At 44.2% G+C, this 121,896-nt stretch overlaps 2 long non-coding RNA genes across 2 annotated transcripts; one reads left to right on the top strand and one right to left on the bottom strand.

The window, feature by feature from the left end:
* The first annotated feature begins 23,073 nt into the window (after positions 1–23,073).
* Positions 23,074–37,425, top strand: LOC142829400 (uncharacterized). Its single transcript, XR_012903794.1, has 3 exons — positions 23,074–23,260; positions 23,970–24,472; positions 37,278–37,425. It is a non-coding gene; the product is annotated as an uncharacterized LOC142829400 (long non-coding RNA).
* Positions 37,426–52,988: 15,563 nt separating this feature from the next.
* LOC112545157 (uncharacterized) lies at positions 52,989–103,987 on the bottom strand. The gene is made up of 7 exons (XR_012903795.1): positions 103,913–103,987; positions 95,019–95,114; positions 91,567–91,701; positions 63,576–63,672; positions 59,693–59,820; positions 56,100–56,235; positions 52,989–53,821 (listed from the first exon to the last, which is right to left on the bottom strand). It is a non-coding gene; the product is annotated as an uncharacterized LOC112545157 (long non-coding RNA).
* Positions 103,988–121,896: the final 17,909 nt, after the last annotated feature.

Raw genomic sequence — 121,896 nt, forward strand, 5'->3', positions numbered from 1 at the left:
TACAGACAGAGGGACTACAAGGATTGCATTCATAGCACATGCATGCATGCCTTCAAGAGCCTCTTTCCTCACTATTTTCTTTGGCCCATTTAGTCCTTGCCCTCTGTGGTTCTTTCTGGTCCTGCACAGTTTCATACCTGGAATGGGTGATTCTCCTTTATTCTATACAATTATAAATCCTGTGGAGCTAAAGAAAGCCATCAGGGCTTCAGTTCTGGGGGGAAAGTCATAAAAGCTCATGCTTGATGAAGCCTTTATTGAGCTCATGAGGGGTTTATTTTAGTTTAGCTTAAACCAAGCCCCAGTCAATTTGAACAAAATTGAAATAAGCCAATTTGATGCAAGGAGCGTGTTTACATACCAGTTGCCTAAATTGGCTTAAAATCACACCTCTAAAACTGGAGCACCTTTCTCCTGTAGAAAAAGTCTGAAACCACATTCATTTTTCCATGGTAGGAGAAGTCTTAAGAACAGCCCGACTGGGTCAGATCATTGGTCCGTCTATCCCTGTATTCGATGTCTATCATCCAATCCTATGTTTTAGAGTTTTCCCAGCAGTGTAGCTACAATGGGTTCGCACGGTACCAGACCGAGCCATACTTGCGCCCCAGGCATCGGGCACGCGGCGCATGCATGGCCCCGCCCCCGGGCGTGCAGCGCCTGATTGACATGGTAAGGGGCGTCACGCCCCCGGGTGCGCAGCACATGCGCGGCCCTTCTTCCGGGCGCCAACTTATTGGGGGCGCCTGATTGAAGTGGTAAGGGGCACCGCGTGCCCAGGCATGCAGTGTATGTGTGGCCCCGCCCCGGGCGCCTCTTACCACCTCAGGTGCCCCCCATAGTTTGGCGCCCCAGCAGCTGCCTGGCTAGCCCTCCCTTAATCCAGCCCTTTGCACTACCTGGAAGCAGGAAGAGACAACAGCTGGCTTATTCACAGGACCTTCGTGGGTATTGCCATGTCTGATTGAATCTAAGACAGCCCAGACCAGGCTTTCACAGTGCAGTGGCCTCCTAGGGGTTCTGGGGCAGAGCTAGGGACAATCCCAACCCTGAAACAATCTTCCTCACCTCAGAGAACCCCTCTGATGGGCATTTCACAGGAGGGCCCAAGCAAGCCCACATATTTTTAATCTGAAAAAGGGAACCTGTATTATACCTTTCATCTTATCCTTTGCATTGTGTTTAAATGAGTGGTCTTTGATCAAGAAAGTGTGAGTTTACGAATGTGACTGTTCTCTTTGATTAAATCCTAAAACTAGATTAGTGAAGTCAGTAGAAGTGCCTCTGCCTCTGAGTCTTTATAAATGTTGCTAAAAAGGGCCCTTTTGTATGTCCCACAATGGGTTTAAAATGTTAATAAATGTAGTACAGGAGGGTATTTTATGTCTCTCCATTTAACACCGAGATGACAGCTGCGGTTACAACCAGTCTCGGGCCACAGCAGTCTTGCTGAATCTGAGGAAGAGGTGGCAACTGACAGAGCATCTTCCAGTCAGGTCATCAAAGTGCCTTAAAGGTGAGTAAGGGTGTTGGACCTCAATTATGATACGTGTGGTCCTGTAGAGGACCAGCCATCACGGGTTTCCTGTGCTAGAGTGAGACTGCACAGAGGTGGGCAATGATTAGCTGTCTGGTTCTACTTGGGGACAGCCCAACTATTTAAATCAGGTGTGGGGAGCCTTTTTTAGGTCAGGGGCCACTGACCCACAGAAAAATCAGTTGGGAGCCACACGCAAGTGAGAACCAGAAAAAAAAAAACCTTCACTGTGGCCTCTGAATGACAAGGAGAAAGACATTCCCCACGTTCCCTTCACACACCAGAACCTAGGGGGGCCCAGCCTAGTAGACGATGTGCACTCCAGCCCCCCGGGAGCAGCAAAGTGGGTTGGAGCACCAGCGTGGGCTCCCCAGTGCTGGGAGGAGCCCTGAGCCTTGGGGGGCAGATCTAGGTAAGTCAAAAGCCACAACCAGCCCCCGGACCTGAGGTTCCCCCACCCTGTTCTAGGTGAACTAGGCAGTTGCCTAGCGTGCCAGGATTCAAGGGGCACCAAAACCCTGGCCAATGGGAGCAGTGAAGGGAAAAGCCTGAATGTGAATGCTTCTCTGCACTGCCCTTCCCCCAGCCAGGCAGGGGAAGGGGAAATGTCAGCACACAGAGCCTCTTCCTCCCTCTGCCAGGCAGAGCTGGTCACGCGAGGGCTTTAGTGCTGACTCTCCAGCTGCTTCCCCCAAATTATTGAATGCGGAGGGGCAAATTATAGTTTGCCTAGTGTGCCAAAAAACCTTTGGGCAGACCTGGTTCTGGAGGTTCTACTGTGAACTCAAAATGAAGGGCCAAATACATACAGAGCATCTGAATTATCCTGTGCCCGTGCATGTGTGTTGGCTCATTAGTGTCTGCTCTTTGCTAACACTCCCATCCATCACCGCTGTCTGAATAAGGATGGCACAAAGCTGTGGTGCTCTTTGTCCACCTATCTGCACCAGAACTGGCCAGGCACAGAGCAGTGAACAATCTTCGCTGAAGTCAGGAGCCTAAGTACCTTTGCAGATATGGGTCCTAAAACCTTCAATAGGGCAACAGAACTCCTGCACCCGCGTGCAGCTCCGGGAAGTCCTGTTCAATATGCTGGCTGATTTAGCTGGAACTTTTGGGAGCCCCATCCCAGATTTGCATGTAGAACAGGATCCTGCTCAAAGTCTGGGGAAAGTGGGGCTCAGTTTGTGAGACCAATGTGACAGGTGTCTAGATGTCTCAATTAGCCACCTCTTCCCACTGCTAAGTGAAAACTAAAGGTGTAGAAATCCTTTGTTAGGCTGCATGCTTTAACTAGGTTTAAAGTACCATTGACAAGTATTTACTGTGTCCTTTTAGTAATCTGAAACACTGCCTTCACTCTTGTGCATTAAAACTGACCATGATTCACTGTTGTTAATGTGCATGCTCATTAGTTTTGTTAAGCACTAGGGTTCTGTCTAAGGCAGCATGCTGCTGTTTCTAGGCATCTATTCACTGCTCAGTGTAAGTGTTGTTTCACTCAGCGGGATTTGCACCCCATTGAAGGCAAGTCGGACAATAAATGACCGAAGTGGAGCTGTGAGTAACATTCTGCATTTTCGCTACATTATCAGCCCCAAATGCAAGGCAATAACCACTGAGATTTCATTAAAGCCTCACAAGATAATGTTGTCTGTTAGAACAAAGCAAGAGATTGTCGCTATTTCAGCAGGGCTGGAGATATCACTGGTTTATGCACCTGATTCACTTTTATCTTTATTTCCCACCCAATGGCTTTTTAGATGAAAAGCCAAGGGCTAACAGTCTTCCTCCTCCTCCTCCCCTTTCTGCTATTATACAACAAAAAGGCTTATGAAACTATTATTATACTTTTATTTCCAATTATTGGTACTGAACTGCAGGTCAGCTAGGTTTAGAAGGAATAATCGTCCTAGGTTATGAAAGTAAGATTTGGTTCTCAGTCTTGGGCCAGAATTAGGTTGCCATTTTAACCACAGTCATGATGCATGCAATTATAGTCAAATATAGTGCTGTCTATAGCTCCTGCATTGTTCTCTTTATTTTGAATAAGGATGATTGATTCCTCATCTGCCTCTTAAGAATAGGTCTTATTTTCTCATGTTATGATTTCATCTTTAATTCAGAGCTTGTCGGCCCAGATTACAACTTTTCTTTGGTTGAACTTTGTGTTTTGGTCCCATATTAGCCATATTTGGGGTTTAAAATATATATAAACAAACTGACTGACAGGGGACTTTTTTTGTTCTTTAGGGCTTTTTCTATTATTGTTTCGGCATGAGTTTACAAAGCCGGTTCACTGCATGGAGCACTTCTTCACAGAAATATTGTCTTGTGGCCCATCTTCCATTCCATTCATGACAGTATAGTCTACTGTTGGCAGTCAAATAACATCCCTGTAGCAAAGGAAGCAATTGCTTAGAGGGGAAAGTAATATTAGGGAAGAAGGTAATATGTTTTAGCTGTCTGCTGCTTAATGCAATTTAGCAGGTGGAAAGAAGATATTGCCAGTTGGCCTGTAAGTTCTCCAGAGGCCAACAGTTTGGGCACTACTGGGGTAGGTAATGGTGTGAAGAAATACGGAAGGCACAATTTGTAAGGTAATCTGGCTCCATATATTTGTTCAGCAGAGGGGCCTATAACTTATTATTCCTTGTTAGTAAGTTGTGGAGCTACATCCAGCTGTTTTATTGTTCTGTGTTGTCAGTTAATAAAGCAATTACAGGCCACAAACAGAGCTACTTGACTGCAAATCCTCTCTGTTTGGAATCAATATTTTGAGTTGCACCACCTCACTGGCAATCCTAAAACATGAGTTATAAGATTCTCAATTCTGGACTGTCAGATGATGGTACTTCGGCAATGGTTAGTTGCAGAAATAATGTTAAAATTGTATAATATGTTAAGAATGTCTGTACATCTGGGGACAGTGCTTAGCCCAAAAATACAGTTTTTTAAATTAAAAATATATATCGTACATAATTTGAAAAAATAAGGTTAAAAATGTAACAATTCAGTTTAGACATTAGCATCAAAATATTCTGGTACATAGCTCATGAAAAGTTATACAGAAAGTTGGTTGTAGAAAGCAAATATGGCAATGAATGAAGATTGTCTTTTAGTATTTGAGAAATTAGGATAGGCTGTCCCTTAGAAAATATAATCCATGAGGAAAGTATTTGTTATTTTCCTGACTTTACTTCTTACCAGCACTCCAGCTCATCTCTCCTGGTATTGCCAATGTCCAGTGATGCATTCTAAATAGATGTCCCTCAAGCAGCTGATGGCATCCAACATCATGGGTTGCTGCATCAACCAAGCATAGAGTTGACTGATTCTGCATTCTTTCTACCCTCAATTATTGCTGGGGGCGGTCCCATGCACCCAGGACTCTGATGATCAGCACATGAGTTTGAACCTCATACTCCTAGCTCAGAAGATGTCGGTCAGTGGGGTGTATTTCTCTAGCTTTCAAGACTGGGCACTGTGGAAGGCTTGGGTCCTGTTTTCAGGAATCTCTTCTTCCTTGGAGCAGATGGTGGTGGTGCAGCCTTCATAAAGTTTCCAAACCAGTTGGAGAAAGTTTTCAGGCATCCCAAACTCTCACTTCATGGCAAAATGTGCAGGTGGGGCATTGATCCAAAAGCATTAGCCGGGCCAAGTTGCGCTATGGCACATTGTGTCTGTGCCCTCCTGGCCATGCGGATGGCATGCTGAAGGACAAAGTTGTGTTTGTATCAGCTTTCACCTGACATGAAGCCTTTCTGGATGGACATCTGATGGCTCTACCATTCACCGAAGAGTCTATGATCCTAGCCATAAGCCAGCTAGCATACAGTTTATACACAGTGGAACAGAGAAAGACACATCTCCAGTTACTGGGATTATCTCACTCCTATGTTTTGCAGACAAGCATCATTGTAGACTTCTTCCAGGAGTGGGGAGAATGGCAAAATTGTTTGCATTTGTTGAAAATGGCAGTTAATGCCATGCTTTTGGGCTGTCATCTTTTCAGGAAGTCATAGTGAATACCATCTTTTCCTGGGACTGTGTTTTTGGTCTTTGGTCATTACTTCCTGTGATGTAAAGTCTTGTTCCAGGTCCCCTGCATAGTAAGTGCGAGAGAGGATGAAGGCATCCTGGATGCTGCATGTTGTTCTGAGCTACACGGTCAGACATATCCTTGAAGTACAAGACTAGTGTCTTGGACGGAATTGTGCAGTAAGATGAGGGCTTGTTGAGGCTCTTTCTGATAGTGACCTGCTTTGTACCTTGCACCAAAAGAGAGGTGCTTTTTCCAGCAGGGCAAAAGGAGAAAGTTCTAAGATGCTGATTTTCTGTCTGAATGTTGGCAAATCACCAAACCCCTCTATATCAACTTCCCCATCTGGGAAAAGGCTGTTTGGAGGCATGGTTAATATTTCTAAAGTTCTCTGAGATCCTCCAAAGATGGTAATCATGATAATTTTGCTTCACTAAGTATAGAACTTAATTAATCTCAACCCTTCATTACATAACCTATTGATTTCTTACCATGTGTGTGTCAGTGAGAATTACATATTAGCACATCATAGTGGCACTATGAACTGCATGGCATCTACCCATGTTTGTTTATATTTTTCTTTAAACTAATGCCCAATTAAACTTCATTTGAAATATCACTAGGCTGGAAAATGTATTTCCATGAGATTTGACAAAAGGCTGATGCCCCCTGTTGTTTGATAGGCACAACATGAGCACTAAAAAAGAACTGCTCCAAAACTTAGCTGAATACCTCCAGGTAAACATAGTCCATGTCTTTACTCCTTTTGGAAGAATGGCCTTTTGGTTATGGCATGGGATTGGATCTCCTCTCTCTGCTACACACTGTGTGACCTTGAGAAAAACATAGTGTGGTAAATTTTCAGAAGCACAAAGGGCATTTGGGTGCTCAATACCTGTCAGGAGCCAAGGCTCTCATTTGTGTCTTTGAAGAACTCCCTTTTAATCTTTCACACTTCAGACAGACATCTGTAATATAGGAATAACAAGACCTTCTTTCCCACTCTTGCCTGCTTTGTCTATTTAGACTGTTGGGCAAGGACTGTCTCTTATTATGTGTATATAGTGCCTAGTACAATGGTACATGGATCTCAGTGGGAGCCTCTAGGCAATAATGTAACACAAATAAATAATAACTCACATGTGGCAAATGATCTTTGTCATTTTATCCCTGTAAGTGTAAAGTACCATTGCACTTAGCTCTCAAATCACATAATTTAAAAATGCAGGTCTTCTCTGATCAGCAACTCTATTTTAGAAAAGGCCAGGTTAGGCTTCCATGTTTGTTGTCTGTCTCTATGATTTCAAGAATGACTGACTGTGTTTGCTACGAGTAAAATTTGAACTCAAAACTTGAAACAAAACAATTTGAGTCCACAAATTTTTCTCTTTGATCATATTTTAAAATGGTTGTACATTCTGTACGCATCTGGGCTCCATCTGTACTGGAAGCTGATTTGCCTAAACAGACAGAGGTTGTTCTTTCAGATTTCTGCATCTGTAAGCAGAAAGGAATGAAAATCTTACAAGAAAGTCTATTCTTATGAGAATTCCTGCCCATTTCTGTGCAGACTTAAGAAACAGTTTCTATACATGTGCATGGGCATTTCAATAATTTGGCACAAGTCTAAAATCAGTAAAATAAAGAATATTGATTTCTTCTAATAGCCACCTTGTGCCCTGCACCTCCAAATGCAGTGGGAATGTCAATTCTTTATCAATGTGAGCTGTTGACATGGAAACAGATATGCTGAAGTAGAAGCTAACAGAAAATGTACAACTCTTCTAAGTTATACTTAGAACTGGTAAATCTGTGTGTGCTATAACGGATTTAAATACTAAATAAACTACACAGAAGAAATAAACAACTATTTGGGGTGATAGCCATTTTAGCTGTTTACATCATAGACTGCATTTAGCCTCCTGTGTTACTATGGTAACTGGTTTTGCTTAAACGTAGTTGTGGACGTACTTTAAGTATGATCTAAATTAGCTGAAGATGGAGGAGCCACACTGGGAAAAATAGCTGAAGGAACAATTTAATGTTCCCTATCAATCTTACCTTTCTGCTGTGTGCATTGGTAGGGGGAGGGGGAATGCAACAAGAAGGGCATGAACCAATGAGAACCTGAAACAGTGGACATACTACACCTTTTCAGTTAGGTAATAAATAGGCATAGAGTTTGCAATCAGTAGGTGGATGACAATGCTCCCCAAATCTGCTCACCTCCAGTTGCCTGGAGCAGAAGGGAAGATGGAATGGAAGCCTGGGAGACAGGATGAATGATAGACCCTCTGTGTCTTACAGGATTTCCCTGTGTTACTCTTTGGACTCTCTCCAGGACAAAAGAACAGCATTGCTGTTGTGGGTCTTTCTAATACCTACAAGTGAGTATTAACAAAACCAAAACTGCTCAGAGATCTAAGAATTAGCATGCACATTTCACTATTAATCACCTACGCTACTCCTCTAGTAGAGAGAGGCATGGTCTCCGTGGGTGTGTCTACACAGCAAAGTTATTTCGGAATAACAGCTGTTATTCCAAAATAACTGTGCAAGTGTCTACACAGCCATTTCGTTATTTCAAAATATTTCTAAATAACGGACGGTTTATTCCGACTTCTATAAACCTCATTCTACAAATAATAATGCCTATTCCGAAATAGCTATTTCTAAATAAGGTGTGTATAGATGGTCCACTTCCGCTATTTTGAAATACCCCCTCACCAGGGCCATTCTAAGTTATTCCTCAGGGGGCTCTAAATTGAGATAGCACGTGTACGTTAGGGAAGCCTACCTTCGACTAATTTTCATAGAATCATAGAGCTGGAAGAGACCTCAGGAGGTCAAGTCCAGCCTCCTGCCCACGACAGGACCAATCCCAACTAAATCAACCCAGCCAGGGTTTTGTCAAGCCAAGACTTGAATACCTCTAGGGATGGAGATTTCACCACCTCTCTAGGTAACCTGTTCCAGTGCTTCACCACCCTCTTAGTGAAATAGTTTTGCCTAATATCCAATCTAGACTCCTGTCACATTACCGAATTGGAGGGAAGCAGCCAGATCGCTGCTGCACCCCTAGGTGGGGGTGTTGGCCCCAGAAATTGGTATAAAAGGGAGCCATGTGGGGTATTGAATGGGAGCTTGTTTTCTGATCCTGTGTACACTGTTTATGTGAATATATAATGTCTGTGTGTGTAGATATGAATCTGTGTGGAAGCTGAATATTTCTTGGAATGTGGTTAAGCATTGCTGTGGACATGCTAATTAGCGAGGCCCTGTGGGACAATGGCACTCAATGGGCTAACGACACACCTAAAGCATGAGGGCGGACACCTAAGAGCGGCCAGCAGAGAGAGGCTGACGACCAGGTGACCTGCTGCATACCAGAAGAGGCCAGGAAGGAGGTAAAAAGAGGCCATGTGGTCGATGCCATTTTGGTTCTCAGCTCAGCACTTCATCCCAGAGGCAGCAATGCAGGGATCGAAGAGCCCGGAAGACCTGTGGACCCATCCTGATCTTAGGATGTGCAATAAGAACTTTTAAACCAGCAGCTGCAACTCCTCTGCTAGAGCCTGCATCGAGAACTGGGAGATTCGGTGCATGTAACGTACTGTACTTTAATAACCTTACTCTCATGCTTTTCTTTATTGTAATAATAAACCTTTAGATATAGATTCTAAAGGATTGGCCCAGCGTGATTTGTGGGTAAGGTCCAGAGGGTAAATTGACCAGGGATCTGTGGCTGGTTTCTTGGAACCGGACAGAACTTTGTTCGGGGTAGGTGGGATTGGGTGCTAGGACCCCCCCACCTGTGTATGAGGCCCGGGGCCATCTGGGGCACGGATATTGCTGGGGCGTCGGAGTGGTTTTGCTCGTGAGGCTTCAGGCAGGTTGATGAAGCGCTCTGTGGGACTGGTTTGTGGCCTGTGTGGAGAGGTCACCAGTCGGGAGCTGTAAGGAGCCCCGGATTCGAGCAATTCGCCCTGAGCGGACACCCTCAGCTGTGCCCAGACACGGCCCGGTCCGTCACAACTCCCCACTACCTAATATCCCCCACTGTAACTTGACACCAATTGCTCCTTGTTCTGCCATCCGTCACTACTGTTAATAGTCTTTCTCCATCCTCTTTGGAACCTCCCTTCAGGAAGTTGAAGGCTGCTCTTCTCTTCTGCAGACTAAATACTGTAAACCCAAATCCCTCAGTCTCTCCTAATAGGTCAACATAGTCCTGTATTTCTAATAGGTCATGCGCTCCAGCCCCCTAATCATTTTGGTCGCCCTCCATTGGACCTTCTCCAATGCGTTCACATCCTTTCTATAGTGGGAGGCCCAGAACTGGACACAATATTCCAGATGTGGCCACACCAGAGCAGAATAAAGGGGAATAATTACTTCTCTGGATCTGCTGGCAATGCTCCTCCTAATGCACCCCAATATGCCATTAGCCTTCTTGGTTACAAGGGCACACTGCTGACTTGTATCCAGAGGATCCCCATCCACTGTAATCCCCATGTCCTTTTCTGTTGAACTGCTACTTAACCAATCAGTCCCCAGCCTGTAACAATCCTTGGGATTCTTCTGCCCCAAGTGCAGGACTTTGCACTTGCCCTTGTTGAACCTCATCAGATTTCTTTTGGCCCATTCCTCTAATCTGTCCAGGTCACCTTGGACACTATCCCTGCCCTCCAGTGTATCTACCTCTCCCCCTAGTTTAGTGTCACCTGCAAACTTGCTGAGGGTGCAATTCATCCCCTCATCCAGGTCATTAATAAAGATGTTGAATAAAACCGATCCAAGAACTCATCCTTGGAGCACTCCACTAGAAACCGACCACCAACCTGACATCGAGCTGTTGATCACAACCCGTTGGGCTCAACAGTCTAGCCAGCTTTCTATTCATCTTACAGTCCATTTATCCAATCCATACTTCCTTAACTTGTTGGCAAGAATATTGTGGGAGACCATATCAAAAGCTTTGCTAAAGTCAAAGTATATCACATCCACTGACTTTCCCATATCCACAGAGCCAGTTACCTCGTCATAGAAGCTAATCAGATTGGTCGGGCACAACTTGCCCTTCGTGAATCCATGTTGACTATTCCTGATCACTTTCCTCTCTTCCAACTGCTTCAAAATGGATTCCTTGAGGATCCCCTCCATGATTTTTCCAGGGACTAAGGCAGTCTGTAGTTCCCTGGCTTGTCCTTCTTCCCTTTTTTAAAGATGGGTACTGTTTGCCTTTTTCCAATCATCTGGGATCTTTCCCAATCTCCATGAGTTTTCAAAGATAACGGTCAAAGGCTCCGCAATGATATTTGCCAACTCCCTCAGTACCCTCGGCTGCATTAAATCCGGGCCCATGGATTTGTGTATGTTTAGCTTTTCTAAATAGTTCCTAACTTGTTCTTTCCCCACCAAGGGCTGTCCACCTTCTTCCCGTACTGCTTTGCCTAGTGCATTTGTCCGTGACCTTGTCTGTGAAGACAGAGGCAAAGAAAGAATTGAGTACTTCAGCTTTTCCCACATCATCTGTCCCTACGTTACCTCCCTCATGCAGTAAGGGCCCCACACCCTCTCTGATAACCCTCTTATTGCTAACATGCCTGTAGAAACCTTTCTTGTTACCCTTTACAGCCGTTGCCAACTGCAATTCCAATTGTGCTTTTGCCTTCCTGATAACTCCCTTGCATTCTTGAGCAATATATTTATACTCCTCCCTAATCATCAGTCCAAGTTTCCACTTCTTGTAAGCTTCCACTTCTTCCTTTTTGTGTTTAAGCTCACCACGGATGTCTGTGGTAAGCCAATCTGGTCGCCTACCATATTTGCTTTTCTTGCTGCGCATTGGGGTGGTTTCTTCCTGTGCCTTTAATAAGGCTTCTTTAAAATATTGCCAGCTCTCCTGGACTCCTTTCCCCTTCATGTAAGCATCCCATGGGATCCTGCCCATCAGTTCTCTGAGGGACTCAAAGTCTGCTCTTCTGAAGTCCAGGGTGTGTATTTTGCTACTCTCCTTTCTTCCTTTGGTCAGGATCCTGAAATCTACCATCTCATGATCACTGCTTTCCAAGTTGTCACCCACCTTCTTTGCCTACAAGTTCCTCCCTGTTTGTGAGCAGCAAGTCAAGCTGCGCATGGCCCCTGGTCGGTTCCTTCAGCACTTGTACCAAGAAGTTATCCACAACATTCTCCAAAAACTTCCTAGATTGTCTCTGTACTGCTGTATTAGTCTCTCAACAGACGTCAGGTGATTAAAGTCGCCCATGAGAACCAGGGTCTTGACATGGAACCTTCATTTAGTTGTCTAAAGAAAGCTTCGTCTTCCTCTTCCACCTGATCCGGCAGTGTATTGCAGACACCAACCACAACATCACCCCATTGCTTCCACCTCTAAATTTAGCCCATAGACTCTCAACAGGCTTTTCTCCCTTTAAGTTCTGGAGTTCTGAGCAATCATACTGCTCTCTTAGGGCATGTCTAGACTACAGCATTATTTTGAAACTAATCAATTAGCCCACCACAAGACGGGATTTTCAGGTCTCTCCTCCACGTTGGTCTTCTCTCCTGAGCCTCCGGTCTCTCACTCCGTTTCTCTCTCCTCCTCCTCCTCCTCCTCCTCCTGCCTACCCCTCTCTCTCCCCGCTCTCCTCCGCCTTCTGCCCCTCTCGCCGTCTCTCTCTTTCTCTTCTCCCCCCTCCTGCCTCTCACACTCTCTTCACTCTCCTCTGTCTCCGTTGGGGATGCACACTCATCCAGGCCTCGCCCCTGGGCATGTACGTCACCGCCCTTCCCCCCCTTCACCTCCCGCTGTGGCACTTGGCTGAATTCTGCGCCGCTCAGCCAGACCACCACGTAGGAGCAAACGGCGCAAATGGACTCTATCTCTCTTTTCCTCCTACTGCCTCGCCCTCTCTCTCAGTTCTCATCCACCTCCTGCCTCTCTCCATCTCTCTCTCTTTCTCTTCTCCCCCTCCCGCCTCTCACTCTGTGTTTCTCTTCTCCTCCTCCTGCTGCATCTCTCTCACTCTCTCTTGCTGTTCTCTGCCTCCTCCATTCTCCTCTCTGTCTCCTCCACGTCCTCTGTGTCTGCTCCGCTTTCCTCCTTTTGAATCCAGTGCCCTTTCCTGATGTCGGAGACACACACTCGTCCAGGCCCCACCCCCTGGCTGTTCCCTCTGGGCGGCACTAGGCTGACTTTTGCGCCACTCAGCCAGGCTGTCGCATGGGAGCACACAGCACAAGTGGCCGTTTGGGCCCCGCACTCCCCATGCAGCACCCCTGTGCTGCATGGGGAGCGCAGACCCCTAACGGCCGCTTGCTCCCGTGCGGCAGCCCAGCTGAGCGGTGCAGAAGTCAGCCAAGCACCTTGGCAGGAGGCAACAGCACCACCCAGAGGGAACAGCCAGCATTTCAGTGTTAGTCACAGACATTGGGCTACTATATATATATATCATCTTATTTCGAAACAGTTAATTAGAAATAAGTTATTTCAAAATAACACATCTACACACAAAATGCATTTCGAAATAGCATTTTGATATTTTGAAATAGCACATCCACACTGAGTGGACGCTGAATCACATTTGAGGCCAGCAGGTCATCAGGTCAGGAGTTACTTTGTGTGGCTGTGCTTAAAGGGACCCCACTGGACAGCCGGGCCTCAGGTTTACCTACTTGCTTGCCTACCTCACTGCGGGACAGCAAAGCATTTTGTCTCTGCATGCTCTGGTCGCCCTCACTCGGGACACCACAGCACTCTGCAACATGGAGCCAGAGCTGCCCCTGGGCACTCTGGTACTTCTTGTGGATGCGTTGCTGCAAGCCAGGCTGCACGTTCTGTAGGCTGCCATCTGGGAGGTCTATCCAGGAGGCTGTCAGTATCCAGGAGGCCCGGTGGGAGAGCTTCCACCCTGAGGAGCACTAAGAGCCTCCCTGGTCTGCCTCACTGGGGGCTTGTGCCTCATTCCTCCCTCTCGTCCTTCCACTTATCCCCTCCCTAATCTCCCTTCCTGATGTCAAATAAAATACATGTATTTTCATGAGCACAAACTCTCTTTATTTAACAAAACTGGGGTGGGGGAATGAAACTGGTGAAACTGGGGAAAAGAGGCAGAAGAGGGGAGAAGAGAGGGTGGGAGAGGGGAGGGGGAAACCTAGGAGGAGGGAGCTGGAAGGGGGAAGCAAGGGGAAGAAGGGGGAGGGGAAGCTCATGGCTCATGGTTGTGGGTCTCGCCGGACCAACTTGATTGTCATGCAAACCTGCTCCTGAGTTCGCATGTGGTCCTTGGTGACCAGGCTGGCAGCTATCCTGCTTTAGACAGCCGCGTTCCTCCATCTAGATTATGGACATTGGGGGCATCCTCCCCAAACCTGAATAAGGTCCATGATCTCCACCCTGGACCAGGAAGGTGCCTGCCTTCTCCAGGTCCTGGCAGGCTCCTGGGAGCTGGCAGACTACTCCTGGGGTGTGGTGCGGGGCTGGCTGCCAGTGGCTTGCTGGCTCATATTTTGGGGCCACTGGGTCAGGTGCAGTCACTGCTGGCTCTGGGCTGGCAGGATTGGAGTTGGCACAGGCACTGTGGCCAGAGTCAACTCCTTTAAGGGCTTCAGGGGCAGGGGAGGGAGAGAAGTGTTCTTGGTTGAGGGTGGAGTGACCAGCAGGGCATGCTGGAAAGGCTGGAGGCCCCCTCTTTCAAAATAAGTGTCTACACAGCACTTAGGGTATGTCTACACTAGCCCCCTACTTGGATCTAGGGAGGCTAATGAGGGCGACCAAAATTGCAAATGAAGTGTGAGATTTAAATATCCCATGCTTCATTAGCATGTTCCCAGCCGGTCGCCATTTTAGAAATTGACTAGCCCGAAGTAATTGCCCGCGTCTACATGCGGCAGTGAAACAGGATTCCGAATTAAAGCCCTAACTCGAATTAGCTGTTATTCCTCCTGTAATGAGGTTTACCAGCTAATTCGATTTAGGGCTTTAATTCAGAATCCCGTTTCACTTCCAATTTCTAAAATGGCGACTGGCTGGGAACATGTTAATAAAGTGCGGGATAATTAAATCCCGCACTTCATTTGCAATTTCAGTCGCCATCATTAGCCTCCCTAGATCGAACTGGGGGCTAGTGTAGACATTCCCTTATTTCAAAATAGCTATTTCGAATTTGGTGTTATTCCTCGTGGAATGAGGTTTGAATGTGGGGTTGCTGCTACCCATCGGATTGTCCAAGCTGGGACCACAGGATGACCCAGGGCGTTGTTAGTTACTTTTGAAAGGGTGGCCAGCGTGGCCAAGTGGCCTGAGGAACACTGGGTCACCCTATTGGCTCACTATCTGACGGGGCCAGTGCAGCTAGCCTACCGCAGCCTGTCATCGTGTGATGCGCTTCACTATTATAAGATCAAAGAGGCTATCCTGGACCAACTTGGGGTTACTCCTGAGATGTACTGACAGCAGTTCTGTGATGAGTGCTACGGTCAGGGGTAATGGCCATGAGCGGTCACCCAATGAGTAAGAAGTCGGATTAAGGTGGTTGGAGCTGGAGAACAAGTCAGGCTTGCAGGTGGCTGGGAGAGTTATCCTGGAGCAGTATGTGCAGATTTTGCCACCTGACGGGCAGAAGTGGTTGAGGTGGCATCTTCCTGGCACCTTGACAGAGGCCATCATGTTAATGGAGTATTACACCACTGTGGAAGGAGCAGAAGGGAAGGGTAAGACCCTGATGGTGGCCCCAGGCCAGAGGCCTGGGCCCCACCTGTTACAAGGACGGGGGTCCAGAGCAAGCCAGAGACCAAACCCAGGGCATTTCCCAGTCAGGAAGAAGGAAGGAAATTAGCACCGGTTTGGCACACACTCATCCTGGAAGGGAGGGGTGAAACGGCAGGGCCCCACCATGAGGAGAAGGAAGGGACCCGGAAAACAGAAGCAACCCCTAAAGGGGTACGCTGCCAGTGTGGACAGGAGGGTCACTTCCGGAGAGAATGCCCTCTTATGGGGTGTACGTATGGCCAGGTATTAACCACTGTGGCTCCAGTGATGGAAGTGGCAGGGGGCTGGATAGTAACAATAATTAAACCGAATGGGAAGCCCATAGAGGCAGTAATTGACTCGGGGTATGGCCAGACGCTGGTCAGGACAGACGTGGTGGGGGTGGACTATCCCAAGAACCCCCACGTATGGATGCAGTGTGTCCACGGGGATACCCACTTGTACCCCACAGCCCAGATCCAAATCCAGGATGGGTGGAGAACAGAGGACTTCCCAATGGTGGTAGCCCCGCATTTAACTTACCCCGTCTTGTTAGGCTGGGACTGGCCCAGGTTTGAACAATTATTGCGCCAATGGGGAAAGGAGACGAGTCACAAGGATTTGCACAGTGAAAAGCTCAAGAGGAGAGACACCCCCACCCTCAGCACCTGAGCAGGAGGCGGCCCATCAGCCACTGCCTGTCACCCTGGAAGTGGATGGAGGCGACTCGACTTCCTCACCCAACAAAGGGAGGACCCAACCCTGCAGAGAGCCTGGGAACAAGCCCAAGTGCCAGAGGAAGAACTGGAGGAGGATGCCCACCAACAACAAGGACCACACTTTGGGTACGTCTACACTGCATCCCTAGTTCGAACTAGGGATGCAAATGGAGACAACCGAAGTAGTTAATGAAGCGGGGATTTAAATATCCCGCGCTCCATTAGCATGATCTCGCCGGCGCGCTAGTTCGAATCACAGCTGATTCGAACCAGGAAGTGCGCGCCGGGACGCGTTAGTTCGGACTAAAGCCCTTAGTCCGAACTAATGTTACTCCTCATTTTTTGGACAAGTCCCGGCGCACGCTTCCTGGTTCGAATCAGCTGTGATTCGAACTAGCACGCCGGCGAGATCATGTTAATGGAGCGCGGGGTATTTAAATCCCCGCTTCATTAACTACTTCGGTTGTCTCCATTTGCATCCCTAGTTCGAACTAGGGATGCAGTGTAGACGTACCCTATGAGGTACAATGGAATGCTTCTATCGGGTCTGATGGAGGGAGAGGGCTGGGGACTGGTCTACCAATTGTTGGTGCCTCGGCCATATCAGAGGCGAGTTATGGAGGTGGCCCACGATAATCCTTGGGTGAGGCATTTGAGCCAAGAAAAGACGCAGCACAGGGTGTTGCAGCGGTTCTTTTGGCCCAGGATATATTGGGAGATCAAGGACTTGTGTGCATCTTGCCCCCAGTGCCAGTGCCAGTACTTCCTCAGCCCCTTGGGAAATACTGACCGATCAGGGTCCAAACCTCACTTCCCGGTGGATGACTGAACTTTGCAAATTATTAAAAATCAAAACACTTAGAACACCCGTGTACCACCCGCAAACAGACGGCATAGTGGAATGATTTAACAGAACCCTAAAGGCCATGCTCCGTAAATTAGTTCAGGACAACCTGTGCAAATGGAACAAATTATTACCAGCCCTCCTATTTGCTATTCGGGAAGTTCTGCAGGCATCCTCGGGGTATTCCCTCTTTGAACTTCTGTACGGGCAGCAACCAAGGGGGATTTTGGACCTCATTAAGGAGAGCTGGGAAGAACAGGCCTCGCCGGTTATGGGCTCGGTTCAATATGTGCTCTGGCTCAGACAAAAGCTACGGACTCAGGGAGAACTGGCGAAGGAAAACCTGCAGAATGCCCAAGACACGCAGGTACGTCAGTATAACCGGAACACCCAGCTGAGGGAATTCCAGCCAGGGGACCGGGTCTTACTTCTCTTACCAGCATGGGAGTCCAAGCTTCTCCCTGATGGCAAGGGCTATTTGAAGTGCTGCGGCGGGTCAGAAACATAGACTACGAGGTACAGATGACTGGGAGAAGGAAAAGCACCCAGATTTACCATGTCAATTTGCTGAAAAAAATGGAACCCCTGAGAAGTTCTCCTCATTGAACCCCAACCAACAGACCTGGAGTTTGGACCATGGACCGAAAAGAAAGAGACGGTGGGTGAAGTCCGAGTGGGGAAGGAGCTAGTGGGTAAACAACAAATAGAACTTTGACAAGTACTCAAGAAGTTCCAGCACGTATTGATGAGCAGTCCCGGAAGGACCACCAGGGCGTGCCACGCGATCATCACTAAACCGGGTAAAAAGGTATATGACACAGTGCGACTGTTACCTCGGAAACTGTGGGGTCTAGTATGGGAGGAGTTGCAGCAAATGCTACAATGGGGAGTAGTAAAGGAGTCCCACAGCGATTGGTGGAGTCTGATCGTGTTAGTGCCTAAGTCAGACCTGTTTCTGTATTGAATGTCGAAGAGTAAATGCCATCTCCTGCTTCAATGCATACCCCATGCCTCAAATAGATGAGTTACTAGAGCGGCTGGGACAGGCACAGTATTTGTCCACTATTGGCCTAACTAAAGGGTACTGGCAAATACCTATGGGTATGTCTACACTGCTACCCTAGTTCGAACTAGGGTGGCTAATGTAGGCATTCGAACTTGCAAATGAAGCCCAGGATTTAAATATCCCGGGCTTTATTTGCATGTTTCCGGGTGCTGCCATTTTTAAATGCCCCGTAGTTCAAACTACCTGCCTGCGGCTACACGTGGCACGGACTAGGTAGTTCGAATTAAAGCTCCTAATTCGAACTACTGTTACTCCTCCGTCAATCAAGAGTAACGATAGTTCGAATTAGGAGCTTTAATTCGAACTACCTAGTCTATGCTGCGTGTAGCCGCGGGCAGGTAGTTCGAACTACGGGCATTTAAAAATTGCGGCGCCTGGGAACATGCAAATACAGCCCGGGATAATTAAATCCCAGGCTTCATTTGCAAGTTCAAATGCCTACATTAGCCACCCTAGTTCGAACTAGGGTGGCAGTGTAGACATACCCTATATGTCCCCAGATTCGAAAGAAAAGACAGCCTTCACGACACCATTCGGGCTGTACCAATTTGTGTGTAGGCCATTCGGATTACATGGAGCCTCTGCGACCTTCCAAAGGCTGATGAACTAGGTTTTGAGTGAACATCAACAATATGCGGCCGCCTACATTGATGATATTATAATCTTTAGAACATCCTGGAAGCAAAATCTTTGCCAGGTAGACACAGTGCTAGGGGCTCTGGCCCAAGCGGGGTTAATAGCCAACTCGAAAAAGTGCTGTTTCGGGAACCACGAAATGTCCTACATTGGATATACCGTGGGGAGAGGGCGGATACAACCCCTCGTGGACAAGGTGAAGGCTATCAGCGACTACCCACTACCAACAACAAAGCAGTAGGTACGCTAATTTTTAGGCTTAGTAGGGTATTACTGGCGGTTCGTGGTGGGATTCGCATCGCTGGCAGCGCCGCTCACAGACCTAACAAAGAATGGACAGCCCCAGAAAGTAAGGTGGACAGAACATGGCATTCAGGCATTCCGGACATTAAAAGAACGCCTGATTAACGGCTATGTATTAATTCAACCTGACTTTTCTAGACCGTTCATATTACAAACGGACACGTCTGTGGTAGGGTTGGGAGCGGTGTTGGCCCAGGACATAGGGGGAGGAGAGCATCCCGTGTTATACATCAGCCGTAAGCTATTTCCCCGAGAGAAAAACTATGCAACCATAGAAAAAGAGGCCCTGGCGATTAAATGAGCCATAGATGCATTACGGTATTATCTTTTAGGAGACTGCTTTAAGTTGGTGATGGACCAGGCGCCGCTGAAGTGGATCCAGACAATGAAAGACACGAACGCACACATCATGTGCTGGTATCTGACAATGCAGCCCTATAGTTTTGATGTGGTGCACCAACCAGGGATGGTGCACCAGAATGCCGACTTTTTGTCAAGACTGCCTGAGAGGAATGAAGAGCCGGGGGTGAGTATAAATTGTAGCATAAGGGGGGAGGAGTGTGATGGGGTGAAGCAACGCCGCATTACTGGGACCCCCTGGAGTGAAGGGGTGAAGCAACCCCTCACTGGGCAGGTGCCCCCGAAGCCAAGGGAGGCAGGGCGAGTTGACATGACCCACCCTGAGAAGGCGGCAGGGAGAGCTGCTCAGCCCCCGGGTGAGAGCCGGTCCAGGGCTGAGGGGGAAGCCAGCGCAGGGGTGCACAAATGGCTCAGGCTGGCCCTGCAATGACGTCACCAGTCAGCCCAGAAGAGGCGTCATTGGCGCAGCGCCGGAGCCGGGTGGCTGGCGGAAGCAGGCAGTGGGAGATTTAAAAAGAGCGCCAGACACCCAAGGAGGGGAGAAGGGTGTAGAGGTTTGGAGAGGTACGTGGGAGCCAGAGGAGGCAGGTAGGAATTGGTCCAGGGTGGGGTCGTGAAGCCCACAGGCTGATGCATTTAGGGGTGACTCCCCCATCAGTCAGGTTAGGGAAAAGTTCTCCCTGCCTTAGGCCCCTGGGCGGGACCTGGGAGAGAGGGAGGGCCTGGGTCTCCCTACCCTGCCATCTTCGGCGGGGCATCTCTTGCTGATGTTTCCCGACCTTAATTGATCTGAGGCTGGCGGCACAGAGCCGTGTGCAGGGAAGGGCTGGTGACAGCGATCGGTTGGCCCAGTCAGGAGACGGCGGGTGCCAACCCGCTCATAACAAGGTGATAGTGGTGGAGGGAAGATGACAATAAAACTGTGTAAGGGCACAGACTCTAACTGGTCCTTGTACAACCACCACCTGTCTTCTTTTGGGAGTGATGGTTGTGCAACCCCTGTCCCTAGGACTGTACATTCCATGCCTTCTGGTAGATGGTGTTCCCTTCTGATTTCTTCCCGGAGAGGTCCCTGCCAAAGCATTCTCCACTGCAGTGCCTGTGGAGAGGGCCTGAAAGCGGTTACTTACCTGTAAGGAGAGAGCTGCCCTGGGGTGGGTGTGCTCACTACAATTGTTTAGCTCTGCAAGATAATTAACTGTTAACATGTAAATACAGCTCATGCCAGGATGGGGAGGGAATACGAGGTGTGGCTATGTAAATCCCATTTAGCCAGGGCTGATGGAGGATCAGTGTTGGAATGGAATGTGGTGTATTGTAAATAATTTGGGGCTATTGTGAGGTCACAAATCATGCTACCCCTAAATGTGGGAACTGTAAAACATGCCACCAGTGCTTGCAGGAGAGACACCACCATCATTGTAAGAGGTCTCCGAGGAACAAGCCTCCCCCCTTACAGAGTTAAGTGGACTGAGCTTGGGGGAAGGGTTAAAGGGCTTGAGTCAGCCTACTTCACACCTGGCAGGTGTGAGCTGAAAGACTGGCCCAATCTGCCTCTTTCCCCCTTTGTGTTAAGGACAGAGCTAAAACAGACTCCACGAGGAGTCTTTTTGCTAGTCCAGTGGAAGTTGGAATCCTTTGTCAGTCCAAGTGGTGGCTGACGAGTTGAAATCACTAAGAGCTGAAATCACTGGTTTGGCTGGGAGCGAGACCCATTGCATCCAGCAAAGCGGCGGTGGCCAGCAGCGTGGCTGGTGGGAATCACTGGCTAGCCACGTGGCGTGGCCAGTAGGAGCGGCGACCAGCGGCATGGAGCAGCAACCAGCAGCGTGGAGTGGCGGCAGGCAAGGAGCGGCGACCAGCGGTGTGGCACAGCTTGTAGGAGCAGCGGCAGGCAACCAGCGGAGCATCCGGTGGCATGGAACGAGACAGCTGGTGGAGCGGCTTGTAAGGTGCCCCCTATCTATCTCCCCCACCCCCATTTCTACCCAGGTTGGGAGGTAAAACCCTGCGAGTGAACTTTTGGACTCTGGGTGGCACTGACCAGGGACAGAGACTTTTGGGGTGTCAGACTTTGGGACTTCGGGTGATTCTTGGCCGGGGGGGGGGGCGCGGGCGGGCGGCTTAGCTCATGTTTGGGCTATGAACTCTATGGTATTTTCCCAAGTTAATGCTGTATGACTTTTCTCTCTGTTTCATTAAATGTTTCTTTCCTACACTCAGACTCAGTGCTGGCGAGTGGGGAAGCATTGCCTCTCAGAAGCACCCAGGGGTGTGTGAATTTCCCAGGTTACTGGGTGGGAGCTCGAGCCAGTTCTGTGTCAGATGGACCCCAAGATATTGAACCCAGCCCTGGTTGCTGCCAGGCCTACCCAGCAGAAGAGTTACATACCTCTACAGGAATGGGGGATACCTGAGTTGGCCTTCTCCTTCTAGAGGTTACATGCTGCCAGTTTTCTTCCTTGTCCTATACTGCCCTGATTGGCTCTTCAGCCTGCTGTGGCTGCAGAATTAAACACTGCCTTCTATCATGGAAGTCTTTATCCTCTGATTGAACGTAGGGTTGATACTTGGGCCTCCAGTCCTCTAATTTTTTCTTCCAAAATGGCAACCAGCTTGCACTTAGTGCAAATGAAAGCCCTTCTTTCTTCTGGGAGGAAGACAAACATGGCACATGTTGTGCAGGTAACAACAGCTGAGTTATCACCATCCATACTTGCCTTCCTTCTGAGATATTCCTCAGTTGTTATTCAATGCCTCCCTGAAGGGAAGGAGTGTAGTGAAAAGATGTTAAAGAATGGTAAGTGTATCTCACCCCCTTCCCACATCCCCATTTGAGGCTTTCCTGCAGATGCTGAAGAGAAAAAGAAAGAAAAAAGGATACAGACATGGGAGTGTGACAACAGTACTAATTACATCAGAATGGATGTTACTCATCTTCAACAGTGGTGAGAAGGGGAGAAAAATTATCTACTATAATGCGAGGACCACTCCATGGCTGTGTCTAGACTGGCAAGTTTTTCCGCAAAATCATCTGCTTTTGCAGAAAAACTTGCCAGCTGTCTACACTGGCCGCTTGAATTTCCGGAAAAGCACTGACGATCTCATGTAAGATCGTCAGTGCTTTTCCGGAAATACTATGCTACTCCCGTTCGGGCAAAAGTCTTTTTCCGAAAGACTTTTGCGCAAAAGGGCCAGTGTAAACAGTACAGTACTGTTTTCTGCAAAAAAGCCCCGATCGCAAAAATGGCATCGGGGCTTTTTTGCGGAAAACCGTGTCTAGATTGGCCACAGACACTTTTCCGCAAAAAGTGCTTTTGCAGAAAAGCATCCTGCCAATCTAGATGTGCTTTTCCGAAAATGCTTTTAACGGAAAACTTTTCCATTAAAAGCATTTTCGGAAAATCATGCCAGTGTAGACGTAGCCTATGTGTTTATTTAGACCTTAGTTCAGGATGTCCTTCTTGTTTTTGCTGAAACAGACTAACACGGCTACCTCTCTGAAATGTATTAAGCAGTGATTATGAGTAAAGGAGGGCTAGAGGCATTAGAGAACTAAAGGTTAACAATATTCAAAGAGTGGGGATCCTGGGGACCGTATAACGTCCTGACAGGAGCGGCCCAAGGCTAGCTGTGGCAGTTGGTGCCCCAGGCAGAAGGCGCAATCGGTGTCCCCACCTGCACGGCTGCCAATGGCTGAGACATAATCATTGGGCGCCCAGGTGCTCTGTGACATCATCAGGCACCCCGGGCCGGCGGTGCCCTAGGCGACCGCTGAGTCTGCCTAGGCTCACAGGCTGCCCTTGCGTCCTGAACATTGTAAGCTTAATGGAGGAGCGGGAAAATTCCTCTTCAACTGAGATATGACACAAAGGTTTTAAAAAAAATATTTTTCTTTTCCCATTTTTTGCATGATTACATTAGATAATGACATGCGCCTCCCAAAAGATTGTGCATCAATTAGCAGAAGAAGGAAGGACACACATCATTAATTGCACACAGGTCTGTGAAATATGAACATGGAGTCTAGGATAACTCATTCTAAAAATAGCAGGAAGGCCTGCTTTGTGTAGAGCATGTTTTGTTTTCATTCCCGTAATAAAATATTTGAAAAGCAAAAGGCACAGCACCGTTTAGATGCACTGATTGTTCCAGAAAGTTCTGCTGTGTTGTAAGCTGCAAAGTGAAATGCCAGGCAAGGAATTTAAGATTATGTAAATGCATTAGACACAAGCATACTTGCTATTTATATAACACCTTTCATCCCACAGTGCTTTGTATGCCCACTAGGGCTGCTGACTTTGGATGAATTCCTGGAGACTTTATCAAATGACATAATTTTTAAATTAAAAATTAATCTTTAATTCCTGGAGACTCCAGGACAATCCTGGAGAGTTAGCAACCCTTAATACCTGCTAAGCCATTGAAATGCTGCCATCTGTATTATTATTTATACAGATAATTTGTATTTGTGGCCCAGAGGCCACAGCTGAGATCAAGAGCCCACTTTGCTAGACACTGTGCATACAGCTGTTCTCAGAGGGTGGACATTCTTCACAGAATAAACTGGATAAGGGAAGAGAAAAGAAATTTTATTCCCCCGTTTTACAGATGAGGAATTGTGGAAGCAAGGTCATGCAAGAAGTTTGTCCTAGAGATAGAAAGTGAACCCCTGTGTTCCTGAATCTAAATCTAGTGCTTTTTTCCTCAGGCTCCTCCTTCCTCTTCCAACTCGTAAGAGGAAAGTTGTAGTCAAGCAGCAAACTGGACATTAGAAGGATAAGAGAAAAAAAATGTTTGAGCAAAGTTGTCAGTGAATCTGTCATGCTATGGGTGTTCCATATTTAGCCAGAACAGAGAGGACGGTGATTTTTGAGGGCTCAGGTAAAAACGTGAAAGGTGATCGTCTTGATATTGATCGCTGCTTGTGACAGGGTGTGCCAGCCCGCACTGGGAAAGCTGGCCTTGACCAGGCGCACCTGCCTGAAGAAGCTCTGCCCCCACAGCTCTGCCGGACATGCTCAGACTGCAGCCCAGGTATAAAAACCTCAAGAGAGGCTCAGTCTGGGCTGGCTGCAGAAGAGGAAGGAGGAGCTGCTCTAGCTCCTGCAAGAAAACCCTCAGAGGGACTGACCCCGGAGATCAGCCAGCAAGATCCTGATGCCACAGCAGAGGATATGGAGGAAGGCTCTGAAAGGAAGACAGCAGAGACTGGTAGGAAGTAACCCAAGGTGGTCCCCTGGGCTGGGACCAGGTGGAGTAGGGAAGGCCTGGGTCCCCCTACCACCTCTCCAATTCTCAAGCCAGGGGCCAGATGCATTTCCCAGAGACTCTGGCCAGTAGGCCGCACTGCTCTGGTGAGCGGGGCGTTTACCATAGATTCTGGATGGTGGGCCACACCACCTGTGGGAGAAGGGCTTTGGCCTATAACCATATCTGTGTTACAGGAGACGCAGGGTTGTGGTTCCAGGAGGCCCAGGGGCTTGACAGGGCCCCCGTGTGAGGGACAAGTGCATTACTCTGTGACATGGCCATTGAATTCCAACCCAGAGAAGCCAGGCCAGAAGCCCAGCACACCTGCTATCAGTGCCTCCATATCTGGTACAAGAAACAAAGACCAAGAAAATTATTTTCAAAACTGCCTCAGCAATTTACAAGTCTCATTGAAAGCCAAATGGCTGTTTCTAAGTGATTTGGGTGCATTTGAAAATACCAACCCCACTTCTCAATGCGATCTTGGACTTCTAACATTTTACAATGTGGGAAAAATCAGACACACAAGAGAAAAAGAAAGAAAAATATCCAACACTGGCATAGCTTGTGGTTACCAGTCATAACAGCAGATGAGTCTCTCTCAACCTCAAAGGGAGAACTACTGAGTGAATTCACCATTCTCCCCCTCCCAATCAAACCCATGTTATTCCTCTGTGTATCTTATCCAGCTGTGTGATGGGGTGACAAACCCCTCAGATGGGGGCAGACAGGGGAGAAGAATTGGTCTAGGCTGAGATGTCTGAATGAGGCAACCATAGAAGCCCCCGGTATGACAAAGGGCTTACAAGCTGAGCCTAGCCAGGCAAAAAGTTGTTACTCCTCCCCGCCCCACACACACCTTTTTTTTTTTAATATTATTTTGTGCTCTGACATTGGACTTTGAGACTGAAGAGGTAAGTGAATGGTAGGAAATGCCCTTAGAGATGTTGAATGTCCTTGCCATGCTGTCACCATGCCCCTTTCCTATAGCCCTTTTCTGTTTCTGAGGCTCACCTCTTACCTTATTCTCCCTTCGTTCATTGCTTGCTCTGTCTCATCCTTATTCAGCCATTCATTTTCACCAAATTGGGGCTATGGGTTGGGGAGAGGAAGAAAAGTGTCTAGTTGGGGGTACAAGCACTGGGCTGGGGGGTATAGCTGAGAAGTTCGAGTGAGTTGGGTTGGAGGTGCAGGTTTCAGGGTGGGCCCAAAAATGAGAGGGCTCTGGACTGGGAGAGAGGGTTGGGAGGGTGAGGAGAGGGCTCCAGAGAGTTCTGAGGAGGGACTGGCAATGAAGGGTTTGGCATGCAGGAGGAGGCTCGCAGCAGGGAGCAGAGTTTGGAGTGCAGAAGGAGGTGAAGGGTGGTGAGCGCTGGAAGGGAGTTAGCATATGGAGGGGGCTTCATGTTAAGGCAGGAGAAATTTGGAGTACAGGCTCTGTGCTGCATTTACCTCAGGTGGCTCCAGAAGTGGCTGGCATGGGCGACCAGAGCATTCTGCACACCACCTCTGTCTGTAGGCATCACCCATAGCTCCTATTGACCGCAGCACCTGGCCAATGGGAGCTGCAGAGCTGATGCTTAGGTTGCAGTCTGTGCTGTGGTCAAGGTCAGCCCACAGAGCCCCCTCTGTCGGCCCCTGTGCCTAGGAGCCAGAGGGATATGCCAGCTGCTTCCAGGAGTCACACTGAGTCAGCCTCTGTGGCCAACTGAACTTTTAATGGTTTGGTCAGTTGCACTGATTAAAGCTGCCAGGATCCTTTATTGACTAGGTATTCTAGTAAAAACTCAGACACCTGGCCATCCTGGGAGGCAGCTTAGAGGCATTTTAGGGTGCTTTGCTTTGTTGCCTTCATAGGGCCCTGGGTTGGAGCCTGATGGAGTGGAAGGCCTAGGCTCCATTACTGAACACCCTTATAGTAGAGGGGGTTATAAACCTCACTTCCAAGCCCTCTCAGAACCTGAAAGAGGATAGGGATGCTGAAAAGCCTGTGGCAAAGACAAGTCCCCTACAGGGGCCAAGGGAGAGACTGAAAGTCCTCCCATATCCTGAGGATGCCCCACTAGGGTTCTCTGAACAATGCTACTCTAGAAGTGGCCCAGCTTTGCTGGTGACCCAGCGTGGGGGGGCGGGAGAAGCCTGAGTCTCCACCCACACACAGTGGGCTGTCCCAGTGTTGGAGGAGTAGCTTGACGGGCAATGGAAAGTGAAGTCAAGTCTAGCCCCCCGTCTCACTCAATTTATTTTTGGATGTGCTCTTGAGGTTAGATACGATTCCTACCTCTGGAACTGAAGGACTCCTGTGTGTCAGGCAAATAAGGAGGGAAACCTGTCCCCTAAATAGCTCTGTGATACTTCAAAGTCTCATTTGTCAAGAGGGAGAGTTTTATTTTGCTGAAATTTTTAAAAATGTTTTTTTCCCCAAAATCAAGTGCCTTTAGATTCTTCATGCAGTTGCTAGAGAGAATTGTACATGTGGGGTCTTTTATTAAATGACTTGGTAATCTCAGTCCAGTGTCTAGAGTGCAATAGACTGAATGATTCAACTGGTAAATGGGCTGTAGGGCTCTTCACTGCCTGTTCTGGGATTCCAATAGAACAGGTCAGTATTTACTATAAGTTGTCGTCAGCTGAGGGCAGTCTGGTGGTGGTCATGCAGAAAGGCTTTTTTGTTTTTCCTATTGGAAAAGGGTCCATATTACTGCAAAAATTCATAATTATTGGCAGGAGTTAGTACATTTCTTGGTAGTCTCAGACCCATGTAAAATGATTTATGTGCTCAATTTAAGAGGTGCTCCTTCCAAGGCAAGGTTGAACCATATGTGAGGCCAGGTCTATACTACAGGAGAAAGTCGACTTAAGATATGCAACTCCAGATGTGAGACTGGCAAATTTGGTCAAATTTCTAAGGTTGGTGGGAGAAGCTCTCCCGTCGACATCCCTTATTCCTCATGAGCCAGTGGAGTACCGGGGTCAACAGGGGCACCATCAGTGGTAGATTTAGTGCATCCTTTCTAGACTCAACGAATCAAGCCTTGAGAGATCAATCTCTGGTGCATTGATCTTGGGATAAGTGAAGACAAGCCCTGAGTTGGCATTATGGGGAATCTTGCATTGCTATTTCCCATGCAGTATATGATTTGTGGATAAACAGAGAACTTCAATCTTTAGAACTGTCTATCACATTTATTAGCACCAAATTACTTTTGTTTCAAATGCTAGAGGCAGCTCTGAATGCTGAATCTAATTAGACTATAATTGTTAGGAGCTAAGCAACTGTGACAATGTTGGTGGAGACTTTCTGGGGCTTGTAAACTTGTGCGTGCAGATTTTACAGGTACAAAACTCACAGTAGTGTGTGGCAATCAGCATTTGAATAGACAAATCAGGTAACTGAATGTATATTTGTAGATGCAAAAATCTGTGTGCAAGTAAAACTTGCTTGTCATGTGCAAAGTGGTACAAAATATGTGGGTGCAAGTTTGAAGTTATCATTTTTATTGATCAAGCAGCTTTCATGAGTCTTGTTCCTTTTTGGGGGGGGGTGCAAAGTTGTGCATTTAATTAAATCTCACTTCCAAGAGTCTAGACCAGTGTTTCCCAATTTTATTTGGCCACAGAACCCTTAGGGGTTTTGTCGAGGGGAAAAAAATACCAGTCAGTTTGAGAGGAGGCAGGGGAGTGCCACATTCTCATGGAACCCTTACTTTTGCTTTGCGGAATCCTGTCCTAGACTTTAGAAAAAGAACGGTGTATGGAAAACCAAGGTATGATCAGGAGAAGTAAACAGTAGAAAGTTGTGAGTTGAATGAGCTATGAACAGAGGAGAAGCAAACATAGGACTTTTGCCTGGGAACCATCCGAGAAGAGCTATGATGAGTGCAACATTATGGGAGGTTGTGTTGTAAGATGGTGGGTTGAATGTCTGAGTGTCTGTCTGACTGGGATCATATGACAGTTGCAGGGACTGTTTGAAAAGTGTGAATTATGAATGTTTTGTTGTTCCAGGTGGGCCTTGAGTGGTTGATTGAAAGGAAAGCTTTCAGCTGGAGCAATTGTTTCCAGCCAGCAGCTTTATATAAAAAACATCCCATTGCAAACCAAGTGAGCTGTGAAGAGAGGGAGTTCGCCTCGGGGGAGTTCCCACAGAGTCTTTTTGCCTTTCAGGCTTCTGTGAGCAGTAAATACAACATCTGAAGAGGCTCTTAGATGGAAGACAATATTGATAGTGATCAATTTGTCTGTCTCTCTCCCCAAGCATAGAAGCAACTTCATCTGTACAAAGTGCAAGCAGTGTCCATATTGGAGGAGGAAATTAAAGGATTAGAGACCCAAGTATCAACCCTGTATTGTATCAGAGTCAATGACAATTTTCTGGATAGAAGTCAGCATTTGTTACTGCAAACACAGTATACTGAAGAATCAGAAAGGGCAATGTAGAATAGGGAAGAAAATTGGCAGCATCTGATCTCCAGAAGAAGAAGGAAGAGAAGCCATGTATCCCTAATGCAGAGAGAAGTAAGAAATCATGTTCAGGCTCTCTGCACAGATACTACGGTGGAGAATGGTTTGGAAGTGTCATTTGAGGGAAAGGATCAGAAGAGATCCCATTGACTGGAAGGCATGGTCCTAAGGATGGGGATTCCACGATCACCACTCCCAAGAGAAGGAGATGGGTGGTGGCTGTTGGCAACTCCCCCTAAAGGGAAGAGAGTCATCCATATGCTTTCCAGGTGGAGAAACTTGAAGAGTGCCACTTACATGGAACAAGAATTTAGGTTGTGACAGAATGTTTACCAAGACTATCAAGATCTCAGACCACTGTCCCTTCCTACTTCTCCACACGGGCCCCACTGATACAGCCAAGAATAACCATCAGCAAGTCATTGCAGACTATGTGGCTCTCAGAAGAATGATAAAAGACTTTAAGGCACAAGTCATGTTCTCAACCATCCTCTCTATTGAAGGAAAAGGCCCAGATCCCATTGAACTCTGGAGGTAAATGCGTGGTTGCACAGCTGGTGTTGGAGATATGGTTTTGAGTTCTTCGACCATGGAATTCTGTTCCACGAAAAAGAATTGCTAAGAAGAGATGGGATCACCTAATGAAGAGAGGGAAGAGCATCTTCATACACAGGCTTGCTAACCCAGGGTATGTCTATACTACGGGACAAGGAACGATCGAAAGTGCCTCTGTCAAACTTCCAGGGTTCGAATTAGCGGGTCTAGTTAAGACACGCTAATTTGAACTGAGGAGACGCTCTGATTGATGGCAATAGTCCTGCTTCCATGAGAAGTAAGGGAAGTCAAAGGGAGAGCATTCTCATTTCGATTTCCTGCAGTGTGGACAGCACCAAAAGTCGAATTAAGGTACTTCGATTTTAGCTACACAATTAACATACTGAAATGGCATATCTTAATTTGACCTTGTCCTGTAGTGTAGACATACCCCTAGTGAGCAAGGCTTTGAACTAGATTGGCTGGACGATGGAGACCTATGAGCTGAGGTGAGTGGGGAAGTGGGATACCAGCAGGAAAACTATGGAGGAGGTGCCACCTAATCCCTACTGAGATAATAGGGCAAAATCAGCTTATTTTAGGAGCTGGTACAGGTTAGATCTCACTGGTCCAGCACCCTCAGGACCTAACCAGTCCTGGATGAGGGAGTTTGTTGTACTATGGGAGGTCATTTTTGGACTCCTGCTACTGGCCCTCCGGCCTGGCTGCTGGTCTTCCAGCCAGCTCCCCACCTCCTGCTGGCCCTACTGCCCTGCTAACCCTGTTGGGCAGCCATTGCTGTCCTGGCTCCGAGACACCCCAGGCAGCTGCATGTGCAGTGTTGGGGCTCCTGAACCAACTGGGCTGCCACATGTGCAGTACTGGGGCTCTGGGAGCCACGGGGCAGCCACATGTGCAGTGCTGGGGCACCTGCCCACTGAGCTACCAGGACTCCCAGTTCTGCCAGGCAGCCACATACTGGGTCTCCCAAATTGACTGGGCAGCCCCACTATGAACTTGCTGAGGACAGCCCATTACCCTACCAGCCCACAGGGGTCCAGCCCTCCACTGGGATTCTCTGGTCCTGCAACATCTGTGCCAGACCATGGATGTTGCTGGACCAGAGAATCACGGTTAGGAGAGTTTCAGACTGCATGTGAATGAAAGCAGGAAAATCAGGAAGAATTGGAAGTCCTGGTTAAGTCAAACTATGGTGTGATTTGAACAACAGGGACTTGGGGTAATTCACAGGATTGGAACACTGTTTTGAATGGGTGTAAACTGTTCAGGAAGGATAAGAGAGGGAGAAAGGGTGGAGAATTGTATTGTATGTGAGAGCAGTATGATGTTCAGAGCTCCAGTGTGAAACTGGAGAAAAAGCCTGTGAAGAACCCTTGGGTTAAGATTAGAGGAGAGAACAACAAGGGTAATGTTGTGGTGAGCATCAGCATCTGGTATACACTACGGCTACGTCTACACTGGCATGATTTTCCGGAAATGCTTTTAACGGAAAACTTTTCCGTTAAAAGCATTTTCGGAAAAGTGCAACTAGATTGGCAGGATGCTTTTCCACAAAAGCACTTTTTGCAGAAAAGTGTCCGTGGCCAATCTAGATCCGCTTTTCCACAAAAAAGCCCCGATCGCCATTTTCGCGATCGGGGCTTTTTTGCGCAAAACAAATCTCTGCTGTTTGCACTGGCCCTTTTGCGCAAAAGTTTTTTGGAAAAAGACTTGCCCGAACGGGAGCAGCATAGTATTTCCGCAAAAGCACTGACAATCTTACATGAGATCGTCAGTGCTTTTGCGGAAATTCAAGTGGCCAGTGTAGACAGCTGGCAAGTTTTTCCGCAAAAAGCAGATGATTTTGCGGAAAAACTTGCCAGTCTAGACACAGCCTATCAGACCTGTAGGATGAGGTAGATGAGCCTTTCTTCAGACAACTAACAGAAGTTTCCAGATTACAGGCCCTGCTTCTCTGGGGGAACTTCACACCAACATCTGCTGAGAAAGCAAGACAGCAGTGCACCGACAATCCAGGAAGTTTTTGAAATGTTCAGGACATCAACCAGGTACCATGATGCTCTTGACTTCCTGCTCATAAATATGGAGGAAGTAGAAGTAGGTGGCAACCTGGGCAACAGTGGCCATGAGATGGTTGAGTTCAGGATCCTGACAAAAGGAAGAAAGGAGAGCAGCAGAATAAGGGCCCTGGACTTCAGAAAAGCAGACTAATATGAAGAGGAGTGGAGTCCAGGAGAGCTGGCTGTATTTTAAAGAAACTTTATTGAGTTTGCAGGAACCAAACCAGCCCAATGTGCAGAGAGAATAGAAAATTTGGCAGGCAACCAGCTTAGCTTAACAGAGAAATCTTTGGTGAGCTTAAATACAAAATGGAAGCTTATAACATGACTAGGAGGATATGGCTCAAGCATGCAGGGGTGTAATCAGGAAGGCCAAAGTCAATTGGGGTCACAGCTAACAAGAGAGGTGGAAGGTAAAAAGGGTTTCTAGAGGTATATTAAGAAGAAAAGAACATTTGGGGCAGCTTACTGAATGGGAGATGCAACCTAGTGACAGATAAAATGGAAAAAGGTGAAGTACTCAATGTACTCCCGCCCCCCTCAGTCTTCACAGACAGTGTCAGCTTTTAGACAGCTGCACTTGGCAGCCCAGTCTAGGGAGGAGGTGAGCAGCCCTCAGTGGTGAAAGAACAGGTTATAGACTACCTAGAAAAGCTGAATGTGCACAAGCCCCTGGAGCCAGCTGCAGTGCATCCAAGAACATGGAGGGAGTTGTCTGGTGTGATTGAGGAGCCATTGGTCATTATCTCTGAAATCTTGTAGCAATCCAGGGTGGTCCCAGATGATTGGGGGAAAAGCAAACAATGCCCATCTTTTAAAAAAGGAAGAAGGAGTATCCAGGGAACTACAGACAAGTCAGCCTTACCTCAGTCACCAGAAAAATGATGGAGCCAGGTCCTCAGAGAATCCAATTTGAAACCCTTGGAAGAGAGGCAGGTGATCAGGAATCACAACAGGAAAGTCATGACTGACCAATGTAATTTCCTTCTGCGATGAGATAACTGTGCATTTGGGGAAAGCAGTGGTTGAGATATAACTTGACATTAGCAATGCTTTTGATATGGTCTCCCACAGTATTCTTGCCAGCAAGTTTAAGTAGTACGTCTTGGAGGAGGAGATTATAAAGTGGATAGGAAGCTGGCTAGATCATCTGGCTCAATGGAATTCAGTAGCTTTGCAAGGGAATTCAGTAGCTTTGACTGGTCACAGACAGCAATGCTGTCAGACAGGGTCCTGACCTTTCCTGACTTGGTCTCAATCTAGAATAAGAGCAGATGTGGAGCAGGTGTGGAGGGTGGCAGAGAGGGTGATGTGCTCACGGCTGCTGGGCCCATTTGGAGGCAGACAGAACTGTTCTGCCCTAGTGGGAAGGAGCCTGAGCTTCGCTTCCATATTCTGCTGCAGTGCGTTACAATAGTTCAGTCTGGAGGTAACATGTGTAGGCCTGGGGCGAAGGGACAAAGGTTTCTAGAAGGCTGGAAATGGAAGAAGAATGTTTACGCTGCTGATGTTACATAAGTAGCAGGATTGCCAGGGACCAATTGGTGGGGGAAGGACACAGAAGCCTTTGAAGGGTTAGGCAGTGTCCCAGCTAGTTCATCAAAGCACTTCCCATAATCTTGTTTTTTCTCCAAGCTTAATCTGAGGTAGCAACTCCCTCATCCAGGAATTGCTCTCTTGTAGCCAGAGTTAGGTCCTTGCAGCTGTGAAAAAGGTGGTGCTTTCTTTGCTGCTCGCAACACATAAATGGCACCAAAATTCACAGCCTGACCAGATCATGAAGCTACTGAGGGGGACCACATGGGACGTTTGTTGCAGAACCTCACAAATCAGGGTGCTGGTAACAGGTCCTCTGACAGGAATTCTGGGCCCTGGGGCAGAACAATCCCCATGCATGTACAAGCCACGCCTGTGCAGGTGAGGTACACCTGACATTTGGGCAGTGCTGTGCCTGCACTGATTGGTGCCCAGTGAGCTGCCAGCTGTGCTGCTGGGTTTGCCCTTTTGTCACACCCAGGGCTTGTATGTGCCTGCCTGGGAGGATTGCCAATGGTCTAATTCAACAAACTCAAAGACCTTTGCCCCACCCCTTCTGAGGCCACACCCCTTTCCTGAGATCTTGCCCCCCCCCCTTCACTCCATCCCCCTCCCTCTGTCACTCAGTTTTCCCCAATCCTCTCACACTTTCACCAGGTGAAAGCAGGGCTTTTGTGGGCAGGAAGGGGGCAGAGGGTGCAATGCTGAGGTGTGGGAGAGGTGCAGGCTCTGGGAAGGAGGTTGATGGTGGGGCCCAGGCTCTGGGCTGGGGCATGGGGTTGTAGCATGGGGAGGAACAGGATGCAGACTATGGGAGGGAGTTTGGTGTAGGCTTTAGGCTGGGGCAGGGTAGTTATGATGGTGCTGGCTCTGTGCTGAAGTAGGGGGTTGGGTCATGGTGCTTACCTCTGGTGGTGGCTCCTAGGATGGGGAGGCCAGGGGTGTCTGTGCCACTGCCCAGAGGCACTGCCCCCACTGTTCCCATCAGCTGCAGGTTCCTGACCAATGGGTCCTACAGAGACAGCACTGGGTGGGGTGGCACGCAGAGACACCCTCAGGGGCTGCAGGGACAGTGCTGACCACTTCTGGGAAGCAACACAGAGCAAGAGCAGGCAGGAAGCCTACCTTAGTCCCACTGCACTAATGTCGGTGGCTGGGGGCCTTTCTTGAATCACCCAGGCCTCTGGGAAATTGCTCTATTTGCCTCCTCCTCCCAACTCAGTGAGCCTGACCACTAGTGCTAATCTTCAGTCAGTCTTTGTCTACATTGCAGGGTTTTTGCGCAAGAAGCTTTTTGCGGAAGAAATCTTCTGCAAAAACTTCTTGTGCAAAAGTACGTCCACACCTCAAAAGCACATCACAAAAGCGATGTGCTTTTGTGCAAGAGAGCTTCCACACTGCATGGGCACTCTTGCACAAGGAAGTTCTGATGGCCATTCATAGAATGGCCATCAGAATACCTGCGCTTTTTGTGATAGGCTCTTTTTGTGCAAGAAACCCCTGTTGCGGGTCCACACACACCTTTTTGCTCAAGAATTCTTGTGCAAAAAGGAGTTACTCCTCGTAGAGAGAGGTATCCCTACATACCTCTGCTCTGCCATTTTGTTGTAAATGTTCTTGCGCAAAAACATGTTCGAAGTGTGGACGCTCCATGGGTTTTTGCACAAAAACCCTGTAGTATAGACAGAGTCTTAGTGTTAGTGGAGAGTGCAGTTTGGAGTCAAGGCATTGATGTCATAGTTTTCAGTTGACTACAGATCGCTGCCTTTAGCGCACTGGCCTTGTAGCTGGTAGTTTGCAGAGAGCTTGATCCACTTCAAAACCTTCCTGGGTGAACTAGCTGTGTTGGGAAAAAGAGTTAATAACAAAAAGAATCAGCAGCATGGACTGACTTGCATCCTCCCACCTGCCAGTGAATTAATATCCATGAAGACAGGATGGTGCTCAGGAGTGACCGAAAAGGCAAGCAAATTCAGATGTCTACAGATTGCTCTCAGAACTGGCCATCCAAAACAGAAGCTGCCACCTTTTGCACTATTTGAATGAGGAGATGTAATTCACTGCCCAACCGAACCACAGCCGGAGAGGGAAGCTCTAGTTCTAAAAGCACTAACAGGTCACTTTTCTTAAGAAAGCAGTGTTGTATGGGAAATCAGACAAGGGCCAGGTGAGCATTGACCAACTGTTACTCCAGATTCCTTCAGCTGGCACTCAGAAGTGAGTCTACTGACTTCTCTCATAAAAGCAAGAGGAAAATTATGCCATCTGGTTAATCCAACCGATCTTTTGCAGAGCAATTCTTAGAGAACCAGAGTTTAGGTTGGGCAGATGATTAGAGCTATGGAAGAAACACAGATACAGCCTCTGACTATTGTGGCAGGGTTAGTCTCCCTCCTGAGACCGTGACCACTTTTCTGTCCACTGTCCCACACTTTGAGGGCTGCAGCAGGGCCCTTACCTGCAGAGTTCTTGTCCCTGGGCCTTCCTGGCCCTTAGCATAAAGGATGTTGTATTGGGCTGAAGCCCTGGGCCAATCACAGCTGATCAGAAAGCCCTCTTCTTGCCCCAAAGGGGGGGGTAAGGGAGTCCTCCAACACCCTCTGCTCAACTCCTCACCTCCCCCTGTAGCCTTTAGCAGGGCTGGTGGTTCCTCTTGCTCCTCCATGCTGAGTCTCCTTAACACTGGGTTGTTTTCCTCCTCTCCACACTCCTACTCCCTTTCTTTCTTTCTTTCCCTCAGGGAGGGTTTTTAAAGAGGCCCCGGGGCAGCCCCAATCAGCTTCACCTGGCCCTTATTGATTTGCAGCCATCCTTTCTCAGCTGCCCCTAATTAGTCAGGATTGCTGCTGTTTCCTCTGCTATAGCAGCCTCTCTCCCCTTCCCCCAAGTCCTTTAACCTGCTCTGTGTCACTATGGAAAACTATGTCCAACCACTGTGTGCTTAAGACATGCTTATGTGTTCTTTCTGCAGGCTAAGCCTCAGGAAGTGAAATTACGTTACAAAACATTCACAGAAGGGCGGGTCATGCCCAAGATGATACTCAGTGGCTGTGTCTACACTGGCGCGATCTTGTGCCAAAGTGGCCGCTTTTGCGCAAAAACTTGCTGCTTGTCTACACTGGCCGTGTTTTCTTGCGCAAGTAAACTGACATTCTACTGTATAAAATCAGGGCTTCTTGCGCAAGAACTCTGACGCTCCTGCTCAGGAATAAGCCCTCTTGCACAACTGTTCTTGCGCAAGAGGCCAGTGTAGACAGGCAACATACATTTCTTGCGCAATAAAGCCCTATGGTTAAAATGGCCATCAGAGCTTTCTTGCACAAGAGAGCATCTACACTGGCATAGATGCTCTTGCGCAAAAGCACATCTTTTGCGCAAAGGCACATGCCAGTGTAGACGCTCTCTTACTCAAATACTCTAATGCAAAAACTCTTGCGTTAAAAGAGTATTTGCGCAAAATCTTGCCAATATAGACGTAGCTAGTATGTCCAGCATCTGGAAACGAGCATCAAATATGGAAATTAAACAATTTCTTGCACAATGGCCTAAGCCAGATGGACGAATCCAATCCTAGGTCAGGTGAAGGTAAAGTCATACACTATGGACAAGGTAGATAGACATAGCAAATGTACAATAAGTCCAGATTGGTCACTCAGTGGCTATAGGGAAGACACTGCTGATGCAGAGGAAGCTGAAGTTAGTTACGTGATTAGAAGACTGCTTACACCTTTCCAAACTGCAGTGGTCTGAAAGCAGAACGGGAAGAAAGCTCTTTCAAAGTTTGCTATCAACATTGTCTGGAATATATTTGTGAAAAAGGAGCGGCTAAAGAGGGATGTTGTGAAGAGACAACTGTCATCCATCACAAAGCAGCTGGAAGACACTATGACAAAGCAGAATTGGGACTTCAAACAGCTGCAGAGTGAAAAGGAAGATACTGGAAAAACTCCAGAAGGTACAGGATAAACCTGATGGATTTCCAAAGAGATTTGCTAAATAGGTGTTAAAACATGCAGGGCCTGAGTGTGCAAGTGAATCCCATAGTAAACACAGACATTGAGAAAATAAAACTGTTTGGGGTGGGAATGCTGAATGTGCATTGACAAGTATAACTGTGAAGATGAATATATACACTCTGCCTTGCATTGCAGGTGATTCTGGGACATCAGAAAAGAACCGAAGAGGTATTATATGGAGATAAAAGTCATGCAAACACAGGAAGGCTGTTAAAATACAGCAGCCAGCTAGAAACTTCTGAATGGCAGACATCTGTACCTGCTGTTTCAGATCGGAGAGGAAATGTGGTAAGACAAAGCCCAGGAGTTCTTAGGCTATGTCTACACTACAGTGTTATTTCGAAATATCTAATTTCGAAATAGTTAATTCGAAATAGCTTATTTTGAAATAACGCATCTACATACACAACGCATTCCAAAATAGCATTTCTCTATTTCGAAATAGCGCATCCACACTGAGTGGACGTTGAATCACATTTAAGGCTGGTTGGAACCAGTTCCAGCAGGGCATCAGGTCAGAAGTTGCCTTGAGGCCAGGGCAGCCAGCAGGGCACCCTGGGAAGAGCTGGAGGCCCCCTGTTTCGAAATAAACATCTACACAGTGCTTATTTCGAAATAGCAATTCGAAATTGGCATTATTCCTCATGGAATGAGGTTTACCAATTTTGAAATAAGCCCTCCGCTATTTCGAATTAATTTTGAAATAACGGAATGGCTGTGTAGATGCCAGGAAAGTTATTTCAAAATAACTTTGCTGTGTAGACATACCCTTAGGCTGTGTCTAGACTGGCCAGTTTTTCTGGAAAATCTGCCGCTTTTCCAGAAAAATTTGCCAGCTGTCTACATTGGCCGCTTGAATTTCCGCAAAAGCACTGACTTCCTACTGTAAGAAATCAGTGCTTTTTTCAGAAATACTATGCTGCTCCCGTTGGGGCAAAAGTCCCTTTTGCGCAAAACTTTTGCACAAAAGGGCTAGTGTAAACTGCTGAGATTTGTTTTGCGCAAAAAAGCCCCGATTGCAAAAATGGCGATCGGGGCTTTTTTGCGCACAAGCACGTCTAGATTGGCCACGGACACTTTTCCGCAAAAAGTGCTTTTGTGGAAAAGCGTCCATGCCAATCTAGATGCTCTTTTCCGAAAATGCTTTTAACGGAAAACTTTTCCGTTAAAAGCATTTCCGGAAAATCATGCCGGTCTAGACGTAGCCCTGGAGAATAGCAGCTTTCTTAGGGGCTACAATCTGCCCTTTCCCTAACGAAAATCCAATGAGATGGCGAAAGGAGAGGGAAAGTCTTTCCCTGCTCCCTACTTTTTATATCCCATATAGAGGCCCAGAAGAATAGTCTTTTCTGGGGTGCAGGGAGCAACACAAAGGGGAAGAATGGGAAGAGGCAGGAAGTAAGGCAGAGCCATGGTACAATACCATATACCTCATGTGCATGTACACCAGCCAACAAAGCAGCTACCCGTGCCATGGGGAAAGTAGGTTATGCATCTTAAAGGGCTGTAGTAGTGTACTTGGAGAATTCAAGGAAGCATCATGTCTGCTTTCAGTGCTCCTTTCAAGCCCCGACATGACATGTCTCAACAGCACCATTTCACCTTCAGAGAGCAACGCAAGAAGTGACTGTTGTATTGGCTTTTAGTTAGACTATAAAACATTGAGGGAGATATATAATAAAATGTCTCTTTAAGACCACTGTATTGTTAGCCTGCTGGATGTGCTGGAGCTCTGACCAGCAGATTCCTGGCACTCTGATCATACAAATAGCCCTAAAACTTGTAGAATCCTGTGCAGTGAATCCAAATACAAGTGGATACCCAGGCCCCCTTATGAAACCCGGGAAAGGACTTCTGAAGATTTTTCAAAAGTACTCACATATTTCTTTACTACTGATTTCAACGGAGTGCTTAGCTGCTTTTGAAAAAACTACTTGGTCCTGAAATATCCTTAAAAGCCTATGAATCTACCTTTCACCAGGACTGTATAAATGGGGCAGCACCCACTCTGTTTTGCTGCTCCATATACAAGGTATGTTATGTTCAGCAGCACACAAGCTGTTAAATATCCCTCAATGTGACTCACTTGGGTTGGATTCTATTTAAAAACCCACACCAGCTTCCTAGAATTGGATTGCTGAAAACGTCTGTTACTTTTATTTCCTGAATGAATGGGGAAAAGATGTCTGTACCCCACCAGGGCTTGGCTTTGTGCAAGCAAAAAAATCAGCAAATATACGTAGCGAGGCTCAGATTTTTCCTCTCAGCCTAGAGGGCTGGGTTTTATCACGGGGGTTGGAATCTGTCTCGGGAAGCTGCCATACTCTTTTTAATGTGCGCAAACATTGGCATTGTTTGTATAAATAACAGCCAAGCTAGCCAGTATGCCAATAAAAAAAACTTTTAACTTAATTATTAACTCTTTAGGTGCCATAGAGCTAGATGTAAAGCGATACCTGATTTACTTATTGCATTCAGTCATTTGTATAGAAAATGCTGGCATTGACATATTCTTTTAAAAAAAGAACCACTTGGAACAATACAATTTGATGTGTTGTTATATCAGCATGTATCTCAGCTGTTTATCTATCCACTTGTATAAATATATGAAGGAAGAGTGTTTTGTTAGACACAGTGAGTACAGAATACTTATATTGTGGCTCAATAATTAGGAGGAGTGCCCTTCTGTGGGTTAGAAAAACCTGTAAGAAGGATCCTTCCGTTAAGCTAGCATACATCAAAAATAATTGACAATGGTTAGGCTTCATTGTAGAGAAGTCTGCACTGGCATTGCAGCCACCAGCCCACCACCCACCTAAGAATTATTATTTGAAAAGGATGTCAGAGGATTATAGAAGATCCTTGTGTCTGCTCCAATTAGGATCAACACTTTTTGCTGCTTTCTCACTGCGCTTTTGGCTTGTAATGATGAAAACATATTGACCCCTGCTGGAACTGTAAAGTATTGCAGATTTTCCTGAAACCTGACCAAAAAGACAAATGATTTCTCAGCCAAAAAATTATTCAAACTTTTGTGTGCCCAAAGGTATGCTCGAATCTGAACAAAATGAATCTTTTTCAGTATATCTGAAGAACTATAACTTTAACAAAACATTTACCATATCTGACCGTTTCCTTACAGAATGTTTGTGGAGAACTATTTTTTTATCTACAGAGGAACTGGATTCCAAATATTATTATTTGAGATGGACGTTAAATGAGATAACTAGTAACTTAAATGCGATATGGAGTCTCTGGTCTCTATCAGTTCTTGGGTTTGAATCCCCTGCAGGTTGGCAGAGAACAAAACTTGCTACTATGCGGCAGCTGTAAAATAAGATGAGGGTATACATGAAGGCCATCATGGACAGATGCTCATACATGGTTACCATCAGAATGGGCACTCATGCGGGCAGGTTCAGTAGAGAAACCAAAAAGTGAATGGGCACAGAGACCAATATGTATATTCTTTCCTACAGGAAGCCAGCTGAAAGCCAGCTGGCATATACTAATAACAAGATAATACTTAGAAGAAATAGAAGGATTGTGAAATGAAATGAAATACAAGTTGCTTTTAAGAGCATTTTCTGGTACTACTGTGTTTGTAACTGCAAGTGATTTCTTCTCAGCTGGCGTGGCATTGACTGTCCTGTCACATCTGCCCACAATAACCACAAGCTATTATTTTCCATAGGAAAACTGGTAAGCAGAAATGACAATTTTCACTGCTCGATAAGTGGGCAGAGGCCATTTGTCTCCTCTGGAAGTAATCCTAAAGGTTTCACATGATGCCACTGTAGCTATTGGCAGTGGCACTGGGGTTGCCTTGTGGCTTTTCCATCAATGATGTAGGTGTAATTTACGCACACACACGGTGGCAAAGTGCTATGGTGTGAGCAAGTTCCAGATCCACAGCCCTGTGCAATGGTGACTTTAAAGCAACATCAAGACATGTTTGTTTTATGGTACCCTTTGTAAAACACTAAACAGCAGCTGTAAAACCCTTCCCGACATTGGGTCTTCTAGGAGCCTAGATGAGGCACTGCTGCAATGACAGTTACAGAGCCCCAAAATGTGCAGCATAGAACAACTCTCCTTTTTCAAGTAACAAACGCCTCTAGTGAGAGCTAAAGGAAACCGTGCAGCCCAGCTGGTTCCTCCTAGCATTGGCATTCACTTCTCACCAGCTCACTACACCTGAGGAATATTTTTCCCTAAAAAATTAGTCATCAAATAATGAGCAGGAGCAACTCTTGCTGCAGCCATATAAATTTACAGGAAAGGTTTTTCTCCCCTTTTTTTAAGATCGAATTCACAGAATGATGGCAGCTATGTCACTGACTGGGCTATTAAAATAGTATTTATGAGTCAATCACTTATTTTTAACTGCGACCTACATACAATTTATAATGGGAGGAGACTCATTAATTTGATAACAATCATTTACATTTTTAAAACTGTTTGACAAATCAATTTTTCATAAATCATAGGCATGGAAGAGACCACAAGAGATTGTCTGGTCCCCTGCACTTATGGCAGGACTAAGTATTTTGCAACAAATCCCCTTAAAAATACATTTAAAAAACACTAAGTATGAAACAAAGCATTAAAGCAAAGAAAGTCACCCATTATACTATTTTATCTCTCCTGCATAGATCCTAATGAGGCCTTGTAGCTAGACTTCTCCCACCTCTCTCACCGCACAAATCTTCAGTATCCCTTTTAATGGGGGTGGGAAGTGATGAGATTGCACAGAAGGATTCTCTGTCCCTTTTGTGTATGCAAAATAAAGCTGTGGTGACTAGCTTTGCTGAAGCCTAGAAAAGAGGCTTGTGAGCAGCCCAGGAAAGTTACAAGTTCAGGGTGACTAGAAAGGGCCAAGTAACAGTGGTGGAATATTTGATTATTCAGAAACACAGAGAGTCACATGTGTGATGAGGGGGAGAACCACATAATAAATTGCTGGGTGCAAAGGTTACAGACCTCATGAGATAGATGTATGTGCCGACCTGGTGGTCATGGTACATGAAGGAACCAATGCAATAGGGAAAGGTAGCAAAGAGGTCCTGGAGACCAAATGTAGGCTGCTTAAGTAAGAGAGCAAAGTCCAAGCCCACTGTGACAGCTTCTCTGACATGCTTCTAATTCCATGCACAGGGCTGGAAAGACACACAATACTGCAGGGTCTCAATGCATGGATGAGATGGGGTTCTAGGGAGGACAGTTTTAGCTTTATTAGGAACTGGGGGACCTTTTGGGGAAGGAAAAGCCTCTATTTTGAAATTGTTGGTAAACTACAGGTAGGAGCTGGTCAGGAAGCATCAAGCAGAAGAGTCTTAATTAAATATGGCACATGAAAGGCAAGCAACTGAATATTGATAAAATGTATAGGTAGTTCTAGACTAATGCTAGAAGTGAAAATACTAAGGTGAACTAGAGTGCCTGGCATTCAATAAGGATATTGATATAGTACACATCTCAGAAATATGGTGAAATGAGGTGAATCAATGGGACACAGTAAAACCAGCCTACACTATAGAAATAAGAGCAGAGTGCCCTGGTGGGGGACCTGACATTGTAGGATGCAATTCAGACCAGTGAAGGAGGTGCTATGTCACCACCTTCCCTGCAAACTGGAGTGCCTCTCACTGCTTTGCTTCTGTAATTCCCAATCTGGGCTCCCAACAGCACTTGGGCCATACCTTGAGGCTACGTCTACACTGGCAGCTTCTTGCACAAGAACTGTTTTGCGGAAGAGTTCTTGTGCAAAAACTCTTCCACAAGAGCGCATCCACACTGCCATGTGCATTTGCGCAAGAGTGTCCACGGCAGTGTGGATGCTCTCTTGCTCAAGAAAGCTCTGATGGCCATTTTAGCCATAGGGGTTTCTTGCGCCTGTCTACACTGCCTTCTTGTGGAAGAGCTCTTGCACAAGAGGATTTATTCCTCGTGGGGAGAGGCATAACTCTTCCAGAAGAATCCCTCTTTTCTGATGCTTTACTGTAAATTTACTTGTGCAACAATGCGCGTGCAGTGTAGACACCCAGCAAGTTTATACGCAAGAATAGCTGTTCTTTCGCAAAAAAACTGCAGTATTATCGTAGCTTGAGTGTCTGTGCACAGCCACAATCCTGGTCCAGAGACTGACCGCTGCAACCTGTCATCAAACACCAACCATACATTGGGTTTTAGCAGCCTTGGTTACTACTTGCAAGGATGACCTTAATGTACTCCCATTCCTGGATTCCCCCCTAACAGTGTGTGTTGTGCACTGTCCAGCCTTTTCCTGGGTGGTCTAGCTATATTAGGTCCATTGTTCCTCTAAGGGGATCAATATACAGCAGTCTGAACCCTTAAATGGAATTACCTACACTGTTCACAGCACTGGATGGCTGTGTCTACATTGGCACCCCTTTCCGGAAAAGGGATGCTAATGAGACCAGTTGGAATTGCAAATGCTGCGGGGGATTTAAATATCCCCCACGGCATTTGCATGAACATGGCTGCCGTTTTTTTCCAGCTCAGGGTTTTGCCGGAGAAAAGCGCCAGTCTAGACGGGATCTTGCGGAAAATAAGCCCTTTTCTGGAAGATCCCTTATTCCTACTTGAAAGCCAATGTAGACACAGCCGATTAGTTTCATGAAAGAATAAAACAAGACAGTTATTTTGCAAGAATACAAGTGTAAGGCATTGAAATCAGGGCTGGTTACAAGAAAAATAAAGATAAAATGCTTCCTAAACTTAACAAACAAACAAGACTTAGATCATGGTGAGATTGCTACTGGAGTTTCCCACTAACATTGCTGAGCAAGATCAGGTCTAAATCTCCCCTGCGGGCCGTAGCCTGGTTCTTTTATTTTCTTTGAGGAAAGAGATGAATAAGGAGAGAAAACTGGGGGTGTTTTTGTCCGTCACTTTTATAGTTGTCGCCCTTTGAAATGCACTTTCAGGGTGGGGGATACACCTAGATCAGTTCCTTCCTGCTATGAGAATAGAGATAACGGAGTCTACTTGTGACAGAAGTTCTATGTGGCTGTGTGCTAAAACACAGATCAATCTGTTCCTCACTCTCTTTGCTGCCAAAGAACGGCCACTTGATTGCCCATCAACTTTGATCATACCTACCTAGAGGCATCAACTAATCCCTTCTTGTCTTTAAGGAACAGGTTTACCATACACCCTCTTCCAACTTGTCTGGTGAACACATTGTAGTCATAATTTCAGCTTCTGTTCATATTTTGTGATGTGCAATTTGTATAGACATTTCACAGAAGGGTACTGTTGACTGAGGAGTCATTCATTTTCAAATGCTACCTCACAAGGTATATTTGGTACAAAGATTGTGGAGTATGAATATGGGGATGCATTCAGTCACTGTTGGTATGTGGCCAGGCACAATTAGAGAAGAAAGAGAAAGGGAAATAAAATCTACAATCTTACCAGAGCAAGACAGAGAGTGAGTATGAAGGCTGGAGGAGAACTTGGGAGGAAATATAGTTAGTGGGAAAAGGAATTGATCAAAAAGCTGTGAGATGAAAATATATCCTGAAAATGGTGAGAAGCCCGCCCACCCACAGAGGACCTGAAGTACATGAACAGAGCTGTTTGAATACCTATTGCTGGAAATGCAGTTCAAAGGACAAGTGAGGCCCTACTAAAAGAAGAAACTCTGCTTGTGGATAAACTCAATGAAAAGAGATGCAGCTACAGGAATCTCAAATCTAAGGAACTCTTCAAGCCAAAACAAGCAAAGAATGGGATAGCAAGAGACATGGTGCTGCTCTGACAGCCAAGGAGTAGCCAATTTGATTCTTCTAAGTGACACTGTACCTTATTAAGGAAACTTTTTAATTCTTATTCACAACAAAGCATTTGGTGCAAACTGCACAGAGTGTACAGGCTCAAAAGATTAAGGAGCTGGTAACCTAGAATTTATTAGTATAATTTGTAAATGTTTGGTAATGTTCTATATTATTTCTGTACCTGGTATTATTTTGGGGTTTCCCCTTATAAAGTTCTAAATATTTCAGATGATCCATTTTACCTCAGCATCTCTTCACAGTTAGCATACCCTAGCCAGATCACCACATATGCCCTAATCCTATTCTATGAGCATGCTAAGCAAACACTGTACTGTTTAGCATGCTCCCATCTGTCCCTGACCCTCCTATGTCACACAAGAAACTGTGAGAGCCATGAGGTGGCCTATTACTCCTTTCTTCAGGGGCTTTGGGAGGTGTTCTTATGAGTTGGTTATTGTGCGGTGCTATTATTACTGGTTGTGGCTCTGAGCCCCATGAATGGCAAAGTCTTTAGGAGAAAGACTTTTTCTCTTTTGCCTCTCAGCACAGAGCAGAGAGGCCAAAAAGAGGAAAGGAGGATGGCTGGCTGTCTCACATGGACCTGGCAAGAGTCCACTCTACAGTTTGACCTAGTTCCCTCCCATCAGCTAACATGTCTCGTGCCAGTGACAAAGATATAGAATCATAGAATCATAGAATAATAGGACTGGAAGGGACCTCAAGAGGTCATCGAGTCCAGCCCCCCGCCCTCAAGGCAGGACCAAGCTCCACCTACACCATCCCTGACAGATGTCTATCTAACCTGTTCTTAAATATCTCCAGAGAGGGAGATTCCACCACCTCCCTTGGCAATTTATTCCAATATTTGACCACCCTGACAGTTAGGAATTTTTTCCTAATGTCCAATCTAAACCTCCCTTGCTGCACTTTAAGCCCATTACTCCTTGTCCTGTCCTCAGAAACCAAGAGGAACAAATTTTCTCCTTCCTCCTTGTGACACCCTTTTAGATATTTGAAAACCGCTATCATGTCCCCCCTTAATCTTCTTTTTTCCAAACTAAACAAGCCCAGTTCATGAAGCCTGGCTTCATAGGTCATGTTCTCTAGACCTTTAATCATTCTTGTCGCTCTTCTCTGTACCCTTTCCAATTTCTCCACATCTTTCTTGAAATGTGGCGCCCAGAACTGGACACAGTACTCCAGCTGAGGCCTAACTAGTGCAGAGTAGAGCGGCAGAATGACTTCACGAGTTTTGCTTACAACACAACTGTTGATACAACCTAGAATCATATTTGCTTTTTTGGCAACAGCATCACACTGTTGACTCATATTCAACTTGTGGTCCACTATGACCCCTAGATCCCTTTCCGCCATGCTCCTTCCTAGACAGTCGCTTCCCATCTTGTATGTATGGAACTGATTGTTCCTTCCTAAGTGGAGCACTTTGCATTTCTCTTTATTAAACCTCATCCTGTTTACCTCTGACCATTTCTCTAACTTGCTAAGGTCATTTTGAATTATGTCCCTATCCTCCAAAGAAGTCGCAACCCCACCCAGTTTGGTATCATCCGCAAACTTAATAAGCGTACTCTCTATCCCAATATCTACATCATTGATGAAGATATTGAACAGTACGGGTCCCAAAACAGACCCTTGCGGAACTCCACTTGTTATCCCTTTCCAGCAGGATTTAGAACCGTTAACAACAACTCTCTGACTACGGTTATCCAGCCAATTATGCACCCACCTTATCGTGGCCCTATCTAAGTTATATTTGCCTAGTTTATCAATAAGAATATCATGCGAGACCGTATCAAATGCCTTACTAAAGTCTAGGTATATGACATCCACCGCTTCTCCCTTATCCACAAGGCTCGTTATCTTATCAAAGAAAGCTATCAGATTAGTTTGGCATGACTTGTTCTTCACAAACCCATGCTGGCTATTCCCTATCACTTTATTACCTTCCAAGTGTTTGCATAGGATTTCCTTAATTACCTGCTCCATTATCTTCCCTGGGACAGACGTTAAACTGACCGGTCTGTAGTTTCCTGGGTTGTTCTTATTCCCCTTTTTATAGATGGGCACAATATTTGCCCTTTTCCAGTCTTCTGGAATCTCCCCTGTCTGCCATGATTTTTCAAAGATCATAGCTAAAGGCTCAGATACCTCCTCTATCAGCTCCTTGAGTATCCTGGGATGCATTTCATCAGGACCTGGTGACTTGCTGACATCTAACTTTCCTAAGTGACTTTTAATTTGTTCTTTGTGAATCCTATCTTCTAAACCTACCCTCTCTCTGCTTGTATTCACTACGTTAGGCACACCTCCAGACTTCTCGGTGAAGACCGAAACAAAGAAGTCATTGAGCATCTCCGCCATTTCCAAGTTTCCTGTTACTGCTTCTCCCTCCTCACTAAGCAGTGGGCCTACCCTATACTTCTAAGTCTAGAGCTAGGAAGCAAGAAATGCTTGGCTTTCCACATCACAGCACACCATTAGGTCACCTGGATTCAAAGACAACAACGCTTAAGTTTGAGAGGTTCTATAAGGTTTACATTTGTATGCAATCTCAGTCTCGGAGAGGTCATATTAAGATGATAGTACCAACGGAGGTCTTGAGGAGGAATGCACCAAGGCGTGGAGTCAATCAGGGAAAATAGTGGGGCAAACAGAGTTCTAAAAGAGTCAAATAAACTGATTATGAAGGATTCAGGGACACATAGGCCAAGAATAATAAAATTGGAGATAATGGGTATAGGCAGAGGCACAGGATAAATGTGGAGGAAATTAGGGTTACAGAGCGCACACTGAGAGAAAATTCAAACACACTGGAGATGGGAAGGGGGGTCACATAGGTCATGCAGAAATCTCTGGGTTCCTGTAAGGTTAAATGAGGATAGTTAAGGAGGCACTCGGGGTCACAGAGAGGTCAGTGATGAAGCATATCAAGTTCATGGGCGTCAAACGAGGACATGAAATAGAACACTGGAGTCAATCAGAAAAAACTGGGCTGCAGATACAGACACAGAGAAGACAATTAAGCCCATTTGAATGCTGTGTGGTCATGTAAGGCTGTGAATTGTAGACAAGGGAGAAACTGGGTCACACGGGGGCTAATGAGGAGAAATCTGGAGGCAATCCGAGTTACAGAGATGTAAATACCAGGCCATCTGAAGCCCCTGGGGGTCACACGGGGTCATGAAGAGTAAACCTGAAATCTCTGGGTTCCTGTAAGGTTAAATGAGGATAGATTAGGAGGCACTCGGGGTCACAGAGAGGTCAGTGATGAAGCATATCAAGATAATGGGGTCAAACGAGGTCATGAAATGGAAGCCTGGAGTCATGCAGGGGTCAATCAGGGAAAACTAGGCTGCAGTTAGTTGCCCAAAGTAGAAAATTTAGCCCATTTTGAATGAGGTGGGGTCGTGTAAGGCCATGTATTGTATAACTGGAGGCTATGGGGTCACCCGGGGTCAATGCGAAGTAATTTGCAGGCAATTAGAGCTTCAGAGAGGTCAATGGAAGGGCATTTAAGGCCACTGGGGTTACGTGGGGTCATGCAGAGTAAAGCTACAATCTCTGGGATTCTATAAAGTTAAATGAGGATAGATTAGGAGGTACTCGGGGTCACAGAGAGGTCAGTGCTGAAGCATATCAAGTTAATGGGGTCAAACGAAGTCATGGAGTGGAAGACTGGGGTCATGCAGGGGGTCAATCAGGGAAAACCAGGCTGCAGTTAGTTGCACAGAGGAGAAAATTTTGCCCATTTTGAATGATGTGGGGGTCGTGTAAGGCCACGTATTGTGTAACTGGAGGATATGGGGTCACCCGGGGTCAATGTGAAGTAATTTGCAGGCAATTAGAGCTTCAGCGAGGTCAGTGAGAGGGCATCTGAGGCCACTGGGGTTACACGGGGTCATGCAGCGTAAAGCTGAAATCTCTGGGTTCCTGTAAGGTTAAATGAGGATAGATTAGGAGGCATTTGGGGTCACAGAGAGGTCAGTGATGGGGCATATCAAGTTAATGGGGTCAAACGAGGTCATGGAGTGGAAGACTGGGGTCATGCAGGGGTCAATCAGGGAAAACCAGGCTGCAGTTAGTTGCACAGAGGAGAAAACTTTGCCCATTTTGAATGATGTGGGGTCGTGTAAGGCCACATATTGTGTAACTGGAGGATATGGGGTCACCCCGGGTCAATGCGAAATAATTTGCAGGCAATTAGACCTTCAGAGCGCTCATCTGAGGCCACTGGGGTTACACAGGGTCATGCAGAGTAAAGTTGAAATCTCTGGGTTCCTGTAAGATTAAATGAGGATAGAGTAGGAGGCACTCGGGGTCACAGAGAGGTCAGTGATGGGGCATATCAAGTTAATGGGGTCAAACGAGGTCATGGAGTGGAAGATTGGGGTCATGCAGGGGTCAATCAGGGAAAGCCAGGCTCCAGTGAGTCGCACAGAGGAGCAAATTTAGCCCATTTTGAATGATGTGGGGTCGTGTAAGGCCATGTATTGTATAACTGGAGGATATGGGGGTCATCCGGGGTCAATGCGAAGTAATTTGCAGGCAATTAGAGCTTCAGCGAGGTCAATGAGAGGGCATCTGAGGCCACTGGGGTTACACGGGGTCATGAAGAGTAAAACTGAAATCTCTGGGTTTCTGTAAGGTTAAATGAGGATAGAATAGGCGGCACTCGGGGTCAGTGATGGGGCATATCAAGCTAATGGGTTCAAATGAGGACATGAAATGGGGGGGGGTATCACTCAGGGATGACTAGACTGCAGTTGGATGCACAGAGGAGAAAATTTAACCCAGTTTTAATGATGTGGGTTCATGTAAGGCCATGTATTGTATGACTGGAGGATATGGGGAATCTGAAGCCACTGTGGCCATGCACTGCGAGGCTCAAATCTCTGCGTTCCTGTAAGGAATAATGAGGATAAATATGGAGGCATCTGGTGTCATGGATTGCAAATACAAAGTAATGGGTCTGCTGAGGTCATAAATTGCTAGTCTAGAAGCAATATGGTAAGGGTCAATAAGGTGCTATTTAGACACAATCTGCATCACGTTAAGGGCATAGGGAGAAATTGGAGTCAAGTGAATTGCTAAAGAGCAATTCTTGAAGCTGTGGGGCCAGTCAGGGCCAGTCAGGAAAATCTTCTCTGAAGCTAGAATCACAATGGAGCTAATGTATCGATTTTGTAGGCTGTGGACGTCATGAATTGAAAGGCTGGAGATGACTGGCTCATGCAGGGGACAGTGAGGGTACATTTGGAAGCAATGACAGCACAGTATCACTCTGCTTATCATGGGGGGGACGTGACACAATGAGGTGAAATATTTGCATCTGTGTAGCTGGTGCAGGGGCCAATAAGGCTAAGTGTTGCCCTAAGCAGGGAGCCTGGCATGACCCCACACTCTAGCCTTGTTCTTCTTGACTCTACATTACCCCACTGCCTGCAGAAATGCTCTCAGTGACCTTGATTTGCTCCACATTTTTCCTGATTGACCTGCTTGGTTCCACTACCTCTAGCTTTGCTCTCTGTGACTGCATGTGACTGTCCTGGCTCATGCATTGCCTTTGTTGACCTCCCATATGACCTCCTAACCTCCCTCTCACACATACATTTATTAATAGTGATCCCTTTGTGAACCCCCTTGCCTTGCCTTCCCCAATCTGTGTGACCCCCTGGCTGCCTCCACATTTCCCCTGCCTGACCAAGTTAGTCCCAGATTCACCCTCACTGATCCTGTTATGGCTCCTCGTCACCTCCAGTCTTGCCATAGTGATCCATGCAGACTTACTCAAAACCAAACCCTTGTGGCTGTGAGTTCAATTCCCTTGCCTGCTCCTTTAATTTGCACCGAGGAAGAGAACTTTCTCTCTTGTCTGATTGCTATAGCCAGGGGGAGCAAATAAAGGAGGAAGGATTCATGGTGACCACTTTACAAGTCCTCATAATGAGCAGGAGCTACATTAATTTTGCATAAAAAAGCAAGAGTATTAGCATTCGAGCAAGTTTCCCTGAGAGGAGACTAGCCCTACCCTGCTCATGTCATGTCAGAGGCCACAAAGATCTCTCAGCAGCTGTGGCTCTTTTCCAAAAGAGCCATGAGATGCCTGTTCCTCCCAGCTTGTTTAGCTCAACTGGTTAACCTGCAGTGCTATTACTACCGAGGTTGTAGGTTTGATACCCTCCTAGTAGGGTAATCCTGGCTCTATTGTTTGACTGGCACAGGCTGGAGTTAGGGGCAAAACAAGGAAAGGAGATAGGCCAACAACTCCTTGGCTGTGTCTACATTGACCCCTATTCTGTAATAGGGATGCAAATGTAGCACTTTGGAATAGGCAAATCCGTAGGGGATTTAAATATCCCCTGCGGCATTTGCATTAACATGGCTGCCGCTTTTTTCCGGCTTGTAGATAAGCTGGAGAAAAGCGCCAGAATGGACGCGATCCTCCGGAAAATAAGCTCTTTTCCGGAGGATCTCTTATTCCTACTTGAAAGAGATCCTCCGGAAAAGAGCTTATTTTCCGGATGATTGCATCCAGACTGGCGCTTTTCTCCGGCTTATCTACAAGCCGGAAAAAAGCAGCAGCCATGTTAATGCAAATGCCGCGGGGGATATTTAAATCCCCCGCGGATTTGCCTATTCCAAAGTGCTACATTTGCATCCCTATTACGGCATAGGGGCCAATGTAGACACAGCCCTTAAGTGGGAACTGGAACTCTTGGAAAAGCAGGCTTAATCCTACTATTGCTTGTGTACCACGGGTGGGCTCTACTGCTTTGCACAACCTGCTGGATGCCTATGAGGTAAAGAGAGGGCGCCAGGCTCTTGATCAAAGTAGTAAGGGTATGTCTAGACTTACTTTCACTTTTGAAAAAAGATATGCAAATTTGGCAGTAATTTGCGTATCTCCTTCCGATCACTTTTTTGAAAAAGCAAGCAGTTTAGACGCAGTTCTTTTGAAAAAAACACCCCTTTTTTTAAAGAATCTTCTTCCTCAAAAATTGAGATTTACAGGTTCTTTCGAAAAAAGGGTTTTTCTCCCCCGAAAGAACCACATCTAAACTGCTTGCTTTTTCGAAAAAACTCTTTCGAAAAAGTGATCAGAAGAAGATATGCAGATTATATCAAATTTGCATATCTTCTTTCGACAGTGAAAGTCCGTTTAGACGTACCCCAAGAATGTGCCTGTCTCCATTCCCTCACTCACTCACCAACTCGCTCGCTCTCTCACACTGCAAGAGAGCAGGGTGGTGAACACAGGCATCAATCGCCTCAAGTGCAATGCGAGTGAGGAATGGAGAATTAGATTAGATACCAGAAAAACCTAAATATAAGGACATCTAAGAACTGAAACAAGTTTCCAATGGAGATTGCGGACTCTTTATTATTGGAGATTTCTAAGAACAGGTGAGACAAACACTTGTCAAGGATGGTTGAGGTTTACTTAGTCTATCCCCCATGCCACAGCAGGACCAGATGACCTGTTGAGGTCCCTTCCAGTCCTACGTTTCTACGACCATGACTCTATAAACAGTTCTTTCTGAAATATGGTGGGATGACAGGCTGGCCAATGGATTCCTATCACGATATATACAGGAAGGACAGATGAGATCACAGACTTGGGGGGATTACATCTGAAACTAAACACTATGGCTGTGTCTACATTGGCACCCCTTTCCGGAAAAGGGATGCTAATGTAGACTTTGGAATAGGCAAATCCGCGGGGGATTTAAATATCCCCCGCGGCATTTGCATTAACATGACTGCCGCTTTTTTCCAGCTTGGGGAAAAGCCGGAGAAAAGCGCCAGTCTAGACGTTATTTTCCGGAAAATAAAGCCTTTTCCGGAGGATTGCTTATTCAAGTAGGAATAAGAAATCCTCCGGAAAAGACTTTATTTTCCGGAGAATAACGTCTAGACTGGCGCTTTTCTCCGGCTTTTCCCCAAGCCGGAAAAAAGCGGCAGCCATGTTAATGCAAATGCCGCGGGGGATATTTAAATTCCCCGCAGATTTGCCTATTCCAAAGTCTACATTAGCATCCCTTTTCCGGAAGGGATGCCAGTGTAGACGTAGCCTATATGTAGCACTCCAAATTTTGAGGCAGAACAGTAGCATTATGTCAGCAACTGTCAGCCCACAATCATGTTGGTACACTCATAAGCAAGCTATCAGTAAATCCTCCCAGTTTCTAGATGGTTTCTCAGCAGGATGATATACTGAGGGAAAAACAGACAGCAGCACACTGATCAATATGCTGAGAATTTGTCTTATTATAGCCATCCATATTCATGATCGCCCCACCTGTTCAGGAGGGGCAAACACAAAGTTTGAATTAGTTAACTTTACTTTTGATCCTGACACATTTACACAATGTTTGCAGTCGAGATCACAAAAGAACGTGCAAAGCCAGAAGCAATTAGAAAACCAGTTTTCATACATTTCATTAAACATTACATTAACAGAAGGGCAAAATGTGAAACCCATGCGAACAAAAAAGTGTTACTCAAGAAGGTTCCAAGGGAGCTATAGTAATTACTTGATGAAGTGGCTAATTTAGTTTAATTCTGAACAACTTGGAAGCAGATCCATCTCCAGCATAACCTCCTTTCTACGTACTCTGCACTCTTCCATATACCTCAAAACTATAGACGCATTTTTAAATTCTTAGTTCCAAGTGAAAATGGCTCCTAAATCCAGTCAGATATTTTCATGATACATCTCTAGAAGAAAAGATCAGTCACATTGTTTAGGAGTAGGTTGATTTTACAATGAGAAGGAGTCAGGCAGGAGAAGTGCTGTGCTGCTCACACCCCATTCCTCACTGCTCAGAGGCTTAAAACAACAGGACACTGCAAATACTGAAACAAAAAATGGAAGAATTAACATGTTTGCCAAACAATGTTCCACACACATCAAGATACGTTAATATAGATAAATCATGCCGGATATATCAAGAGAGAACAATCGCCTAGATGCAGACATTGTACTTCTATTACAAATCCGTTCTTCCATTATTTACACAGTTCCACTCTGTAAGGTATGCAACACATAAACTGATCATTGAGACAGTGAAGTAAACACGTGTGTAGAGAACAATGATGATTTATTTTACATTTTCATGCAGTCTGTATTGCCAAAAATTCATACTTAAGTACCTAAAACTAGGCACCTAAATTAAGTAATTAGGCTTCTAAATAAGCTGCCTGTTTTCAGAATTTCAAGCACATAGAATTTTCACAGAGACATAACACTGTTTTCCTATTTACGTTTTCTATATGACAGATAACCGTCATGTCTAAGTCTTAATATCAGTTTTCTTTGTGTTTCAGGGGTGATTGGATTCAGGATGTTTGTTTAAAATCCTTATAAAGATAGACACAAGCCTCAATTACAAACGTTCTGAAAGTTTGTGGAAAATGGGATCTGGATTCATTTCCATTTTCAATACATCTTTTATTTATCATAAAAACTGGCAGAATCTCTCTTTGGAAATGTGTATATCAGACTGACTCAAGAAATTATCATTTAGATAAATAAATAAAGTATTTCCCCTTTTCCATGCCTGCAGCAGTTCGAATCCTTCACCGATTTTTATCAAAAGGCCAAGTGAGGGTTATTAATACATCTGAGTTATAGTCTTGTTCATGTACTCAGACTCAGTTTAAGGAAAAGAACTTTGAACTTTCCCCCTTAAAAAAAACCCAGTACCCTCTTGCATTGCACACTGCACTGCAAAGAAGAGAAAAAATGTATAATGTGACATGCATTTGAGAAGATGGAAAGGAAAGAAAAATCAAGTTAATCAAATGAAGATGAGATGGGTTTAGCTGCAGATGTGTTAACAATAAGAATTAACTCTGCTTCATACAGAAGTGTACTGCATTGGCATACAGGGCTCAGATCAGCACCACAACACCTGGAGCAGTGCTAATCTCACCAGAATGAGACTATGAAGACTCAGTTTGATCCTTTGTGTTTAGTTTCCAGAATTCTTCCTGAGGAGATCAGCAGCACCAATATTTCCATATCAGGGTTGATTGTTTTAAATCACAAAATATTTAAATCCCTGATTTTAATCATGATTTAAATCTGCAATCAGGCAGCATTGAAATAATGAATTTCAATCTTGTGTTCATTTGTACTTTTTTGTTATTTTCCCAAACTTAGAGGTTGGTAGATATTAAAACATGTAGATTTGCCTTTTCACTGAATTTGATATTTCTTTTTGCTGAACAGGAGTTTACATCAGCTATTCCTATTTATTTACCTTAACGGACATTTATTTAAAGTCTTAATTTTGAAATTCTGATGTTAGAAAATGGTGAGTGGCATATTTCTTATATACTAGATGATAGAAATCACAAGTGAACATCAATTCTATTTGGTTGGAAACTGGAATTCAAAATAGAAATTTGAAAAAAAAAACATTTTTAGTACTTAAATGCACTGGTTACATGAGGAAAAAGTTACTCTAACACATTTTGCATTTAAAACAAACTAATGTGTTAAGCTAAGGAAGTATGGAAGTGATTCTTGCTAGTCACTGTATGCTTCAGTGTTTCAGATTTCATCCTCGCACTTAGTTTCTTTACATGGACAGGAAGAAGAAAAACAAGCTTTTTTGCCTTTTCAACTCCCCACTGATTTCGTAACTGCAAATGAACAAGTCAATGAATTGAATTAGCTGAATAAACTGAAGTATGTATAATCCATGCACCTGCAGAAGAGGTTACAGCTGTCAAAAGCTGGGTTAGCAGCCTAGCACACTGTGGGTTTAGGTGCTTAGCCAGTAACCTCCAGTTCTGTGGTTTGACATTCTTTAAAACTTTAGTAGTAAACATGTACCACTTAATATTGTTTATTTAGTATAAAGTATTTTACAGAGCAGTCATCAAATGTAATTTTAAATACAATTATTTCTAAAAAAACAATTTAAATTTCAAAAAATCTAATTTTTTTAAAGAATTATTCATTTGTATCCATCCTGTTTCATGCTATGCACTGCCTGTGCAACATGTATCTTCCATCTCTGGCTGTTCCCCTGCAGCAAGACCTTTTCCTTGCATCCCCTTGAGATCAGATTCTGTGAACTTCACAAGTACATCGGAGTTCTCAAAATTCTGCTTAACTCATTACCTCCTATCAAACTTGCCTTCCATTGGCACATAGAGAACAGCAACATAGTGTCAAAGGAGCTCTGTGATCCTGAAGAGGGTGCTCCTACCAGCACACTAGTCCCATAGTCCAAGTGGCATGAGGGCAGGACAGCCATCTGTTTTAAAACACAAACAGACCATATAAAGCAGGCAAGGAAGTTATGAAATAAGCTTCTATTCAGAGCTCTAAAAAAAATCTATTTGTAATTTTTCCATAGTACTGAAATTTGCTAAAAGGAAGACTGTTCACATGGAGTAGCTAGGGTAGGGCCAATTGGTGATACCCCGACTCCACAAATAAACCCATGGAAGTCAATGGAAGCTGTTAGGTGCTCAGGCATTTGAAAGAAAGGTTACTAATTAAGGGTATGTATACACTACCACCCTAGTTTGAACTAGGGTGGTTAATGTAGTCAATCAAAGTTGCAAATGAAGCCCGGGATTTAAATATCCCGGACTTCATTTGCACCTTGCCGGGCGCTGCCATTTTAAAATCCCTGTTAGTTCGGACTCTGTGCCCGCGGCTACACGCAGCACGGAGTAGGCAGTTCGAATTAGGCTTTCTAATTCGAACTACTGTTACTCCTCGTGGAACGAGGTGCTTAAGGACACATATCCTAAGGTGCTTAAGGAGAGGGTACTTACTTTTCAATAACTAGAGTTCTTCAGGGTATTCTGTCCCTGGATGTGCTTCAGGTTGACAACCCTCCCAGTTTCACCAGGAGTCTAATGGAATTAGGCTTAATCTCTCAGAGGCTACTGCAGCCAATCTGGGAGATATTCAGCTGTTGAAATCCAACAGTGCAGCGGGGCTATGGCAGGCCGCAGCCTACCATGGCCCCACGGTGCTCCCAGAAGTGGCTGGTACTTCCCTGCAGTCCCTGGAAGTACAGGGGGTTCCCCACATGCAGCCCCTGCTCTGAGTGCTGACTCCACAGCTCCCATTATACAAGAACCATAGATAGTCTAGAACCCTTGGCAGTACATAAACTCATTCAGCAAGCCCGTGCTTATATGGGCTGTATGTAGTCCTGAGCTAGACTGAAGACACCAAAAATGTTGTGTCTCATGTGGCGTAATAAATACTGACGCTCATGTAAGAGCTGAAGGAAGTGCCTTACTGTTGTCTGAAGCCTCAGCTGTAGTTAGTGATTAAACTGGAAACGGTGGAGAACCGGTCCCCTAGCACATGGGCTCTATCAGTTCAGGCAGCCAAATTAGGCCCATGAAATCTATTGACTAGTTGCTTATATCCCTACCCCAGGACAGAATCCTCTTCTGCATCCACAGCCCCACCCTGTCCCTGCACTCCATTCCCCTGCCCCAGATCATAACCCCCTCCTTCACCCAAACTCCCTCAGACCACATACCATCTCCTGCACCCCAGTCCCATACCTTGTGCACCCTTCTGCACTCAACCTCCATGTTAGACCCCACACCTCCCACACAGAAAAGTGTGGCTCTTGACCACTTTCCAAAATCTTGGAGTGGCCCCCCCACCAAAAATTATTGCACACCCCTGCTCTAGTCTATTTGCCAGCAGCTGGGAGTGGGTGACAGGGGATGGATCACTTGATGATTACCTGTTCTGTACATTCAGTTTGAAGCATTTGCATTAGCCACTGTTGGAAGTCAGGATACTGGGCTAGATGGACCATTGGTCTGACCCAGTATGGCCATTCATCTAGGCAGGGAAAGACTGTGGGAACATTTCAACTCTACTAAGAGGACCTCTGTGAAAACTCATAGGTCCATGATATAGATGATGTTCTGGGCCAATGATGAAACACAGAAAACATCTATGGGAGGGATGCATGGTGACATGAAAACACGTTTTGAAGTTTGAGGACAGTAAACTAATCCTCCTGGTTCAGGGATGGGATTATGGTAGCAAGTCTCCATCCTGAAATGCTTTGAAAGGATACAGGTGTTCAGGTTCCTGAGGTTTAGTCTCCAACCCCCATTTCTTTAGGGAGCCAGGAAATATTTGGAGTAAAAGCCTCTTCCCACAAATTCTGAGGCAGTTGGTACTTTTGTTTCTAGGCTGAAGAGGGACTGAAATTCTTGTTTCAAAAGATCCTAGTGAAACAGATCCCTGACGGGTGAAGAAGGAGAGGAGAATAGAATGGAAGTGGAGAGAGTAACATATTGCCACAACCTTTAAAATCCACCTGTCTGTGGTGACATATTCCTAAGTGGGTAAGAATGTGTCAGGTGGTTCCCAAAGGAAGGGTTGTAATTGGGTTCACACAGCACATTTAGAGAAGGGGATAGTTTATGGCCCTTAACTAGGCCATCAGAATTGTTGTTTGGGGCAGGTCAGAGTATGAAGGTTGTCACTGGAGTTGTCCCTTAACTATGAGTCCAAGGTCTCCTTCTCAGAGGCTCTGTAGGTCTGGAATAGGCCTGGTATTATTGATGTTGGAATGGCTGGGATTATTGTGCTGACTGAAATGGATTGGAATATCTCTTTTTTCAGGAATGTAGATTCTAAACAACCTCAGAGTAACCCTCTAACCCTTGAGGAAGTGAAATGAGTTGTCAGTATCGCAGCTGATTTTTTAAAAAGGCTTCAGAGGTCATTATGGCAATTATAGGTGAGTAAGCCTAACTTCAGTGCCAGGTAATTGGGTTGAAGCTATAGTAAAGAACAGAATTATCAGACAATATGTTAATGACACAACTTTTGTAAAGGAAAAAAATATCTCACCAATCAATTAGAATTAATTCAGGGAGAGAATAACGATGAACAAGGGTGATCTAGTGGAAATAGTGTTCATTGTCCTTCAGAAAGCCTTTGACAAGAACTCCTCACCAAAGGCTGTTAAGCAAAGTAAGCAGTCTTGGGATAAGAGGATCAGAAACTGATTGAAAAATTGGAAACACAACGTAGAAATAAATGGTCAGTTTTCACAAGGGAGAGAGGTACAAGATTCCAAGGACCTGTACTGCGACTGGTGTTGTTCATAAATGATCTAGAAAAAGAGGGTACACTAAGGTGGCAGATGGTACAAAATTTCTCAAGATACTTAAGCCCAAAGCTGACTGCAAAGAGTTACAAAAGCATCTCACGAAATTCACTGAAGATGAAATTCAGTGTTGATAAATGCAAAGTAATGCTCATTGGAAAAAATAATCCCAGCTGCACATACAAAATGATGGCGTCTAAATGAGCACTTACCACTCACAAAAGAGATCTTGGAGTCATTGTGGATAGTTCCCTGAAAATGTCTTTTCAGTGTGCAGCACCGGACCAACAAGGCTAACAGTGTTAGGAACCAGTAAGATAGGGATCGATAATGAATGGAAAATATCATAATGCTATTATATAAACCTATGGGATGACCATATTTTGAATAATGCATGCAGTATTCATCTCCCCATTTCAAACAAGACATTAGAATTGGAAAAGATACAGAGAAGTGCAATGAAAATTATGAGGGGTATGGAACAGCATCTGTATGAAGAGCGATTATAAAGACGGGGACAATTCAGATTAGAAAAGAGAGAATAAAGGGAGACACAATAGAGGCCTATAAAATCATATATGGTGTGGAGAAAGAGAATACTTACTCCTTCACATAACACAAGAACTGGAGGCCACCAACTGAAATTATTAGGCAATAGGTTCTCAGCAAACAAAAGGAAGTTTTTCTCCACATAACACATTCAACCTGTGGAACTTGTTGCCACTGGATGTTCTGAAAAAAATTAAAAATTGTTAAAAATATTAGATAAGTTCACATACCAGCTCCATCAATGGACATTAGCCAATCTGGTTGGGGTGCAATTCCATGCTCTGGGCATCCCTAAATCTCTTTCAGAAGTATAAGGCTATGGCTACTCAGAGGAGGATACTGGACCACCGGTCTGATTCAGGATAGCCATTTTTAGGGTTAGTGCATAGAACTGAGAATTTTTTTCAGTGGAATAAGCTGTTTCAGCAAAGCTGCATCATTTCACAGGGATGTATCTGTTTCAATAAAAGTTTTGCCAGGAATGCAAGAAAAGGACTCACGCAGACTCAGTAGCCTGCAGAACAGACTCAGGAGTTGGGAAACCAGATTTCAACCTCTGCTCTGCCTGTTCATAACTAAGTTGTATTACATCCCAGATCACTCAAACCCCTACAGAGCAGGGACTTGACCTTTGGTCTCATCCACATCCAATGCAAGTACTGTAACCTCCCAATCACACAGTGACTTGCACACCATGCAAATGAATATTTCATAAGGGTTTGTGTTCAATATTATTAATTCCATTTTACAGGTGGGGAAATGGAGGCAGAAACCGGTGAGGTGAGATATGCAAGGTCACACAGGAAATGTTTCTCATGAACAGGTTGCCGAAAACTAATCAAATCAGAAATTCTATTTTATTTTATGACTTATTATAGACAAGTATCTTTTTTTAACTGATTATCTTTATACAATCAATCCATGCAAACTGTGTTGACAGCTATGTATCAATAAGAAATGTACACATGTTCAGTGATGCCCTGAAACCTACTGAACATTTGACAAGCCACACGAGATTATGCTATGCTTGGAAATTAAAAGGAAAGAGAATCCACTGGTCTCGACTATTTGAATAAAGTATTTAGATTGCTAGCCTTCACATGCTCTGTTTTTTCATGTTTTCAGTGTCAAGGTATTTGCTGATATATTTTTTAAAGAAATCGTCCTTTCCACAGCCATCTATCCGGATCCATTTTCACAGCTTCTACTTAACCTAGGAATTTTATGTTCTTTCCGGATTTCGTGTCTCTATATTTAAGATAAGGAATGGAGTCTGGAGTCAGTGTGCTGTGTTGCTAGCAGGATATTGGGGAAATGGAAATGCTGGGTTCCATTCTCAGTTCTGCTACTGAATCCATTTTGTGATTATGGGAAAGTCACTTGACCTTTCTGTACCTCCATTTATGAATGAGTATAATAATACTCGGCGCAGCAAGGCTTTAATAATTGATATGGTTTGAGACCTTTGAGAGAAAGGCTCTTTATGGGCCTGATCCAAAGTTCACCCAAGTCACTGGGATCTGGGTATTGCTTTCAGAATCGGGCCCTAAGTGCAACGTGTTATTTTATTATTAATGAAAGCAAATTATTTCATTATCGGGGAGTCTACTTCAGCAAAAAAAAGAAAAGAACAAATAAAACCTCTCACTTTATCCATTCCATTGCTGAGAGGTGTTTGTGCAGGCAGGAAATCTAATAAGATCACTGCACTTAGCTTTGGTGACAGACGACCAAAGAAAATGTTGACTCCTTAGAAGAGGAAAGCTTGACAATGCAGCAGTACAAGTCATAGGGAAAAACTACACAATGACTCATTATTTATTAACAAATAAACAACCCACAGCAGGATGTAGTAGTCTGGGATGGATGGATGGCTCATAAGGAGCGGAGGAAACTGCAAGACAACTGGAATATTATGACTATCTTTAACCACACAATGCAATTGGAGATTTCGTTTCACAGTTATTGCAGTTCTCTAATTCCATGTACACCATTCTGAAGTGACACAGAAAGGTTTCCCATGGTCAATAATTCCTTTGGAAGCATTTTTCTCAAACATTCCTGCTCATTTTATTTTTAAAGAACTGTCTAAATTGGGTAAAGTGGCTTTGAGAAACAAACACAAAAGCAATGTATTGAAAACAAAATTGACAATACCAAGTGTTCAAAATTCAAGTCAGGCCTCCGCCCTCAAAAATGAGAGTGGCTTTACAATAATGATTTTTTTAAATAATAATACATTGTGTTTAAAATCAGTGGGAGTTAGGCACCTAAATACTTTTCAGGATCTGGGCCAAACCGTTCTATATAAGAGGTAAGTATATGTATATACTCTTGGTAAGGAAATTTTAGATTTTGCCACACCTCATCAGTTGTCCCTTGTTTTTGTGAAATCGTGTTTGGGTGGGACGCAGGCTTCAGTTCACAGTTCAGGAGTAGGACTAGTTCCGATAAAAGATTCTGGATTTGGACCCCCTTCTTAGCTGAGAGTCCGTTTCTTCAGAAAATAGACCTTTCAACCATCATTCCCCTGAGTGAACTGCTTCGGGCTCTCACTTGGCTGGTATACTACTCATGTACATTGTCAGGAAATTCTGTAGGACCAGCTTCTGGCACCCTCATACCAAGAAGGGCTTTATAATAGTGGAAAATTTCAACTATCCCCGTATTGACTGGGGACATGTCACCTCAGAGATAAAATATCTTGATTCCTTAAATGACTGCTTCTTGAAGCAGCTGGTACTGATACCCACAAGGGGAGAGGCAATTCTTGATTTAGTCCTAAGTGGATCCCAGGATCTGGTCCAAGGGGTAAATATAACTAGACCACTTGGAAACAGTGACCATAATGTAATAAAATGTAACATCCCTGTGGTGGGGAAAACACTTCAGCAGCTCAACACTGTGGCATTTAATTTCAGAAAGGGGAACTACACAAAAATGAGGTTAAACAGAAATTAAAAGGTACAGTGACAAAAGTAAAATCCTTGCAAGCTGTATGGAAACTTTATAAAGTCACCATAATATAGGCCCAACTTAAATGTATACCCCAAATTAAATAACACAGTAAGAGAACAAAAAAAGTGCCACTGTGGTTAACCACTAAGTAAAAGAAGCAGTGAGAGATAAAAAGGCATCGTTTAAAAAGTGGAAGTTAAATACAAAGAGGAAAATAGAAAGGAACATAAACTCTGTCAAATTAAGTGTAAAAATATAATAAGAAAAGCCAAATAAGAGTTTGAAGAACAACTTGCCAAAAACTCAAAAAGTAATAGCAAAATGTTTTAAGTACATCAGAAGCAGGAACCCTGCTAAACAACCAGTGGGGCCCCTGGATGATTGAGATGCTAAAGGAGCACTCAAAGATGATAAGGTCATTGTGGAGAAACTAAATTAATTCTTTGCTTCTGTCTTCATGGCTGAGGCTGATAGGGAGAGTCTTAAACCTGAGCTGTTCTTTTTAAGTGACAAATCTGAGGAATTGTCCCAGATTGAGGTGTTGTTAGAGCAGGTTTTGTAACAAATTAATAAACTTAACAGTAACAAGTCACTGGAACCAGATAGCATTCACCCAAGAGTTCTGAAAGAACTCAAATGGGAAATTGCGTAACTATTAATTGTGGTTTGTAACCTATCCTTTAAGTCAGCACCTGTATCCAATGACTGGAAGATAGCTAATGTGACGCCAATATTTAAAAAGGGCTCTAGATTGATCCTGGCAATTACAGACTGGTAAGTCTAATGTCAGTACCGTGCAAATTAGTTGAACCTATAGTAAAGAATAAAATTGTCAGACACATAGATAAATATAATTTGATGGGGAAAAGTCAACATGGTTTCTGTAACAGGAAATTATGCCTCACCAATCTACTAGAATTCTTTGAGGGGGGTCAACAAGCATGCGGACAAGAGGGATCCAGTGGATAGAGTATACTTACATTTCCAGAAAGCCTTTGACAAAGTCCCTCAGCAAAGGCTCTTAAGTAAAGTTAATTGTCATGGGATAAGAGGGAAGGTCCTCTCATCGATTGATACCTGGTTAAAAGACAGGAAACAAAGAGTAGGAATAAATGGTAAGTTTTCAGAACAGAGAGAGATATCTAGTCGTGTCCCCCAAGGGTCTGTACTGGAACCAATTGTATTCAACCTATGTATAAATGATCTGGAGAAAGGGGTAAACAGTAATGTGGCAAAATTTGCAGATGATACTAAACTTCTCAAGATAGTTAAGACCAAAGTAGACTGTGAAGAACTTCAAAAAGATCTCATAAAATTAAGTGATTGGGCAACAAAATGGCAAATGAAATTTAATGAATAAATGTAAAATAATGCATACTGGAAAAAATATTCCCAACTACACATACAAAACGATGGGAACTAATTTAGCTATAACTACTCAAGAGAGAGATCTTGGAGTCATTGTGGACAGTTCTCTGAAAACATCCACTCAATGTGCAGCAGCAGCCAAAAAAAGCAAACAGAATGTTAAGAATCATTAAAAAAGGATTGCAAAGGAGGCTACGTCTAGACTACAAGCCTCTTTCGAAAAAGAGTGTCTAGACTACAACCAGTACTTTCAAAAAAGCAAGCCGCGGTCGAGGTTTTCCGCGGTCGAAAAAACTGCAGGGGACTTTTTAAAAAAAAAAAAAAAAAAGCCTGTAGTCTAGAAACACCTTGAGAGAGAGAGAATATCTTATTGTTTCTGTATGAATCCACAGCATGCCCACATCTTGAATATTGCTTACAGATGTAGTTGCCTCATCTCAAAACAGATATATTGACATTGGAAAAAGTTCAAAAAAGGGTAACAAAAATTATTAGGGGTTTGGAATGGGTCCCATATGAAGAGAGATTAAAAAGACTGGGACTGTTCAGCTTAGAAAAGAGGAGACTAAGGGGGGGGATATGATAGTTAGTTAGTTAATGCCTATTACGCCCACTGGCATGTAGGGCAGCAACAAAGGTTCTACATTTTTGTTTGTGTTTGGCCATTTTCTTCAGTGTGTCCCAGTTGTAATTCATTCTCTTTGTGTCTGCCTCAACAGTACGCTGCCATGTTGTCTTGGGCCTCCCACGTTTTCGTCATCCTTCAGGAAGTTTTTCTTCACACAGTGTACAATCAAGCTATGGAACTCCTTGCTAGAGGATGTTGTGAAGACCAGGACTTTAAGAGGGTTCAAAGAAGAACTAGATAAATTTGTGGAGGTTAGGTCCATCAAATGGCTATTAGTTAGGATGGGTAGGAATGGTGTCCTCTGCCTCTGTTTGTCAGAAGCTGGAAATGGATGACAGGAGAGGGATCACTTGATGATTACCTGTTCTGGTCACTCCCTCTGGGGCATCTGGCAGTGGTCACTGTCGGCAGACAGGATACTGGGCTAGATGAACCATTGGTCTGACCCAATATGGCTGTTCTTCTGTACCATCACAGGAGTCCCACTGGCATCGATGCACTCCTGGCACAGTAACACACTGCTCAGAATGAGCACGCCTGACAGAACTGGACCCTATGGTTCTCCTGCAGAGATTCGTTGGCTTCCTTGATTCTGACTTTAGGCACAGGCCCAAACAAGAGCTGGTGCAGCACTGACGCTGGTGTTGCCCTATACGGCACTGTGACTCAGAGACTCCATGGTGAGTCAGAGTGCCTCCCCTGTGTCCTCTGCTTCTGGGAGGGAGAGGAGTGTTTGTAATTAATTATTTAGGCCCAGATGCACATAGGTCTTCAACACCCTAACATCCACCAAATTCAGTGGATATGAGATGCCTAAATACCTTTGAGGGTGTGGAGCTTACTGCTGGTCTACAAATGGCTACCCTCAACCCAATGCTATATCAATAAGTAGGGATGTGGGCACTGCTCCAAATATTCTATATTCACTTGATCTAGAGCAGAAGTGAGCAGGAGAATAAGTTTTAGTAGCTTGAGTATGGCTGTATAGGGTGGGGAAATGTTCTTAATCCCTGCACACTTGGTCATAAATCTGAGTCAACATCTAGCCCAGGGGTGAGGAAGCTAAGGCCTGGGGACTAGATGTGGCCCCCAGCTTGCCTGGATCTAGCCGCCGAGGTTTGGAATTCCCCCCTCCCAGCACTGGGGAGCCCACGCTGGTGTTCCCGCCACCTTGAATTCCTCTGTGAGGCTGGAGCACTCAAAATCTAATAACCTGGGCCCCCCAAGGCTCTGGTGTGTGAGGAGAATGTGATTTTCCTGTGGGTCAGCAACCCCTGACTCATAAAATGTCCCCACCCCACCCCTGATCTAGCTCATTATTTGGCCTAGACAGAACCCAATGTCATTGCTCAATTACAATTATCGGAAAGCCACAAGCACCTTTCTAATCCCGAAGTGTTTGGTTTTGGTGGGATTCCTTCCAACTTCCATTTTTTGTTTCATCAGCTCTTTATTTCGCTACATCTCCTTCTCATATAGTATAGTTAGTTATCTACGTCTTCAGGCTTTCTTTCAAGCCCATCCATTCCAGAAAGGGTTCCTTTCATCTTTAAAATGATGAGCCAAACTGGATTATGTTGGCATATATGAGAACAGAATTCGGCCCTGTGTTACTCAGGCCACTTTCAAGAAACCCTCCTTGTAAATCCCAGGCGAGGCCACTTCCCCTTCTGTTCCTGGCATATGCACTGAGCTCAGTCAAAGAGCAGGAATCATTAGGGAGAGAATTTTTACCTGTGCCAGTTCTGGACTAAACTTTGCCAGAGGCAAATAGATGTCCGTCTCCTCACATAATGAAACTGCAATTAAATATTTTTCTGCCATCCAACAATCACCTACTTTTCCTATGTGTTAGAGCCAGCTCTGGTTTTTAAACAGTTCCCAGGAATTACAATAGATCACATACTAGTCAACAATTCCATCCATTGCTAGTTAACTTTGATAAGTGGTTTTGGATCAGTCAGTGGCTGCTACTTAAAAAGAATTGTAATGAGCTCCTTTTGACTCTCATTGTCTTGACCTGCTGGATGCCTGTGGGTAGGCCCCCACCACTAGAAATTATTCCACTTTTTTTTAATGAATATAGTCTGTGTTGGAGAATTCTGCCATGGGCATCCCCAGCATTCCAAGGGGCTGAAGTCACCTGTTGAATAAGGAGGCAAAGCTCATAGCAAACCATATCAGCCAAAGGGAATTTAAAAAGCAGGAGCGAGAGAAGGTAGCAGTTTATAAACCAAAATAGGTAAAGGCAAACACCTGGGAGGGAGGCAAGGGAAGGGAAAGTTAGCAATACATAGCAAATAAAATAGAAGAGTGAAGTGGAATGTAAATAGATGAGAATGAAACTGGATTCTGGCATCTCCTACTATGTCATCTTCTGTAACATAAACTAGTTGAGGCAGGATAGGGGACGGTCCAAAGCAATAGTCAAGTGGGCAGAAGTAGTCAGGTACCTGGCAGGTGACTCTACATCAGAGGCAGTTCAAGGCAATGGTCAGTGGTCACAGAAGTCAGTAGCCAAAAGATTTAATCCAAAGGACTGGGCCACTGGATTAGGGAGGCAAGGTTATGAGAGGCAGCAAGGTAGGGTCAGGCAAAACAGCAAAGCATGGCAGTCAAGCATGCAGCCAATGGGCAATGGTTTGTTTCTCAGATAACTTCCTTTTCCTTTTGTGGACTTGTACAGTCCAAGTGCCCACTAGACTATCATGACCATCCAAATCATGAGTCTGAGGAGTGACTGCTGTGGACCTGTATACCTTTAGCACCGGCACTTTTGGTTGGAGGTGCTAATTCAATGCATGGCTGCGGTGCAGTGGCTAAGGATGCTGTCTAAGGACCTCTGGGCTTGGATCCGGATATCATCTCACCGTAGCCTTGTCATCCTTCCCCAGCTCCCTCCAGTTGTTTGTTATATTTGCTTTTTGGTTTGTGTCTTAAACTAGGTGCTCACTTTGTAAACCCTCATACACGTTTAACTACCTGTGAATAATCCCATGAAAATCAACAATATTGCTCATGGTAGTAAAGATAAGCATGTGCAAGCATTTGCAGGATCTGGGCCTCAGATTAGAAATTCTTTAGGGCAGGGACTATTTTCTATGTTCAGCATCCTAAGTCTTCTAGGCACTACCATAAAACAAATAATAAACAACTAATTCATCAATGGCAGTTGCACCCACTTACATCAGGCCTGAATTCGAACCAACCTCTTTATCTGGGCTCCCCTTTTTGCTGCTCCCTTTATTCCATTAGTAACTATATACACAGAAAAATGAACTGATTTCAGTAAAATGGCACTGACACACACACCTGGTTTCTCTCTCATTTTTATACAGTGATTACGCCACCTTCAAATTTTGGCCATAGTATCTAACACTTCACCAGACTCTTAGTTAACTTGCTTTCGTGCTGAATTTATCAAATGTTTATTGATGGCTTGTGTGTTACTTTATCTTTTTTGTAGTGGTTGTTAGTATACTTACTCGTTGTCTAATATGTTTGCAACATTTATTACCATTACCTTACAAAAGTAGTCAAGTACACGACTTTTAACAAATAAAACTGAAAGTGGGAGAAGATTTTTAGTTGGAGATATTAAAAATAGATTTTGAACCCTTTTTCCTATTTAAAATAGGTTCTCAAAATTCATTTTTAAATGGGCCAGATCCCCTGCTGCTGTTAATAAAACAACATCAAGTTGACAATATAATCCCATGCTTTTTGGAATAAATGCAAAATACAAATATATATATAACATGCAAACCCAGTACACAAAGTGAGAAAGCCATGCCCTTGTTCAGCAGATTCTGTTATTGTATTATTAGAGAAGTTAAATCATTAATAGACTGCAGGAAAAAATGTCTAGGTCCTATGAAAAGTCATAAATTGAAGCACAGCTAAAAACAAGAAATATAATCAATGGTCTAGATCAGTACAGGACAAAAACTTCCACACAACTAAGTCTGATCCAAATATATATATGTAGAAGCAAAAATGATATAGATCAAATTCTGCCATAATGCTAAATAGTTAAGACAAACACACGGTAATGAAACAACTGTCATATTTGCCTTTGTCCTCCCATTTTTTAAGCAAGTAATGTACATAATTCATTCAATCTTTGGAGAATGTAAAAATACAGTTTTCGTAAATTCTCACTTCCCAAAAATATTTTTGCATATATACACACTATGTATCTGCTCTGAATTATGCCTATGCAATGTTATTAAAGTGAGTTAGGGCTGTACAATGGATCCAAAGACAGAATTTGGCTCCATTTTTGTGCGCATGAAGTTTGCCCCAAGGACTAAGTAATACAGCAAGAGAGAGTATCCATAATGAGGAAGAGGGAAGTAGAAAGTTTATTTCTCCCTCTCATGGTTACAGCACTCTGACAAGAAGCGGAGTAGCACAAAGATCTACAAAAATCTTGGTTACAATGGGTGGTTATTCATTTAGTAGTAGCAATAACTGCAGCAATGTGCTGCCAGGATATACATTCACAATCAGATCAAATAAGGGTTCAGATAATCCATTTGTATGGTCAGTCTGGAGCACTAGAGCAGGGGAGGGGTATCCATTCATGCATGTGTATGTGGAGCTATAGAGGTCACGTGGAGGAGGATGGAGCAGGATGTGCTCCCACAGCAAACTGAGGCCAGACACAAAAAAGTCAGACAGCATTGGACTCACCTCAAATAAAGCAGGGCCTTGGAATGCTGTGGCACACTTACTAGCCAGAGGTCCTCTCCCTGAAGCACTAATGTTTGTATTCTCTGTGGGTGCTGTGTGGCCTGGGGATGGCGGGAGCTCTATATTCCCTCATAGGAACATAAGAATGGATATATTGGGTTGAGGCAGTGGTCCATCTAGCCCAGTATCCTGTCTTTCAACAGGGGCCAGAGCCTTCAGAGGGAATGAACAGAACAGGGTAATTATTGTGTAATCCACCCCATGCCATTCAATCCCAGCTTCTAGCAGGCAAAGGTTTATGGACACACAAAGCATGGGGTTACATCCCTGCCCAACCTGGATAATAGCCATTGAAGGATGTAGTCTCCATAAATTTATCTAATTCTTTTTAGTATCCCAGTTATACTTTTGGACTTCACAACATACCTCGGCAATCAATTCCACATGCTGATTATGCATTGTGTGACTCATTACTTCCATATGTTTGCTTTAAACCTGCTGCCTATTAATTTGCCTACCCCTGATTCTTGTGTTACGTGAAGAGATGATGACAATTCACTGTTCACTTTCTCCATGCAATTCATGATTTTACACATCTCTGTCCCATGCCTCTCTCCCTTTAGTTGTCTATTTTTCTAAGTTGAATGGTCCCTGTCGTTTTAATCTTTTCTAATAGGGAAGGTGTTCCGTACACTAAACATTTTTGTTGCCTTTCTCTGTATCACTTCCAATTCTAATATGTCTTTTTTGAGCTGTGGTGATCAGAACTGATGCTGTATTCAAAACATGACCATACCATGGATTTATATAGTAGCATTATGACATTTTCTGTCTTATCTATCAATTTCAATTGCTCTTTTCCACTTTTCTGGTCTCTCTTTTCTGCCCTCGGTGCACCCATAAGGTATGTCTACACCGCATTCCTCTTTCGAGAGAGGAACGCAAATACAACTGAGCGAAATTGCAAATGAAGCATGGATTTGAATTTCCCGTGCTTCATTTGCATAATTGCATCTGGGCGCTTTTTTAAAATACCCTGTTTTGAAAGAAAAAAGGCTATCTAGATGGGGTTATTTCGAAAAAAAACCCTTCTTTTGAAATAACCCTTAAACCTCATTTTATAACGCGTAAGCATTATTTCAAAAGAAAGGGTGTTTCTTGAAATAACTGCATCTAAACAGCGTTTTTTATCTCGAAATAAAGTATTTCGAAAAAGCGTCAGGCCACGATTATGCAAATGAAGTGTGGGAAATTCAAATCCGCGCTTCATTTGCAATTTTGCTCAGCTGCATTTGCATTCCTCTCTCGAAAGAGGAATGCAGTGTAGACATCCCCATAGAGGATAAGTAATTTTCACACTTACCAAAAAGAACTCCCTCTTCCATTTCCTCATGTCCTTACACAGATTATAAACTAATTTGTCTCTTTAAATATTTTAGGCAAAAGAAACATATTCCCTCCCCCACAAAATGAGCCCTGATTTTTCTTGTTTGTGTATCATATGCTTACCATGTAAGGGCTGGTTTTAGGACTGGCTGGAGATTTTTCAGAAAGGAAGTTTTTAACAACCCAAAAGTGACAGTATGTTTCTTTGAATTTCCTTTTTTCTTCCTTTGGTTCTATTTTTAAAATATGGGAATAGATTCCAGCTGGATGACAAAATCTGCTGCCTCTAGGTATCTTTATAAAGAGGAAGTAAGTGTTCTTTTATTAGAATTACCTACTGTTTTATTTCTGTATTTGTTGTAGGCTTTTTTAAAATGTTGGTAGCAGCAGTTAAGAGGATACAAACACTGTGGCTAACAATTATCATGTCAGGTACGCAAGGAAACCAGAAGCGGTGGTGCAATTTTGGATTCTGCATATGAAAAAGGAGAACTGTTCCTAATTTTGGTTGGCATGGAGTTTGCAAATAAATGCATGTTTGTGATACACTGTGGTCTAGTTGACTGAACACAGACCTGAGACCCAGGAACTCTTGAATTTCAAGTCTTGCAGTGTGGTTATGGGTAGATCAGTGAACCACTCTGTCTTAGTTTCTGGATCTGTTAAATGGGGCTGATAATGTCTAAAAACATAAGAGTATTGTGAAGATTGAATAATAGCTTCCTGCTTACGTAGCACTTGTAATAACCGAGGGTATGTCTACACTACAGCGCTAATTCGAACTAACTTAGTTCGAATTAGTTAATTCGAACTAAGCTAATTCGAACTAACGCGTCTAGAACTAAAAACTAGTTCGAATTAGCGTTTTGCTAATTCGAACTAGCATGTCCACATTAAGTGGACAGTGAACAGGGCTTAAGGATGGCTGGAAGCAGTGCCGGCAGGGCATCAGAGGAGGACTTAGAGCATGGAGATGCTGTCTCAGGCTAGCCGAGGGCTGTACTTAAAGGGTCCCGACCCCCACCCCGCACAGACAGTTCTCAGGGGTGCCCCGCTTGAAAACCAGTCCTGGCTAGGAGTGCCCGGAGTGCCCACACTGGGCACATCACACCACTCGGCCATCAGCTCGGCTGCACTTGCCGCACGCTGCCATCTGGGGAGAGGGGGCAATTGGGGGGCTGCAGGAGAGCTTCCACCCCCAGAAGCCCACAGAGCCAGCCCAGTCCTCCCCATCAGGGGCTCGTGCCCCATTCCTCCCTCACCTCCTTCCACTCACCCTTCCCTCGCCCCTTTTCTTGATGTACAAAATAAAGGACAATTGTGTTCAAAAATGGAATCTGTCTTTATTGAACAAAACTGGGGGAGACTGGGAAAAGGAGGTGGGAGAGGGGAAGAGAAAGGCTGGGAGAGGGGAGGGCAACTACAATGATCAGGGGTTGGGAACAGGTCCCATATGAAGAGAGGCTAAAGAGACTGGGACTTCTCAGCTTAGAAAAGAGGAGACGGAGGGGGGACAGGATAGAGGTCTCTAAAAGCAGGAGTTGGGTGGAGAGGGTGCATACAGAAAAGTTCTTCATTAGTTCCCATAAAGAAGGACTAGAGGACACCAAAGGAAAGGAATGGGTAGCAGGCTTCAAACTAGTAACAGAAAGTTGTTCTTCACAAAGCAAAGAGTCAACCTGTGGAACTCCTTGCTGCAGGAGGATGTGAAGGCTAGAACTAGAACAGAGTTGAAAGGGAAGTGAGATCAAGTCATGGAGGTTGGGTCCATGGAGTGGTATTAGCCATGGGGTAGGAGTGGTGTCCCTGCCCAAAGTTTGTGGAAGGCTGGAGAGGGATGGCACGAGACAAATGGCTTGGTCACTGTCTCCGGTCCATCCCCTCCAGGGTTCCTAGTGTTGGCCGCTGTCGGCAGACAGGTTACTGGGCTAGATGGACCTTTGGTCTGACCCAGGACGGCCATTGTAAGCTCAGGGCTCAGGGTCGGGGGTCTCAGTGGACCACCTTGATTTTCATGCACTCCTGCTCCTGGGTGGCCAGGCTGGCAGCTCTCCTGCCCTAGACGGCCACTTTCCTGTGCCTAGTGCGGAGATCGTGGACAAGGTCTACGATGTCCGCACCAGCCCAGGCGGGTGCCCACCTCTTGCGGTCCCGGGCAAGCTCCCAGGAGCCGCCAGCCTGGTCCTGGGAAGAGGGGGAGGGCTGGGGGGCATCGGGTGGGTGGCTCGATCCGTGCCAGGTGCAGGGTCCTCTGGCTGGGTGCTGGCAGGCTTGCACCTGGCACGGGCACCGTAGCCAGCCCGTGCCCCTTTAAGGGGTCCGGGGCCGGGAAGGGGGCATAGAGTTTCCCTGGTGTTGGCCAGAGTGGCCACCAGGGAAACCTGGGAAGCCTTAGCCTCCCACTAGTTCGAATTAAGGGTCTACACACCCCTTAATTCGAACTAGCTAGTTCGAACTAGGCTTAATCCTCGTAAAATGAGGTTTACCTAGTTCGAACTAAGCGCTCCGCTAGTTCGAATTAAGTTTGAACTAGCGGAGCGCTAGTGTAGCGCCTATTAAAGTTAGTTCGAACTAACTCTGTAGTGTAGACATACCCTGAGAATGCTGATGGTAACTTTCCTTTGTCTCATAGACACTCCAGGCCGAATTCTGTTTTTCTGTGGCACCCAGCACTCCTATTAACTTCCATATGAGTTTTAGGTAGAGGAAAAATAATTTTTTGCTGATACTCTGCCAATATTGTCATATCTGAAAGTCTGACAATATTTCTTTATATACCTCCACCAACACCAAACCTCCCCAGGCCTCCTTATTTACTTCTTACTAAAGCAAAACTGCTAAGAGACTTTGAAAGTGCTCAGTTGGGCCCAAAGCTCCACAAGTCATTCAGATTTACTTCCTGCTAAAAGGATCCATCATTTTTAATGTGTGTTAATTTACAACAGTGTTTCTTAAAAATCAGCTGCAGACCCACTCCAAGAAAGCTGCTACGGGGGCCGCTTCAGTTTGTTTACTTACTGGCTCCACAGACACGGAGCCTCGTGGCTCCCATTAGCTATGGTTTGCAGCCAAGGGGAGCCGCGGGAAGCAGCGGCCCAGGTCACACTGCTTCCTGCAGCTCCCCTTGGCTGCAAACAGCAAACTGCAGCCAATGGGAACCCCAAGGCTCCATGGGTGCAGAGCCGGTAAGTAAACAAACCAGAGCAGCCCTGTAGCAGCTCTCTCCGAGTGAGTCCGCAGACCACTTTGAGAAACACTGATCTACAACCTGTATGCACGTTTGCAGACAACAATTGCCTTTTTTATGCCAAAAACGGTTTTTTTTAAGAAAATTCAATTTTTCAGTATAGCTGGTGCCTCCCTAGTCCAGCACCCTCGGGAGTTGAGTGGTCCTGAAGCGCGGACTTTGACAGACATGGGGAGGTCAGGGCTCCCCTCCTGGCTGTCAGTCCTGGTCCTTGGTGCCAGCCCCAGCTACTGGGTTCTGCTCCTGGCCCTGCTGGGGGCTGCCCTCCTGGGTGCCAATCTGAGTTGCACTCCTGGGTGCCAGTTCCACTGCCTTTGACCCAGCCAGGACTGCACTCCCCACCTGTGCTGGTCCGGCTGGGGCTGCCTTCCCAGGTGCCTGTCCAGGCTGTGCTCCTGGGCAGGGCTGTGCTCCCCACCACCAGCCCAGCCTCTGAACCTAGCCAACTGGGGCTCTCTTGTCCAGCAATATCCCTGGTCCTGCCAGACCAGAGAGGTTCAGCCTGTAGTCAATAGTTTGGACTGATGACTCCACTGAACAATTGTAGTCTGACATGTTGCTTGGATTAACGGTCCTCAAAACAGTTTGATTTTCTTTTAAATATCTTAAAGTTGTTTTTAAACTGTCTTTTAGTCCATAGAAGATTTACCTAGAATTGTCAGATCCTTAACTCAAATAACGTTTTTCTTCATTTAAATCATGGGATGGGGCTGGGAATGAGGGGTTCAGTATATAGGATGCCCCGGGGAGAGAGAGGACAACCCCAGTCTTCTCTCACTCATGCAGACTGGGACCAAGTTAGAAGTGGGCAAAGCCAGGGGAGTGGACATGTTCCCCGCCTGAAGTACAAACAGACAAACTCTCTGAAATATATGGTAGGTAGCTGTTGTTTCTCTACCCTGGCCCCCTGTTGGTCCACTGGGGTTATAGCTGTCCCAGTCCTCATCTCTGACCCTTTGCTGCCCTCCTGTGGTCAGTATAACTCCCTCCAATCAGATCCCTCCCATTCCATTTTTTGAGAAACAATCTAATTCCAGGCACATATCATTGTCCTGGTACAACCAAACCCTGACCTTGCTCTGTTATAATAAGAGGAAGCTGCATATCAAATGTGGTGGTCCTAGCTCTTACCATTTAGGAGTTCTTGAACAAACAGACTTACAGATAGGCAGACCAGAGAGACAGACACACATTTCTAAAATATATAATAAAAGATTGTTAGAGTGCTCACCACCTTAGTATCAAATCACTGGATAATGTACTTCTTTCTACTGATAACAGAATGCATCAAAAGACTAAACAAAAGGCATTAAGCCAGTCGTAGCTCTAGTAATGCTCGATGAAACTCCACTGAAATCAATGGAGTTTCACGTGCTTGCAACAGGGTGATATTTGGTCTGTTGTGTCAGATCTATTGACAACATAATCAGAAGATCATTAGTGGTATTTTTAGAACGGATTAGTCTGTTGGGTGATTGTACAATCAATCAACTAAAACTCTAAAAATTGCATTCTAAACCTGTGTGTGAAAGGCAAAATGTGAGATGCAGTTTGATACCAGCTCCTTTTAATCACTCTAGTCAGGAAACATTCTTTTCAGGTTTTTTTTTATTTGCTTGCCATTAGTTTATTTTTTAAGAGTTCACTGAGAAAAATGGCCAAGTATAATCTTGAAAAATGGTAGAATGGAAGTCCATTTGCTATTCTCTAAGATACACAGTAACCCTCTTCCTAAAGATGGGAAAGCCAAACAACAACAAAAATGTATTAATTTTTAAAGCTAAGCTAAGTTATAACTGTTACAAAGACACAGTCTTTGTCATTATCTGGAACACAAATAAAAAAAAGTGGAAATTGTTTAAGGTTAGCTACGAAAAGTTAAAAGTCAATTCAGATACGTATAAATGTGACTGCAGATTATGCTTTGGTTTTCTGCCTCTTGAATCTAAAAACATATTCTACTCGATTCTTGAAAAACTTTTTGAAGTTCAATAAATTCTTCAGAAACTAGTTGGGAGTCCACAACTGGTAATACTATTTATCTCATTTCAATAACAATGGTCTCATTAACATGCCAGCTGCTAAAATCTGTGATACCAACAGTATCCTTCTGCCAGCCTGCAGGAAAGCAATCCCGCCCAGTTTTGTTTTTAGAAGAAATCCAAGTCTAGCTAGCTAGATATCTGTCTGTTAACAGTAGCCATGGCAAAATCAATCAGACTTGCAAAATTCTACTGGACTAAAGTGGGTATGTTCTCATTTTGCTTTTTGAAAGGTAAATTAAAATTTCATTATTTTTTTTTTACCATTATCAATCAGCATGGAAAAGGGCAAATCAGAGGATTTTGCTGAGTCCATACATTTCTTATATTTGGGACACTGTGACAGGGTGTATCAGCCCTGCATTGGGGAAGCTAGACCTAACCAGGCTCACCTAGTTGAAGAAGCCCCGCCCCTGCAGCCCTGCTGGGCATGTTCAGACTGCAGCCCAGGTATAAAGGTCTGGAGAGAAACTCAGTCTGGGTGGCACCTGAGGAGGAAGTAGGTACGACCAGAGCTCCTGCAGACGAACTGCCAGAGGAACCAGACCTGGTGACTAGCCAGTGAAACACCAACACCTCAGCAGAGGAGCTGGAAGAAGGACACCAGCGGAAAATGGTAGGAAGTAGCCCAGAGCGGTAGAGTGTATCCCGTGGAGCTCAGCGTGTTGGGGTGGGATTCCCCGCTGAGCAAGCAATGGACCGCGTCACTGCTAATAGGGACTTGGGTGGAGTAGGGAGGGCCCAAGTCCCCTTACCTCCTCCTCAAACCCGAACCCATGGGACCGGCACCCGCTTATTGCCGATTTTGGCTGCTAGGCCGCACTGCCCCAGTGAGAGGGGTGTTTATTATTGAATTCAGCTACTAGGCCACAATGTCCCTGCAAGAGGAGGGTGTTGATTAATAACTTCAGTAGTTAGCCCCTATGGCCCCAAAGACAGGGCCATGTATTTAGGATAGGAGAGGAAGAGTTGAATGCATGGGGTAGGGAGGGTAATTTCAAGAGCCCTAAGGACTTGAATACTCCCCCAAGGGGAAGGTGGTCTACCGTGCAACAGGGACTAAAACAAATAAAGATTTTGGTTAACTCTTGAATTGTCAAGTATTAATCAGCACCCACATGTACCATTGACTTCACTGGGACTTGCAAATGCTCAGCACTTCTGAAACTCCAGCTTCTATCTACATTTTGACTTGGATGCTCACCTTGAGGTGTCAGAGTTTGAGTGTCAGATCTTCAGCTCCTGTAAACCAGCAAACTTCCAATGCCTTCAAAAGAACTGTGCTAATTTACAACCACACCTCAGGGTCTGGCCGTGAAAACGTTGGCTATAATTCCAATGCATCTCACAAGGATGCCATGTATCCTATTAATTAATATCTGCAATACATTCTAATTCAAGATTGCACACTTGGATTAAAGAAATCGTATACTGTAACTTTTAGGGGAAAAGCCTATATCCATTTTTGTGTTGTACAATCCCTAGTCCATCATGGATACTGCCAGAAACAGAATCATTAGAATACATCAAACTCAGTGTATAGCTTTTCTCTATTATTTCCACAGCCTTAAGTAAAACCCATGAATTATGTGGCACAATGGACCTACTTTATGTGGCAGGGATCCCATGCAAAGTTCTGGTGCATTGAGCTTGCTTATTTAATAGTTATAATTATGAAGTTCTATATTCTGGTACCCATGTTCATTTTGAATATTAAGTACTTCCACTAAAAACAAATGGGACTATTTTCTGAATATTTACTAATCAAGGTAAACCAACATGGTGAGAAATGGCTCACAATAACAATGATTAGTAACACACACTGTTATCTCTAGTGGAAGGCACCTCCCTTTACCTCAGTTCAGAGAAACTGAGGTGCTCTTAGTTAGACCTCTGTCACTCATGAATCATGCTGGATCTCCTCCTTGCTGCTGACATTTGTGACCATGTGTTCAGCTGGCTGTATACCTGCTTACAAGCTGTTCAGGCAGTTAGGATAGGCTGTTTGTGCCAAGCAATGATAGTTTTACATGAACAGCTTGCATAATGATGCACATACCAGCCTTGCTGCAAATCCCTTATGCCCTCTTTGCTGCAGAGTGGTGGCACCATAGGCCTAGCTCAGCCACAAATGTCCCATGACACAGGGTCTGACTCAGAAGAGAAGTCAGCAGCTGCCAAGGCACAAAATTGGTTACTACCGTACAAGTGCCATGGTATTTCACAAGCAATTATCATAGCACGTAGGAGCCAGCATCTGGAATTGCTGAGACTTGGCAAGTGTTTGCTCCATTTGAGTAACACTTCAGTTGTGTAGGGAATCCTGTCTGGGCCTAAGTTCACTAAACACTTAATAGCTGTCTTCCTGTATCCCATTCAGTTCCAGAAAGAAGTAGAGCAACTGTGTTGGGTACAATGACAAGGAATAGAATCATAGAACATTAGAACTGGAAGGGATCTCGAGAGATCAAGTCCAGTCCCCTGCACTCATGGCAGGACCCAGTACCATCTAAACCCTCCCTGATAGATGTCTATCCAACCTGCTCTTAAATATCTCCAGAGGTGGAGATTCCACAAGCTTCCCAGACAACTTATTCCAGTGTTTAACCACCGTGAGAGTTAGGAAGTTTTTCCTAATGTCCAACCTAAACTTCCTTTCCTGCAGTTTAACCCCATTGCTTCTTGTCCTAGCCTCAGAGGCCAAGGAGAACAATTTTCTCCCTCCTCCTTGTGACACCCTTTAGATATCTGAACACCACAATCATGTCCCCTCTCGGTCTTCTCCTTTCCAAACTAAACAAGCCCAATTCCTTCAGTCTTCCTTCATAGGTTGTGTTCTCTAGACCTTAATCATTCTAGATTATAGAATAGAGCCAAATCCTAGCAATGGGAATTGGCAAAACTGTGACACATACAAACAAATGCAGTCAAGATAATCAGCTGCCAGGGGTAGTGATGCTCAGCCTCTTTAAACTTGCCTTCCTTCTGGGTGCTTAGTTGAGGAAGTTTCCTTTCCTGTGCATCATTGGTATGGAAAAATATCCATTGACAGATAAGAAGAATTGATAACAACTTGCTCAGCATTCACTCTTAGGTTCCTAAAGGTAAGTATCTCAAGGTCAGATCCCGGGCCTGCTTCAGATGCTTTGGACTCCCTGCTGTGAACCTTTGAATAAATGCCTGAGGTCTGTAATGTAAGAGGCAGCAGTAGTTCGGGAAAGATTTGGGCTGATCTGACCCTAATTCTTCCAAGGGACTGCTCTTATGGCTAAGGCAGCAGCACTGTAGCAACACACCAGGAGACTTACTGACCTGGTGCAGTGTCAACACTTATATTACCCATCTACACTAGCACTGCAACAATCAAACTGAACTAGTGAACGAGACTTGTTCAGAACTCGGACAATCCTGCCTGCACTGGGAACACATGTAAAATGTTTTCAGTGTACATAATTTCATGCATGATCTAGGCCAGTGTTTTTCAAACTTGGGTTGCAGGGTTGCCAGTAAGCCACTAGTGGACCCGCACGGCTTTGTTTACTTAACATGTCTGTAGCTATGGAGCTTCACAGCCCCCAATGGCTATGGTTCGCCATTTCTAGCCAATGGGAGCTGTGAGGATCCGTGGCTATGGACACATTAAGTAATCAAAATGACATGGACCTGCCACCGGCTTCCTTTGGCAGCCCCGCAACCGAAGTTTGAAAACGATGATCTGCGTATTCAAATCAATAGTGTCAATACCAAAGTTCTCCCATGTAGTTGGAATGACGGTTACTTTTCATTTAATTTATGTAAAAGAAAAGGGAAGATAAGAACAAGAAATGATTGTCCCAATTTTCCTCACACCACTTTTGCACTAGTGCTACTCCACTGATGTTACTCCAGTTTCACACTGCTGTAAGGGCATGTCTACACTAGTGAGAAGATTGAACCACCGGAGGTCAATCTTCTAGTGTTTGATTTTTTGTGGGTCTAATGTAGACCCCTAAACCAAACGCTGAGGGCAACCTCTGCTTGTGTCCGGTACTCTGGTACTTCTGTGAGGAGTAAGGGAAGCTGACAGGAGCTTAACATAGCTGGAGTTGCATATCTTAGGTCAACCTTCTGCTCCAGTGTAGACCAGGCCCATGTGAGATACTCATTAACTGTCACTGTTTAGAATGTAGAGATGCCCAGAGCATAAAGTTTCTAGAAAAAAAAACCAACAAAATCCCTAGCTTCTTTCTCCCCCCCACTGCTGGCATATGTAAGAGATGTTTATCTTTCTGTTTTATTCTCAAACTTCACTTCTCTGAAGTGATAGCTGCCAAAAAGTGTCTGAATTTCTGGCAAATTTGCACAGAGAGCTCTGATTACTGAATTATTATCATCAAGCTTCAGGCCCAGTACATTTCAGTATGCCAGAGCACCGCTTCACTTTTATCCCCTCCCCCAAACCCATTTGTTAATTATTAGTTGTCTGAAAAAGGAAGAGAGTTGAAAGGGAAATATTTAGTAATGAGAGAGCATGGCTGAAGTGAATACATTCTCCTGCTATACAGAATCATTCTCCAGAGCTATGTAATACAACAAACATGATGACCCCTTGCATTCACTGCTCTGTCCTCAGCAGGGACCTGGGGGAGCTGAGAAGTGCCCCTCACCCCAACAGGCAGCTCCAATCATGCAGCACTGAGCCCATGGGCAATGCTCGTTAAGCAGCTGTGGGGCTGTGCTGCCACACAGTTTAGAGGGAGCTGTGATTGAGGCCCTTATTGACAGACTCCCCAAAGGTTAAAGAATGAACAGGCCTGGAGAATAAACTCCTTTCTCCCACTAGTTTCTACAGCTGAGACCAGGAACATCATGGTGAAGTCTACACTGCTGCTATCTCTGGTCTACAGATAGAGGGGAGGATTTCCATCCCCAAGGGTACCTTTCACCAACACTACCAATATTTTGCTTAATGGTTATCTTTTAAACTCAGTCCAGAACATGATAAAGGCCTGTCCATAACTGAAGTCTAGTCAAATTTCTCAAAAGACATATTTCAGAAAGTATAATTATAAAAACCTTTGTCTCTTCAAAACTGCACTGGAAGTATATACAGTAGGTTAATGCTTTCCAGATGTACAAATTAGCAGCCTTTTGTTTATAATACACAACCGCTGTCTCCATGCTTAGGCAGACACATTTCTTTGTGAATTAACAGAAGGACTGTCATGTATCACTGAGTTTCACTCTGTTTCTTCACATGGTTAAGATATTTGAGCTTTTTTTTCCCCCCAGGTCAAACATATTTCACCGGAAAGGTCGGAGTGTGGCAGTGCAGCTGTAATCTGGGCCTTCCCAAAGGGAGGAAGTAACACACAGTGCTTTTGAAGTGCTGATAAGAAGAGAAAACTACAATTAGGTTTTGCAGTTTCTCTGATGAATTTGCATTTTAAATTACTTTTCAGTATAATTATGTTTCATCTTTCTTTTCAGTCTGACTTGTGTAACTGTTTCAAAAGCTGGATATAAATACTGTACAGGAGCACATTTGTTATTAAAACTGTATCAACATGATTTTTGTTCTAAAATATACCTTTTGAGATTATTTTTTAGAAAAAAAAAGTGGGATGGTGAGAAAATGAAGTGAAGGATGAAAGTTTCATAGGAGTTTTATCTTTTGGCTGGAAAGGTACATTCTCACTTACTAGCCCCTACTCTTGTGTAAGGAATGCAAAAATTCCACCACCCTACTTTGTATGGGGACCAATCTTGCCGTACACAAGCAGCAGTTTTAGGCCCAAATCCTATTATCATATTGAACACATCTTAGAAATACAATAGCAGTTAGCCTAAATTGGCCTATGCTTTTATATAACTCTGCTCACTTATGTGACATATCCCATGACCTTTTGCATTCACTGTAGAAAGTTTTGGCTTAGAGCAAATAGGGAATCTGCCAAGATCAGGACATATGAGTGCTTTACTATACCAGCAGAAAGGGGGTTACTCTTACAGGCCTGTACTGGTACAACCCAAAAGAGAGGACAAGACATGTTATTATTTTACCCTAGCACAGACCTGAGAGAATCCTTCATGCACTTGGTACCTGTAATTGATGTATTCAGAACAAATTGACAAGGGATATCCCATGATACCAGAAAAACAAAGTAGAAAGCTTACGGTTAAATCTAGGTTCAGATGGCATACACAGCACCTTTTACTTGTAGAGGCAAGATATAAAAAGAGGGCTTTGGGGTGCAATTTGGGGATTTACAATGCAGGGTATTTGTAACAACGCTGGATAAGATGGCTTCCCAAAGATGGGTATTGTACTCAGGAGCGGCCCGAGGCTGGCTACAGCAGCTGGCGCCCCAGGCAGGCAGCACAATTGGCACCCGCGCCTGTACGGCCGTCAATGGCTGTGACGTCATCACAGGGCACCCCGTGATGTCATCATCGGGCGCCCGGGCCAGCGGTGCTCTAGGCAACTGCTTAGTTCGCCTAGGCTCACGGGCCGCCCCTGATTGTACTGAACCTTTTTCCTAGACTGTATTCGTATTGGTTTACAGCCGTGGGGTCAAAACAGTTCTGAAGCAATAACCACTATAATGGCTACTGCTGTAGCGAACTAAACACACTCAACTGGCCAAATTGCTATGTTGTTCAAGCAAACTAACCACATCCAACCAGGAAATAGCCACATGTGGCTAATGTGTTTGACATCATGGGCGGATAGCAATAAACATAACAGATACTGGTAGGCCCACCCAAAGAGGGTGCGAGACCTAAGACAGCGTGGCTGAGCTGCACGGCCACGCGGCTCCCAGTCAGGACAGCGAGTGAGTGGCTGGGTGGGCGAGGCCGGGAGCCGGACAGCGCAGGGCCCTGAATGCACGGGGTCCAAGGCAACCACCTCGCTCACCTTGCCCTAAGGCTGGGCCTGGATCCTGGCTATTTGGGCTCTTGAATATATTTTGTCATACTAATATATGGTCAAGCAACTGTCTGTACATTTTATTGGCAGACCTTACCTCTCCCACCCACATACAGCAATGCCCCTACATAGCTTCTCCACCAAACTGTGGGGGAGCATGAGAAAAGCTAAGAGATGCAGCTCTGCACAGATCCACTAGTCAAATCCCTGTGCAGAGAAAAGTGCAGAAGGCATGGACACAGATGCAACCCATGGACTGCCGCACTGGTGCTATGTAGGTAGACTCCATCCTTATCTATATCTGTGCAGTATCCCTGTGAATTACCCATTTAGAATAAGCTTTGCACCAGGGTCCAGAATTTGGCTCCAAGTTCTAAACCTAATTTTCTCTAGACTATTAAATTAAAGTATCTTGGCAGCTTTCCTACATAGATTAACCCATTGCCTGATTGACTTCACTGAAATTATTGTTTATCCCTTATTCCTGGGGATACAACATTCATAAAACAAATCATATCATGATAAAAAATGTACAGTGACTTCATTTTTCATTTCCCTACAATGACTCCAGTCCACTCACAAAATAATCAACACTCTGTTTTAAACCAGGACTGCTTGTTCAGCAAGTAGGTTGGGCTCTGGTTTTCCTAGGTGCTAAGCACCCACAACTCCCATTGAAGATACAGGGAGCAGCTGGTGCCCTGCAAATCAGTCCCTTAATGTCTCGATAAAACACAAAGCACACCTGGAGTTCTCTAGTCTGTTCTGAGAAAAAAAAACCCCATGTAACCACATTGCATGCGGGGAGGGAGGAACATACTCTGCTTTATAATAAAAAATGTATCTGCAGTTGTCAAGCACTTGAGTAGAGACCTGAAGGTTAGATGCATATGAATTATACTTAATTCTGTCAAACATTTGAATACAAAGTGCTATTTCATTATTGCTTTACTCCTTTTTATGTATTTATTGATAGAATGTTACTCCACTGTGTAAAGAAACATAAGCCTGTAATAGCCTATTTTTTGTAATTGCAGAGTTTGAGTCAAGAAAATGATGGAGACTTTGTATTTGAATGTCACCACGGAGATGCAGTGTTAATTCTCTCTTCTGGATGCTAATGTCAGCTGATAATGGTAGTTTATAAAAGTGAATGTGCTCAGCTCTAAGCAAAGGACATCTGTTTACCTCACATCAGGATCTTGGTCTGTGGATTTATTGGGATGGTAATGGGTCTAGATCAGACTGAACGCTGGTGTCAGTCAGAAGTAATTCCATTAAAGCAGTGTTTCCCAAATAGTGTTCCGCAGAATCCCGAAGTCCACGAAGTGAAAATAAGGGTTCTGCAAGAAAATTCCATTACTATAACATTTTATGATTAAAAAACATTAATATTTTATGAGTTTTTTTTTTAATATGTGCAATTAAACTAAATGTTGATCTCATGATCTTGTTTAGCATTTGTTTATTATTATCTTTACTTATTTGTGGTCTACTTTTTCAACTCCATATATTACACTGTTATTAGGGGTTCCGCAAAATTCTTTCTAGTTTAAAAGGGTTCCATGGCCAAATAAAATTGGGAAACACTGCATTAGAGTCAATGGGATAAAATTTCAGCTTGCTCCATTGGAGTTAATGGCGCTACAAGTGAGGATCTGGCCCAGAGAAGTTATTGCTGGTATATGCAGACTCAGAGAAGTATATGCAGACTCAGAGTCCACATATGAAATGTCAGAGTCCCAAAATTAAAAACAATTAAAATGATAAGGTAAAAAGAAATAAAATTCAATAACATATAATTTCATTTACAGAATAAACAGCATGATGCTTGAAATAAAATCCTTTAGATTTTATTAGTTGTTGATCCACACAGCACAGCTACTCTGCCAAAGGATAAAATCCAGCAGAATAGTGGAGCTCCAGATGAAGAAGAACTGCACATTATAAATGCTGTCAATTATAATATTGATAATGGTTAAAAAATTACCCCAACACAAAAGTTTTTCTTTTAAAATTACCTCATATCAGACCTATACAGGTTCCAACTCTACTAATTTTGGTGTTGAAAGACAATGTTGTTTAAAAATAATAAAGATCAATCCCAAATGAAAAACAGGATTGCCAAGAACAAATTGCAGCCAAAGTCCAAATTTCAAATACATCCCATTAAAAGTTTATGAAGAGAAGCCAAACAAAAACTACACAGAAAATTCAAAGGACATAACAACTAGCTCTCTGTGGGTATGTCTAGACTGCATCCCTCTGTCAGCAGAGGGATGCAGATTAGGCAGGTCAACATTGCAAATGAGGCAGGGATTTAACTATCCCATGCCTAATTTGCATAAAAATGGCTGCCACGTTTTGACAACTCAGCACTTTCTCGGCAAAAAGCAGTAGTCTAGAGGGGGATCTGTTGAGAAAGAAAGCCTTTTTTGGCAGATCCTGTAAACCTCCTTGCAGAAAGTGCTGAGTTGGCAAAACGCGGCAGCCATTTTTATGCAAATTACGCACAGGATATTTAAATCCCTACCTCATTTGCAATGTTGACCTGCCTAATCTGCATCCCTCTGCTGACAGAGGGATGCAGTCTAGACATACCCACAGAGAGCTAGTTGTTACGTCCTTTGAATTTTCTGTGTAGTTTTTGTTTGGCTTCTCTTCATAAACTTTTAATGGGATGTATTTGAAATTTGGACTTTGGCTGCAATTTGTTCTTGGCAGTCCTGTTTTTCATTTGGGATTGATCTCTATTATTTTTAAACAACATTGTCTTTCAACACCAAAATTAGTAGAGTTGGAACCTGTATAGGTCTGATATGAGGTAACTAGTTCGAACTAGGGTGGTTAATGTAGTCATTCGAAGATGCAAATGAAGCCCGGGATTTAAATATCCCGGGCTTCATTTGCATCTTGCCGGGAACTGCCATTTTTAAATCCCCGTTAGTGCGGACTCCGTGCCCGCAGCAACACACGGCACGGAGTAGGTAGTTCAAATTAGGCTTTCTAATTCGAACTACCGGTACACCTCGAGGTAGTTGAACTACCTACTCCGTGACGCGTGTAGCCGCGGGCACGGAGTCCGCACTAACGGAGATTTAAAAATGGCAGCGCCGGGCAAGATGCAAATGAAGCCTGGGATATTTAAATCCCGGGCTTCATTTGCAACTTCGAATGACTACATTAACCACCCTAGTTCGAACTAGGGTGGCAGTGCAGACATACCCTAAGACTCATAGAATCATAGAATCCTTGGGCTGATTCCACCTCCTCCCTAGGTAACCCATTCCAGTACTTCACCACCCTTCTAGTGAAATAGTTTTCTCTAATATCCAACCTAGACCTCCCCCACTGTAATTTGAGACCATTGCTCCTTGTTTTGCCATCCATCACTACTGAGAACAGCCTCTCTTCATCCTCTTTAGAACCTCCCTTCAGGAAGCTGAAGGCTGCTATCAAATCCCCCCTTACTTTTCTCTTCTGCAGACTAAATAAATCCAAATCCCTCAGCCGCTCCTCATAAGTCATGTGCTCCAGCCCCCTAATCATTTGGGTTGCCCTCTTCTGGACTCTCTCCAATGCATCTCTATCCTTTCTATGGGGGTGGGGCTCAGAACTGGACACAATACTCTAGATGTGTCCTCACCAGTACCAAATAAAAGGAAATAATAACTTCTCTAGATTTGCTGGAAATGCTCCTCCTATTGCACCCTTAATATGTTATTAGCCTTCTTGGCTATAAGGGCATACTGTTGACTCATATCCAGCTTCTCATCCACTGTAATCCCCAGGTCCTTTTCTGGAGAACTGCTACCTAGCCAGTGGGTCCCCAGATTGTAACAATACTTGGGATTCTTCTGTTCCAAATGCAGGACTCTGCACTTGTCCTTGTTGAACCTCAACAGATTTCTTTGGCCTAATCCTCCAATTTATCTAGGTCAGTCTGGATCCTATCTCTGCCCTCCAATGTATCTACTTCTCCCACTATCTTAGGCTACAGCTACACTGTACCCTTCTTGCGGAAAAGCTCATGCAAATGAAGCGTGGAGTGGAATATCGCTGCGCTTCATTTGCATTATTAATTAGCAGCCGTTTTCGCACAAGAGGCTTTTGCGCAAAAAGGATCTGTGTAGATGGCTCCTTTTTGTGCAAAACCCCCCTTTTGTGCAAGAGCCATTCTTCCTGAAAAAAATGAGGAAGAACGGCTCTTGTGCAAGCGGGGGGTTTTGCGCATAAAGGAGCTTTCTGCACAGTTCCTTTTTGCGCAAAAGCTTCTTGCACAAAAGCGGCTGCTAATTTAATTGTGCAAATGAAGCGCGGCGATATTCCATGCCACACTTCATTTGCATAAGCTTTTCCGCAAGAAGGCTACAGTGTAGCCGTAGCCTTAATATCTTCCGCAAACTTGCTGAAGGTGCAATTCAACCCCTCATCCAGGTCATTAATAAAGATGTTGAACAAAACCAGCCCAGAACCGATCCTTGGGACACTCACCTGAAACTGACCACCAGCCAGACATTGAGTTGTTGATCACTACCCATTAGGCCCGACAATCTAGCCAGTTTTCTATCCACCTTATAGGCCATTTATCCAATCCATAATTCCTTAACTTGCTGGCAAGAATATTGTGGGAGACTGTATCAAAAGCTTTGCTAAAATCAAGGTATATCACATCCAACGACTTCTCTATGTCCACAGAGCCTGTTACTTCATCATGAAGCTAATCAGATTGGTCAGGCATGACTCGCCCTTGGTGAATCCATATTGACTATTCCTGATCACTTTCCCCTCTTCCAAGTGCTTCAAAATGGGTTCCTTGAGGATTCCCCCCCCCGCCCTTTGATTTTTCTGGGGACTGAGGTAAGGCTGACTGGTCTGTAGTTCCCTTGATTATCCTCCTTCCCTTTTTTGAAGATTGGCACTACATTTGCCTGTTTCCAATCATCCGGGACCTTTCCCGATCTCCATGAGGTTTCAAATATAATGGCCAAAGGCTCTGCAATGACATTTGCCAACTCCCTCAGTACCTTCGGATGCATTAAATCCGAACCTATGGATTTGTGTATGTCTAGCTTTTCTAAATAGTTCCTAACCTCTTCTTTCTCCACCGACGGCTGCCTATCTCCTTCCCATACTGCATTGCCTAGTGCAATAGACTGAGAGCTGACCTTGTCTGTGAAGACAGAAGCAAAAAAAAACAGTGAGTACTTCAGCTTTTCCCACAAAATCTGTCCTATGTTATCTCCCTCATCCAGGAAGGGTCTCACACCCTCCCTGATCATCCTCTTATTGCTAACATGCCTGTAGAAACCATTCTTGTTACCCTTCACATCCCTTGCTAGCTGCCATTCCAATTGTGCTTTCGCCTTCCTGGTAACTCCCCGGCATTCTCGAGCAGTATATTTATACTCCTCCCTAGTCAGCTGTCCAAGTTTCTACCTCTTACAAGCTTACTTTTTGTGTTATAGCTCACCAAGGATCTCCATGGACACTCACTGAGCAAGCTGAGGAATTGTTTACTAGATTGCACCTTTTGTTTCTAACACATGCGCTTGGCACACTGTTACAAGAGATGAACACAACAGTTCCTAACTCAGGACCTAGGGCAGGCCCGTACAGAAGTCAGAAGAATCAGGCTAAGACTCCCCTTTCTGACTGTCCTGTGTCTTCCTGTCAGAGCTACTGATGCTCTCTTGCTAGCAACATGGTGAGTCTCTGCCTAACTCTTAGCCTTTCAGATACAGCTCCCCCGTTATCAGCTGCTTCACTTTCCCTCATCAGCTAGCTATCAGGAGGCAGTCTCAAATTCATCACTCCTACTCTTAACCAGCAACTCTTGCAAGCTTGATACTCTCTAAGGGTATGTCTACACTACCCCGCTAGTTCGAACTAGCGGGGTAATGTATGCATACCGAACTTGCTAATGAAGCCCGGGATTTGAATTTCCCGGGCTTCATTAGCATAAAGCCGGCGCCGCCATTTTTAAAAGCCGGCTAGTGCGAACCCCGTGCCGCGCGGCTACACGCGGCACGGGCTAGATAGTTCGAACTACATAGCCATTCCGAACTATCTGTACTCCTCGTATTTCAAGTTCTATAGACCTCATTCTACGAGGAATAGCACCTATTCCAAAACAGCTATTTCGGAATAGGTGCTGTGTAGACAGATAATAGGGGCTATTTCGAAATAGGGGCCTCCAGCTCTTCCCACAAACAGGAAAGCCCTATTCCCCTGCCCTCCCTTGGAGCCCTTAAAGCTGCAGCCTCTACAGGCAGGGTTTGTGGCTCGCAGCAGGCCTGACAGCCCTGAGCCACTCTGCAGCTGCACCTGACTCCATTTTGGCCCAAGATGAGCCAGCCAGACAGTGCCAGCCAGCCCTCCACTGCTCCCAGGGATCATTCAGCCAGCTCCCAGGAGCCTGTGAGAGGCCACAAGCGACATGCGCCTTCCTGGTCTGGTGCGGAGGTCCTGGACCTTATTGAGGTTTGGGGGGGATAAGACAAACCTCCAGGATTTCCACACCAGATGGAGGAATGCAGATGTCTATGGCTGCATGGCAGACAGCCTGGGGAGCAAAGGCCACATCCACACCCAAGAACAGGTGGGGATGAAGGTAAAGGAGCTCCACCAGGCTTATGTCAGGGCCAAGGAGGGCAGCTCCTAATCCAGGGCAGAGCCCAATACCTGCCCATATTATAAGGATCTGGACCGCATCCTGAGGCGGGGTAGTCTGTTTCCCAACCCTGCCCCATAGTTATAGACTCCGGGGTGGAGACGCCAGTCATCACCCATGCTCGGCGTCCAGAGGACGACAGCAAGGAGGAGGAAGAGATCTCGATGGAATGTTGTGCTCCCCAAGGTCCAGGTGGGTGAGGAAGCATCTAAAATGTGCCTTCAGGCAGCCAAAGGTACCCCTCAACCACCATGCGGACCCTGCTCAGCCTGGCATTAAATGCCTGTTGTGAAGGGTTGTGGTGGCCAGTGTAGGGCTTCATGAGCCACAGCTGTAGAGGATAGGCCACATCCCCCACCAGGAATACAGTCATGTCTACATCCCCAGCCCTGATGTGGCAGTTGGGGAAGAAAGTTCCGGCTTGCAGCTTCTGGCAGACACTAGAGTTCCTGAACACACGTGCATCGTGTGCTTTCCCTGACCACCCAACATTTATGTCCATAAACTGGCCCCCGTGGTCAGTCACAGCCCACAGGACCACTGAAAAGTATCCCTTGTGGTTAATGTACATTGATGTCCGGTGGTCTGGGGTACAGATAGGGATGTGTGTCTTGTCGATAGCCCCCCTGTAGTTGGCAGATGCATCCACTTCTGCAAGGTGGATGACTCTGCACAGCAGGATGCTGTTGACCTCCCTGACCACCTGCAGAAGGAGACAAACAAACCAAGAATCACACGGGTGCTAGGGCACCTCAGAGTTCCCCTCTCCCCCCTTCTACTTTCCCTTCCCCCCACTCACAACCCTGCAATCACGGCCCCTGCAGGCAGGGCTTTGTGTGGGCAGGACAGTACAAACCCTCCTGGGGAGGGGACTTGCACCACCTCCACCCCCACAGTACCCTATCATTTCCAAGGGAAGCCCATTCCCTTCTTCCACCCCCCACCTGGGACAAGAATGCCATACCTACATAAGCAGGGCCCCGACGGTGGATCTCCCCATGCCAAACTGATTCCCCACGGATCGGTAGCTGTTCAGTGTAGAGAGTTTCCAAAGGGCGATGGCGACATGCTTCTGGAGGGGAATGATGGGCCTCATGTGCGTGTCTTGTCACCTCAGGGCAGGGGCGAGCCACTCACACAGCTTGAAGAAGGTGCCCTTCTTCATTCTGAAATTCTGGAGCCATTGCTGGTCTCCCCAGCGCTCCAGAACAATGCGGTCCCACCAGTCTGCACTGGTGTCCAGATGCCAAATGGGTTGGGGCAAGGCACCCAGACCATGGTGGGTGATGTCCAGGTCCTGTAGCCACTCCGCCACATACACAAGGAGGGTCTCCAAGAAGCCCTGGGGGTTGGCTTCCTGCGGAGCTTGGGAGGCAGTCTGCAGAAAGTGATGCAGGACATGCAGCAAAAACTCCAAGAGCTGAAGACTGTGTGGAGGCAGCTCCTGCTCCATAGTGGAGTGTGCTGAGGTGTCCTGAGTCAGTGCAACCACAGCAAGAAGAGAAAATGCTTTGCTGTCCCTCAGAGAGATAGGCAAACAAGCAGGGAAACCTGAGAAACGGCTGTCCGGGGGGGGGGGGAGGGGTCCCTTTAAGAACGAGCCTCAGATAACCTTTAGCAGCAGCCACATGAGGTAACTACTGACCTGATGCCCTGCCGGAACTGATTCCGGGTGGCCTTAAATGCGATTCAGCATCCAATCAGTGTGGACGTGCTATTTCAAAATAGCTAAGCACTATTTCAAAACGCATTTTGTAGGTAGACACGCTATTTTGAAATAAAATATTCTGGATTATCTCTTCTGGAATACCTTATTCCAGAATAACGCTGCTGTGTAGACATAGCCTTAGATTACTGCAGTGGTCAAGACAATTATTTAATTCTGCCTTCTTAAATCTGCATTCAATATAATAACATGAGTTAGACAGGCTTGTAGTATTAAAATGAAGACACATCTCCACTGGGCCTATTCAAACCTCAGCAATCCAAACCTGTATGTTATGATAAGAAAATACTACTTACCTCACCAGAGTTTATCATCTTTAAAACACTCCTCTTCCATCTTCATGGAAAAGAATATCACTCAAATTTTTCATTTTAAAGGCTGATCCCACTTGAGTCCTCTTCTCTATCAGATAGTGAAGTTACCATCATTGTCTAATTAACGAGGGAATAAATTAAATGATAGATTTATATTACCCACATTGGAAATTATAATAATCATTGACGTTCATAGAGCACATCATGTTCTGTAAAAATCCAAAAGTACTTAAAGTAGAGACCAAATTCTGTTCTCAATTACCCATCCACAATAGCAGTGACATCCAGGGCTTGTATAAATCAAGTCAGGATTTATTGTGTGCATAATATAATCCACTGTGACCCCAGCTCAGCAAGGTGATGAAACGTGCATAGCTTTAGGCACGTGCTTAATTTTCAACATCTGAATAGTCACACTAATTTCAGTAAGAGTATTCTCATTGACTTCAATGGGATTATTCATGTACTTAGTTAGTAATTAAGAGTATGCTTAAGTGCCTTGCTGAATGGGGGACAGAAAGAGGGCAATTTCCAAAAGTTAAACAATAAACAATAGAAAGTTTGGATTTTCAGAGGACGTGTGTTCAGCATTTTCTGAAAATCAGATCCCCCTTCAAAATGTCTCAGGTTTGGGGCCCAAAAAGGGAGTTATGCAAAATCTCTTGACTTTTTTAAAATCCTGCTGTTTATTCAATAGCTATGCATTGAGAAGATAAGAAAAAGGTTTGTGTTGTCTTTGATTATCATAATTCAACTCAACATTAATAAAAAAAAACACCCTGAGTTTGCATTAGGGCATGTAAAGCCTAGCACTTTGCAATCTTAAATTCCCTTTGTATAGAGAATGATGTGTTAGGACTGTAAGTTCCTGGAGGCTGGGGGCAGATTCTCCGCGGGTGTACATTGACATATCACCTGGTAGAAATGTAAGTACCATGGAACTTTGCCAGTGGAAACAGATACCTAGAACTTCAGGTGCCTACAGGGTTAGGCAATAGCTGAGTGGTGGTTTTGTGAATGCCTGTGGCACCTAAAAGTTGGTCTGGGGTACTTAAACTGGAAGTTAGGTGCTTAGGTGAATCTAGCTCTAAATATTCAACTAATCATACTACATTGCAGGAATCCTTATTTATCCAAGAGAGCCCTTCTGAAATAAATGACTAGGCACATTAACCCTTCATTCTCACCTGCAGTGCCCCCTGCATGATTCACTTCGATATAGTTGGAAGCTGTTTGTCAAAACTGAGGGAAGAATATGTGGTCAGGTGGAAATCACCCCTTTCTGGTATGTAGAAGACCCTCTGTGCCACTGATGTCCAGACAATGGTGCAGCCATGTGGGACACACTAACACCATGTGGGCTTGGGATTTCGGTTCCAAGCCTCCATTCCAAATAAAGTGGCATAGAGAAGAACATTGGACAGTTGGGCCTATATTTACATGGCTCCACAGCCTGGGAAACCCCATATAAGGAGCTCAGAGAGTCAAAGAAACTCTGTCAGCCCATAGACTGGAGAAATAGTCACAGGAGCCATTAGTTTTCGATGGTGGCTGTCATTCTCCAAACTGCCATAGATATCTGTATAAAATGAATTTATTCAGGCATTATTTCCAGAATGACACCTTTCAGCTAAAACGCTCTGTTCATTGTCCACCTGGAGCAGCCAGCTAAAGCATGGGACAGATGCACAGGGAAGCAAGGCAGGAGGCATCCTCCCCGTTCCTAAGGCAACAGGACTGTTTTGGAGCCACTCCATGAATACTTTTCCCGTTAATGCACCAAAGTACAGGAGTAGACTGTGTTCCCGTTAATGCACCAAAGTACAGGACAGAGAACAGGACCATCTGTGCAATGGTGACTTCTCCCCTGAGCTGCCTGTGCCTGAGGCTCCCCAGGCAAGCAGCAGAGTTTCACATTTGTGTGCCCTCCCATGTAGTTCTCACACCGTGTGCCCTATCAGCATTTATCTAATGTATTGAGTTATGTAAATTCACTATCTATGAACAAGCCACGACAAAAACATTTATAATGAGCTTATTCCTAGCAAGATGCTTACCTAAGCTGTTTATTGCCCATGCCCAATACATAATTACACTTTCGCTGTTTGAGCTTCCCCTTTCCTCCAGCAGTTTCAGCCTGTGACAAGCAGGGAGTGAAGGATAACAGGAGCACACAAACTGTAACGCAGAAGAGGTAGTCTCAGTGGTGCTCAATTCACCCAATAAAAATAAGGTGCGGTAACTAAGCTGAAGATCATTATGGGAAACTTTGCTTTCTATCTGGCAGCAGAATCGATGCTGCTCTGGAGGTCTTGGATTTGGGATGCTAGAGAGCAGCACATGGCATTGTGCACTGCACTGCAGCAGGGGGCTCTCTGCTCTGGTCAAGAGCCAGAGGATCTATCACTTGTCCATGCTCTTTTCTGTGAAACCCTATTCCAGCCATTAGGGCTGCAGTAGCCTCCACATAGTGACCACAGATGCTCCTTTCCTTCTACTCTTCTGCACAGACCCCCAAATCAGCTAGTAGGTGCAGAATGGAGATTTGGATCAGTACGACTGGCACGTGCACCACTAGAAGTATTGCTATAGTCTCTACTGTGAGTAGAGTCAGGCCTCAAGTGACTAGCCAGCCCTGAACTGACTGACAAACGACTACTAAGGAAATTATGTCATCAGTGCTGGCTCCTAAAGGCATCCAAGAATATCACCAGATGTAATTTCCACACTACTCAACCATGCCAAAACTAGAAAGTGCTGGAAGTGATGCAAGAGGGCCTTTGTTTGTGCAGTTGCTCAGTGTCCCTCCTTCCCTACACCTCCCTCCCCCACACTTCTGAGGCATCACTCTCTCCTCGTGTATTATAGAGAAAATGTGGGTGCCTAATGCAGACTCATGTGACTTTCTAGGCTATCCACCCATCGGAGCAGATTAGGGCAGAGTCCCCTTTCACTCACACTGGGATTATTCTGGATTAAATCCACTGAACTCAGTTGAGTCCTACCAGTGTGAAATTGATAGAAATGAGCTCGGAATCAGGTCCTAACAGTTATTGTATCGACATGTTTGGGGCATGATAGCGGCTAATCAAAATGATGTTTGGAACATGAATGCTTTTTATGAATCTAATATAAGTGTTTATAATTTGTTTGAAATCCACTGTCCAAAACATGCAGGTATAAACATTTATATTTAAGGCTGCCCATGAGTGTGTAATCTCTTCTTTTAATTGTGCTGTCCTGACTGGAAAGGCACTTCACAATTAAAAATGCTGAGCCAGATCCCAAAGAATTTATACCAGCTGAGGCTCTAACCAAGTGAATCTGAATGGATTTAGTAAAACTGATTAGCATTAGAAATAAAAATAGGTACAGATGAGAACCCTTTTCTTACTGCACTATAACGAACTACCACAGAAGAACTGAAGACATACCAGTAGTTCACAGAAGCAGAAGAGCCGTCAGGTTTGTACATGTCTGACAATTAACTTGCAGCACGCTGCAGATGTTTTCAGGCTTTTCTCTTCTGGCTTTTGAAAAAAAAAGTGCAGCATTATTCTCCACATGACTTCACTTTTAACCTGTTTTTTCAGGTTTACACTTTAAGTACTGTCTTAGTAAAATGCTAACAGTAAGGGTAAAGGTAGCTATTAAGCTAGTCAGCCTTTGATCCTATTATATTTTATAAGGCTCTACAAATGGCAAACATTATGTCTGTATGTCTGAGCTATAGCTGACACATATTTGCTACCTTGCGAGGGAATTAAAATCAGCAGCCACTGATACACACACCCCATTGAGGAAAAAAAAGCATTTATTAATGGTGTTACACTAATAGATCCAGTTACGCTCTCAGTTATGTAACATTCTGTTAGCAATGCAACCCACTATGACTAACACTATATCATTGAAAAGGCATTACCATTATAAACCCCTAATTTCAAGAAGGAGAGACTGCATCTACTGCAGTAATAATGAAGTGCAGGCACAAAATACAAGTTTTCTCTCCTCCACTCTCCAAAACATCTTCACCCCTCCATATCCCCCAACAGCAGCAGGAGAGTGGGTGCCATTCCTGACCCAATCCATCCATCCAGGCTCCTTCTTGCAGCGTTCCTTTTAATAACACTCCTTCTCCTATTTATGCCCCCCTGGGTCCAGGAAACTTTCTGGATGATTAACTACTGAGACAAAATAACCACAGTTGTGGTGGAGTCTCCATCACTGGAAAAGTTTAAATTAAGATTCCTCTAAAAGATCAGCTCTAGTCCAACTACAGTTATTGGTCTTGCACCAGGAATTAATTTAGACAAACCCTATACCCTATCTTATATTAGTCAGACAAGAGGATCACAATGGTCTGTTCTGTCCTCAGCATGTATGAACCTATTGGCAGCACTCATCGGCTGAACCTCTGTTGGCTTGTCAGACCAGGTTTCACTGCCAGAAAACCGGAGGTGGTTTGCAAGCAAGGGAAACTGACTGAAGAGCAGGGCTAGTACTTCAGCAACAACCCACTCATCCTACTTTTTGTGCTCCCTGCTATATCTTACATTGTTATATCCAAGTTGTATCCCCCTGGTCCAGCACCCTCAGGATCTGACCAATCCCAAACCAGAAAACTTGCCATACCAAGGGAGGTCGATGCTGGCCCCTCAGCTGCCATTGGCTGCTGGGCTCTGTGTCAGCAGAGTGGCCAGCACTGACCAAGTGAGGACTGGAGGGCAACTCAGAGGAACTGGCAGGGTGGCCACGGAGGCAGGCTGTGCTCCTAGACCTCACTCAATCAATGCCAGCCCCTCTGCTGCCACTGGCTACAGGGCTCCACTTTAGCCAAGTGGGGTGGGACACTTGGGGGATGAGGCAAAGTGGCTGTGGAGCCTCAGGAGCACAGCCCAGAGGAGCACACTGAGCCATCAGCCACTCTACATCTGCCCCGGAGTATCCCCCATTCCCGCTTCTCCCACTGTCTCCCTCCCTGAGCGTGTGGTGTGTGCATCGGAAGCTCAGGGGTTAGGGGAGGGCAGTGGAGGAGTTGCTGAGCACAGGGACCCTGGCTTTTCCCTGTGCATGCGCCAACTCAGGAGCACCCACAGAGATGCTGGACCACAGAAGTCTGGGCCATAGAGGTCAAACCTGTACAAAGAAAATGCAGAACTGATACATATAATGCAAAATCCCTGGGAGAGTGAAAGGTTTCCATTAGAGTCCGAGCTAGATGGGTTTGAGTCTGTTTCTGCTGGAAGGCAAAGGGAATTTTCCCTGAGGAAAAGCAGAGTCAGTGATGTTTCCGAATGTTATCTGAACATTTAAGATATGGCAAAGAGGTTTCCCTTCACTTGTCATTTCCTTGCTTTCAAGGGGTCTGTGTGGGTGAGTTTCACAGTTAAATGGCTTTATGGACCTATATCTGGACATCACAATGCATCACAATGAAATGCATACAGTTGCTTTCCTCTGAGTGAATACACAATTCAGTAAAAACAAAACAGGTGCTAAGCCTATTTGAAATGTGCGCTAAGTGTTCCTTTCAAATACATGTCAAATATGTATGTATCTTCTTTTTTAAAATCTCCCATATTTTAAAAGAGAAGATACATATATATTTGACATGTATTTGAAAGGAACACTTAGCGCACATTTCAAATAGGCTTAGCACCTGTTTTGTTTTTACTTAATTGTGTATTCACTCAGAGGAAAGCAACTGTATGCATTTCATTGTGATGCATTGTGATGTCCAGATATATGACATATGCAATATGTCAATATTTTCAACACACCCAGCGTCAGGAAAATTAACTCTGAAAGTTAACCAAAATTAACCAAAATTTCCTTTTCTGCAGTACTCTAGGGAAGGAGAACTGAAGAGAGAGATCTAGGTGTCATAGTAAACCCCAGGCTAAATATGAGTCAACAGTTTGACTCTGTTGCAAGAAAAGCAAACATCATTCTGGAATGTATTAACAGGAGTGCTGTACGCTAGAAAAAATAAATAATTCTGCTCTACTCCGTGCTGATTAGGCCTCAACAGGAGTACTGTATTCAGTGCTGGGTGCCACATTTCAGGAAAGATGTGGACCAAATTGGAGAAGGTCCAGAGAAATGCAACAAAAATGATTAAGGTATGGAAAATATGACCAATGAAGGAAGATTGAAAGAATTGGATGTGTTTATTCTGCAAAAGAGAAGACAGAGGGGACATGATAACAGCTTTTAAGTACTAAAAAGACTATTACAAGGAGAAAGGAGAAAAAATATTCTCCTTAACCTCTGAGGATAGTACAAGAAGCAAGGGCAGTTTAGGTTGGACATTAGGAAAAACGTCCTGTCAGTGTGGTTAAGCACTGGAATAAATTGCCTGGGGTGTGGAAACTCCATCATTAGAGATGTTTAAGAGCAGGTTAGACAAACACTTATCAGGGATCATCTAGATGGTGCTTGGTCCTGCCCACGAGTGCGGGGGACTGGACTTAGTGATCTCTCGAGGTTTTTTCCAGCACTAGTATTCTATGATTCTATTAAATAGCCCCTGCTGCAACATCTAGACTCTTGTGGGTGCTCCACTACAGGATTCAACCACATTTAGATAAATGGTGTCTATATGTTAAAAATATTTGAACAATGAGGCAAACATTTGTTTAAAAGCTTCTATTTTTAAGTGTTGCAATTTTGGGGTTCCCAACTTGTGATCTGAATTGATGGGCCTGATTTCAGAAGTGCTGAACATTCAGAACTCCAGTGGAACCCATGAGTGTCCAGCACTTTTGAAAACACATTAAAGGTTCTGATTCGGAGCACTCAAATGAAAGCACTGAAAATATGCTGGCCTAATATATGACGAGGCAAATGAAAAAGTGCAGGTTAGAGACATGAGCAAAGAATGATGTAATACGCCACTATATTTAAGGATTCAAAATCTCTATGATTTCAGTGATGTTTGGATCAGGCCTCTATTACACTGAATTTAACTTTTTTGAAAAAAAATCTTTTTTCCCTGCACCATACTGGCAATCCAAATTCTATCTGATCCTGGCAAAAGATATCTCAGAGAAAATTAAGTGTAGACTACTTGTTTGGCTGTTTAGAATGTTGTATAGTGCACGGATACCCCAGTACTGAGTGTAGTATAAAGCCTTATCAGATTGATTGCACATTTGCACAATAGCAGCAAGGTTAATTTTAGAACAATTAATTAATTGACTACACTACTCTCACTAATGGAGACATTGGTGACACTGTACCATAAATACAACATGCCTTGATGAATACCAATGCCCCTTTGCTCTTTCCTTTCCAAACACAAGTTCTCTAGTGGGTAGTGGGTTTTTTTTAGTGGCATCTACCATCCATCTCAGAACTCATAAAGTGACAAGGAGGTCATCTTAAAATGAACTGAGCTTCTTTTTATTTGATAGTCCAATGTTTACATTAATGAGAATGAGGTTCTTCACTCAAATATCATTAAACAAGGCAATATGTTGTTAAACTTAACTATTGACAATGGCAACATAAGTCACCACAAGTTACAAATGATAAAAATCACAATTATCCAGCAATTACATTTACAGCTATAAAAACCCTTTCAGCCATTAAAGATGTTAATTCCCCTGCTCCTCTCTCTGCAGCATTTAGCATTCAGCCCATCCTTGAGAAATAGGAATCAGTTGATTCCAGGTGAAAAGGCAAACAAGCACCTAATGATGCAGAAAGGAAAATCAAATAACCCCTGAAATGAGGGATCATCTGCAAATTTCCATACACGACCATAAACATTAGGAATAGGCAAACAGTTTGGATAAAATAGGAAATTATTTTAAATGTCACCATGCTTCATACCAAACCCAAATTAAACTTGGTTTGAGAGTCAGTGAATCTAATGTAAAACGAAAAATGTTCCTGCCTTTTGCACTCATTTATAATTTCCCACTTCAGCCAACCTATAGGACAAAGAAATCCTAGCAATATTTCTGTTCTGACTAGCACCGGAAAGAACATCTTCTGTTCCCATTGTTTTGCAGCCTAAATTTCAGCTGCGTTTGTGCTTTTCATTCATATGTCAGTCCTTGCAATTTCATCCCGTACACTGTCTAAAGAATCATATTTTCCTACCTTAGGCATTTATTAAGCAGACAATATTCAAAGGTGATTTTTAAAGCCAGCCTTACGCATGTGCAAAGGGGTAAGGTAGTAAAGAAAGGAAAGAGGAGAAGGGCATAACCCTGCAGAGAGGAAGGAGAAGTAAGTAGCAACCTGAGCAGCAGTGACCATAAGCAGCTAGTAAGGCATGTGAAGGATAACATGAAGGGTTTCTACAAGTATTTTAGCAACAAGAAGGTGGCCAGGGAAAACATGGACCCTTACTGAATGGCGAAAGCAACTTGACAGATGTAAAAAAGCTGAAGAACTCAGTGCTGTAAGCCAGCTTACAGACTGCTGTACTGGGTAGCATAATGAGGAGAAGGTGAGTAGCCATCAGTAGTGAAAGAACAGGTCAAAGACTATTTAGAAAAGCTGGTCATGCACAAGTCCATGGGGCTGGATGCAATGTACCCAAGGGTGCTGACAGAGTTGGCTAATATGATAGCAGAGCCAGTGGCCATCATCTTTGAAAACTCACAGTGACTGAGAGAGGTCCCAGACAAATGGGAAAAGGCAAATACAGTGCCCATCATTAGAAAAGGAAGAAGAAGAAGTGGACAGTGATCACTGGCTTGAAGGCTAGTTGACAGCTGGTAACAAGAAGAGTCAGTCCTGGGGCTACACTCTGAATAGTCAGTTCACCAGAAGAGAATTAGTTAAATATTTCCATCTGCTCTAGTGTCTGGCCACTAATTTGTCCTTATAAAGTCCTAAGCAGCCCTAGCTTTCTAACATACAACCAGCATGGGACAGAGAAAATACTCATCTTGCATTCCTGTCAACTTTTTAAAAAATGTACAGTGGCATGCAGTGCAAAGGTTTGCACTAACTAATATAGAGAGAACATTTCAGGAATGTTTATAAATAGTATCTGAAACAGCCTTTTATGCTTACTGATATCACCCAGATGTCTTTCATTACAATGATTCTGGGACTTATTTCTTTGGTTATCTATCACTGCCCTCCAGTATTGGTTCTTGTTAATTAAATCTGCCTCAAAACAGGACACAGCTCTTCTAGATATGAAATGGCTGCAGTCCTTCTAGCAGCCTTGGCTATTGTGGTTTAATACACTATTGCATTTTTACATATGTTAACAATATGGCATAACACATTTCCTTGGCTTCCCATACTGACTTCAGAATTTGTCTTTTCATACCCGAACCAACCCAGCATTTCTTAAGTCAATTTATGTTTGAACTTAAAGGCTACAATGGACTGATTTTCAGGTGACCAGCACTCACAACACCAATTTAAAAAATCAATGGCCACTCAACGTAACCAAAAATCAAATTCCATATCTTTAGTGCTGGATCTAAACCTCTTTATAGGGGTTTATACAGACTGAAAATTCCCTTGTTAGAAAGTCCAGAACAATATATTAGATTCCATCATTAGTGACCTAGGATGAAGTCTTTTGCTATTGAATTCAATGAAGGCAGGATTTCAGAGTTAAATTTCTTTATTTAAAAACAAAGGATCAAGATACATACCCATCTGGTGAACATGCTTCTTTGCAAAGCAAGTGTGATTGCACTTGCAAGCAGGATACCTGCAGGTGTCAACTGCACATTCAAATACTTGATTTGTGTGCGCAATTGCAATGAGTGCCTGGTTAAATGTAGAGCCCAAAAATATGAATTAGTTTTTCAGTTTGATCTTGATTGCTTTTCAATTTCCCATAGATGAGAAATCCCATTCCAAGGCTTTATATCATATTAGCAGTTCCCTTGGTAAGAAATTCTGTGATGGGTAGGAAAGGATTTCATGAACAGTCTACCAAGCCCTATTGTAGAGATTATTCCTTCTCAAAATTCTGTTTCCATTATGGACTGCAGCTCAGTAAGTTGTCTGATCAAAGAAGCTATGAACTTGGAACATATCACAAAGAAGTTAGAGCTGCAAATTGTGATAGGTCAGCTACGTTGGTGCAGTTGCATTATATAGAAGCAGTGTCTGGGTGTCAAACAGGGACAAATCTTAACTATTTGGGGACCATGAGCAGCAAGTGGTTTGGAGCAAGGAGCAGGATTTGGGCCTTATTAACTAACTAGTGTGTATTTTTATAAATCTCTAGGCCAAAGCCACATCAAGGAGAACCTGATTCCGATATATTCTGAGAGCATAATTCTCACTGGCTTCAGAAGCATTTTATATGAGCTACCATAAAAAGCAACTGGAAAAAAAACAACCCACATTCTGACTTGCAATGGCTGCTGCAAGAGCTTACCACCTTTGATATCAGGCCACTCAAATTATATATCTAAGTTTAGGCATCCACTTAGAAGAATGTGACCTATAGCTCCTCCTTTTACCACATGAATTTCTTTTGCATAACAACATTATTAGTTCCTATGAACTGCATCTTACGTATCTGAAGTAACTGCAATTCCATTAATAACTGTAATTGTTTCAGACATTCATTAATTTTGATTTATTAACTTATTTAATTTCTCTTATTGTAATCTTCCCTACTCTATAAGTCATTAACTGTTTTAATGTTCTGGGTCAATAATAATTCTATCAGTTGTAAACTGTTTAATTAATAACAATTAGCACCTGTCATCAAGAGTTCATCTTCCTCTCTGAACCTTATTAATTTGATTTCAATATAAGTTTACCCTCTTTCTCCCCTCTCCCCCCACCCATCAGTTAGACAATTTGTTCCAATACAACATAGACATTATCAAAAATCCCAGTACTAGTGCTGTGACATTTCTTCTTTTTCATAAAGCCTTATTGCTCAGAGTCAGGTGATGATATTATTAAGAAGCTAAGTTTTTAGCCTTTGTGGGTACAGAGAAAAAGATAAGAGCTAAAAAAAATATTTTAAAAAATCTCATTATTTTCAGGGCCCAAAATGATTTTAGACTTTTGGAGATTGGCATTGCTAACATATCTACAGGGGAATGCACTAATATTTTAAATTACCTTTCATGAAGGCACCTCAAATTCCTCTGAAATACAACTTTTCAAACTTTAATGGCAGCATAATACTAAATAATAAAAACAAATATTAAAGTGGCATATTATGAATAATGGACCAGATCTTCATCTTGTGTAAATTAGGGCCTCTGGGGTCTGGCTTCATCTCATTACCAGGAAGGTATTTACATTCTAAAATTAATTGAGCTTGGATGGACCTTAAGATAGACATGGAGCAACACTTTATGTCTCTCCAGTGGTGACACTGGAACAATTTTTATGGTGGGGGTGCTGAAAGCAAGTGATCCCCAAACTTTTTATCTCACCCCCTCCCTTACCTTTACCCTTGTCCATGCCCCCTCTCCTTAGAGCTGGGGCCAGAACCCAGCGGTGACTCTGGGAGTGGGGAGGACACAAAGGCATGAGGAGGCTAAGGCTGAGCCCACGGCGGAAGGTGTGGGGGGAGCAGAGCCCCTAGCACAGGTCCTGCAGCCAGGACCCCAAGCATGGGCCAGAAGTAGAGCCATAGGTGTGGGGCTGATGGCAGCCAGGACCCCAGGTGCAGGTCCATGAGTGGAGTCCCAGGTGCAAGGGCCAGCAGCACTGGAACCTTGGGCCACAGAGCCAGTGACCAAGACCCCATGCAAAACCTTGGGGTGTTGTAGCACCCCTGCACTACTAGCTCCCACACCTATCATCAAGGCTGTTCCCCACTCCAGCACAATGAATGCAGAAGTGGGGTCCCACAAGAGCACTCCAAAACCTTGCCTCTACAAGCTCTGGTATAAAAAATGTCCCCCAAAAATCCTAATACCTGATTTGGGGAAATTCACTACCACCACTCAAGTAACTCCAAGAAAACCAGGGAAGAAGTCACTTTGGAAACCTCTTCCCAAAGGTAAAACTCTTCCCTGCCCCAACCTTCATTTTACTCTGAGTTGGGAAAAACAGAGGGGATTCACAGACAACAGTGGACTCTGCCCTTATAACTAGGGACTGAGTCAAAGGACACAACAACCAACCAATTCTGGTGAATTAGAAAAAAGAAACAAACTTTTATTATTAAAACAAAACTACAGTTGCAAGCATAGTAAAGTGGAAAGATCCACCAATTGATCTAGGTACTCAGGGGGACTCCCTGGGCTAGCAGCTTTAGTTACAAAAGAGAAAAAAACACACTTGACAGCACAGACGTTAATTCCAAATTCCCAAACCAGGAAAAACAACAAATCCTGGCAAACTTTCTAAACTTTTCTCTACTTACACATTGTATGAAGTCCGTTCTTGGAGAGAGAAGAGTCTCCCATCTCTCCCAGTCTTGGAAGAAACTGCTCTAAATCTCAAACAAAAAAACAGAGAGAAAAACTTCTCTTTTTCAGTTTGAATTTTCTACCTGCATTGTTATTGGCTGACCACCCGATACCTGGGTAGGTACAGAAGACATAGTTAACTCCTTAGTAACTTGAAAACAGGTCTGCTATAAACAGAAGTAGTTTGGGGCACATGTTTTCTGTATAAGGTAAACTGAACAGGCTTGAAGAAACTATTTCCTGGAAAGACTGGCAATGTATTAGCTTTCTTTCCTGTACTGTACTGCTTTGCCTTTAGACAAGAAATTGGCAATGCTTGTTATTTGGCATCTTCAACATTTTAAATATTGAACTGCAATAGTCAAAGTATCGGCTATGAATTTTAGCACTATAATGAAACTATAATGGAAAATAGAAAATGTATATAAATAGAAAAATGTATCCACACAAATTACAAGTATAGCTTTCATTTTTCAGAGTTTTTTTATTTTGTTTAGGGGTGGGGTTTTTTTAAGCAATTTTTGAGTTTCATGTAGATGTTCAGAAACTGGGACGTCTCTTGGTATATTATGTAAAAAGTAATGTCAATAATATACATTACTCTAATGAGTAATCTTGTTGTAATATTCCCTAGTTCACTTTAACACAGTACTGCTTCAAACAGCACTACATTAAACCACAGTAGGGAACATTTAGTGCACACCAGCAATGTCTATACAGACCAATTAAAGCACAACACATTACCGCGCTTCAGCAATCAGACCCCTGAAGTCCACATTACTGCTCTGTCTAGACAAATCCTTAGATACAAGTAACCATTTCAAGTGTTTATTGGAAAAATACTAATGTCATTGCTTTTAAATCAGTTGTGTTTGATGAAAACTGAAAATCTGAAGCCTGATTGTGACACAAGTGGTCCTCACCCAAATACCCATTTGTATTTCACTATGGGTATTTCTACACTACAGTGTTATTTTGAAATATCTTATTTCAAAATAAGCTGTTTTGAAATAACGAATCCACACACAAAATGCATTTCGAAATAGTGTTTTGCTATTTCAAAATAATGCATCCACACTGAGTGGACTCTGAATTGCATTTAAGGTCAGGAGTTACTTTGTGTGGCTGCTGCCTGAGGTCTGTGCTTAAAAATACACCCCTCCCCCACCCCGGACAGCCAGTTCTCAGGTTTCCCTGCTTGCTTCCGTACCTCAATGAGGGACATCAAAGCAGGTTTGTCTCTGCATGCTCTGGTTGCCCTCACTCAGAACACCACAGCATTCTGCAACATGGAGCAAGAGCTGCCCATGCGCACTCTGGTGCTTCTCATGGACAGGTTGCTGCGAGCCTGGCTTCACTTTCTGCAGGCTGCCATCCGGGAGGTTCATCGGGGGGCTGTCAGGATCCAGAAGGCCCTGTGGGAGAGCTTCTACCCTGAAGAGCATTAAGAGCCTCCCTGGTCTGCCTCACTGGGGGCTTGTGCCTCATTCCTCCCTCACATCCTTCCACTTACCCCTCCCTAATCTCCCTTCCTGATGTCAAATAAAATACACGTATTTTCATAAACACAAACTCTCTTTATTTAACAAAACTCTGGGGTGGGGGGATGAAACTCTGGTGAGACTGGGGAAAGGAGGCAGGAGAGGGGAAGAGAGAGGGTGGAAGAGGGGAGGGGAAAAACTGGGAGGAGGGAGCTGGAAGGGGGAAGCAAGGGAAGAAGGGGGATGGGAAGCTCAGGGCTCAGGGTTGGGGGTCTCACCAGACCAACTTGATTTTCATGCGAACCTGCTCCTGGGTTCGCATGTGGCCTTTAGTGGTCAGGCTGACAGCTATCCTGCCATAGATGGCCGTGTTCCTCTGTCTAGTGCAGAGTTCATGGACATTGGGGGCATCCTCCCCAAACTTGAATAAGGTCCATGATCTCTGCCCTGGACCAGGAAAGCGCCCACCTTCTCTGGGCCCTGGCAGACTCCTAGGATCTGGCAAACTGCTCCTGGGGAGTGGTGTAGGGCTGGCTGCCAATGGCTTGCTGGTTCATGTTTTGGGGCCACGGGGTCAGGGGCAGTCACTGCTGGCTCTGGGCTGGCAGGCCTGGAGCTGGCACAGGCACTGTATCCAGAGTCAACCCCTTTAAGGTCTCCGGACAGGGGAGGATGGAGAGAGCGTGGCCACCAGGGCACCTGGGAAGGCTGGAGGGGATTTGTGAGGAGCACAATCACAGCACTTATTTCGAATGTGGCGTTATTCCTCGTAGAATGAGGTTGACCAAATTCGAAAGACGTACTCTGCTATTTCGATTTAATTTTGAAATAGCCGATTGGCTGTGTAATAACAGCTGTTATTTCAAAATAACTTTGCTGTGTTGACATACCCGATCAGAATGAAGTGTAATAAAAGTAGTCAACTTAGCTAAGTTTGGCAACAATCATAGATACAAACTTTATCCATACTAAGAATGTAAACAAGCACTTTTCACAGCGATAAGAGATTGTATATCAAGACAATGTTCATTATCCATACTGGTTGATTCAACATGACATATACTTAACCCACCTAATAATTAGCTGTCATCATGTGACAGTAAGAATGAATTCCAGCCCCAGTGAGTTTATATGACAGACAAATTATACGAGAAAAGAAGGATTATCATCCCTATTATTAACAGATGGGAAACTGAGGCAGAGACAGATGAAGCAACTTAACCAAGGAAGTCTGTGGCATAGTTAGGACATGAACACAGATCTCCTGAGCCCCAGCCCAGTGCCTCAATCACAAGGCCATTCTTCCTCTTAGTCTTGCCCTCATATATGTTCTTGTGTGTTCTTAATGTTACCATACTCTGACACTTTCAACAAGATCTACTGTTCCTCTAAGGTCCATATCCAGTTTTATTCTTTTTCAGGGGTACAGGGTATGAGTCATGCTTTTGTAAGGTCAATAATGAAATACTTTCACATAGAATCTAAAACTAGGAGGCAGCATTAACTAGTTCCAGCTAGCCTTTAACCCTATTAAAATGTGTTTACTTCAAAGGAAAAGAAAAAGTGTAATCCTTGGCAGTTGATTTATCTTAATCTTCCATGTAAAAAAAATATTAAACAGCTGTATTAATACAATGTCAGACTTGCTTAATGGTTAAGGTGGTAGCATAAAAAGGTAGCTAATTATTAAGTGAGTTAATGTATGTCTTGTTATTTAATCTACCAGAACTGAATATGACCTGTCAAATACTTATTAGTCACTTATTCTCTGTACACCTACTCAACATTAACAGGGCCCACAGTTAAACATCAGTATTACTTCACTTCCAGAATTATGCTGTCAAACATTATTCCTCTAACTGCTCTTTGGTCCAAACACATGTAATAGCATCCTCAGTTTGTCGAGACCAAGATAATATCCATAGACAACATGGAGGACAAAAAGAGCAAAGGGAAGGTTCTAGACAGTTAGTCTGAATGGGTTAGGTAGCTTGAGAGATGGACAGAAAGCATCTGTGAAAAGTAGAGACGAACAAGAATATACTAGCCTGGGAGGTATTCCCAACATGATACAAAGTCCACATTTTCAGATATTTTGGGCATTTCAGATTCTGAGTGTAAATTGCTGTAGCTCACTTGATTTCCATGAAGCCACAAAGATTTACACCAGCTGAAAATCTGGTCCAGCACTATCTCACATCCATAGCCATTTCTCCTAGTTACTGAAATTTCTGTTCAGAAAGACAATAGACTGACACAATCAAGCATCAATATTTTCCTCTCTCATTGGCAAGAAAGGAAAGAGTAGGATCATCTCTAGTTGAGCACTGAAGGCATTGGTGTTGCACCAAATATTAATTTGGTGCAATATTTGTGAAGTGCTATTGGCCACAAAGTTTCCTGCAGGGAAACTGACATCATGGAAATCAGTTACTTATTTATACTATGCACACAAACCCTGCTCTTTTTAAACCAGGTAGATCCAACCATACACAGCCTGCTCCTGAACCCTGACTCCACCTCCCAGAGTTGCCATGGGAACAGCTGCATTCATCCCTGCTCTCTTCCTCACAAATCTCCAACTGCCCTCCATAGACCATTCTCCCTCTTGTCTGAGCTATACACCCCCAGAAGTCAGGAGATCCACCAGTCACAGTAGATTCACCTCTGCTGACCTCTCTCTGCTCAGCCAGTGCATCGCCATATTTTACTTTATGATGTATGGCACCATCCAAGACATAATTCAGGCAGGTAGCAAACTACAGAATTCACTGCACTAAAATCTATTTGGAAATTTGTTGCAAGAATAGATTTGGGGGGAATTGACTCGCATATACTTTTTATGCATGTGGCAGCATATCTCTCAGCCACAGCACTGCCAAGTCCATGGGGTTTCCTACAACCATGGGAGGCCCTGAATGGCTAGTCTTAGTAAGCAATGAGTAGCTATCACTTGGGAAGCTATTATCATAGAAAGCACCTTTTGGGGGTACCTTCAAAGTCAGGCCAAAAATATTACAACTACACCCACAAGGATGGGGGGAGAGGAGGTTTAACACCACAGCTTCACTAGCCAATTGGACTGCGCTTTGCAGGAAGGACAGAGATGCAAAGCTCCAATAATGAATTATAATTGTTTGTTTCCTTTATACACGTTTACTGGGTGTTACTGACAGAACAGTTGTCCAATGTTAAATCAACAATTTTCCAGTTGCAGTTGTTTAGCCAGGCAGCCTCCTTTCTCAGAGTGTATTCAAGAAATCTTACTCATTGCTAGCACAATTTTCTTCCAATTTCTTATGGTTGCTTGGAAACAAGAACAGAACAGACATGCATGTGTCAGGAACAGTCTTCCATCAATGATCACACCTGCACCTAACATCAACATACCAGATGTAGGCCACATTTTTGGCTTATCAACCTGGACCAAGATTTTGTCTGAGTGCTCAGGATTTTTTTTAAAAATCAGGTATATAATAACGGATCTAGGCGCCCAATTTAAGTACAGGCACCCTTGTTTGAAAACGTTGGCCCTTCAGAAGGTCTCTTCTAGTCCTCGTAATACGGACTGTGGCCAGTATGCTTATTTTCATGTATGTATTGAAGGAAGTATGTGTATGGGGGTGCCATCATTCCTGAACTCACCTTTTCTGGAATTTGAATTATCAGTTTTTTGGGAGGATCAAAGATAATATGAATGAGGGAAATAGGGTGTGGTAGGCTCAGAGGTTCCAGTTATTTACAACACTGGCAGTTCTTTTCAGAAGCTGAATTTGTATAGCTCCCAGTCTAACACCAAAAGGCAATACCACACCTGGGACTTCCGTAGCTTAGTGCATGAGCTTCTACAGCTTTAGCTAAAAGCCAGCTGACTCTCAGCTAAGGTTGTAGAGCAAATTCATTCTCTGTCTTTCTGTAAGAGGTCTAAGTGCCACTACATGGGACAGCACACCACACCCAGTAGGCATGAGTGTTACACCAGCACAATGGAATCCCTATCCTGAGAGAGCTTTTTCAACTCTATGTCAGTATGTTGGAGCATTGCAAAATCTTCAGTACTACAGTGTGTTGCTGGGTGAATAAAGGCCAAATTATCATTAATTTAGCTAGGAGCTATAAAAGCATAAAAATTTTAGATATACGGATTTAACATGACTCGAGAAAATATAAGAGAAAAGGCCATAAAAACGTGGGAAAGGAAGCCTATTTATTTGCTAGCAAAGGAGTGAATTTAAAAAAAACAGCCTGGCAAACCAGTCTCTTCCAACCCACTCGTGTGCACATAAGGGAAATTACCTGAAAATGCTAAAATTATTATACAGATCAAATAAAAGCACATAACTATAATTACTGGAGTATCTGTGTCTGTCTCAGGATTAGCAGCAGAATCTCCTCTTGCCTAGTAATAAGCTAAAGCGGTATGTTCTTATTTCTGTTCTTCTACCTTTTCCACCAAGAAAACAGTCAGGATCCAGTTTATAGAAGCAAAGTTTCTCCATGTTTTCTAAAATAAAGAGTGAATAGACTCAGCAAGAAAGGGAATTTTCCAGGTACACAGAGGACAAAGAGAATAAGGGTGAAGTGAAACACTTTTCATTAAAGGAAATTATTCATTTAATTATTCATTTTAATAACTGTATAGCTGGATTTGCTAATATCTCAAAGAGTCTCCTTTGAAACATTCCAAGAATTTCTCTATCATCCTTACGCTCATTCTACCTATTTAGTAAATGATTATCAAAAGTTTTAAGCATTCAAAGAAGACACTTCCTGTTGCTAAAACTAGATGGGGTCCTGCCAACTGGACAAGCTAACACTGCATTGATGACATATCAAGTTAAAGGATAATTAGCAGGTTTATAAGACACTAGAGAAAATAGGAGATCCTACTAGTCTGTTACCATTCATCATTGGCCAATGGCCATAAAGACTTCTTAGTGTAATGCTCTCAAATTCACAGAATCATAAAATATTAGAACTAGAAGGGACCTTGAGAGATCATCAAGTCCAATCCCCTGCCCTCACAGCAGGACCAAGCACTGTCTAGATCAGTGGTCTCCAACCTTTTTACACCCAAGATCACTTTTTAAATATCAGAACAAGCCAAGATCTACCTCCCCATCCTTCCCCCAAGACCTCACCTCTTCCTTGAAGACCCGCCCTCTCTATTCTCCTCCTCTCCATCACTTGCTGTCCCCCAGCCCTTATACACTCTACACTGTCTCTTTTTTTTCGATTCTTCTGTAGGAAGAGGTTTTCCCAACATTTGGCCTGTCTAGACTGGACCAAATGTCAGAAAAACCCCTTCTTTCAGAAGACCCCTTATTCCTCATGGAATGCGGAATACAGAGGTTACTGAAAGAGCATGTTTGCTCTTCCACTAAAAAAAGCAGAAGAACAAATGCATCCCTGGACGCAGAAGAGTTTTTCTGGGATACCTTTGGAACCCTGGAAAAACTCCTGCAGTCTAGCCGTACCCTCACTGGGTTGAGGCAGAATGGGGTGAGAATGAGGGATTGGGTGTGGGAAGGGGTGAGGTGCAAGCTCTGGGAGGAAATTTGGATGCAGGAGATGGTGGAGAAGGGGACATTGGCTTGGGGAGGGGGCTGCAGGCTGGGGAGTGTTGGGGTCAGATGGAGGGTTGGAGTACTAAGCAAGCCACAGGCTTGTGGATATGAGGGTTCAGGAATTTGAGGAACATGAGGGGCTTAGGACAGGCAGGTCCAGTGTATGATAAGCTCAGATCTAGGGCCGGCGGGGAGAGGGTGCAGGAGTGTTATGATCCTGTGGCCAGATTGGGGCTTGGCCCCAATTGGGGGTTTGTTAGCCAGGCTTCATTTTTAAATAAAATACTATGTCAAACACAAAAAGTTTCTGCATTGTTTTTATTTATGAGAAGGGCGGGGAACCTGTTTTGAGTCAGGGGTCACTGACTAACAGAAAAGTCAGTTGGGGGCCACACAAGTGAGATGCAAAAAATAACTCCTCCAAACTCCCCCCCCCCCCAGGCCTCTCTAATGTAGCCCCAACTGTGCTGGTGGGAGCAGGGGACATGGTACTGGGGAAGGGTGCTAGTGGGTGCTGGAGCAAGGAACAGGATGCCAGTGAGGGCAGGGGACAGGGTGTTGCTGGGGGTAGGGGACAGGGAGTCCCGTGCACCCACCTTCTCCCAGGACTCCTTCCCCCTCACCCCCACAGAGGAGGGAAGCCCCAGCATGCGCCTCCTCCGGGGACTTCCCCCCAACCCCCGCAAGTTCCCGGCATGCCACAGACCTGGGGGAGGGGAGCAGTCAGCGCACTTCCAAACCCCCGGGAGTGGCGCGCAGCTGCAGGACTTCCATCCATCCCGCAGGAAGCCGGCACTACCGCCATTGTCACTGGAGGTTTGTAGTGGTGCTTCTTGGGGGTGGGGCATAATGGGGGGGCCCCCGAACACCTCGTGATTGACTAGTCGAGCCCTTGCGATTGATGGGTTGATGACCACGGGTCTAGATCACCCCTGATAGATGTCTATCCAACCTATTCATAAATACCTCCAGTGATGGAGATTTCACAACCTCCCTAGGTAATTTATTCCAGTGTTTAACCACCCTAACAGTTAGGAAGTTTTTCCTAATGTCCAACCTAAATTTCCCTTGCCTGAATTTTAAGCCCATTGCTTCTTCTCCTATTATCAGAGGCCAAGGAGAACAATTTTTCCTCCCTCCTTCTTGTAACACCCTTTTAGATACTTGGAAAATGATATAATGTCCCCTTTCAATCATCTCATTTCTAAACTAAACAAGCCCAATTCTTTCAGTCTTTACTCATATGTCATGTTTTCTAGACCTTTAATCATTTTTGTTGCTCTTCTCTGAACCTTCTCCAATTTCTCCACATCTTTCTTGAAATGTGATGCCCAGAACTGGACACAATACTCCAACTGAGGCCTAATCAGCGCAGAGTAGAGCAGAGGAATGACTTTTTGTGTCTTGCTCACAACACTCTTGTTAATGCATCCCAGAATCATATTTGCTTTTTCTGCAACAGTGTCACACTGTTGACTCATTTAGTTTGTGGTCCTCGATAACCCCTAAAGCACTTTCTGCAGTATTCCTTCCTAGAAGGTTGCTTCCAATTCTGTATGTGTGAATGGCTTTCTTCTGAGATACTGCACACTAGCAGCTCCTATTGACAGAGAAAAGAGAGGTTTCCCCTCTTATTTTAATAGAGTCATGTAAACAATTTTGAATCAGATATAGTGGCAGTGTATGCCAACTCCATCGTGTTCAGTGAAATGGCATTTGTGGCGCTCTTTCAAAAATGGACTATGAAGATCAAAGCTATTAGAACGCCCACATAACTGACTTGCTCTTCTGTTGCCCAGGCAATCCCCCCTCTTCAAGCCTGTTTGTACATTCTTGACATGACTAATTATAAATACAAACTACAAGCACCTGATTTTACAACTGCTTTGAAAAGAGAACCAGTTCACACATCAGTTATGTGGGAACTTCGCAGGATCACCAGCTCCAGCACACATCATGCTCTCAGTCTCTTTCACACGAGACTACATGAGAAAGGCCACTTTTGAAACAAAATTCATGGTGATATCCACTGTCTGTATCTATAGAAGGAGGAGAGGAAATGGAAAGTAGGCTGAATACACTTTAGTTCAGCATTTTATTCCAGATCCTGTGGAGTTGAGTGCCCTCAACTTCCACTAACTTCAATTAGGCGCATAATTGCCCACAGGAGGGAGACAGGGTAGTAAAATGTAGAGGAAAATCATCACAGCATAGAACAGGCATGCTTGAATGTCTAAGGAGGGAAGTCACTTTATAGGGAAACAATTTCATTTTTTATTATAATTTTCCCTCTGAAGGAGAGTTCGTCACATGTGAGGTAAAAACTAGTGCTTTCAAGGACTCATCAGAAGTCTCCAGAACTTCTTCTTTCCTACAGGAATGTGCTGCTAATCATGTTTCCGATATTGCTCAAAGACTCTTTTCAAGAGGAAAGTCAGGTTTCATATGGTTGGCAGCACAAAGTTAAATCTTTGTCATCATATGAAAATAATACATTCATTGTATTAAAAGATTCCAGCAAAGACCTGGGCGTTGTCGTGCCAGGCACTCTACAAGCAGGCAGTATTAGATGAGCCCTATCCTGAATCTAAACAGTACTGCCAAACAGAGGGGTGGGACAGAAAACAGAAACACAAAGAGGTGAAGTGCCTTGCAATGGGTCACACAGTAGGTTAACAGAAACCAGGTCTCCTGACTCCCATTCCAGATTCCTATACACTGGAACACATATTATCTTAAAAATCTACCACAGGGAGCTAATGGAAGTTACATGGATGGTACCTGCACAGTAGGACAACATACAGATCCACTCACCCCCTGGAGCTGCAGGGACATGCCTGCCATTTCTGAGAGAGGCATAGGGCCTGGGCAGGTAGGGAGCCTGCCTCAACCCCACTGCATCACCCAATAGGAGCTGCCCAAGGTAGACACCCTGCTCCCAAAACCACTGACCCAGCCCTGAGCCTTCTTCCACACCTAAACTCCCACCCAAACCTCCTGTCCAGAACATGCTCCTGCACACCAAACCCCTTGACCCCAGCCTGGAACCCCTTCCTGCCCTCCAAACCCCTCATCCCCAACCCTCTGCCCCAGCCTGGAGCTCCCTGCTTTATGATCCCACCCCAGAGCCGAGGGGAAGCCCCAAGTCTCCATGACCCACATGTGATCATTTTGTTTTCAATTAGGAAAAAAACTTGTATATAGGGGCCCCAGAATATCAAATAGCCCGGGGCCCACAGGAGAGTCAATTCAGCCCTTCCCCCTGCATACCAACCCACTGCTCAGCCCACAGCCTCTCAGCCCCAGCCCAGAGCCCACATCCCAGCTCCCTTGCCCCATTCTTGTGAAGGAGTGAGGGTGGGAGAGCATGAAAAAAGGAGGGAGCGGGGATGGAGTGACCAGGAGCAGGGCCTTGGAGAAGGAGCAGGGAAGGGTCATGGCAGTGGGGAAAGAGGCGGATCAAGCATATTTGCGTTTGTGTGTTGACAGCCCTAGTCAATGTTAACCATACCGTACTTACACCATGCTTTAAGATTCGTTATGAATTCAGTAATAATGTGGAAAGACAGACAGTGGTCAGGCCTGATTCATTATGCTTGACACGCACGAAATAACCACATACTGTAACCACACTTCAGCCAGGGCAGGGGAACTAAGATTTTACAATGACAAACAAGAATTGGTGTCCCAAACAAGGTCCGAGGCAGGAGCCATTCAGTGTTTCCTTTAAATTAAAAATAAAGAAGGTGCAAAGTAGCTTTAACATTTACATTACATACCAATCCATGAACATGATTGGGAATCCATCCTGGACGAAGACTGTGGAGAGGGTGGGGTTTGTGGGTTATAAGTTTTACAGGAGCTAGATGCTGTGTGGAAACAGAGCTAGAATTGATCCAAAAGAGCAAATTATACAAGTGTTATACACTAAAGCTGCTCCTAGCAAATTTTAAATTATGAGACCATCATTTATGAGCATACATAATTGCTAGAGGAATTATGCAGTTAATTACCAGGGAACAGATAGAATAAAGAAAAACTTCTATGACAAGTGATGTAAGGCCCCAGAAAATCAATTATAGGTAATGGTCTGCTGACTATTGGGGATTACTATTGACTTAACTGGTTATTTTTAATTTAATACAAATCACATTAAGCATGTTGAGCAGAAGTGGAAAGGGAGCACTCACCCTCTCTGTTCCCTAAAGTTTGTCTGAAGTATGAATGGTTTAAAAATTCAATGAATCCCAAATCAGCACTGCTGGTACGTTTCAGGATCAGAAAATATATAACAGTTACAGCTTGTTTCACCACACTACAAGTAGACCCTAGAATACATGTTGACTATAACCACCTCAGTGAAGTACAATTCTCTTCCTGAGTCTCCCTGGATCTCAGAGATGAGAGATGGCAGAACACTGCTCACCTAGAACAACAGCAAATTATGGCATGCTCCATGGGGAAAAAGTCAAGTCACACTCTCCACCCACTAGTTTTTAGGGGATAGGGGAGAAACAAGACTTGGAATGCCTGCTTACCCCCATGTGCCCAGACTAGGTTTGTTCAAAAGTCCCTGAAAACTGCTTTTTAATAGAAAATTGGGGTTCAACTATTTTTAGTGCCTGCTTTCCATGGAAAACATTGATTCTTTGTCAAAAGATAAACAAACTGCAAAATATTTTGGTCAGGGCTCTCCAAGCCGTGGTGAACCCCGCTCACCAGCTGCACAGTTCAGCATGCTGCGCATGTGTAAACTGCGCTGCGCAGCTGTGCCGGCTTGTAATCTACTCACCACAGGCGAGTAGACTGCACTAATTGTTGAGCCCTGATTTTGGCCACAGAAAATTAATATTTTGGCTGAAAAAAATATTTTGTTTTATATCCTGCCACTATGAATCACGGAGTGTAGGAGTGTAGTTTGCTTTCCGTCGTCATTCTCCTTTATGGGCTGGCTAGAATACACCTCTCTCGATTAGGGAGACCATAGTGTGTCATGGGAGAGGTAGTCCAAACAGGGAACCCAGTTTATAAGAGAATGAAAGCACAGGAACCTGAACTACAATTTCCAGTGGCACTATGGCAGCATTTCGAAATCAAAATATTTTGGTTTTTAATTGTCAGATATTTATTTTCCACCTAACTGTTGAATTTTTCCATGGAAAATCTCTTAAAATTATTTTTTCTGTTTTTGTCCAGTCAAAATATTTTGAGGAATTTAGCCATGTCTCTGAACTACAATTTCCTCTCTGCGTCTTCATTACTCCCAGGGATGAGAGATGGCAGCACACTACTGGCCTAGACTAACAGTAAATTATGACACACTCCATGGGGAAAATACCCAAGTCATTTTGAGAAGCCCATTTTCCAGCCTTCTTTAGACCACTAAAACTGAGTTGCCTGTGCAGGGAGATGAGTTAGGTTCTCACTTCCTCTTATTCCCCTGCAAGGGCACATAGTCCAATACAGCATCTAGTGAGATAATACACTATTATGCACATTGCAAGCACTCATGAGTCATTGGTATGTAGGCTGCTTTATTTCATTAAGGTGAAGGTGTAAAATCAAGAATAATTTAGTATTGTGATAATGGCTGTGAAAAGCATTAGTGTTTCTGCATATGATGTGCTAAAAATTTTGTGTGCTTTATATTACCATTGAGCAAGGGAACTGGCGATTTTTCTCTCCTTCCCATATGAAACTTATGTTTCTGGTTTCTGACACACTCTACACTAAGGGAAACAATTATTAAATCGTCTGCCATTCTAGTATTTGTTTTGTTTCACAGTTGATTACATCCTGCAGCACTAATCAATAACACCATTGCAAAAGTCATTGCCAAAGAAACATTTTTTCAACTCTCTCACCAATAGCTGACTACATCGCTCCTGCAGCCCTCAACAGGACCAAGTATCCAATCAGTGATTTTTCCCTCTACGGTAGCCCATAAGATTTCTCTGATCAAACTTTCACACTACATACAGTTTGTCAGCTCTAGAGGCTAATATTCTGTATATGCAAAAACAACCTACAGTTCAACAGGATCATCAATAATGGTTCTTTGTTACTCTCAACTGTAAGATTCACCTTTAGGGGAAGAACAATTAGTTCAGTCTTAGCATCCAGGTAATCCTTACCCTCTCTTTCGAGATTGCTAGTCCTAATTAGTGACAACTAATAAGTGACATGGACTGTCCACTCATTTTGCAGTCAACAGTCCATCGGCTAGAAATGACCCTTCATTTCTTGCATGCCCAGGTAGGGGCCACACTGCCAGATCAGCAGGTGAGAGACTTCATTGGCAAAGATGAGCCAGATCAGCAGAATAGGTAACCGCACATCCAAAAAGAATGGAGATGAAGCCAGCTTGCATAGATTGGGCAGGGAACATATGGAAGCAGGAGGAAGAGACACAATGGTGAACGAAATAGAGGGGGAAGCACAGAATGGAGGGAGGTGGAAGTAGCCCGTAATGGACTCCATCTATTGTATAACTTTAATTGTATATTTTTAAATTATGTAGGACCAAATCCACTTTAGATTTCTCTTGTTTATACAACCACTTGAGCTTTAGTCTTTTTATTTGTGCACTGCCAGAAACTTTGATAAAACAATCACCATGTAATTCACAGATATCTGATGTTCTTTCCATACTGCATTTGCTATTTACGCCAGTAGGCATGGTTTCCCATGCAGCTTCTGACTGCCAGTATCAAACACACTGTACTTCTGAAATTGAATCTCCACTGATGGTCATAACCCCCAGCAAAGACCAGTTTCCTCTTTTCTCTTCCTATGGAGACCTTCCTCTTCCTCTTCTAGATGACTCTGATAACACTGTCTGATAAACAGAAATATCAGGTGTGTGTGGATGCAGTATAGCTCACACCACAGGATGTTGTGCCCTATCTCTATGTTTCCTGGGGCAGCAGCATTTCCCATCTTGCTTTCACCAATCCTGGTGGGTTGCTTAATGAATAATCAACTATCTCCATTAGTGACAATGCTTTTTGCTCTTGTGGGATAGTCTTTTATGTAATATGCGAAACTAGTAAAAACAGGAGGGCAAGAAAATTCTGTTTCTGACCCCTCTGAGTGCTCCCCATATAAGGAATTTATAGTTGTGTCGAAGCAAAAACACGCTCCTCTTTGTTTAGGCGGCTAACAACTGATTGCTTTATTGATCAGTAAAGCAAAGTGAGCCAAACGTGGTCCCAGCAAAGTCGGGCCCAGTAAGGCTGGCTAATACAATCAGTCCTAGTATTTTATACCCTTAACCAAACAAGTCTGACATCAGGGCAAGAAATCAAAGAGAACTTCAAAGAGGAATTATTATCAGCATAGAAAGAAACAGGTTAAAAGGGAGTTCGAGCTTCAGCTCAAAATAGTTCATTAACACATTCCAACAGTGCATCCCTCTGGTCTCTCCCCACCTCAGTGAAGGCCAGTTCACTCCCTCGTGCAGACACAAGAAACTGAAATGGCTTTTGTTATACAGAATGGCTTCTAGCTAAATATGAAATGGTATCTACAGTTGTGTAACAACAGATGCATTTCTACCAATTCGCTAACTCTATGCAGCACGTGCCTGTTATGTGAGCTCAGTTCTGCCAACCTTACATCAAGATTTACCTTATTCTGCAAGCTGCCCCAATGGTTTTAATCATTCATTCTGCAACATTGTCTCCCTGCCTAGCTTGGGGTGGCCAACCTGTGGCTCCAGAGCCACATACGGCTCTTCAGAAGTTAATATGAGGCTCCTTGCATAGGAGGAAAAGGAGAAGGTGGGGCTGCCAGTGGGCAGGATATGCTGAGAGCGGTGGTGGGGAGATGATCATATTGCTGTTGTTCTTTGGCAATGTACATGGGTAAATTCTGGCTTCTTCTCAGGTTTAGGCTGGCCACCCCTGGCCTAACTTCAATGGGACAAACACTGAATGAACAGAATCACAGCACTGGTGTGATGTCCTTTTATATGGCTACTGTACAGTGTGTTGGCTGATGTAAATTTTGTTTTCTTTGGAAGGTGGGCTATATTTGAAGTGGTCTCTTTCTCAACTAGGTCTAGTTTTTGCTCCTTTTGTTTCTTTTATAGCGAGTAAGGATGGTATTTTAAGAGGTGTTTACTTTCATGCCTTTTTTAATCTTAAATAAACCTTTTTTTTTACAGTTCTAAGTACATGCTGAAACAAACATGAATTTGCGCAACTGATTATCTAATTTTCATATGAGGATTTGGCATGTGTATTTCTTGCTTATTTGACCATGTAATAATTAATTAGAATTAATTGTGATAGATTGCACCTTCATATTCTGCACACGCATTAAGTTAGAAAGATAAGATTTTTGCTGTATTCTTAAATAGAAAGGAAGCAGAGAAAGTATCTAAAAGACCTCATTTCACATCTGTTAGAAAAAGGTATTTTTAGTAATGAAGTGTTACAGTATTTGTGGATGCATTTAGTGAGTTTCTCAGTAAACTGTCTAAATGAAATGTGTATATATCACTGACTAAAATAAAAAGTTATCTCCTAAATTAAGAGGCCAAAAAGGCCTGAAAAGTTAAATTAAGAAAATGCATATGCCAGATCAAAAACAAGGAATGTTTTACCACCTACTCAGATGGTTGAAAATTTAACCTGATTTAAGATTAGTATGGCTACTGTCTCTCATTTCAGAAGGTGTTTCTATGCCTGACATATTGTTCTGTAACAAACCACCAGCCAGAATCTAACATGGCAGAACTCTACCATTTTACAGAATATATATACACACCGTATAAAATATGATGATACAAAGCGATTTCATGTTAATTGTATCCATGGAGTTACCTACAAATGATGAAATACCAGCAATAATGCACGTTTTCCCAGAAAACAAGACTTCGGTGCATGAAAATGTCAGGGAATAGCCTACGAACAAGAATTTTCTTCCTCGCCTTCTTTTCCTTGAAAACGAGTCCCTGTTTTAATCCCAGTCTTGCCTCCTGAATAGGCATGAAGGGAGGGCCAAGTTTCACACATTTCCCACACCATGGGGAAGGAGTAAGCAGCTTCCTGGCCCCAAGATCTGGATAACCACATCAGGATTGGCTCCCCCAGTATGACCATGTGGTCCAAGTCACAATCTATGCCTATATGAGAGAACACGTAGCAGAGTTACAAAAGGCCAAAACTGTCCCTTTCATCAGAGGGTAGCATAAAGGAAAAGCAACTAGATTTGAGAGTGAGCAGTTAGAACCACCTAACTAGAGACCACAGAGGATAACGATTCTGAGACTGAAGCCTCTGACAGAAGCACCAATTTACTCAGATGAATCATCCTGAGATAAAAAAACAGTAAACCATCTAACCTGAGAATCTGTAAATGAAAGTCATAATGACTCTAGTGATGAATCATCTACCACCTGCTTCTAATCCAGAAGAGTGATAACAGCAAACAAAGCAGAACTAAGAATGGCTAGTTATTTGCATTGTTGGTCCGAGGATATGAGACAGACAAACAATGTAAGAGTGACAGTATAAATGAGGTAATACTGGACCACATGCTGTTGGTGGAAGGTACAGGTTTTCATGCTACATGGCATTCTTCTTTTGTCCCTCTCATTGATTAGTTTCATAAAACTAATCTGACAAAGACAATGCAGACTTGAATTGTCAGACACACAGAGGAACATAATTTGATGGGGGAAAAGTCAACATGGATTCTGTAAAGGGAAATCATGCCTTGCCAATCTACTCGAATCCTTTGGGGAGCATCTGGATAAGGGGGTTCCAGTGGATATAGGGTACTTAAAATTCCAGAATGCCTTTGCAAGGTCTCTCACCAAAGGCTCTTAAGCTTTATGGTATAAGAGGGAAGGTCCTCTCATGGACTGATAACTGGTTAAAAGATAGGAAACCAAGGGTAGGAATAAATGATCAGTTTTCACATGGAGAGAGGTAACTAGTGGTATCCCCCAGGGTCCACACTGAGACCAATCCTATTCAGCATATTCATAAAGTATCTGGAGAAAGGGGTAAACAGTGAGGTAGCAAAATTTACAGATGATACAAAACTGCTCAACATAGTCAAATCTAAAGCAGACTGTGAAGACCTTTAAAAGGATCTCACAAAACTCGGTAACTGTGCAACAAAATGGCAGATGAAATTCAATGTGATAATTGCAAAGTAATACATATTGGAAAATATAATCCCAACTAGGTGTAATATGATAGGCACTAATTTAGCTGTTACCACTCAAGGGAGAGATTTTGGAGTTCATTGTGGATAGTTTTCTGAAAACATCCACTCAATGTGCAGCAGCAGTCAAAAACACAAACAATGTTAGGAATCATTAAAAAAGAGATAGAGAATAAAACAGAAAATATCTTATTGCCTCTATACAAATCCATAGTATGCCCACAGCTTGAATACTGCATGCAAATGCGGTCATCTCTTCTCAAAAATATATCTTAGCATTGGAAAACCTTCAGAAAAGGGCAACAAAAATGATTAGGGGCACAGAATGGCTGCCATACAAAGAGAAATTAATAAGACTGGGACTTTTCAGCTTGGAAAACAGATGATTAAGGGAGGATGTGACAGAGGTCTATAAAATCATGACTGGTGTAGAAAAAGTGAATAAAGAGTTATTTATTCCTTCCCATAACACAAGAAATAGGGGGTCACTACATGAAATTAATAGGTAGCAAGTTTAAAACAAACAAAATGAAACTTTTTTCCCCCCACACAATGCACAATCTGCCTGTGGAACTCCTTGCCAGAGGATGTTGTGAAGGCCAGGACTTTATCAGGGTTCAAAAAACAACTAGAGAAATTCATAGAGGATAGGACTAATCAATGATATTAGCGAGGATGGGCAACAATGGCTCTGACCGTAGCCTCTGTCAG

This window comes from Pelodiscus sinensis, chromosome 5 (assembly GCF_049634645.1).
Source record: "Pelodiscus sinensis isolate JC-2024 chromosome 5, ASM4963464v1, whole genome shotgun sequence".
Lineage (NCBI taxonomy): Eukaryota > Metazoa > Chordata > Testudines > Trionychidae > Pelodiscus > Pelodiscus sinensis.